Below are 144,179 nucleotides of genomic sequence, written 5' to 3' on the forward strand. Positions count from 1 at the left end.
ATTTATATTCTTATGTTTTTTTCGGTAAAGTCACGTAGGTAATTTTTTTAATTAATAACAGTAAAATTAAATAGGTGGAACCGTCACGGCACGATAGCTGTATCTCACTTGATACAGCTATCGTGCTGTGACGGTTCCACCTGAAGACGGAAGCTTGTGTTGCCTCTGAAACTTCGTGATTTTTATTTTTTATTTTATTTTTGTAAATTTTTTTTACCTACGTGACTTTATCGAAAAAACCTAAGAATATCATCATGGGATCTCCTTTGCCAGTACCAAAATATACTAATAGGGTTTTTCCCCTTTTTTTCTGGCAACAAGGTGTCAGTTTTGTTGCCAGAAAAAAGGGGAAAAACCCTATTAGTAACCTAAGAATAGTTACTAATTGGCGCGTTTTGTTAACGTGACAAGTCCCTTACTAATTGTTTCTGTCGGGTGGTGGTGGGTTTAACGACACATTTATATTGTCATGATATAATCACAAAACATATTTTATGGAAACTAAACTAAACTGAATCTATTTTTATTTTACCAGGTGAGGCCCACAGAGCTGTACGTGTACATCTCTCTTTCAAAAGCGACCCGGCCACAAATAATAGTGAGAGCTCAAGGAAGTGGTGTATCATCATGTGGACATTTACTGCAGCCAAAGACTCTAAACGCCTGACGTTGATTACAAATGCGGAATGAAAAACAGGAGGACCCGGAGAAAAATCCACGCGACCACGGGGAGGGAGAGAGAGAGACACACACGCAAACTCTACATATACAGCAGGGATCGTCGGGCTCGGGATCGAACCCACGACCTCCTGTATACCGGGCGAGGGAGTTAACATCTCCTGGCCACCGTGATGATGGTGAGAGAGCGACACGCAAACTCTACATATACAGCAGGGATCGTCGGGCTCGGGATCGAACCCACGACCTCCTGTATACCGGGCGAGGGAGTTAACATCTCCTGGCCACCGTGATGATGATGAGAGAGAGCGACACGCAAACTCCAAATATACAGCAGGCATCGTCAGGCTCGGGATCGAACCCACGACCTCTTGTATACCGGGCGAGGGAGTTAACATATCCTAGCCACCGTGATCATGATGAGAGAGCGACACGCAAACTCCATATAAACAGCAGGCATCGTCAGGCTCGGGTTCGAACCCACGACCTTCTGTATACCAGGCGAGGGAGTTAACATCTCCTGGTCACCGTGATGATGATGAGAGAGAGCGACATGCAAACTCCAAATATACAGCAGGCATCGTCGGGCTCGGGATCGAACCCACGACCTCCTGTATACCAGACGAGGGAGTCAACATCCCGCCGACGCGAGGTAACGTGTCCCGGCACCCTTCCACGCGTGTTTATTTGTTTGTTTGTCCCCTCTCCCGCGAGCGTCTGGGGGGGTCGCACGAGACATCTCACCGACCCACGCTGCACGCCTGCCTCTGCATCTGTATATATATACAGTACGCGAGCGTGTACATTGTGCAAGTATATACAGGGCACAAAGCGAAGGCAAAGGTTTCCCCGTTCAGCCTTTAAGGGGACAGATTATCATCAGGTCAAATGCCTTAAATTTCGATTTAAAGCTTTCGTGACTGCAGGGATTCATCTTGTTGGTTTTTTCGGTAAAGTCACGTAGAAGGGAAATAATAAAATAATAAAAATAAAACAATAAAAATTCCTCTTGATATGCAAATTATGTTGTCAAGGCGCTCTTCTTCCCCCCTCCAACCCAGCTTAAATATACGCTCCAAGCTTGGTGGTGTTTCATTCTTCACCTGAGGACGGCTGCTTGCGTTGTGGCCGAAACGTCGTGAGAATTATTTTATCATGTTTTATTTTTATTATTTTATTACTTCCCTTCTACGTGACTTTTCCGAAAGAACCAAGAAGGTCAAATGCATTGTTAGCGAGCACCTATTAAGGCCCGCACGGCACACGAGGGGGTGGTGTTTCCATGAACGCCACATTCAGTCGCATCGGCCTCGCCGGCACTGATGTTGTTGTTTTACGCACCATACTAAGCGCCCATTTAAGGCTGAGTCGACCTAGGGGAGGCCAGGAAACTGGTTCTAGTATCGGCGATGTTGGCCGTGATCGCGAGTGGAGCCCAAGTCGCCGTTTTCGCCGAGCAGCGCGCTGACCGCTGCACCGCCACTCCCGCGCCCCTATGTACACACCGAGATGTCTGTACAAACACGCGCAAAGCCACTTCGCCACATACGTGCAGCGTATTTACAATACGTACAATGATTTGCGTATAAAATAAAGTCATGGCCTCACAAAAAGTACAGGAATACCTCGATATGCGTAAATTCGATAAACGGAGTCTCGGTATTACGAACTTTGGATGTATTACTTTGAACAGAAAGCTGAAAAGAAAGTAAAATTATTAACGCTTACACTAAAATGAATAAATAATACATTTATCGATCTACAGCATTATGTAAGTAAAATACAATTATTATAAGATATAGATTGTTGAGCTTTTTGCATTGCGAAGTTTGTCAATTTTTGTTAAATACTGTACAGTATAAAATATTATATTATTTTCAATATAAATTGTCTTTGTTTACAATATGAATGGTAAGTTATGAAGCGTTTACATGATCTAAAACGGTGATTTATGAAGGCAGGGAACGCATCCTCACAGTACTGATGTGAAAAGCGATTCCATATACGAAGTTTCAATATACGATAGAAAGCCCTGGGAACGCGCCTACTTAGTATATCGAGGTATTCCTGTATTTGTTATTTTAAGAGTCTGCACGCTTTATGAGACGTTACAATCGGCCCTCTTGCAGAGAACCGTCGCCATGTGGCACGGAAGGTCAAATGTTATCTAATCGCTCGTGCCAAGACATGAACTCGTGGGTCAGATCGAGACTCACTGTCACAAAATCCATAAGATCCACGGATTTTGTGTGTTTGTTTTGTTCTGAGTCGACGGATGTCCAGGGCAAAGTCTCGTCTCCGGAGTCTCATTGTACGTACGTGTGTTGCATTTCTTCCGCACCCGACGTAGCCAACCGTGCTGATTGGAGGTGCGGAGGAAGGGCAGAAAACTAAACACAAAACGCGGTGGGTGTTTAGTTTTCTCATCATTGGAGTCCATGCAATGGCAGGTGCCAAACAGCTATTTAAACCAGTGACCACAATTTTTCAAAATAAGTTTTATAGCTTGCCAACACGCCAAAATTGTTGTTTTACACAGAAATAAAGTTCTATTTGGTGAGCGTATAATTTATCATGAATTTTCCTGAATGTTTTGTGTCACAATGGCTGTAGGTTTTCGCCTTTGCGCCAACAAGAGGGGTTCGTGGCCAGAAACATCGGGCAACATCACGCAGACGTCTCAAACTGTAAGGCGCAGTCTGTTTACAACGGCGACTATGGCGCAAAGTACTTTCATTGAAAGTGAAAACCTGGAACTTCTCTTGAACGGCTTTGCGAGGTGGCCACAGTCAAAGACGTGCTATCAGTCACCTCCAAACTACATTCGTACATCCCAGGGCATTAGCAGCAGCTGCGGCTGTTCTTCATGATCATCATCATCATCAGAAGCACCATCAGCAGCAGAGGTTCATCATCATGAACGTTTGATTTCTCACCGGATATTTCCCAGGATCGCCGGTAGACTGGAGTGTCGGCACGTGACGAGTAGCCACGAAAAGCCTACTGGATGTGGTGTGCTGGGCTAACCCATCTAGACAAACCCCGGATGAATTTAAACCACGCTTATATGCGTATCGCGCGGTCCCTCGAAACTCATCGTATATCATGAATACGTCGTGATAATAAGTGATAGCCTAATTCTAGATTTGAAGTTTTCATGACTGCAAGGATCCAAACTCTTTGGTTCTTTCGGTAAAGTCACGTAGGTGAAAATAAAAAATAAATAAAAATAACTACATTAAATCACGACGTTTCGAGGCAACACAAGCTTCCGTCATCAAGTGGGACAGCCACAGCAAAAAACAGAATTACTGTAGTGGGCAGAGAGAGCTATTTGTGACAAGCTATTATATAGGGTACGAGGGGGGAGGAGCCAGGGAGGAGGAATGCAGGGGGGGGGGGGCGGTAAAGTCACCTACGTGACCAGGTTTTCACTTTCACCTACGTGACTTTACCGAAAGAACCAAAGTGATAGCCTCTTTGCAAATCCACTCCAAACATGAGAAAACTTTCCTACGCCGTGTCGGTTGTGAAATTATTTGACCGTAATTAGCCAAGCTGGTCATTGCAGATTATTGCAAAGGGAGCCTGGGACTGGTTGAGAAGTCACTTGGCACTAATGTTTGCCATGGCCGAGATTCAAACCCAGGTCACCGGGTTCATCGTGCAATGTGATAACCACGACGCCACCGTCCCACTCCACCAGACGTCACATTTTCTGCATGTGGGAACATGCCCCTATGTTCTCTAAGGCTACACGGGGGATCTGTGTCTTGCATATCTTTGTGTGTTGATGGGCATGCCAGATCAAAATTAATCTCTAATAATCACCATCATCATTCATCATCATCGGTCGCAAAATCATCATCAGCAGCAGCTGTTATTCATGATCAAGAACAGCAGCAACACGTTTTAATTATCATAATCAACATCATACAGCAGTTGCGGCAGCATCAGCAATAGCAAATGTTCATAATTGACAACATCATTAATCATCAGCTGAAGCTGGAGCGTCTTTGTCATCATTATAAGCAAGGACCGTTCATCGCCACCGTCGCCATCAATCACCACCATCATCACCATCATCACCACCATCATCACCATCATCAGCATCATCATCAGCAGCAGCAAACTGTTCACCATCGCTGTCGTCAGCGGCGTGACGCCGCTCATCCGCTGGGGATGAGGCCACCGCGCTGTCCGAGGGGCTCCGAGAACTGGGAGCTGTCGAGCGACGGCGACGTCGCCTGCGCCTTGAGCAGCGCCACGCGGTGCTTCAGGTGGAGGTTGCGCAGTTGGCCCTCCTTGAGCTCCACGTAGGAGCGCGAGAAGGTGTGGAAGATGGAGGTGACGGGGAACGCCATGAGCAGAATGCCGCTCAGGATGCTGCTGAGTGCCACGACTTGGCCGGCGACGCTGCGCGGCACCATGTCCCCGTAGCCCACCGTGGTCATGGAGATGATGGCCCACCAGTAGCAGGCGGGGATGCTCGTGAATTCGTGGGCTCGGCTGCCTCCTCCTCCTCCGATGCCGGAATCCTCGCTGGGTGGCGCTTCGGATGCTCGAGACGCACCGCTGCCACCGCCACCACCACCACCGCCGCCGCCGCCGCTCCCCATGACCAGCTCGTTCTCCGCCAAGTAGACCATGGGGGCGAAGAGCGCCATGGCGACGCACAGGAAGAGGAGGAGGAGGCCAAGTTCCCGCGTGCACCGCCGGATCGTGAGCCCCAGCGTCTGCAGGCCGAGCGAGTGCCGCGCGAGACGCATCACGTAGAGGATGCGCAGCGCGCGCAGCACGCGCAGCACGAGCCCCACCTTCTCCAGGTAGATGTTGGTGCTCCCCATGGAGGGCGGGCGGCCGTCGGACACCGAGTCGACGACGAGCGTCACGTAGTAGGGCAGGATGGCCGCCACGTCGATTAAGTTGAGCGGGTCTCGCAGGAAGCGCCACTTGCTGCGAGACTGGATGAGCCGCAGGAGGAATTCGAAAGAGAACCAGCCGACGCACACCGTCTCCACCACGAAGATGTCGTGGCACTTCTGCGAGCACTCGCCCTGCGTGTCGCCCCCCCCCCCCCACACACGCACGCGCCGCCAGCATCACACCGAGAGAGGTGCACGTGAAACACACACGTACACGTTAATGTACACGCACACGTACACACACACACGTACAAACACGTACACACACACGTACACACACACACGGACACACGTACACACACACACGTAAACACGTACAAACACGTACACACACACGTACACACACACGTGCACACACATACACACACACACGCGTACACACACACACACGTACACACACACACGTACACACACGCACACACACGCACGTACACACACGCGTACACACACACACGTGCACACACACATACGCGTACGTACACACACACACACACGTACGTACACACACAGAGATACACAGCAGCGGCGGTGGAGGGTCAGGTGCTCGTCAAGGTCAAGTCGACCAATGGAATTGCCCGAAAAGAACTCGCAACGCGCGCGGACACAATGCCAAACAATATACTTTTTGTGTCTGTGTGTGTGTTGAACTTCTTTCGCGCCGTACTTAATCAACCGTGCTAAGCGGAAGGACAACAAACTGAACGCAACAAAAGCCGCTCTAAAGAAATGCGTTTTCAGTGTAGGTTTGACCCCGGACGGTTCGGGAATTGGCATCTGGTACCGGTGTCGCTGTGATGTTATTACAGGGACACTGCCCCAAGGAGTTAAACATAGTAACTCAACGAAATCAGTTTTATTTCATTTCACCGGGTAAGGCCCACTGAGCTATACAGCTCTCTTATAGAAGCCACAAGTGATGGCTCGACAAAGTGGCTTATCACGTGGACATCTAGAGCAGCCAAATCCTCTAAACGCGTGGTGATGTTGAGTCTAAATGCGGAAGGAAAAACCGGAGGACCCGCAGGAAAATCCACACGCCCACGGGGAGAGAGAGAGACACGCAAACTCCAAATATACAGGTGGGCGTCAGGGTCGGGATTGAATCCACGACCTCCTGTATACCAGGTGAAGTTGTTAACATCTCCTAGCCACCGTGCAACTGGTGGCCACGTTGAGCAACCCACCCATCGGGTGGGGAGGCGACAAGGAACTCTGCTCTGCACCCCCCCCACACACACAACCCCCCACGCCCCCCCCCCATGCCCCCCCCCCCCCATGCCCCCATGACCCTGCTCCCGCGGTTTGATGAATTGTCACGATTTGGAGTCGTGATTCAATTCAAGAATCAATCTTTTCGCCGTGCGTTGTGCCAGAAGCAGCACGCTCTCGTGGATGCAAAGGTCACTGAACCCACGATATGCAATTCTTTTGCATAGTGTACATAACACAAAGCAATCATGGGCGTCGTTGTGCAGAACATAATCAACTAACTAAAAACTAAATCAGACAATGCACCACCCCCTTCACATGTTTGTCTCTACAGATAATTATAGATTTGAAGCTTTCGTGACTGCAAGGATTCATATTCTCTTACTTGATACAGCAGTCGTGCTGTGACGGTTCCACCTGAAGACGGAAGCTTGTGTTGCCTCCGAAACGTGGTGATTTTTATTTTATTTTTATTTTACTTTTATTAATTAAAAATTTGAATTTTTTAACCTACGTGACTTTACCGAAAGAACCTAAGAATATGTCTCCAGATAATGTTTCTATTTTTTTAACACATCACGTCAGGCACGCAGTGCCTTCTGGGAGCGATCTTTGTGGTTGTGTTCTCAGCGGCATTGGTTTCGCGCCGCAAGTTAACACGCACGATTCACGAGCACACGATGCGATTACACATAAACACACAAATGCGATTAAACATTTATAATATCAACGTGTAACGGGCCGCCGGCTGGCCGTGTCCGCTCGTAACTCTCGGAGAAAGAGAGAGAACGACTCGGAGCCGCGAGGAGGAACCGCAGAAGGACGGCAAGTCAGCAGCCACCCGATGAGCTGAAGCCAAATCCGCCCCCGCCAAGCTCTGCTGTTCTCTAGGTATGCTAAGATGTTTTCAGCCAAGTGAATGAGTGTTCATTTTTTTCACGTGGGAGAAATCCGGAGCAAGACCGGAGATAAAACTGACATGCGCAAGGGGGAAACGCTGCATCCCGTGACATCAGTGCACACTCTACCCGTACTGGATTTGTGCTGGCGAGCCAGCGGCAAGGCTCCTCCTTGATGCCCACGGGAAGGGAGTCTCGCAGTGCTTTTTGTCATTTGTGCGTTGATCAACCAAACCCACCACTGCAGGACTACAGGCCACGTGCTAAGCTAAACTATAAACTAAACTTTTTAAAATTTATTTTACCAGGCAAGGCCCACTGAGCTATGTAGCTATTTTTCAGAAGTGACCTGGCCACAAACGATCGCTCAACGAAGTGGCTTATCAAGTGGAAATGTATAGTAGCCAAATACTCTAAACGCGTGTAGATTCTAAATGTGGAGGGGGAAAAAACCTCCGGGAGGACGCGGAGAAAAATCCACGCGACCACGGGGAGAGAGACACCGCAAACTCAAAATATACAGCAGCAGGCGTCAGGGTCGGGATCGAACCCACGACCTTCTGCATATCAGGCGAGACGGTTAACATATCCTAGCCACCGTGACGATGATGATGAGAGAGAGACACCGCAAACTCCAAATATACGGCAGGCGTCAGGATCGGGATCGAACCCACGACCTCCTGCATAGCAGGCGAGACAGTTAAAATCTCCTAGCCACCGTGACGATGATGATGAGAGAGAGACACCGCAAATTCAAAATATACGGCAGGCATCAGGGTCGGGATCGAACCCACGATCTCCTGTATAGCAGGCGAGTTAGTTAACATCTCCTTGCCACCGTGATGATGATGATGAGAGAGAGACACCGCAAATTCAAAATATACGGCAGGCGTCAGGGTCGGGATCGAACCCACGACCTCCTGCATACCAGGCGAGCCAGCAAACATCTCCTAGCCACCTTGGCATCTCTCACACGCAGGGAGCTCCGAGCAGATTATATCAGGGGGGGGGGGCATTGACGAGGCCGCATTTGGCAAACAAAGTGGCCACGGGCGAACAGGTGCGCTACCTAAACCAGAGCAATGAATTCTTATCATGTCCTCTCGTCAGTGTGTCGTGTCGTGATTGAGCACCACCCAGAGCTGCTATCCCAGCTGCTGCTGAGACCGCGGGGGGAGGGGGGCCGGGGGGACGTCATCATCGACACTCAGACACTGCTCGTTCGCGCCCCTTCCTTCCCAAGCGCTGCGTCGCCCCACACAAATGTCGTGCCCGAGTTTGCGTGGCGGGCGCGAGAACGGCCGCGTCGGCCGCCAACCGGGTCGATTCACTGCCGCGACGTCGCCTTTCGCCGAAGCGAAGCAAAGTAAAAGAAACGATGAACGTCAAGTGGCACGGCACTTCACGCCGGGCGGCCGTGCTGGCTGAGCACGTGGCTTGCCTGTCACCCGGCACTGTGGCGGGAGCGACAGCGATGGGTTTTGTGGATCACCGCACAAATGACAAAAAACAAAAATTTCTCGCCCGGGGGGGGGGGGGGGGGCGTTGAGGAAGAGGTGGCCTACCCCTGTCTCGCCGGCAGAAATGGAGTAGAGCAAAGCGTGGACCGACATCGCCTGTCCCGTTCCGTATGGGATAGAGCGTTGCCCCCTCGCACATGCATAGGGTTTCCAACGGCTGCTCCGGTTTCCTCCCGCCTGTATAAACACTCACGAACTGGCTAAAAACATCGTCATATTTAGAGCACTGCAGAGCAATTGTAGGCGCCCGATTGCCGCCTGGCAGCCTTCCAGCTCGTCTGTGGTTCCGCAGTGATTGCGAGCTGCAATTTGCATGAACGACGACGCTGTATAGCACTGATGAGTAAGATCTGTTTGTTTTTTTCTTTCCTTTCAGTTACTCAATTGAGCATCCTTTCCTCGGCTTCTCACTTCCCCCGTAAACTCTGGATGACGGTGAATCATCGCGACGCTAATGATGTCACGGCCGCTGCGCTCAGCTCCTGCACAGGTGGAGGATAGACACGGATCCGGCCGCTCTGACTGCGGAGAACTAATGACGGAGCGCATGGCTAAACCTACATCGAAATCTCACTTCTCTAAAAGCACTGCTTTTTTGTGTTTAGTTTGTTGTCCTTCCCCCGTCACCTCCGATTAGCACGGTTTGGTTACGTACGCTGCGGAAGAAGTTCAACATACATAGATACTACAGCTGGCGTTGTCGATGATGATGATGAAACGTGCTGTCTAAAGAAAACACCTCTTTTTACGTGAAAATACCGCAGTTTAAACTTGGTTCATTTGGCATGAAAATTTCACGTGGAAGACTATCAATTAAAATGTCCGCCCCTTCGCAATAATGTTCAACTTTGTTTTATTAAAATAGAGATAATTGCTACCTAGATAAGTACATTCAAATATCATTTGAGTTGTTTTAGGCATCGGAAGTAATTTGTTTGTTTAAAGTTCGTTCATTTTTTTGGATGTTACGTCTTGTATTCAGCTCAATAAATAATCAAATGCAAATTTAGTTTCTAACGTGTTGGATCTGCAATCCAGTCAGCGTCATCTTTATCCGACAATAGCGAGCTCCTTGATGAAACATCTTACAATAAAAATAATATCTCACGGTGCTTAACAATGAATACATCTTCTTGGTTCTTTCGGTAAAGTCACGTAGAAGGGAAATAATAAAATAATAAAAATAAAACAATAAAATAATTCTCACGACGTTTCGGCCACAACGCAAGCAGCCGTCCTCAGGTGAAGAACAGGTCTGTCGGAAAGACAGTGTCTGAATGAACAGACCTGTTCTTCACCTGAGGACGGCTGCTTGCGTTGTGGCCGAAACGTCGTGAGAATTATTTAATTATGTTTTATTTATATTATTTTATCATTTCCCTTCTACGTGACTTTACCGAAAGAACCAAGAAGATGAATCCCTACAGTCACGAAAGCTTTACATCGAAAAAAAATGAATACGTCCTTATGATTTGCACGGTGTTTCTTTGATGCGATTCTCTTGCACAGGTGTCCATCGGCAGGCGTGCCGGGCAGGCAACCACGGCGCCACGGTCAGCACGCTGTGCCTTGCGATCCGGAGATTCGCCGGTTCGATTCTATTTCCCAGTGCGGTGGTTCAAACAGCAACGGTGCAATTTTCCGAATGCTTACCTGATGTTATTTCTGTGTATTTACAGAGCGTTTAAACTCACAGTTTTAAAATTAAGTTACAAACTTAGAGTGTTTTAGATTCGAGGCTGCACATATACTTGATAATCACGTAAATATGCGAAGAGCATTCGTGGTAATATGCATTGTCACACGGTCACGGTGCATCCGTTCATCCAATCGTCGGTGTGATGCGAATCAGATTCTCGTGTTACATTTTGGCGGATAGTAAGAAACAAAAATAATGGAAATGAGACGGAAAACAATGATACAGGGTGCACATGAGGCGACAACATTAGACGCAAAAAAAGTAGTTTGACGCTTGACTTCAATTACGGTCCCTAAATTGTGTCACTCTGTTTAATTGTGTCACTGTGTTTAATTGTGTCACTGTTTTTAATTGTGTCAATTATTTGAATTGTGTCACCGTGTTTTGATTGTGTCAATTTCTTTGAATTATGTCACTTTGTTAAATTGTGTTACTGTGTTTTATTGTGTTACTGTGTTTTTTGTGTCACTGTTTTTATTGTCACTGTGTTTTAATTGTGCCACTGTGTTGAATTGTGTTACTGTGTTTAATTGTGTCACTGCGTTGAATTGTGTCACTGTGAAAAATTGTGTCACTGTGAAAAATTGTGTCAATGTGTTGCATTTTATCAATGCGTTGAATCGCTGGGTTTGGGGGTGACACTTTATAACCCGAATTTCTGGAGATATTAAGACGAGCTCAGCTCTCCGGCGTTGTTCGTCAACGATGTCCGACGTTTCAGTCCACGTGCCGGGAATTTTCTTCAGGAGCAGTTCAGAATAACTTCTGATCAATCCCCCCAGCGCGAAACGGCGGGCATCGTTTTTCCGAACCATGCAGCAGAACAGCCGTGAACATTTAAATCCTACCGGGGGTTGGGGAGTGGGGGGGGGGGTATGTATCTAGTTTGTGGATTCAGAAGTAAAAGCAAGCATTGACCCATGCCCGTAAAAAAAGTTGGAAGGCAGCTGGGTTTGTTTGAGCCGTGAGAGAATTAGTGTTTCCTAAGAGGTCAGCGCCGGATTATCTCAAAGGGCTCGCAATCTCTCTCCGTTTTCGATGCTGAACGAACGTAAATGTCATTTATTTATATCCGGCGAAACATCGCCCGCTGAAGATCAACGTTCGTTCGCAGCGGGGTAGTGCTGCCTGCACCGCGGTTTGTCGGCCAAACTCGGTGAGCAAGCGTCTGGCTTCGTGCGGGAGGGAGACGGGGGAGCCAGGAGAAAACGCCACCGCACATTCCACTCGGGGACAACACTCAGAGCTCCAGACGCAACTCGCGGACGAAATAACCTCCTGCTTGATCGAGCATCGAAGCGGTGCTCACCTACTGTGTACAGCCAGTGCTGGAAATTCCACATTCCTATGGCCGGGGAGAGTCTTTGCATCAGACTTTTTTTGTTCCTTTACAATACTTTTGTTCGTAAAAGAAAGTAGTCATGATTTTCAGATATATTTACGTTTTAGACCGGTTCCCTCCTGCTGTAACGTATGAAGCACCCTTCCGATAATCGCCGTTTGTATCGTGACCTACGCAACCACAATTGCAACCAAGACCTGTACACCGCACGACATCAGGACCATCGCAGCCCGCCCACGAAACACACCCCATAGCACAGTGGTTCTTCACCGATGTTCGAAGGGGGGCCCACTTTCGCTGATAAGACATCGTCAGTGCCATGGCCGCCACACATTTGAAACCATTGTTGGGTTTGACAGCAACACGACGATGATGGGCGGTGTTGTCATTTTCTGTATTGTCCTGGGACGCACGTCAGGGCCGCACTCAAGGCCACCAGGGGCCGTCAGGGGCCTCGCAACAAAGAACACCGCTCCGACAGCAGCTAATTGGGCCCTTCCTGTTGCTATAAATGCAATCTTCCTTTCTTAATCTATCGAGCAAAAGTCTCAGCACTCTTGATTTCGTCACAAAGCGTGTTGCTCATTGCATCGACTCCGATGGGTTAGGGCTTTATGGTCAACCCCCCCCCCACCCCCCAACGGGGATTTAAACTCGGCGCTGCCACTCTACTGTCGACGGCGAAGCGGCGAGCCATCGCCGGCGCGGGAGGGAAGCCTCACGGAAATTCGCACTCCAATTCAAGTAGCAGCGGGGAGGGCACTCTGATTTATTACTCCAAAGGTTTTTTGAGCCGTGCATCAAAATCAAAGGCCTCCTCTCGAGGTGGCAAGGCTTGAAAGCACGACGATGGAGGAAATGAGAGCAAGATGTGCCAGGACATTTATTTAGTTATTTATGTGTTCGCCTGCGTGGATAAATTATGATGGGAGAAGGAAAAAAAATGAAATCAAAATAAAAAGGCAACACGGAATGTTAATGCAGTTTAAAGTGGTCCCTCCAGATGGAAGTGAAGGTCAGAGCGGTCGTGACTTGAAACATTGATTTTTTTGTTTGTTTGTACAAAATGACCTGTGGGTGAGAGACTGCCGAATGAGAATGCTGCCAAGGAAAGGTCAAATGGGATGAGGAGAGGTCGGGGGGTGAACAAAGCAAGACAAATAAATGAATGAACACCAAAATAAATCACTCGCAATTACTCAAACGATTGTCTCTCATTGAGCTCATTCGATTGTTAAATCCCGACGAGAACGTAGCCCGCAAGTCCATATTCTGTTGAGGAGAGCAATGGGTTTTTTTTTTTTTTGCGGGGGTTTTTTCACTGTTGGAGAAATCCCACGAGCTCATTTGGGATAAAGAATCCCGCTAATGTCGATGGAGAACGTACGTTGATTATTTTTTCGTGGCGCCTAAGAGGGCTTGCTATGTGCACGGTGGCCACGACAGTTTTTTTACTGTTTTTTATTTCTCCACTATCGGCTCTAAAGTAACTTACGAGGGACTGCACACTTTAACAGCAATAATAAATAGTTTTTACAAGCGCTTTTCTAGCAGCTACTCAAGCCACCGTATATCACACGAAAAGAAAAAACCTTAACCAGAGGCCAACGTGACTTTACCGAAAGAAACAAGAATATAAAAATGACTAAGCAGACATGAAGAAGTCAATTTGTAAGAACCGAAGGAATAAACCACGTGGCGATCGCCTTCGAATCACCAACTACACTGGACAGGGCGCTGACTTCATAACCAGGCAGCAGCACAACACTGGGCAGGGAGCTGACTTCATAGCCAGGGAGCAGCACAACACTGGGCAGGGAGCTGACTTCATATCCAGAGAGCAGCACAACACTGGGCAGGGAGCTGACTTCATAGCCAGAGAGCAGCACAACACTGGGCAGGGAGCTGACTTCATAGCCAGGGTGCAGCACAACACTGGGCAGGGAGCTGACTTCATTGGCAGGGAGCAGCACAACACTGGGCAGGGAGCTGACTTCATAGCCAGAGAGCAGCACAACACTGGGCAGGGAGCTGACTTCATAGCCAGAGAGCAGCACAACACTGGGCAGGGAGCTGACTTCATAGCTAGGGTGCAGCACAACACTGGGCAGGGAGCTGACTTCATAGCCAGAGAGCAGCACAACACTGGGCAGGGAGCTGACTTCATAGCCAGAGAGCAGCACAACACTGGGCAGGGAGCTGACTTCATAGCCAGAGAGCAGCACAACACTGGGCAGGGAGCTGACTTCATAGCCAGGGATCAGCACAACACTGGGCAGGGAGCTGACTTCGTAGCCAGAGAGCAGCACAACACTGGGCAGGGAGCTGACTTCATAGCCAGAGAGCAGCACAACACTGGGCAGGGAGCTCACTCCATAACCAGGCAGCAGCACAACACTGGGCTCGGGAGCTGACTTCATATCCAGGGAGCAGCACAACACTGGGCAGGGAGCTGACTCCATATCCAGGGTGCAGCACAACACTGGGCAGGGAGCTGACTTCATAGCCAGGGAGCAGCACAACACTGGGCAGGGAGCTGACTCTATTGGCAGGGTGCAGCACAACACTGGGCAGGGTGCTGACTCCATTGGCAGGGTGCAGCACAACACTGGGCAGGGAGCTGACTTAATATCCATGGAGCAGCACAACACTGGGCAGGGAGCTGACTTCATAGCCAGGCAGCAGCACAACACTGGGCAGGGAGCTGACTTCATTGTCAGGGAGCAGCACAACACTGGGCAGGGTGCTGACTCCATAGCCAGGGTGCAGCACAACACTGGGCAGGGAGCTGACTTCATAGCCAGGCAGCAGCACAACACTGGGCAGGGAGCTGACTTCATTGTCAGGGAGCAGCACAAACACTGGGCAGGGTAGCTCACTCCATAACCAGGGTGCAGCACAACACTGGGCTGGAGCTGACTCATATCCAGGGAGCAGCACAACACTAGGGCAGGGAGCTGACTCCATATCCAGGGTGCAGCACAACACTGGGCAGGGAGCTGACTTCATAGCCAGGGAGCAGCACAACACTGGGCAGGGAGCTGACTCTATTGGCAGGGTGCAGCACAACACTGGGCAGGGTGCTGACTCCATTGGCAGGGTGCAGCACAACACTGGGCAGGGAGCTGACTTAATATCCATGGAGCAGCACAACACTGGGCAGGGAGCTGACTTCATAGCCAGGCAGCAGCACAACACTGGGCAGGGAGCTGACTTCATTGTCAGGGAGCAGCACAACACTGGGCAGGGTGCTGACTCCATAGCCAGGGTGCAGCACAACACTGGGCAGGGAGCTGACTTCATAGCCAGGCAGCAGCACAACACTGGGCAGGGAGCTGACTTCATTGTCAGGGAGCAGCACAACACTGGGCAGGGTGCTGACTCCATAGCCAGGGTGCAGCACAACACTGGGCAGGGAGCTGACTTAATATCCATGGAGCAGCACAACACTGGGCAGGGAGCTGACTTCATAGCCAGGCAGCAGCACAACACTGGGCAGGGAGCTGACTTCATTGTCAGGGAGCAGCACAACACTGGGCAGGGAGCTGACTTCATTGTCAGGGAGCAGCACAACACTGGGCAGCATCACCCAGTGTGCGGAGGAGTGACACCCAGGGTATGCGCAGCACAACAGCCGCGGAAGAGCGACGCCTTGGGGGAGGTGCACACATGGCTGGGGGTGGGGGGGTCAATAAATCGGTGTTGATCGTTTGGCCGTCCACTCTGGCGAGGGTCGTACGCCACGAGGACAATCCGAAACGCCACGCAAAGCGTCATGGGAAGCTGATGCGGCGAGGCCAGGAGTGATACGCTCGAACGCCTGTACTCCTGAAGTAAAAGGTGAAAGCTACAGGAAAAAAAAACATGTATTGCATGCATTGTCGTGGGCATAAGATGATCCATTTTAAATCCAACATTTTGGAGGGTTTGTGGGTGGGGGAATTGTGCGTTATGTTTGAAATGGATAAAATCTAACCTTTGAAAATTATACTATCTTTGTAAAAGTTGTCGGGTCTCTTTCTCACGTGTACTGTCGGTGCAGAGAAATTGCGACCCTGGGTGTCTGAGAACAGCCGAGAATGTCACAGCCTCCGTCCATATTATTTGGGTCTTTCGGTAAAGTCACGGAGAAAAGTTAAAAGAAAATAACAAAAAACTACGACGTTTCGATCGCAACACAAGCGGTCGACCGCTTGTGTTTCGACTTTACCGTAATACCCAAAACATATGAATTCCTGCAGTCACGAAACCTTTAAGTCAAGCCTCCTTCAACTTTTCCACGCACTCTACTATGAGATTGTTCATCCCATGACAACCAACGTCATATTTAAATTCTCCAATTCTCTCAGAAATGTAGGCAAACTTAAGCGAACTGAAATTCAACTTCATTTAATCGATGCTGTGTTTTTTTGTGGCCTCATTTGTGACCACGCTGGGACCATCAACTCAATACATTTGTGAAACCAGGCTTAGCACGGGCAGCTGATACCTGGATTAAAACCGGGGGATATCAGCAGTATTCTTAGGTTTTTTCGGTAAAAGTAACTTGATACAGCTGTCGTGGCTGTGACGGTACCACCTGAAGACGGAAGCTTGTGTTGCCTACGAAACGTCGTGATTTTAATTTTTATTTTATTTTACTTTTTAATGTTTTTACCTACGTGACTTTACCGAAAAAACCTAAGAATATGAATCATTGCAGTCACGAAAGCTTCAAATCTAGAAGAAAAAAAAAAGATATCAGCGGTGTTGGTTCCATGCTCGGACACCCGAGACATTTCTCCCACGCGAATCGTTCGTCATTAAAAAAAGCGGTGTCATTCCACAACATAATAAAAAATAATAACGTCATGTATCTCAATGCAATGTGTTTGGGGTATTTCGGTGACCGATGGCTGAAATACACTTCATAATAATCACTTCATAATATACTTCGTCTGCTTTCTAGGTTGCATGAAATAAGTACAATCGACCAAACTTTATTGAAGAAAAACGGTGATTGCTACTTCATGTAAAAAAGTTCTTGCTTGCATTACAGTGCGGCTAATACAAGACAATTTAATATTCTTTGGGTCTTTCGGTAAAGCCGCCATGGCTTTACCAAAAGACCCAAATAATATGAATTCCTGCAGTCGCGAAAGCTTTAAGTCAAGATTTAAGACAATTTAAGTCAAAAACTCAGAGTGATTTCCCGATATAATGAGCATAGAAGCATCAGTGCTCACTTCTCAATTTTAAGCTTGAGTCAGGAGTAGACATTTCACATTCCCCATCACGGGGGCAAGACCACCTGGAGTACAACAACTGTTGATTTCCCAACAAAGTGCCGAGATTGTTCATCATATGACAGGTGAACTGATATTTCTGATTCTCAGAACCAGATTTGGCCAAATTAACCCTTTTCTGTTTAACACGTAAGCTTTCCCGACCAATATCATCCATAATAGATGTTTTTGGGTTAGATCAAGTGAATATATAGATGTGTCTTTAAAATCCGCCACCACCTGACACAGCCAACTAGTAAGGGTTGTCACGTAAACAAAACGTGCCAAATCTGGCTGCCGCCTGATGAAGCTAGTTGTAATTACTGGCGAAACGTTGTACACAGATTGTAAATGTTGTGGCTTGGCTCTCCAACACACCGGTGCGCTGTACTAGTGACGAATTAGCCACGTTCTGTTTACGTGACAACCCTTACTAGTTGGCTGTGTCGAGTGGTGGCGGGTTTTAACGACACATTTATATATTTACGCGATCTAACCCAAAAAACCTCTATGATGGATAACCCTTTCCTATTCCAATGACGTACGTCACCAATTTTTCTTCAGATTCCATTCCATACGTGTACATCATCAGAACGGAATCGTAAGAAAAAACAAAACAACTTCATCGGTACCGAGGCTCCCACAAGGCCATGCGGGAGGGCACGTGGCACAGTCTGGCTCCAGAGTGCTGCCGTGCCGCTACGGTTCTCTGCGGTGAGTGACAACGTCTTTGAAAACAACGGCGCAGCACCTCTCTCAGCAAATGTAACGCCAAGCCGCTTGGGCGTTCCGAGATGCGGCGGTGAACGGGACCCCACCCTGCGTCTTGCGGACGTCTCTGAAGGGAACGGGGCTAAGTGGCCAGTCGAATTTTGCCCTATCGACTCGGCGTGACGCGTCACAAGTTAATTTGCACGCGGACGGTAAACACTGGTTTGTCAAAATGAAAAGGCCACACCGCTGGAATGAAGTGCAAACAAAAATGATTGCAACATACCAAGTCCCTTGAAAACTAAATGTCAGATATTAGATGTGATTTACAAAAATGACTCTATTTCACCGTAATCTTAATTTGAATGCCCTTCGTAATTTCCCTTCAGGGTGATTTAATTTCACAGGTAGGCGTTTTTACGTGTCAGGTAATTTTATTCACTTTAATTGAGAGTGTGCTGTTAACGTGATAAGAGTAAACGCACACTCCGACGTGCTCATTCGCCAAACAATATTTCACTTCCATTTCCTCAGCGCTAAATTATGATTACGCAACACATACAAGAGCTAAAGGTGCAGAGCTGCAATTGGTTACTCAAGCCCACTGCTGGCAGGAAGGGCCTCCAGGAAAGAGATTAGCTGTGGTTGGCTACGTACGGTGCAAAAGGCCGCCCCTGTGCCGAGATGTTAACGACCTCGTCTGGTATACAGGAGGTCGTGGGTTCGATCCCGGCCCTGATGCCGGCTGTATATTTGGAGTTTGCGTGTCTCTCTCTCATCATCACCATGGTGGCTAGGAGATGTTAACTCCCTCGCCTGGTATACAGGAGGTCGTGGGTTCGATCCCGACCCTAACGCCTGCTGTACATTTGGAGTTTGGGTGTCTCTCTCATCATCATCATCATCACGGTGGCTAGGAGATGTTAACCCCCTCGCCTGGTATACAGGAGGTCGTGGGTTCGATCCTGACCCCAACACCTGTATATTTGGAGTTTGCGTGTCTCTCTCTCATCATCACCATGGTGGCTAGGAGATGTTAACCCCCTCGCCTGGTATACAGGAGGTCGTGGGTTGGATCCTGACCCCAACACCTGTATATTTGGAGTTTGCGTGTCTCTCTCTCCCGGTGGTCGCGCGGATTTTTCTCCGGGTCCTCTGGTTTTTCCATCCACACGCGTTAAGAGTATTTGGCTGCGATACGTTTGCACGTGATAAGCCATGCAATGAGCTATCATTTGCGGCCAGCTTGTTTCTAAAAAAGATCTGCATAGCTCAATGGGCCTTATCTGGTAAAAAAGAAATTCACTTCACATATTTGGCCTGCTCTTCCACGCTGGTCAGACGTATTCGAAGAGGTGGGAGTATTGACACTGTAGTAATAATAAAACAGTATTCGCTGGAGAAGATAAAGATCAAGACCATCCCAGGTGGTGGCCTGGTGCCCCATTCGCCCCAAGCTCTGCGGTCCTTATTGTATGAAAGTGTTATCAGCCATTTCATGAATGTTTACACGTGGGATCAAACCAGAGCACCCGGAGAAAACCCACAGGTGCGAGGGGGAAACACTCTATCCCATACAGACGAAATAGGTGGAATCCACATCTTTTGCTGAGCCGCCTTCTCTTGGTGAGCCAGAATAAGGGCTCCTCCTCAATGCACACTCTAACGGGAGTTTCCCAAACATTTGTGTGGTGATCCACCAACCTCCTCACCGCTTGCTGCTTCCACAGTGCCGGATCACTGGCCACAAGCAATAGACATCACCGCCGCCCCAAAATTGCTGTCGGACAACATGTATATTATCCCTTTCCCATTCCAATGACATACATGTACGTCATCAGTTTTTCTTTCGATTCCGTTCCGATAACTTTATCGGTACGTCTTCGGATGCGAAGACTTACCGTCCCGGGGGTGCCACGGTGGCGAGATGTTAACGACCTCGCCTGGTACGCAGGAGGTCGTGGGTTCGATCCCGATCCCAACCCTGACCCTGACACATGAATTTTTGGAGTTTGCAAGTTCTCTCTCTCTCTTTCCCCGTGGTCACGTGGATTTTTCTCCCGGTCCTCCGATTTTTCCCTCTACATTTATAAACATGCGCTTAAGAGTATTTGTCTGCTGCACAATTCCACGTGAGCTGTCGTTTGTGATAGCCTGGCCTTACCTGGTAAGACAAACAAAAGAGAGCTTAACAATGATAACACTGCCAGAACTTGGCAGGACAGAGGCTCTGCCCGGGGTTAAACGAGGTGTGCTCGTTAGTTTTTTCGGTAAAGTCACGTAGGTAAAAAATGAAATTAAAATTAATTATTCTTATTTTATTCTTATTAATTTTATTAATTTTTATTTCTTTTTTTACCTACGTGACTTCACGGAAAAAACTACGAGTATGGACCCTTGCAGTCACGAAAGCTTAAAATCTATAATTATTTATTTCTATTTATTATTTTTCACCTACGTGACTTTACCGACAGGACCAAAGAGTATGGACCCTTGCAGTCACGAAAGCTTCAAATCTAGAATGAAACGAGGCGAGCGGGGGGGGCCTCTGCCGTCACCTTGTCCTCCTCGGCCCGCAGGTCGGGCATGGTGCTGATGCAGAGGCTGACGGCCGTGATGGCCACGAAGACCACCGAGAGGAAGGCGAAGATCTTCCCGGGGAGGCCCGAGCTGGGGTCCTCCACCATGTCGCGTAGGCGGCTCATGAGCCAGCTCAAGCGCCTGGCCGCCCGCGTCCTCGCTGGGCCGCCGCTGTCGTCCTGCGAGGGGGTGTCGCCGCGGAGAAACGAAAAGCAGCGACGACACAAACAACGTCACGCGGGTTTGCCCATCTGTCACGAACGATGATGCGTCAGCGAAGGTACGTTTGAAACGAAAAGTTATAATGCGAACCGATGTTTTTTTTACCTAAGCGGCAATCGGGAGCTTAAGCAGCATGGGGGCAGAGGGGTGCCGGCAAAGGCGTAGCTAGGATATTTTGCGCCCGGGGACGAACTATAAAATTGGTGCCCCCCCCCCCCCTTTTAATCACATACCAAAATGTAATTACATGACATGTAGGCTGTGTGTGGCGGGATATAAACTTTTAGGTTGAGGTGTAGATTTGTGCAGTAGTTTCAGGCTGCCGCGCCCGCCGCAATAAGTTATAATGTAACGTCGTAAGCCTCATTTTGGCGCCCCTTTACCTTGGCGCCCGGGGACATATGTACCCCCCTGCCCCCCCCACCCCCTAGCTACGCCTCTGGGTGCCGGGCCCCCCTCTGGTGGCCAAAGCTACGAGTTGGGGCCCCCTTGACAACCACCATGCACCATGTTTACAACAACAACAACAGCGTGAAATAACACGAAACATATTTTTGGGACGACGGAGCGCCCCGACGTCGTTAAATGTTCGCGACCGTGAACGTCGCGATGACGACGAGATGAAGCAAGAGGAGCAGCGATATATAAATGGCCTTTGGTGCGGCTGTGCGAAGACACAAATCAAATATTGGGGCCCCAGCTGACCAATTGCCGCACCCCATGAGCTGACACCACTGGCGGCAAAAGATACATCGATGGGAGAATGGTAGGGTGGTGGTCGTCAACGTCTTTGGTATGTATGTATGTACGTGTGTGTGTATGTACGTGTGTATGTATGCACGTGTGTATGTATGTACGTGTGTAAGTATGTACATATTTGAGGAGCAGCAGTGTAGCGGTTAGCGCGCTGCGCTATGAAGCCGGCGATCCGGGTTAGATTCCCACTCACGGCCAACATTAGTGACGATTATCTGAACTGGTCCGGGACCTCCCCTAGGTAGACTCAGCCTCAAATGAGTACCTGGTGCGGTGTGTAAACATCGCCAGTGGGGAGACAAAGGCAGCCGGGCGTGGTGTTGGCCACAAACCCCCTCGTGTACCGTTCCGGCCTTCATAGGTGCTCGCTAACAGCACTTGCCCCTACAGTCTGTTAAGGCTAACGGGGAATCTTTGCCTTTTTTGTGTGTATGTACGTATGTATGTCGAACTTCTTTCGCACCGTACGTAGCCAATCGTGCTAACTGGAGAAGCTGGGAGTAGTACCCCCCCCCCCCCAGTCAAGACGACTGGGCCACGTGCGTAACCCCCACAACGCACAGAGAGGTCACCTGTCCACGCCTCCAGTCACTGCGGTGTTGGTGAGGCATCTGCTTCACATTGCGTGCAGGATGGGACGTATGACTCCTGTTGGGGCGGCGTTTGGTTCACGTTTTGCGCATCAGCGTGCTGCGCAAAACTAGTTACGACTGGCCAAGACTAATTAGAGAATCTATCGAACATAATACAGGTTTTGTTTGGGGTTAGATCGCGTAAATATATAAATGTGTCGTTAAACCCGCCACCACCCGACACAACCAATTCGGAAGGTTACATTGTAAATGCTGTGGCTTGGCTCTCCAACACACCGGTGCGCTGTACTGGTAACGAATTGGCACGTTCTGTTTACGTGACAAACCTTACTAATTGGCCGTGCCGGGTGGTGGCGGGTTTAATGACGCATTTATATCTTGATTTGAAGCTTCAGTCTAGATTTGAAGTTTTCGTGACTGCAAGGATCCATACTCTTGGTTCTTTCGGTAAAGTCACGTAGGTGAAGAAAAGAAAAAAAGAAAGAGGGGAAAATTAATTAAGTAATTAATTAATTACTTAAATCACGACGTTTCGATTGCAACACAAGCAATCATCATCAGGTGTGACAACCACAGCAATAATTTTTACTGAAGTGGGAGAGAATCCGGAGTCAAGGGGTTTATACTGGGCACCAAAGAGTATGGACACATTCGTATATTAACCCAAAACACCTGTATCATGGAAGAAAAGTCTCCTGCACGGTATCCATGCCGCTGCCTGCCCGACCTCTCCCCCCGCACCTCTCCCCCTCCATGAGGGCTCTGAGCGGTGAGGGTGGAACGACGAAACGTGCATTTAGAATATTTGGCCGCTATATATTTCCACGCGATGATGAGCCACTTCGTTGAGCTATACATTGTGGCCAGGTCGCTTCTGACAACAACAACTAAATTGTATCTCAGTGGGCCTTACCTGGTAAAGTAAAAATAAATTTCGATTTAAAGCTTTCGTGACTGCAGGGATTCATCTTCTTGGTTCTTTCGGTAAAGTCACGTAGAAGGGAAATAATAAAATAATAAAAATTTAAATAAATGAAACATAATAAAATAATAATGCTCACGACGTTTCGGCCACAACGCAAGCAGCCGTCCTCAGGTGTTCTTCACCTGAGGTGTTCTTCACCTGAGGACGGCTGCTTGCGTTGTGGCCGAAACGTCGTGAGAATTATTTTATTATGCTTTATTTTTATTATTTTATTATTTCCCTTCTACGTGACTTTACCGAAAGAACCAAGAAGATGAAAGTAAAAATAGTTTAGATTTTTGTTTCGTATTTGTTAGTAAATGTGAAACTCCACCACTGGCCCGCACGTGTGGACGGGGCGCGTGAGCAGTGTGTGACGATTACTTGAACGAGTCCGTGTACTCCCCTAGGTCGACTCATCCTCAAATGAGTAACCTGGTGTGGTATATGTCATTGTTGCAGCTCGGGAGACAAAGTTGGCCGGGCGTGGTACTGGCCACCCACCCTCTCGTACTGTAGGTGATCGCCCAGACTGGAAATCTGTGAAAAAAGCTTCATAGCTCATCGGATTCCTCCTGCAGTTTAAATAAAGATTCTGATTCTGGCTTGCCCGACACGAGTGTTCAGTCTTGATTTGAAGCTTTCGTGACTGCAGGAATCCATACTCTTTGGTTCTCTCGGTAAAGTCACGTAGGTAGAAAATAAAATTAATCACGACGTTTCAGGTGCAACACAAGCATCCGTCATGCTTTCCCATCTGATGACGGACGCTTGCGTTGCGCCCAAAACGTCGTGATTTATTTTATTTAATACCTACGTGACTTTACCGAGAGAACCAAAGAGTAAGTGTGTTCAGGCTACACGAGATATCTTTGCCTTCCAGGAGGAAAACGACAAACGCTGAATATATTGTTTTTCTTATGTCGTATTCACTTGCACGGTTCTCCGTACAGTCACGTGATTCTTGCATTAATACATTAATAGATCTGTGGGCCGTTGGGTTCACGCGTTAAACCATTCTGCATGCGCGTCGGGGATGTAGCGCATTAAAGATATTAAATGCCGATGCTGATTATGATTACGGTGACCACATTTGGACAACACTCCAGATTTGGGAAAGCAATGTTGTTGGGGTTGTTTTTGCACTCTAAAAGATTAAGGATTAGGCTTTTTTTTTTTCGCTTCGTCTAAAGCAGGGGTCGGCAACTAAAATAACAAGAAGAGCCATTTCTTTCCAATTCGGTACAAAATTCAGTATTTCAAGAGCCGCAATGCATCTGAGTACATACTGTACATACGTACTCATCGTCAAGAAGCAGCCCGTAAAGAGCCGCATGCGGCTCCGGAGCCGTAGGTTGCCGACCCCTGGTCTAAAGCAACCGGCCGGTTGGCTCAACGGTAGAGCGAGCGGCTCTCACTGGGAAGGTTGCGAGTTCACATTCTGGTTGAGCATAGGGGACGGAGGGAGGGAGGAAAGAGGAGAGGGGGGGTGAGGGTGAGTGGTGAGGGAGAGGGGTGAGTGGTGAGGGTGAGTGGTGAGGGTGAGTGGTGAGGGCTCTGGGTGAGTGGTGAGGGTGAGTGGTGAGCGTGAGTGGTGAGTAGTGAGTGGTGAGGGTGAGTAGTGAAGATGATTGGTGAGTGGTGAGGGAGAGGGGTGAGTGGTGAGGGTGAGTGGTGAGGGAGAGGAGTGAGTGGTGAGTGGTGAGCGTGAGTGGTGAGGGCTCTGGGTGGTGAGAGTGAGTGGTGAGGGTGAGTGGTGAGGGTGAGTGGTGAGCGTGAGTGGTGAGTAGCGAGTGGTGAGGGTGAGTGGTGAGGGTGAGTGGTGAGAGTGAGTGGTGAGTAGTGAAGATGATTGGTGAGGGTGAGTGGTGAGCGGTGAGGGAGAGGGGTGAGTGGTGAGGGTGAGTGGTGAGGGTGAGTGGTGAGGGAGAGGGGTGAGTGGTGAGCGTGAGTGGTGAGGGTGAGTGGTGAGTAGTGAGCGTGAGTGGTGAGGGAGAAGGGTGAGGGTGAGTGGTGAGGGAGAGTGGTGAGTGGTGAGGGTGAGTGATGAGGGAGAGGGGTGAGTGGTGAGGGTGAGTGGTGAGGATGAGTGGTGAGGGCTCTGGGTGAGTGGTGAGGGTGAGCGTGAGTGGTGAGAGTGAGTGGTGAGTGGTCAGGGTGAGGTGAGTGGTGAGCGTGAGTGGTGAGTAGTGAGTGGTGAGGGTGAGTGGTGAGGGTGAGTGGTGAGGGTGAGTGGTGAGTAGTGAAGATGATTGGTGAGGGTGAGTGGTGAGCGTGAGTGGTGAGGGAGCGGGGTGAGTGGTGGGGGTGAGTGGTGAGGGAGAGGGGTGAGTGGTGAGCGTGAGTGGTGAGGGTGAGTGGTGAGTAGTGAGCGTGAGTGGTGAGGGAGAGGGGTGAGTGGTGAATGGTGAGGGTGAGTGATGAGGGGTCTGTGGTGAGTGTGAGTGGTGAGGTGGTGAGTGGTGAGGTGGTGAGTGTGAAAACGATATCGACTTAAGCCAAGAGTGGTTGTAGCGCAGGGGAAGTTGACTCCAGCAACTAGGGACGCGGAATCCCCACCGTTGGCTCGGGGCTGGAGACAAGCAATGAGCACTGCCTGAATGCTCGTTGGAGCAGGAAATCACTTTTGACGTTTAACTTATTTTTCCTTAAATAAACTAAAACAGTGAACTACTTTTTTTTGCAGGCAAGGCCCACTGAGCAATGCTCTTTATCGGAAGCGAACCGGCCACGAAAGAAAGCTCAACGAAGTGTGGAAATTTGTAGCAGCCAAATACTCTGAACGCGCACGATGTTCATTCTAAACACGGAAGGGAAAAACCGGAGGACCCGGAGAAAAAGAAATCCACGCGACCACGGGGAGAGAGAGAGAGACACGCAAACTCCAAATTCACAGGCACTGTCAGGGTCGGAGTCGAATCCACGACCTCCTGCATACCCGGCGAGGTAGTTAACATCTCACCACTTGAAGCCCAATGCACCCACGGGGAATTTTTTTTGCGTTTGCACCACGATGCCTACATTGCTGCTTCCAGTGACGAGTTTCCCTCCCGTGGCCTCCCGCGACTTCCAGGGTCCAGCCTGGGTGCCCCGACCTCTCCCAATCTTGTGCGGCGGTGGGGGAACGGTCGCCCGCCCCCCATCCTCGCGGCAAACTCTCCCAAGATCCTCCCTAGCGGTGGCCCTCCGGTCAACGGTGGCGCGAGTGAGCAACTGCAGGGCTGCGCCTTTACCCGCCCCTCGTCCCCGGCGGAGTTGCGGCCGGCCACGGTCAACTTGGCCTGCCGCGGCCGGCTACGTCGCCGCGTCCGCCAAACTCACCATCTCGTCGAACTTGTCCGCCCCTTGCTGGCCCTGCTCCGTCTCCATCTCCTCGAGGTGCCTCATGGCCTCCGCCTCCTCCTCCTGCTTCTGGTAGAGGCGGCGGCGGCAGCACCACTCGAGGCGCGCCTCGTCCACGCCCCAGTAGGCGAGCTCCTCGCGGAAGGCGAGGGCGCAGGTGCCCCGCGACACGCGCAGCTTGCCGGCGCGCAGGCACGCGGCGATGGCGCCGAACGCGGCCGGGTGGCGGTCGAAGAAGAACTCGTTGCAGGCGACGTCGTAGTCGTCGCACAGCGCCATCAGGTCGTCGTGGCTGCTGCAGGAGCGCAGTCGCCCCAGGCGCTCCGAGGGGCAGCCCTCGTCCAGCGTCGTCCACGGCATGGAGAACCGCAGGCCGCCCACGTTGATGATCACCTTCGGCGGCGGGGAAAGGCCGTCGCCATAGAGGGTTATCGCACGGTCGTCGTCGTTTGTTTGTTTGTTGGTGCTAGTTAGGCAGGAGAGGCTCGAGGCCGCTTTGTGTTTTTTAGTTTGTTTTCCTTCTCCTCCACGTACCTCCAATTAGGACGGTTGGCTATGTACGGTGCGAAAGAAGTTCAACATACATGCGTTCATGCTCGCAGCGGCGGCTTTTGGCTAGCCCCCGAACAAAGGCGGTGGTCACCGCATCGCGCGGCGCTTTCAGGTGCGCTTCTACGGCCGTCTGGAACGCTCTTCCGATATGAGGAAGCCACTGGAGCTATGGACGTTTAAATCGTCTATATTGACAAACTCATTTATTTAGAGCTGCTGTTTTGTGTTTCGTTTGTTTCCCTTCCCCCGCACCTCTGATTGGCACAGTTGGCTACGTACGGCGTGAAAGAAGTTCAGCTTGCATCCAGTACATACGTACTCAATGAGATGGCTGTACATTCCCCATTGAACTTGATGCGTTTGTTGTTGTTAAGCCGAGTCGGGAATTGGCCCTGGCCTGATCGCAGTGAGATTTGCTGTTGTTATTATTGTTGCGGTTGTGAACCCAGAAAAGCCTCACTGGATCTCAAGATTATTTGGGATTAGAATCCTGCCAAGTTGTTTTTTTTTTGCAGTCGGGGGTTATGTTGCTGCTAATCCCGAATGAGTCTTTTGCAGGTAATTTGTCGGCACGGGGATGTGTTTCGCCCACACGAGCTACGTTGTTGTTATCTGTGGGATATTCATATTGCTTTTCGACGTCATTGAAGTTGCAATGCTTAGCTATGGGAGGAAAACGGAGAACTCGGAAGAAACCCATGCATAACAGGGGGAGAACATGAAACACTCCACACAGTTTAAGGCTTTCGCGACCAATATTATCCACGAGAGTTGTTTTTCTTGGGTTCGAACGCATAAATATAAACTCCGCAGGGCAATGCGCCCTTGCGGGCAATCCAATCTAGGAGCTTCTTGCTAAACTTTGTTTTATTTCACCATGTAAGGTCAACTGAGCTCGATATTTTTTTTTTACAGAAGCTACCTGGATTAACCTCTGCCTCCACCCTGCCCATCAATACCTTCGTTGAGCGCTGGTAGTGCTGGGATAATGACAATTAAATATAAACGACACTTCTCAGCTGCACCAAAATGCCTGTTGGACTTCCCCCGCACTTCCAAATGTCACGGTTGGCTTACGCACGGTGTGCGAAAGCAGTTTAACGTAGAACACACATACAACATACGTACATCATACATGTAACATAATACAAAGTACATTCATACAACATACATAGAACATAATAAAACATACATTCATACAACACACATACAACACACATTCAAAATGCATACAACATAGATACATTCACACATATATACAACATACATACATCATACATGTAACATAATACAAAGTACATTCATACAACATACATAGAACATAATAAAACATACATTCATACAACATACATACAACATACATTCAAAATGCATACAACATAGATACATTCACATATATATACAACATACATACATCATACATGTAACATAATACAAAGTACATTCATACAACATACATAGAACATAATAAAACATACATTCATACAACATACATACAACATACATTCAAAATGCATACAACATAGATACATTCACACATATATACAACATACGTACATCATACATGTAACATAATACAAAGTACATTCATACAACATACATAGAACATAATAAAACATACATTCATACAACATACATACAACACACATTCAAAATGCATACAACATAGATACATTCACACATATATACAACATACATACATCATACATGTAACATAATACAAAGTACATTCATACAACATACATAGAACATAATAAAACATACATTCATACAACATACATACAACACACATTCAAAATGCATACAACATAGATACATTCACACATATATACAACATACATACATCATACATGTAACATAATACAAAGTACATTCATACAACATACATAGAACATAATAAAACATACATTCATACAACATACATACAACACACATTCAAAATGCATACAACATAGATACATTCACACATATATACAACATACGTACATCATACATGTAACATAATACAAAGTACATTCATACAACATACATAGAACATAATAAAACATACATTCATACAACATACATACAACACACATTCAAAATGCATACAACATAGATACATTCACACATATATACAACATACATACATCATACATGTAACATAATACAAAGTACATTCATACAACATACATAGAACATAATAAAACATACATTCATACAACATACATACAACATACATTCAAAATGCATACAACATAGATACATTCACACATATATACAACATACATACATCATACATGTAACATAATACAAAGTACATTCATACAACATACATAGAACATAATAAAACATACATTCATACAACATACATACAACATACATTCATACAACATACATACAACATACAGTCATACAACACGCATGCATCTTCAACATTCAAAGGGCAGACCCTAGTGGTATCCAGTGATGGATCCAAGGGGGGAGATGGATGAGAGAAATTGCGCCCCCCCCCACACCACCAGCGCCCTTTACCCCCTCCGAGACCTGCCAAATGTTTATCAGAGAGGAAAAAAAATCAAACGTCAGACGTTTTTATTTACCTCCTCATGCAGGAAGTAAATTAAGCCGGTTCGCTTCTGATAATGAGCATAGCGGTGACTTCGGGACGTCCCCTTCCGCCTTGGGGCGTTTCTACGGGAAGATCTGCCCACGATTGGGGGCACGGTGTCCATCAAGTATGCAGTTGGTGCCAAGCGAAGGGGTCAAGGCGCAGCCCTGCAATTGCTAGCTCGCGCCACTGCTGGCAGAAGGGCCTCCACTAGAGGGAGCTCTAGAGGGTGTGTGACCTACTATTCCGTGCAGGCCAGATGTCTTACTAAACTATTTTTTTTTATTTTACCAGGTAAGGCCCACTTGAGCCATGTCGCTGTTTTTCAGAAGCGACCTGGCTATCACAAATGGAAGCTCAACGACGAATTGGCTTATCGTCACGTGGAGGGAAGAACCGGAGAAAAGCCACGTGACCACGGGAAAAACACGCAAACTCAAAATATACAGCAGGCATCAGGGTGGGGATCGAACCCACGACCTCCTATACACCAGGCGAGGGAGTTAACATCTCGCCACCGTGGCACCACCTTCGACACCGTGGCGTCTCGGGAGCCGTGGGAGTACCCACTCTTTACCCCGTCACGTGTCAACCTGCCAGTGGTGCAACCCAGCTCTAACGCTGCTGCGTGGACAGAGGTGGGCGGCCGTGGAACGATCTAAGAAACTTGCTTCTGCTATTTTCAAACAGCCGCACCGGGAGGTGGAATCGAACCGTCGCCATCCAGGTCGCAAGCTCGGTGTGCGAACCGTTACACCACTACTCGGGCAGTTACCTTTTCCAAATAAAAACCAAGTTTATCAGCCCTTTCTGTCAATCCACTGCTGGTTTAAGCCCCCCCCCTCCCCATCTCAAGTCATCGTGGCTGCTCTGACCATACTTCACCACGCTGGTCCGCGTGGGTTGGTGACGCTTGCGGAACGAAAACAAACAAATAAATATCGGAGGACCCGCTCACCTGCCGGGGTGGTCCGGACTGCTGGCGCAAGGGAGCCTCTCCGGTCCGCAGCTGGCGGCCCATGCGGTAGTGCAGCCCCTTGGCAGGCGGCTCCTCCACCGGCCCCAGCTGGCGGATGATCGCCGGCACAGCCGTGAAGCTGCCCACGTCGCTCAGGTCCGGCTCATTGCTGTTCGTCAGGATCGGCATCTTGCCTCGCCGACGGCCGGGTGGCCGACGAGTCGGTCAACCGGCTGGACTTAAAAAAAAAAATTCTACGTTGCCGCGAGGCTTTGAGTCATTGAACCGTTTGGAGAAAGAAAAAAAAAACACCTGCTCTCCGTTGGGAGTATGACCCTGAAAGTTTGTTCCGTTGCTTGTCACCCCAATGCAATTGTGCCTTGCCTCGTGTGGTGACTTGGTCCTGCCATCGGAATGTGGAATTCCGTTCACTCCTTAAATTGCTTATGATTTTATGTTATAATGCACCCAAAAATATTGCCACCGATCACCAGACAGTCAAAAAAGCTAACAGTAGTGGAACTCGTTGGGTTGATAGGCCCCTATGCTCGCGACGCGTCCGACGACTCACCAAGCCGACGGCCGGCATGGACGGCCGCGACGCGCGAGGTCACCGTGCCACTTGTTGACCAAACTGGTGTGGGGGGGAGGAGGAGGTTGGTCGGTGCGCCCCTTCATTGTCGTTGAGAAGCGCATGGGGGGGGGGGGGGTGGAGCGGTCCAACTACGTCCCACGAGATCAACGCGAACCGCGATCGACCGGCAGCCCGCCCCAAAAACGACCGTCTAGCGAGCGAGTTTTACGAGGGACGTTACAGGGGACTGCGACACGCCAGATCGATCCGGCCGCAGCGAGACAACGCAAATAACTCGTTATCGGCGGAGCGGGATCGAAGGCGCCTGCATGTAGCGTACCGTCCGTCGGACGATCTTGCCAGGGTCATGCGTCTTTTTCGCTCACGTGCACACACGCGCACGCACGTGAACGCGCGCACACGCGCGTGTGTTCGAAGGCACGCGCGCACGCACGCACGCATGCGCGCTCCTCAACGCACGAACGACCGCAATCTGCCTCTGTTCCCCGTGACCGCCGACAAGTCGAAGCCGTTCACCCTGACGCTAAGTCGCTGGAATGCGGCGGGGGGCATCTTCCAGACGTCCGCCGCGTACCGACTTGGGCCGCCGACCGCCACTCCCCCGTCTCCTCGCGGCAGCGGAGAGCGCGGCACGCCGTAGCGCCTCCGGCGCGAGGCGCTCTATCAGTCCGTGCGTGTGTCCATCCGTGCGTTCGTGCGTGCGTCCATCGGCCACGGGCGGCTCGTCTTGAGCCTTCCGTCGAAACCGGACGGTCGCAGGCGCTAATATCCTCGGGGAGGCATCACCCCCGTTCCAGGCCTGGGCAATCGTAGGATTGGTTCGGGAGAGGGGGGCAGAGGAATTGGAATGGAGACGACAACAGCAACAACAAATCCCATTAGCACGGTTGGCTGCATATGGTGCGAAAGAAGTTCAACATACATGCACACATACAGTGAGGTAAAAAAGTATTTGATCCCCTGCTGATTTTGTACGTTTGCCCACTGACAAAGAAATGATCAGTCTATAATTTTAATGGTAGGTTTATTTGAACAGTGAGAGACAGAATAACAACAACAAAATCGAGAAAAACTCATGTCAAAAATGGTATAAATTGATTTGCATTTTAATGAGGGAAATAAGTAGTTGACCCCCTCTCAATCAGAAAGATTTCTGGCTCCCAGGTGTCTTTTATACAGGTAACGAGCTGAGATTAGGAGCACACTCTTTAAGGGAGTGCTCCTAATCTCAGCTTGTTACCTGTATAAAATACACCTGTTCACAGAAGCAATCACTCAATCAGATTCCAAACTCTCCACCATGGCCAAGACCAAAGAGCTCTCCAAGGATGTGAGGGACAAGATTGTAGACCTACACAAGGCTGGAATGGGCTATAAGACCATCGCCAAGCAGCTTGGTGAGAAGGTGACAACAGTTGGTGCGATTATTCGCAAATGGAAGAAAAAAACTGTCAATCTCCCTCGGCCTGGGATACCATGCAAGATCTCACCTCGTGGAGTTGCAATGATCATGAGAAAGGTGAGGAATCAGCCCAGAACTACACGGGAGGATCTTGTCAATGATCCCAAGTCAGCTGGGACCATAGTCACCAAGAAAACAGTTGGTAACACACTACGCCGTGAAGGACTGAAATCCTGCAGCGCCCGCAAGGTCCCCCTGCTCAAGAAAGCACATATACATGCCCGTCTGAAGTTTGCCAATGAACATCTGAATGATTCAGAGGACAACTGGGTGAAAGTGTTGTGGTCAGATGAGACCAAAATGGAGGTCTTTGCATCAACTCAACTCGCCGTGTTTGGAGGAGGAGGAATGCTGCCTTTGAACCCAAGAACACCATCCCCACCGTCAAACATTGGGGTTGGAAACATTATGCTTTGGAGGTGTTTTTCTGCTAAGGGGACAGGACAACTTCACCGCATCAAAGGGACGATGGGGGCCATGTACCGTCAAATCTTGGGTGAGAACCTCCTTCCCTCAGCCAAGGCATTGAAAATGGGTCGTGGATGGGTATTCCAGCATGACAATGACCCAAAACACACGGCTCAAGAAGAAGCACATTAAGGTCCTGGAGTGGCCTAGCCAGTCTCCAGACCTTAATCCCATAGAAAATCTGTGGAGGGAGCTGAAGGTTCGAGTTGCCAAACGTCAGCCTCGAAACATGAATGACTTGGAGAAGATCTGCAAAGAGGAGTGGGACAAAATCCCTCCTGAGATGTGTGCAAACCTGGTGGCCAACTACAAGAAACGTCTGACCTCTGTGATTGCCAACAAGGGTTTTGCCACCAAGTACTAATTCATGTTTTGCAGAGGGGTCAAATACTTATTTTCCTCATTAAAATGCAAATCAATTTATAAACATTTTGACATGCGTTTTTCTGGATTTTGTTGTTGTTATTCTGTCTCTCACTGTTCAAATAAACCTACCATTTAAATTATAGACTGATCATTTCTTTGTCAGTGGGCAAACGTACAAAATCAGCAGGGGATTAAACACTTTTTTCCCTCACTGTATGGATGGCTTCATGAACGAATCTTCTTTGATAACCAGTCCCCATTGTAACTACTGCCGCAGACACAGCTTAGTTTGTAGACGCCGGGGTATTGCATGTCAGGGATCACATCGTTCACAGATGGAATCAGATCACGAATTTTAAGTACTGTTTTAAATCGAACCTGGATTTTGTGTTTGCTCATGATTTTGTAAATATTTTTGGTGACCCCTGCTATGTATGGCAAGGTGATGGTTTTGATTGGGTCCTCAGAGGGTTCTTTTCCAGAGAATTAATCGAAAAGAGACCAGATGGCTCAATGGAACACTGTCTACAGAAAAGCCACCCCTACGGATGCCTACCTAAAACCTGACTACAACCACCATCCATCCCAGAAGAATTCCTTCATCAAAACTTTACACCAGAGAGCCTGATGTATTCCCGACCATCATCACCTAGCCAGTGACCAAGCTCTCAAACTGAATTGCTACACATTCCGTAAAGCTATCACCCCACGACGACTATGGACCACACTGAACCGCGCTCGAACACAACACGGCAGATGCGCGTTCACATTCCATAAATTGAAGATCAAAGAATCGCCCAACTGCGACTGTGGAAAAGTCCAAACCATCAAGCACATCACTGATGAATGCTCCATCTATACACATCCTGGCGGTATAACTGAAATCCACACTGCGGCAACCACATCATTGTACTGGATGAGGAACCTTTGCATTTATTTATGACGATTATTAGATGACGAACGCTTGTGTTGCGATCGAAACGTCGTAGTTTTTGTTATTTTCTTTGAACCTATCGACGTGACTTTACTGAAAGACCCAAAGAATATGGCAACAAGTTTATAGTGGTAGGAAGCTCCTGGTTATACCAGCCCACAGGGGATTATTGTGTCCATCCATCGTGCAGGGAGGGGCTGGGTGGGGAGGGGCTGGGCTGGGTGGGGCTGGGTGGGGTTGATGGGGAGGGGCTGGGTGGGGAGGGTGGGGAGGGAGGGACTGTGTGGGGAGGGTGGGGCTGGGTGGGGAGTGGGAGGGGTGGGGCTGGGTGGGGAGGGGCTGGTCACCCCCTGGTGCCCTTATAAAACTCAACGTTTCATCTACTCACGCTGGCTTGTGCCCGCCCTCACAGTCGGCCATATTTGCGGAATACACCACGCCGCCGTTGACCCTGGCCATTGACCGAGCAACCCAACGTTCCTACCAGCTCCCTCCGCAGGAATGTGTTTTAAGAGCCACTGGTGGCAGCGCGCGGCTGAGCCCCGGCGCTTTGGAGGCGACGGTTGGGGGTTGGTGAACGCCGCTGTGAAGCAGCTCCCGTAGCCATTAGGCTGGGGGGTTGATCGGCAGGGGGTACAGCAAGTGGGTTCCGGGGGAGGGGGAGTACAGCAAGTAGGTTCCGGAACAGCTGTGTGGGTTTTCTCTCCCGCGCAAAGTACTCGTTCAGTTTAAAGTCGTGAAATTGATTAATTTGAGAATCTATGGAGAACTTTCTGACAGTATAAAACATAAGAATAGGTTTTACACTTTCTGGCAATTAAACAGGTGTTAATGGTGCCTATTTGTTGTTTGAACATCTTAGCACCTGTTTTATTTCCAGAAAGGGTAAAACCTATTCTTAATTAATTTTAATATTTCGATCAATGTGTTTATTATAGTGTTGTGATTACTGTTACATTTTTTTCAAATATTTATTACAATTGTTCAACGAATCTGGTTCATACTTAAATTGTGTCTGGAGTCTACTTTATTTGCTCGTCTCAGTTAGATCGACACTACGTGCCACCAATACATCCAGAGGCTAAATGCCACCAATATGTTCAAGAGCTAAGTGCCACCAATATGTTCAAGAGATAAATGCCACCAATATGTTCAAGAGCTAAGTGCCACCAATATGTTCAAGAACTAAGTGCCACCAATATGTTCAAGAGCTAAGTGCCACCAATATGTTCAAGAGATAAATGCCACCAATATGTTCAAGAGCTAAGTGCCACCAATATGTTCAAGAACTAAGTGCCACCAATATGTTCAAGAGCTAAGTGCCACCAATATGTTCAAGAGCTAAGTGCCACCAATATGTTCAAGAGCTAAGTGCCACCAATATGTTCAAGAGCTAAGTGCCACAAATATGTTCAAGAGCTAAGTGCCACCAATATGTTCAAGAGCTAAATGCCACCAATATTTTCAAGAGCTAAGTGCCATCAATATGTTCAAGAGCTAAGTGCCACCAATATGTTCAAGAGCTAAGTGCCACCAATATGTTCAAGAGCTAAATGCCACCAATATGTTCAAGAGCTAAGTGCCACCAATATGTTCAAGAGCTAAGTGCCACCAATATGTTCAAGAGCTAAGTGCCACCAATACGTCCAGAGGCTAAGTGCCACCAATATGTTCAAGAGCTAAGTGCCACCAATATGTTCAAGAGCTAAGTGCCACCAATATGTTCAGGAGCTAACTCCCACCAATATGTTCAAGAGCTAAGTGCCACCAATATGTTCAAGAGCTAAGTGCCACCAATATGTTCAGGAGCTAACTCCCACCAATATGTTCAAGAACTAAGTGCCACCAATATGTTCAAGAGCTAAGTGCCACCAATATGTTCAAGAGCGAAGTGCCACCAATATGTTCAAGAGCTAAGTGCCACCAATATGTTCAAGAGCTAAGTGCCACCAATATGTTCAAGAGCTAAGTGCCACCAATATGTTCAGGAGCTAACTCCCACCAATATGTTCAAGAGCTAAGTGCCACCAATATGTTCAAGAGCTAAGTGCCACCAATATGTTCAAGAGCTAAATGCCACCAATATGTTCAAGAGCTAAGTGCCACCAATATGTTCAAGAGCTAAATGCCACCAATATGTTCAAGAGCTAAGTGCCACCAATACGTCCAGGGGCTAACTCCCACCAATATGTTCAGGAGCTAACTCCCACCAATATGTTCAAGAGCTAAGGGACACCAATACGCCCAGGAGCTAAGTGCCAATGTCGAGGTCTGGTAGCCAAGAGAGGCTTCCGGAGAGGGCGTTTGTGTCGTGTTGCTATTCCTCCTCCATTGGAGGTGCCCAGCTATATTTAAGTCTGCTTTGAAAACCCATCTCTTTGAAGTGGCCTTCCATCTTCAGTTTGGTCGGTTGCCCCTGGTTCTGTTTTTATTTCCTGCTTTTCATGCATTGCACATTGGGCTCCGAGGATGGTATTCGGTTTACAAATTTCAATTCGTATTCTTATTATTATTGCAGCGGTTTACAAAGTGGCCCTACATCGCAAGGGGATTATATCGGGGTTACTTCTTTTTTCTACTTACCAGGTAAGGCTCATTGAGCTATATAGCTCTTTGTCAGAAGCAACCTGGCCACAAATGAAAGCTCAACTAAGTGGCTTATCACGTGGTAATGGATAGCAGCCAAATACTCTAAATACATGTTTCTAAATGTGCAGGGAAAACTCGCAGGACCCGGAGAAAAATCTATGCGACCACGGGGAGAGAGACACGCAAAGTCCAAATATAAAACAGGCATCATGGTCGGGATCTAACCCACGACCTCCTGCACACCAGGCGAGGTAGTTAACGTCTCACCAGCGAGGCACTCTGCAGGAACCTAGCCCACACGCTTAATGCGTGGCATTCACCCATCCAAGCATCATCCAGGCTAATCGGTGCTTAGCTTGCTAGATCTGATGATATGGGGCAAACCGCACTTCCCATTAGCACGGTTGACTACGTACGGTGCTAAATAAGTTCAACATAGGGCATACATCGCTTGGCGAGCTGGTCACGGGCAGTTTTACAATTTGTGGCCGAAGTAAGATTCGGCTCTGCAGCCAGCGGCTCACGCGGCTCTCTCTCACTCCTCGCTGACCTTCGCGTACAAGGCGAGCACGCCATGTACTGAAATTAACATATGCCATAAGCACAAGAAAACATTAATTAGCGACATTTGCAATGCAGTAAGTCAAGCAAGAGGCGAATTATAACGCTGTAAGGTCTTGGACCAGCTTGCAGACACGCTAGCATTGTTATACGGCTATTGAGGCCATTTGCTGCGATCTTGGTCTGCATAGCATGCAGATCTTGAGTGTTGTTGTAATTTTCAACACAAGATAAGTTTTAATGACGCTGTTAGGCTACAGCAAAACTACAGCAGGTGCATGTTGGCCGTATCCTCTGGATTATGACGCACCTATTTTTATTTTTAACTGCACGGTATTTTAAATAAAAAGTTTGTGGGTGCAACCTTTTTTTTTATTTACATTTATTTTTTATTGAGGGAATGTGTGTCGCTTTGTGTAGCATGTGAGCCAGTTAATTCTAGATTTGAAGCTTTCGTGACTGCAAGGATTCATACTCTTAGGTTTTTTCGGTAAAGTCACGTAGGTAAAAAATAAACTTAAAATTAACAGAAGTAATAATATAAATAAAATAATAAATCACGACGTTTCGGAGGCAACACAAGTCTCCGTCATCAGGTGGGAACGTAACAGCTGAATTTACTGTATCAAGATTTTAGCTGTGACGGTCCCACCTGATGACGGAGACTTGTGTTGCCTCCGAAACGTCGTGATTTATTATTTTATTTCTATTATTACTTCTATTAATTTGTATTTAATTTTTTTTACCTACGTGACTTTACCGAAAAAACCTTAGAGTGTGAGCCAGTTAGTTCATCCTCTTCGTCCCCCGTGGGACATGAGGGCGCAATGAGTCCCCTGCGTTTCTTCCCACCCTTAGCAACTTGTTGAGCCTCGACCCAAAAGAGGTTGATCGCTGCTGCCAGCTCGGCCTTCGCGGTCTTGCGCCACGTGGTCTCGGGCCTCCCAGGTTTCCTGTTGCCCGGCGGTGTCCATGTTAGGGACATTGTATCTCATGTACGGTCCTGGTCCATCCTGAGCACACGATCGAGCCATCTGAGTTTGCCGTCTCTCGTGTGTTGACGGTACACATAACACAAACCGGTTATGAAAAGCGGGGGGATATAGAAAGACGGGGAACGGGCTTGCTGCCCTTAGCCATACGGGGGTGGGTCCCATCGAAGGGAGAAAGGGTAACTGTTTTTGTTTGAAGTAAGGAGGAAGGGATGACAAGGGGAGAGATGTGTATAACCGAAACACAGCTGACATAAATAAAATTTAAATAAACATAAGAGGTGACCTAAAACGAGAATTTGTTTTACACCCCTCGGGGTCCGGCCCCCGTCTAAACCAGCAGTGGTTGTTATGCCCGCTCGTGGGTGTCGTCTTCTCATGCGGAAGGTGTGTAGGTAGGTGTGTCGGTAGGTGTATAGGTAGGTGTATAGGTAGGTGTATAGGTAGGTGTGTAGGTAGGTGTGAAGGTAGGTGTGTAGGTAGGTGTGTAGGTAGGTGTGTAGGTAGGTGTGTAGGTAGGTGTGTAGGTAGGTGTGTAGGTAGGTGTGAAGGTAGGTGTGTAGGTAGGTGTGTAGGTAGGTGTGTAGGTAGGTGTGTAGGTAGGTGTGTAGGTAGGTGTGTAGGTAGGTGTGTAGGTAGGTGTGAAGGTAGGTGTGTAGGTAGGTGTGTAGGTAGGTGTGTAGGTAGGTGTATAGGTAGGTGTGTAGGTAGGTGTATAGGTAGGTGTGTAGGTAGGTGTGAAGGTAGGTGTGTAGGTAGGTGTGTAGGTAGGTGTGTAGGTAGGTGTATAGGTAGGTGTGTAGGTAGGTGTGTAGGTAGGTGTATAGGTAGGTGTGTAGGTAGGTGTGAAGGTAGGTGTGTAGGTAGGTGTGTAGGTAGGTGTGTAGGTAGGTGTGTAGGTAGGTGTATAGGTAGGTGTGTAGGTAGGTGTATAGGTAGGTGTATAGGTAGGTGTATAGGTAGGTGTGTAGGTAGGTGTGTAGGCAGGTGTGTAGGTAGGTGTGTAGGCAGGTGTGTAGGTAGGTGTATAGGTAGGTGTATAGGTAGGTGTGTAGGTAGGTGTGTAGGTAGGTGTGTAGGCAGGTGTGTAGGTAGGTGTATAGGTAGGTGTGTAGGTAGGTGTGTAGGTAGGTGTATAGGTAGGTGTATAGGTAGGTGTGTAGGTAGGTGTGTAGGTAGGTGTGTAGTTGGTGTGTAGGTAGGTGTATAGGTAGGTGTGTAGGTAGGTGTATAGTTAGGTGTATAGGTAGGTGTATAGGTAGGTGTGTAGGCAGGTGTATAGGTAGGTGTATAGGTAGGTGTGTAGGCAGGTGTATAGGTAGGTGTATAGGTAGGTGTGTAGGTAGGTGTATAGGTAGGTGTATAGGTAGGTGTGTTGGTAGGTGTGTAGGTAGGTGTATAGGTAGGTGTATAGGTAGGTGTATAGGTAGGTGTGTAGGTAGGTGTGTAGGCAGGTGTGTAGGTAGGTGTATAGGTAGGTGTGTAGGTAGGTGTGTAGGTAGGTGTGTAGGTAGGTGTATAGGTAGGTGTGTAGGTAGGTGTGTAGGTAGGTGTATAGGTAGGTGTGTAGGTAGGTGTGTAGGTAGGTGTATAGGTAGGTGTGTAGGTAGGTGTGTAGGTAGGTGTGTAGGTAGGTGTGTAGTTGGTGTGTAGGTAGGTGTATAGGTAGGTGTGTAGGAAGGTGTATAGTTAGGTGTATAGGTAGGTGTGTAGGTAGGTGGGTAGGCAGGTGTATAGGTAGGTGTATAGGTAGGTGTGTAGGCAGGTGTATAGGTAGGTGTATAGGTAGGTGTGTAGGTAGGTGTATAGGTAGGTGTATAGGTAGGTGTGTAGGTAGGTGTGTAGGTAGGTGTGTAGGTAGGTGTATAGGTAGGTGTGTAGGCAGGTGTATAGGTAGGTGTGTAGGTAGGTTTGTAGGTAGGTGTGTCGGTAGGTGTATAGGTAGGTGTAGAGGTATGTGTGTCGGTAGGTGTATAGGTAGGTATGTAGGTAGGTGGGTAGGTAGATGTGTAGGTAGGTGTGTAGGTAGGTGTATAGGTATGTGTGTCGGTAGGTGTATAGGTAGGTATGTAGGTAGGTGGGTAGGTAGGTGTGTAGGTAGGTGTGTAGGCAGGTGTATAGGTATGTGTGTCGGTAGGTGTATAGGTAGGTGTGTCGGTAGGTGTATAGGTAGGTGTATAGGTAGGTGTATAGGTAGGTGTGTAGGTAGGTGTGTAGGTAGGTGTATAGGTAGGTGTATAGGTAGGTGTGTAGGTAGGTGTATAGGTAGGTGTGTAAGTAGGTGTATAGGTAGGTGTATAGGTAGGTGTATATGCAGGTGTGTAGGTAGGTGTATAGGTAGGTGTATAGGTAGGTGTGTAGGTAGGTGTGTAGGTAGGTGTATAGGTAGGTGTGTAGGCAGGTGTGTAGGTAGGTGTGTAGGTAGGTGTATAGGTAGGTGTATAGGTAGGTGTATAGGTAGGTGGGTAGGTAGGTGTGTAGGTAGGTGTGTAGGTAAGTGTATAGGTAGGTTTGTAGGTAGGTGTGTATGCAGGGGTGTAGGTAGGTGTGTATGCAGGTGTATAGGTAGGTGTATAGGTAGGTGTGCAGGCAGGTGTGTAGGTATGTGTGTAGGTAGGTGTGTAGGTAGGTGTGTCAGTAGGTGTGTAGGTAGATGTGTAGGTAGGTGTGTAGGTAGGTGTGTCAGTAGGTGTGTAGGTATGTGTGTAGACAGGTGTGTAGGTAGGTGTGTAGGTAGGTGTATAGGTAGGTGTGCTCTCTAATCAACACAAAGGGACAGTTGCTGTCATAAAAAAATTCAAAATATCACGAAGTTTCTGTCATGTTTCATGATCTTCTCAAAATCCTTCTGTCCTCGGAACACTCAAAGTTAGTCGCTTTTTTCACGCACTAATTAAATGCCAAGGTCATTTACACTGAGGTTGTGTTTTTATATTCTCTAGGATTGAAAGAATATTCTGGTGAAAGTATTACATTCATAGGAGCACAACTTGGAAAGTTGCAACGAGTGTAAATGAACGGTGTCAGTCTTTAGTATTCGTTGCTCTGACCTCTGCGGTGTCGCTATGATTATGATTATGTTCTCAGAACGTCTTCTTCTGCCGTTGTAAATCATTGCAATGTTTTATTTGTTACGCAGAAAGTCACGTGTAGCCAAGTTACCCATCTCGCTTCGTGGGGTGGAAAGGAGCCCTGGCAGCAGCCAGCCAGGAATCAAAATCATAATATTCATGTCAACTGGAGGAATTGGATGAGCTGTGAAGCTCTTTATCGCAGATGTCCAGGAGGGTGGGGTAGAAAAGTTACAACAACAAACAGTACAACAACATGATAAGAGTGCAAAGTACAATAAAGGTAAACAAATCACCCAAACACAAACAAAAACAAACTAAGCCATCCCCATCCTAGCAGTCAAAGCCCACTGAGGTATTAACTTCACTTTCAGAAATGAACTGCCCACAAATGATAGCTCAACAAAGTGGCCCATCATTTGGACATTTATTGCAAACAAATATTTCAATTTAAAGCTTTCGTGACTGCAGGGATTCATATTCTTGGTTCTTTCGGTAAAGTCACGTAGAAGGGAAATAATACAATCTTACACATAAAACATAATAAAAATTCTCACGACGTTTCGGCCACAACGCATTAGGACGCTGTCTTTCCGACAGCTCTGTTCTTCACCTGAGGACGTCTGCATGCGTTGTGGCCGAAACGTCGCGAGAATTTTTATCGTGTTTTATTTTTATTATTTTATTCTTTCCCTTCTACGTGACTTTACCGAAAGAACCAAGAATAGCAAACAAAATACTCTAAATAATCTCAATGCACGTTTCTAAATTTGGAGGTAAATCCCGGAGGGCGATTGACGCTGCAGCACGAGTCTAGGCTGCGTCTTCACCAGAGGTACATTTATCACTCCGTATTTCCCAGACCGCCGCTACTTGTCTGGCTTGGAGTTAGGATGCATTGGCGTAAGTCACTACCGCTAGGGGTACAAGCTACGCCTTATTCGTAACCACATTCCTGAGGAGGGAGCTGGTAGGAACGTTGGGTTGCTCGGTCAATGGCCAGGGTCAACAGCGGCATGGTGTATTCCGCAAATATGCCCGACTGTGAGGGCGGGCACAAGCCGGCGTGAGTAGGTTAAACGTTGAGTTTTATAAGGGCACCACGGGGTGAGCAGCCCCTCCCCACCCAGCCCCACCACTCCTACCCCTCAACCAGCCCCACCCTCCCCACCCAGCCCCTCCCCACCCTCCCCACCCAGCCCCTCCCCACCCAGCCCCTCCCTGCACGACGGACACAATAATCCCCTGTGGGCTGGTGTAACAAGAATAGCAAACCAAACACTCTATAATCCTATGCTAGCGTACCCTACATTTCATAAATCCTGTTATGAACATATTTATTCTGAAACAGAACAAATATAGAGGGGAAAAATAAGGGTAAGGTGGTTATGGCGTGGTCAAAATACATTTTCCGGAACACACGCACCAGACCGTTCCGGCTCTCATTCACCGTTCTTAATTTCCCGAGTGCCTTATATTCTAGATTTGAAGCTTTCGTGACTGCAAGAATTCATACTCTTAGTTTTTTCGGTAAATTTACGTAGGTAAAAAATGAAATTAAAAATAATAAAAAATATAATTATAATAATAATAATCACGACGTTTCGGAGGCAACACAAGTCTCCGTCATCAGGTGGGATCGTCACAGCCAGAATTGCTGCATCAAGTGAGGCAGGGATGCCTTATATTGTCGGAGGAAAAAAAAAGTGTGTGCTCCTGTCCGTCTCAGGACACTCCTCACTGCTTTCACCAAGCACCTTCAAAGCCCCTACAAAGCCAAGTGCGATGAAAACTCGGCACACTTCATAGCTTAAAACCAGCGACCAGAGAACCTTTCCAGTGTTTGGCCAACGAAACACTCTTACACAAGTTTGAGTTTTTTTTAAAACCGGCAGCGCCATTGCTACTCCTGTGTCACGGAGCGGCGCGGTGCGGTTGAGCTTGCAGTCCGCGCGCATGCGCATTGCGTGCGCCCACACCGCCAAATTCAATGTGCCGCCAGCTCGCTCGATCGCCTGGGCTATCCAGGCTTTATTCTTTGGTTCTTTCGGTAAAGTCACGTATGTAGAAAAAATTATAAATTAAATAATAGCACACGACGTTTCGATTGCAACACAAGCAATCATCATCAGGTATAATGAAATAGCGACATAAAATCTAACCAGAAAAAATTATAGACAGACATATAAGCAGACAGATATCACCCAGATACACACAGCGGGCAACACAGGTACAGAGAGGGGTGATCGTCTCTGTGGGGTGGCCTTAAATAGACAGAGGGGGGCGGAGGCAGCGAGAGGGAGGGGTTAGAGACAACATTTACATGTCAATGAGTACAACAAAAAGGAGTGAGCAGGCTTGTTTTTGTTTCACGTCGAAATGCGTGCTGAGTAAAACGATGAGTAGAAACCGCGTTGCGAACTCACGCGCGCGAGTTTTAATGACGCAACGCTCGCCAACGCGTAGTGTTTATCCTGGAAAGTCTTTAATTAGCGGTGTGGGAAGACAAAGGCTGGCTCTCTGGGCCAAATGCATTTGCGTATTCGCAGTTTTGTTGTTATTCTTGGTTCTTTCGGTAAAGTCACGTAGAAGGGAAATAATAAAATAATACAAATATAAAAAATAAAAATTCTCACGACGTTTCGACTGCAACACAAGCAATCATCATCAGGTGTGAAATCCACATAAGGTGTGAAATCCACACCTGATGATGATTGCTTGTGTTGCAGTCGAAACGTGAGAATTTTTATTGTTATATTTATATTATTTTATTATTTCCCTTCTACGTGACTTTACCGAAAGAACCACGAATATGAATCCCTGCAGTCACGAAAGCTTTAAATCAAAGTTTTGTTGTTGTTATCTGCTTTGTATCTCCAAGTTGTAGCAAAGCTCTTTGATACATTTGTCCGGTTTTCTGTACGGTAAGAGCCATAGCGGAAACACAATTTTACGCCGTAGGTTTAATCATGTCGGACGCTCTTTGCGAGTCTTACAAACCTGTCAAACCCTGATCAGCGCCCTACATTCTTAGAGACCAATTCAGACCGTATTGGTCACCCCGTGCCCTCTTATAAATCTCGACGTGCATCTTACAAAGTCCCATCACAAGGGAAGAACACAAACAAATAAACTAAAAAATGTTGGCCGTATTGAAACGGATGCACGCCGTGTGGACCTGTAAACTCAGTTTCCCTGTAAACGAAAACGGGTAAACGGTATGGGTTAACAGCTATGCTACTGTAGAGGTGATACGCGCTGGGATTAAGGATCGTATGCACAGTGTGTGATGATTGGCTGTGTAGGTGGTGACGCGCGCTGACGGTGGAGGATCAGGGGTCAGCGCGGGGTCGTGGGTTACGGGGTACCGATTGGCTGTGGGCGGTGACGCGCTGAGAGGGAGTGATTAGGTGGCAGCGCAGTGTGATTGGTGGGGTAATGTTAACACGCGCTGGGGAGAGCGGATCGTAGAGAGAGTGCGTCGTGATTGGGTCATTAAGGAACGACGCACACGTCGACGCCGCATCAGCTCCGTCCCTCGTGAGCAGGGGCTATAAAAGGGGATGCACACAGGCGTAAGGGCAGTGTGTAACCAGCGAAGAATGAAGACGGGGATGAAGACCTAGAGCCCTGCGGTACCTAGCCCCGCTGTCCTAAGGGGACCGGGACTCTGTGTAACCCAGAGGCGAGTGTAGTGGGTGTAGCCATAGGGCTTACACGAGTCGAGTGTATTGTGTAGCCAGAGGCATAGGGCTTACACGAGTCGAGTGTATTGTGTAGCCAGAGGCATAGGGCTTACACGAGTCGAGTATATGGTGTGTAGCCAGAGGCCTAGAGCTTACACGAGATTAGTGGAGTGTGTCGGAGGAAGAAGGAAGACCACACGTTGTATTGTGATACCTAAAGGATTTAATAAAAGTGTGTTACCCGTCAAGAAGTTCCTGCCGTCAATTCCCATACTTCAACTGGTGTCAGAAGTGAAACGGTCCTCCAAGCATGGATACAAGGAGGAACCGTCGGACCCACGGGATTGACCACGAGGACAACCTCGACGACGCGGGCCAGCGGGCATCAGGGGGTGAGGAAGAGGAGCTGCCCACGGGGCAGGATCCACCGACGGCGCCGGACGAGAGACGGGGGACTGACACCGTGCTTCGCGAGGCACACTCCCGTCTGGCGGAGCTGCTGCTCGCCGCCGCGTCCATCTTGGCGGAGATCAGCTCGTCGGGGGGAGCGGGGACGGCGGCCGACGTGCTACAGGGTCGCCCTGCAGATTCCCGCCAAAACGATTTGGCGATTCCCGCCATTTCATCCGCTCCAACTTTTGGCGGGAACGGCCATCACCACGTGGCAGCGGTTCTCCATGCGCGGCCGCTGACGTCACCAACGCGCGCGGCGGACCGCCATCACACACCCGCCACTGGGGCCGCCATCTTACACACCGACGGCGGGGCAGAGAGGAAGCACGAGGAGGAGGACGACTTTATCTTTCAGCAGCGCCTTCCCACGTTGTCAGCATTCAAGGCGGAAGGCGGGGATTGGAGCCTATTTCAGCGCAGATTTTTGGCGCATCAAGAGATGTCCGCCTGGTCCGACGCTACGGCACTGCGGGCACTGCCTGCCATGCTGGACGACAACGCGCTCGCGGCCTTCACGTCCGCACGCAGGTCGGACCGCTCCACGCTCAAGGATGCGCTGGCTCTCATGGCAAAAGTCTACGGTCCTCCCTCGGCGTGCCGCCATCATTTCTACGCAAGACGGAAGGCGGACACGGAGACCGTGCTCGCCTACCGCACGGCGTTGCTCGCTCTCGCTGACGCCGCGTTCCCTCGTATGGACGAGGAGGGCCAAGATGCGATGGTTTTGGAGCAGCTGCTCAAGTTGGCGCAGGACCTGGGGGTCCCCATCAACACGGCCGACGACACCGATATTTCTTCATTACGGGTCGCCACGAGCATGCAAGCGCACGAGGTCCTTCAACGAAAGCAGGGGGTCGTCTGCAACGCTGCTGTGGCCTCAACTCCGGGTCCGGTTGACACCGTGCCCCAAGTCGTCAGCCCACGAGAGGACGCGTTCATCGCGGGACGAGCGGGGGACTGGAGGTCGGGGGGTCGTTCGCCTCTGCGAGCGGCCCGCAAGCTGGAGCAACCGAGATCTCCGACTACTGTCATCACCTGCTATAACTGCGGCCTTCGTGGCCACGTGGCCTCCGGTTGCCGTGCCCCACGTCAGCGCGCCATGGGACCTCGGCTGGACGACGACCAAGGCACCAAGTCATCACTGCAAACCCCGGCAAGTCGCGGCACCTCACATGCTTGGCCCGCATACTCGACACGTATGGGTCGTCGCGTTGCGACGAGGGAGAGCCGAGTAGAGTTCGGAGATTCGGTTCGGAGAGGGGGGTTCGGCCGGGACCGGGGAGACATTAAATGGTCGGAATTGGGGCACAGAATTGTGGCTGCCTCAGCGGGTTCATCCGTCGTTACCGGATCGATTGATGGGGTCGAGGTCAGGGTGTTAGTGGACACGGGGGCATCGGCGACTATTATTTCGGATCTCATTTATAATATTCTCCCGGTACAATGTCGTCCGCTTCTTCCGGTGGATGTGCCATTTTACGCCGCTAACGGGGGATCGTTGGGCATTATCGGTCAGATTAGGGCGTCCATTTGCATTGGTGATATCAAATTGTCGGGACCCGTTTTCGTTTCATCTTCCCTGGCGGTTCCTTGCCTATTGGGCACTGATTTTTTGGCGAAAATGCCCATCAAAATTCTCATTGATCAGCGTTGCATTGAACTACCATCGGGTCGCCGTATTTCATTTTTGACGAGCCCTAATGTAATTCGGACGGCGTGCGCTACCATTCAGGCGTTAGCAACACAGACCGTGCACGTGCCCCCGGGTTCACAAATGTTGATTCCCCTCCGGTTACGGAAGCCATGGGGGAAGGAGGCCTCGGAACAGGCCATGCTTTTGGGTCCTTCTAATAGGGCTGTTGGAGGTCTCGATTTATCGGTGGCTCACACTTTGGTTGGGGCAGACAGGGATCCGTTTGTCATGGTTTTAAACGCTGGGGCGCGGCCGGCCGTCATTCAGCAGGGCACCGTGCTGGCTCACGCGGCACGGGTCCCTGCGGAGGAGAGGCTGGTTGCGCAGGTTGATCCGAGCCCCACGAATAGCGTACCATCAAAGGAGGACCTAGATTGGATTGATATGCTGTGCGCGGACTCTGACGATTTGTCAGCGGTACAGTTGGGCGCGTTGCGCGGGTTGCTGATTGAATTTTCGGATGTCTTCAGTAAACATAAGTATGATATCGGATGCACGGACCTGCTACGCCACCACATTGAAACGGGCGATGCGGCACCGGTCAGGCAAAATCCCTTCCGACTGAGTCCTGCTGAGAAGGAACATGTTCAGTCGGCAGTTAACGATATGCTGGAAGCCGACATTATTTCGCCTTCTTCCAGTCCTTAGGGAGCACCTATTGTGCTCGTTAAAAAGCAGGACGGGTCCCTGCGATTTTGCGTCGATTTCCGCCGCCTGAATAAGATCTCGGTGGCCGACGCGTATCCGCTCCCCAGGATGGACGAGTCTCTCGACGCATTGTCCGGTGCGCGATACTTTTCGACTCTTGATTTATTGTCCGGATTTTGGCAGTTGCCACTCGACGAGGAGTCTAAGCCTAAGACTGCATTCCGGACTCCAGGGGGCCTGTTTCAGTTTAACCGGTTACCCATGGGACTTCACTCCTCTCCTGCGACGTTTCAGCGTCTTATGGAATTGGTTTTGTCGGGCTTGCAGTGGGAAACGTGCCTCATTTACCTTGACGATGTCATTGTTTTCGGTAAAACGTTCGAAGAACACCTCCAGCGATTGAGAGGGGTGTTCTCGCGAATGCGATCGGCTAAATTAAAGTTTAAACCGGCCAAATGCCATCTTTTTCGTAAATCCGTGAGGTACTTGGGTCACATTGTCGACTCTTCGGGGATTTCTACCGATCCTGCGAAGACGGACTGTGTCAGTTCGTGGCCGACGCCCACGTCAGTGTCAGACGTGCGCAGTTTCATCGGTTTTGCTTCGTATTATCGCCGATTCGTTGAGCACTTCGCCACCATTGCAAAGCCCTTGCACGCTTTAACGGCAAAAGGAGTGAAGTTCCGGTGGGGACCGGAGGAGGAGGCTGCATTCTGCTCCCTCCGGGACGCCTTGGTAAGGGCCCCACCCTTGCGCTATCCGGACTTTGAGAGTCCCTTCTTGCTAGACACGGATGCTAGCAACACGGGCATTGGGGGGGTGCTGTCCCAAGTCATTGGAGGGGTCGAACGGGTGGTCGCCTATGGTAGCAGGGTGTTGTCGCCGGCAGAGCAGCGCTACTGCGTCACCCGTCGTGAACTACTTGCCATTGTTTTTTTTGTACAACAATTCAGGCCATATCTCTATGGTCGTCATTTCACGGTCCGGACGGACCATGCGGCGCTCCAGTATTCATTACGGGTTGCCCAGCCCTCGGGCCAATTGTCGCGGTGGTTGGAAGTCCTCCAGGACTATCAGTTCACGACTACGTACCGTAAAGGGTTGCGACACACGAATGCCGATGCCCTGTCGCGGTTGTTGCCTTGTCACAAATGTGCGTGCTTATCGGGATCGGCGCGCTGTAAACCTCCGGTTACGGAAGGTAGGGAGGCGTTGGTTGCGACCGCGAGCACACCAATTGGGGATGGTCCCGCTACCCCAGGGGGTCAGGACTCGCTGCTCTCACTGTCGTTGATTGAGTGGGGCCGTCTCCAAATGGCGGACAGCTCCCTGCTGGCATTGCGCCGAAAGACGGAGGGTTCCGAAGGTAGCCACGACCGAACTGGCTCCTACGAGCTTAAGCAGGGACTGTTGATGAGATGGGACAGTTTGTCCCGGCGGCATTCGATTGTGGTGCCTTCTGCTGTGAGGGGGAAGGTTGTCTTGGCCGCACACGAACGCCTCTTGCATTTGGGAGTTAACAAAACGCTTGCCCTGCTTCAGCGTGACTATTATTGGCCGGGAATGGGGGGTGACGTGGTGAATATTCTGAAGGGTTGTGTTGAGTGCGCCAGACGGAAACCACCGCCCGTGGCAGCTAATCCACCGCTGCAATCTATTCAGGTCTCGCGCATTAACGAGCTCGTTGCACTCGATATTCTGGGGCCCTTTCCGGTCACGCCTAGGGGTAATAAGTACCTGTTGGTGGGGGTCGAATATTTTACCCGGTGGCCTATGGCGTGGCCACTCGCCAACCAGTCGGCGGCGGCTGTGACGGACGCCTTTGTCCAGGGCTACGTCCTGGACAAGGGGGCTCTCGAACGCTTGCTGACTGACCAAGGGAAAATTTTTTCGAGTAAATTACTGCAGGAGGTGTGCGACCTGTTGGGTACCAAAAAGGTGCGTACCTCCCCGTACCACCCGCAGACAGACGGGATGGTGGAGAGGCTTAACAGGACATTGACCTCTATGCTGTGCCAGCAGGTGTGTGAGTCGCATGTTGATTGGGACCTGCAGGTCCCTGGGGTCCTTGCCGCGTATAGAATGGCCCCCCACGCAGCTACGGGGTTTTCCCCGTTTTTTCTAATGTACGGCCGGGAAGCCGACCCGCCCATGGAAACGCAGCTGGGTCTGCCCGCACCACGAACTAATTCTAAATTGGCAGAGCATATTAAATTTAATATTCATAAACTGACAGAGGCAAGGGAAGCCGCACGGCTTAATTCGCGGGCTCGCCAAATTGCGAACGAGCGGTTGCGGGCACGGAAGGTATCCGTGCACAATTGGGAACCAGGTGACAAGGCCTGGCTGCATTGCCCTCAGGCACCTTTGGCCACGTCGCCTAAATTGTTGAAGCCGTGGCGAGGACCCGTGGAGGTCGTGCGGGTTGCGCGCCCCCAGTGCGTTCAGATAAAATGGGGGAAACGCCGTTGGTACGTCCACCCCTCCCGACTGAAACCGTTCTCGCCTCCGTATGGCCTCCCCTTGTGTCGTGAGGGCCGAGCATGTGACGTGACCGACGACCCTGAGGGGGAATTGTCCTTGCCTGCTCCTCACATGTCTCCGCCTGACCCGCTCCCAGGTGTCTCGGAACTGACTGCTGCCGACCACCGGCGGCCGGATCTCCACGGCGGGGCCGGTCCTTCCAGGCCCGATCCGTGCCGTCTAGAGCTGCCGGAGACACCGGACGGTCGCCAACGTCCCGTTCCGTACGACGGACCGGCCAGACGGACTCGCGCTAGGTCGCGCTACTTTGTGTAATCTACCCCGTGCGGAGTCGAGGCAGCCGGAGCGCCTCGGCACTGCGTGGGTCACGGTGACACTTGGCGCGTTCGTTTTACGGTGTTCGCTTTTATTGTGTTGTTCGTCGGGCTGTATATTGCTTCGTATTTAAGGTTGTGTTATGTTGTTGTTGTTGTTGTGTTACGGGGCACACTGGGATGTGGAGTTCTTTATTACTGCGTTGCGTTATGTTGTGTTGTAGGTTAACAGCCGGGCCGGCTGCAAGCTATGTGGGAGGGGGTGATGTAGAGGTGATACGCGCTGGGATTAAGGATCGTATGCACAGTGTGTGATGATTGGCTGTGTAGGTGGTGACGCGCGCTGACGGTGGAGGATCAGGGGTCAGCGCGGGGTCGTGGGTTACGGGGTACCGATTGGCTGTGGGCGGTGACGCGCTGAGAGGGAGTGATTAGGTGGCAGCGCAGTGTGATTGGTGGGGTAATGTTAACACGCGCTGGGGAGAGCGGATCGTAGAGAGAGTGCGTCGTGATTGGGTCATTAAGGAACGACGCACACGTCGACGCCGCATCAGCTCCGTCCCTCGTGAGCAGGGGCTATAAAAGGGGATGCACACAGGCGTAAGGGCAGTGTGTAACCAGCGAAGAATGAAGACGGGGATGAAGACCTAGAGCCCTGCGGTACCTAGCCCCGCTGTCCTAAGGGGACCGGGACTCTGTGTAACCCAGAGGCGAGTGTAGTGGGTGTAGCCATAGGGCTTACACGAGTCGAGTGTATTGTGTAGCCAGAGGCATAGGGCTTACACGAGTCGAGTGTATTGTGTAGCCAGAGGCATAGGGCTTACACGAGTCGAGTATATGGTGTGTAGCCAGAGGCCTAGAGCTTACACGAGATTAGTGGAGTGTGTCGGAGGAAGAAGGAAGACCACACGTTGTATTGTGATACCTAAAGGATTTAATAAAAGTGTGTTACCCGTCAAGAAGTTCCTGCCGTCAATTCCCATACTTCACTACTATACACTACACTATACACTACACTTAACACTACACTGCTATAGACTGCACTACAACGTCCCGTCACAAGGGAGAAACACAAACAAATAGACAAAAAAAACGTCCACTCAATTCCCCTGTACAAGAATACGGGTAAACTGTATGGGTTGGCAGGTATGGTCTTATTGCATTCACACTCTCAAATCGACTTGGAGAGCGTTGAAAACCAAAATCTCTCCCAATGCTCAAATGAGCATAACGCAGGCGCAGATCTCATAACTAGTGGTTGGAAATTCCACATTGCCACGGCGGGACCAAATCACACTATTAGTTAACAAGAAGCCTTCGGCGTCCAATGTTATTCATAATGAAGGTTTTTTTTCTGGGGGGGTTAGATTGCACAAATATAAATGTGTCGTTAAACCCTCTACCACCTGTCAGAGCGACTTAGCAGAAGTTTGTCACGGAAACAAAACGTGCTAATTAGTTACTACAAACGGTGTGTTGGAGAGTAAACCCACAAAATATACGACTAAGGGTACGACGCTTCGCCGGTGATGGCTGCAAACAAGCGTCATCAGGCGATTGGCCATACATTGTGAAGAAAGTCCATCATTCCGTGACAGCCGCGGTGTCAGCCTCCTACATTGCCAAGGGCAAGTTTCGCCTGCCCCGGACGCTCGCTGCTTGTGTACGAAGGCCGTCACGTTGGTCGTCAACGGAGACCTTATCGCGGTGTCAAATATCGGGTGCCAATAACCCGTTTTTTTATGCGCATGCTGCACCTGGGCAAACATTTCACGCAATTCGCCGGCTCTGTCATAACAGCTGAGGTGTGCACGTGCACGCATCGACTGAGAGATGAAGTGCTATTACCACCCGCCCCCACGTCCCCCGCATAGAGACTTAACAGACTGTTGGGGGTCAAGTGCTGTCCGCGAGCACCAGTTAAATATACCCTGACGATGTCTGTGTATTTGGAGTTTGCGGTGTGTGTGTGTGTGTCTCTCTGTCTCTCTCCTCGTGGTCGCGTGGATTTTTTCTCCGGGTCGTCCGGTTTTTGTTTTTCCCTCCACGCCAAGAATCAACATCACCACGCGCTCATACTATTTGGTCGCTTCGGGAAAAGAGCGATATAGCTCAGTGGGCCTTACCTGGTTAAAATAAAAAATATATATAAATATTGTTTCTTTGTTTGTTTATTTAAATAAGGAACGAACGAAGAACTGGGTAGTGTGACCAACACCACGCCCGGCCGCCTTTGTCTCCCCAATGCGTGTGTTTACACGCCACACCAGGTACTAATTTAATACTGAGCTCACATTAGGGAGGGCCCAAGAGATGGTTCAAATATTCGTCACTGATATTGGCCGTGAGCGGGATTCGAACTCGGTTTTCTTTGTACGCATGCTGAACTCCTTTCGCACCAGAGCCAACCGTGCTCTGCGGAGGTGCGGGGGAAGGACAGCAAATCAAACACAAAGTAGTTATAAATACATGAGTTTCCAATTTATATTTAAACGTGCACACGTCCATTTATGTCCTAATATCGGAAGGAAGAGCGTTCCAGACGGCCGCAGAAGCGCGCTATCCGGTGACCGCCGTCTTTGCTCAAAGGCTCGCAGAGGACGAGCGAAGTTTGCGTGATGGTGGTTTATGCTCCTTGAGATCATCAAGGTATTGTGGTTCATCTGTGGCAAGCGCTTTGTGTGTATTGAGCGCGTCCTTAGACGGTGTTCGTTCGGCAACCGGAAGCCAATGGCAGCTCGGCGAACACTGGACGGACAAGGTCGGATCTTGTCGTATAATAGAGGGTGTTTCAAAAAAATGTGAACACTTCCGAAATATTTTCAACGATACCACAAGAAATGTGCCTCCGGGTTCTGGAGACGACCTGGAGAAGATTCTAGGCAATGCGTTGACAATGATGGCGAACAAGTGGAGACTCTTTGACTTTTTGAAGCTATTAACATACATTTGGCATCATGTTACAGCGTATTATCCGTTCTTTTTCCGTTAAAAACGATAGTCCCATATGAGTGTTAAAAACATTTTGAAGCAACCTGTATATTGGCCGAGAGCAGGATTTGAACTGCGGTCGCTAACCACTGCGCCACCGCTCCCCTGCACACGTGCGCACGCATGTACGCATACATCATCATCACCAGCAGCACCTAATTATCACCAAGCCTTCACGTGCTCTCACTACCAACGAGCAATCAGAATTAGCGACCGCGGATCGTGTTGCTTCTCACACTGTCGAATCTTCCGAGGTATTAATTGCGGGCCACTCATTATGATTCTGATATACATTTTTTTTGCAAACAATGCCACTGATTGCTAATGCAATTATTAAATCATGTCCCCATAGTTCTGTTATAACATCACGCTCCATGTTATTACACTTCGCAACAACTTTCAAAAGAAATTCCAAGAATTATAATTTTAGCATAAAACTCAACGGTGGTGAGATGTTAACCACCACGCCTGGTATACAGGTGGTCGTGGGTTCGATCACGACCCTGAAGTCTGTATATTTGGAGTTTGCGGTGTGTCTCTCTCCCCGTGGTAGCATGGATTTTTCTCTGGCTCCTCCGTTTTTTTCCCTCCACATTTAGAAAGGTGCGTTTAGAGCAAGGGCAGAGAACGTCCAGCTCGCGGGCCGTATAAGGCCCGCGAAATCATTTGGTCTCTGGCCCTGCCAAGGAAACCACAGGCGGGACTCGAAATTCAATACATCTAGGAGCAAACCTGGAAAAGCAGTTGCGAGTAGCAACATCATCACTACCAGCCAACATCACACGCCTCACCAAAGAGAAGCAGTTCCAGCCATCACATTAGGGGTGAGTTAATTGAATGTTTGACCAAATTTTAACGGGCTAATTTTTAAGTTGATAATTTTGTATGGCCCGCGAATGATGTTATAAATATCCAAATGGCCCTTGGCAGAAAAAAGGTTCCCCACCCCTGGTTTAGAGCATTGGTTCTTAACCCTTTCTGAGAACCAAAGGGGCGCAGGTAACAGTCAGGGTTAAGCACCACTAGTTTAGAGTATTTGGCTGCTGTACATCTCCACGTGATGAGCCACTTCGTTGAGCAATCATTCGTGGTCAGGTCGCTTCTGAAAAAATCGATTTTCAGCTCCTGGTCAAAATAAAATACGTAGGTTAGTTTAAAAAGAAAAATAATTCCCAGCACAAAAAAATTCCAACAGGTGGTGTTTTCGCACGGATGAACACGGCACCAACCTATCAATCATCCACGTCACATTGATCTGCTTATTACTTCCGATGAAGTGTCCCTCCCCAATATGCCACGTGCAGTCAATTCCCCACGTGCCGCATTGTTGAAGGACGGACAGATGCGGGTAAAGCTTTCGTGACTGCAGGAATTTATACTCTTTGGTTCTTTCGGTAAAGTCACGTAGGTAGAAAAATAATAGAAAAAAACTGCGACTTCAGGAGTGTTTTCTTGCTGTGGTTGTCCCACCTGATGACGATTGCTTGTGTTGCGATCGAAACGTCATGATCGATCATTTTTCTGCCTACGTGACTTTAACGAAAGAACCAAAGAGGATACAAAGATAAATATTCCCCGTATAACTTTGTAACAGACGGACAAAGTGCTGTAAGCGAGCACATTTGAAAGCCGGCACGGCACACGAAGGGGTGGCTGGCCAGCACCACGCTCGGCCGCCTTTGTCTCCCTAGTAGCAATGTTCACACACCGCACCAAGTACTAATTTGAGGCTGCGTCGACCTAGGGGAAGCCCAGAACCGGTTCAGATAATCGGCATCGGTGTTGGTGGCCGTGAGTGGGAATCGAACTCGGGTCGCATGCAGTGCACAGGTCGACAAAATACAAACGTCATCCCAGCAATCGTCTAATACGTTGACCGTTGGGGCAATTGGTTTTAGCGAGCACCTATTATTTACATTCATGAACGATGCACGAATAAATGGTGCAGCGAACGCCACGCCCGGCCGCCTTTATCTCCCCACTGCTGAGATTGCAGATTACATTCCACACCAGGTGCTCATTTAAAAGGCGAGCCGACCTCAAACGGCACGTTCGTAAAAGATCCTCAGGTGGCTCAAGCATTCAAATGTTCACGCACGAAGCCACTTTTATTTGCCGTGACAAGGAATCGAACCCGGGTTGCTCCTGGATCGTAGGGCGGACGTTTGCGCCAACCCCCCTCCACCCCCTGCAAGACAAAAACAAAGATCCCCCGTATAGCCTTAACAGACTGTTTGGGTAAGTGTTGTTCACGAGCACCTATGAAGGCCGCCACGGCACACGAGGGGGTGGGTGGCCAACACCACGCCCGGTCGTCTTTGTCTCCCCCAGTGGCGATGTTCACACCCCGCACCAGGCACTAATTTAAGGCTGAGTCGACCTAGAGGAGGCCCAGACCCGATTCAGATAATCGTCACCGGTGCTGATCGTGAGCGCGAATCGAACTCGGCTCGCCGGGTTCTTCTGTATATTTGCCCTCTGTTCCATGCCAGCCAACCTCAGGCACATTCTCACAGGGTGTAAAACAAGCCTCACCCAAGGACGCTACACTTGGCGTCACAACCAAGTCCTTAAAAACCTTGCATCCGCCCTGGAGGACAAGCGAACTGCCACCAACTCCCTACCACCCCCAGCAGCATCACACCCCTTACGGACGACCTTTGTCCGCGAAGGGGCTAAACCACCAAAGAGCGGCTCTACACCAATAGAGCGAGACCAGCTGCGCTTGGCCCGCGACTGGAAAATGCTAGCTGACATTGGCCGGCAACTTGTGTTTCCTCCGGAGATCGCAACCACCACCCTAAGACCTGACATGGTGCTCTGGTCCCGTTCGCTCAAGAAGGTCTTCATCATTGAGCTCACAGTACCCTGGGAGGACTCAGTAGATGAGGCTTATGAGCGAAAACATCTGCGCTATGCCGATCTAGCTGCTGAAGCACGGCATCATGGCTGGAACACAGAAGTCCGACCAGTGGAGGTGGGCTGCAGAGGTTTTGTGGCAACATCTACAACCATACTGCTTAGAGACCTGGGAATTAAGGGCCAGAGCCAGCGTTCGGCAATCAGAGCTGTATCGGAGGCGGCAGAAGGCAGCAGTCAGTGGCTCTGGATGAAGAGGAAAGACCCCAGCTGGGCCCCAAAGTGAGAGGGCCAGGAGGTATGCAGTCAACAATGCTTGACTCAGGGATGAGGACGCCCCTGCCATGCATAGTCCCATGGGATGTTGGCTATCAACAACAAGGCAACTCCTATGACTAATTGGGAATGGGACGCAAGCGTACGATTGATCACCCTGTCGCTGGCCGCCTTTGGGGAGGGTGTATAGTATGAAAGGCCGAAACACCCTAGGACCCAAAGGTTCACTACTGACGATGCGCTCCCCAAATTTCACCAGGCTCACTGTTCATGAACTCTTGGAAGTGCTTGCACAAAGGATAATAACATCTCATCCTGTGTTATTTGGAATCTGCACGTGTGCATGGTGTACAGCACCTTGTGTTTATCCACTGCTGGATGATGACCGCCCTCAAACGCCGCGGGAGTAGAGAAGGGTTCTTTGACCATACTTCACCACGCCGGTCAACGTTGCTTGACGACGGTGAGCGTCACTCACGTGGCCGCACTGCCATCTGCTGCCCACTAAATATATGTACGTTGCATCCTATAGCACCCGTGGGGTTTGTTAGCGTTGCATTGTGGTCGCTAATCCCATAACTATTTAGGGCTCAAAATCCTGCTCGGATTTCCGAAATCGGAGATGATCGTGGGCATTCCGGCTCGCGCATCTGCAGAGCGATTACATCAATTAAATTCCGCTGTCGTTTTCGTAAACAGTTGGTGCCGAGTGAGTGATCGTAGTCTCATCTGTGTGTGTGTGCGGTGTAAACATGGGGAGCCGGTAGTGTAGCGGTTAGGGCGCTGCACAACGAACCGGGCCCTGGCCGAGTTTGATTCCAGCTTACGGCCAACACCGGTGACGATTATCTGAACCGGTCGTGGGCCTCCCCTAGGTCGACACAGCCTCAAATAAGTGTCTGGGTCGGTTGCGTAAACATCGCCACTGGGGAGACAAAGACGGAAGCTTGTGTTGCCTCCGAAACGTCGTGATTTAATGTATTTGTTTTCTTTTAACCTACGTGACTTTACCGAAAAAAAACAAAGAGTATGAATCCTTGCAGTCACGAAAGCTTCAAATCTAGAATTGAGACAAAGGCGGTCGGGCGTGGTATTGGCCACCCACCACCCTCGTGAGCCGTGCCTACCTTAATAGGTGCTCGCTAACAGCACTTGCCCCACTCGCCTGTTAAGGCTCTACGGGGGATCTTTGTCTTTGTAAAAATGTCAGTGCGCTTCATACCTCGGGCACGCTTTTAAGTGTGACGTGCACCCGTAAATGAACACGCCATGAGCGAGCGGTGTTCACGTTCGCTTGAACCATGCATCCGTTCACACGCCAGAATTCGGATCGTACGGCCGCCCACGTTACATTGAGTTCGAACTACCCACGAAAGACGGCACGTTTGGGCAATACGTTTCCGATCAGATTCCAACGTTGGATCAACGTTCACTGGGTATGCATGCAGCCAAATACACAATACATATTTGCAGGTAGTGTGTACATACAGACACAAACACGCATTGCGTACGTACATATATCACACGCATTGACATATGCATGTTGAACTTCTTTCACACCGTACGTAGCCAACCGTGCCAATCGGAGGTACATACAGACGCACACAATGCATGTACAGTAGTAGAGACAAACAGCAATTGTCCAGCATAGACAAATACTATATTGTACATTTCTAAGCATAGTACACAGACACATACGATAATACACGGCAGTACTATACAAAGACAAAGATCTCCCGTATAGCTTTAACAGACTGTTGGGACAAGTGGTGCTAGCGAGTAGAAACCATGAAGGCCGGCACGAGGGGGTGGGTGGCCAGCACCACGCCCGGCCGCCTTTGTCTCCCAAGCGACGATGTTTACGAGTAGAAACCATGAAGGCCGGCACGAGGGGGTGGGTGGCCAGCACCACGCCCGGCCGCCTTTGTCTCCCAAGCGACGATGTTTACACACCGCACCAGGCATTCATTTGAGGCTGAGTCGACCTAGGGGAAGCCCACGACCGGATCAGATAATCGTCACCAGTGTTGGCCGTGAGCGAAAACTATAGAGATTGACAAAGTCCTTATAAGGAAAGCAGGTAAACTAATTATAGTACATAACATGCACAAATATAGCACATGCATACACACAATACACACGCATAATGCTTTCAGTACATAGCTACACATTACCTATGCGACATACACAATATAATACGTACAACAAATGAACACACAATACTTATTGTACGTTTGTTGTGTGTATTGTATTGTGTACACACGGTAGATGTGGTACTGACACAATGTATAATACATACACAGTGCGTTAGACATACACTACACACGGTGCACATCTACACACTGCATACACAACATATACTATGCATACCTTTAAGCATACACACCGCGTTTAGCACATACACACGGCGTAACACACACACACACATCCCCCATTTAGCCTTAACAGACTGTAGGGGCAAGTGCTGTTAGCGAGCACCTATGAAGGCCGGCTCGGCACACGAGGGGGTGGGTGGCCAACACTACGCCCGGCCGTCTTTGTCTCCCTAGTGACGGTGTTTACACACCGCACCAGGTACTCATTTAAGGCTGAGTCGACCTAGAGGATGCCCTGGACCGGTTCAGATAATCGTCACTGGGTGTTGGCTGTGAGCGGGAATCGAACCCGGGTGGCCAGGTTCATAGCGCAGCGCGCTAACCGCTACACACACACAAACACATCCCCCGATGAACCTTCAATAGACTTTTGGGGCGAGTGGCATGAGCGAGTAGCAGCACCTACGTAGGGCGGCACTGGGGTGTGGGGTGGCCAGCACCACGCCGAACGATGTTTACCGCACACAGCACGTGTCGCGCACATTCTTACCTTCAGCAGCCTTGAACGATTGATACATTCCGAGGCGCAAGCCTCTCCACAAACTCTTCAGCTCAGAAGTCGCGGCAGCAGCAGCAGCAGAGTTCAGTCCAACCAAACTCAACCATTGAAGAATCCGTGCAACTGCGCTCCCCGAAAACCCATCCCATTCCACCACCACCACCACGGCGCCTCTGTCCGCTCTCTCTCTCTCTGCTCTCTCGCTCTCTGTATCAAATACTCTCCAGTCCCCCCCGAGTGAGGGAGCCCACACGCACAGCAGCAACAGCGGAAGAAAAGAAGAAGAAAAAAACCCAAACACGTTCCCCGAATCTCGGCACTTCGCATGCGAGAGGGGAGCGAGGGGAGAGGAGAGCGATGGAGGAGAGAGAGAGCGAGCGCACGAACGCCCGGCGCCTGACCCAGTAAGAAGAGTGGCGAGTGTGCGCTCGTGCTGATGCACTCTTCTTATAACGTTACAAAACACACACAGATACAAAGATCCCCCGTATAGCCTCAACCGACTGTTGGGGCAAGTGCCGTTAGCGAGCACCTATGAAGGACGGGACGGTTACACGAGGGGGTGGGTGGCCAAACACCACGCCCGACCGCCTTTGTTTCCCCAGTGGCGATGTTTTTACACACCGCACCAGGTACTCATTTGAGGCTGAGTCGACCTATGCGAGACCCAGGACCCGTTCAGATAATCGTCACTGGTGTTCATCCTGAGCAGGAATCGATCTCGGGTCGCCGGGTTCGTAGCGCAGCGTAGCGCTAACCACTACACCACCGCTCCCCCACTTATAACGTTACACACACACACGCGTGCGCCAACCACATCCAAGGGATGCATGCTCACTCACACTGGGGTGAACGAGAGACTGACTGGTCACGTTTCAGCGATCGCTCTGAGTGTGTGTGTGGGTGCTAGCTAATCGCACTTAACCCCAGCAGTGTGTCTAGGTTACATGGGGGATCTTTGTCTGTGTACTCTTGAACGTGCTCACACACGCGCGCGCGGTGTGTGACACTGAATGCTGACGCTGGGTGGACGAGTAAGTGATCACGTCTCAGCTACCACTGTGTGTGTGCGTGGTGTGTGTGTGCGTGGTGTGTGCATGGTGTGTGTGCGTGGTGTGTGTGTGCGTGGTGTGTGTGTGTGGTGTGTGTACATGGTGTGTGTGTACGTGGTGTGTGTGTATGGTGTGTGTGTGTGTACATTGTGTGTGCATGGTGTGTGTACGTGGTGTGTGTGCATGGTGTGTGTCCATGGTGTGTGTGTGTACGTGGTGTGTGTGTGTGTACATGGTGTGTGTGTGTGCGTGGTGTGTGTGTACGTGGTGTGTGTGTGTGTGTACGTGGTGTGTGTGTACGTGGTGTGTGTACATGGTGTGTGTGTACGTGGTGTGTGTGCATGGTGTGTGTGTACGTGGTGTGTGTACATGGTGTGTGTACGTGGTGTGTGTGTGTACATGGTGAGTACATGGTGTGTGTGTGGTCTGTGTGTGTGTACATGGTGTGTGTGTGAACGTGGTGTGTGCATGGTGTGTGTACATGGTGTGTGTGTACGTGGTGTATGTACATTGTGTGTGTGCATGGTGTGTGTACGTGGTGTGTGTGTACATGGAGTGTGTACATGGTGTGTGTGGTGTGTGTGTTTGTACATGGTGTGTGTGTGCATGGTGTGTGTGCATGGTGTGTGTACGTGGTGTGTGTACGTGGTATGTACGTGTGGTGTGTGTACGTGGTGTGTGTGTACATAGTGTGTGTGTACATGGTGTGTGTGTGTGCATGGTGTGTGTACATAGTGTGTGTGTGCATTGTGTGTGTGTACGTGGTGTGTGCGTGTGTGTGGTGTGTGTACATTGTGTGTGTGCATCGTGTGTGTACATGGTGTGTGTGTGTACGTGGTGTGTGTGTTTGTACATGGTGTGTGTACATGGAGTGTGTGTGTACGTGGTGTGTGTGTGTACATGGTGTGTGTGTGTACTTGGTGTGTTTGTACATGGTGTGTGTGTGTTTACGTGATTTGTGTGTGTGTTTGTACATGGTGTGTGTGTTTGTACATGGTGTGTGTGTGTACATGGTGTGTGTGTGTACATGGTGTGTGTGTGTACTTGGTGTGTGTATGTGGTTCGTGTATTTTGGTGTGCATGGTGTGTGTACATAGTGCGTGCGCATTGTGTACGTGGTATGTGTGTGTATTTTTGTACATGGTATGGGTGCATTGTGTGTGTGCATGGTGTGTGTGTGCATGGTGTGTGTACATGGTGTGTGTGTACATGGTGTGTGTGCATGATGTGTGTGTACATGCTGTGTGTGTACATAGTGTGTACTTGCTGTGTGTGTACATAGTGTGTTTACATGGTGTGTGTGTACATGGTGTGTGTGTACATGGTGTGTACATGCTGTGTGTACATAGTGTGTGTACATAGTGTGTGTACATGCTGTGTGTGTGTGTACATGCTGTGTGTGTGCATTGTATGTGTGCATGCTGTGTGTGTGTGTACATGCTGTGTGTGTGCATTGTATGTGTACATGCTGTGTGTGTACATGCTGTGTGTGTGCATTGTATGTGTACATGCTGTGTGTATACATAGTGTGTGTCCATAGTGTGTGTACATGCTGTGTGTGTACATGTTGTGTGTGTGCATTGTATGTGTACATGCTGTTTGTGTACATGCTGTGTGTGTACATAGTGTGTGTACATAGTGTGTGTGTACATAGTGTGTGTACATGCTGTGTGTACATGCTGTGTGTGTACATGCTGTGTGTACATGCTGTGTGTGTACATGCTGTGTGTGTACATGCTGTGTGTACATGCTGTGTGTGTACATGCTGTGTGTGTACATAGTGTGTGTACATAGTGTGTGTACATAGTGTGTGTACATGCTGTGTGTACATAGTGTGTGTAAATAGTGTGTACATAGTGTGTGTGTACATGCTGTGTGTGTACATGCTGTGTGTACATAGTGTGTGTACATAGTGTGTGTACATGCTGTGTGTGTACATGCTGTGTGTGTACATGCTGTGTGTACATAGTGTGTGTACATAGTGTGTGTACATGCTGTGTGTACATAGTGTGTGTACATAGTGTGTGTACATAGTGTGTGTACATGCTGTGTGTACATAGTGTGTGTACATGCTGTGTGTACATAGTGTGTGTACATAGTGTGTGTACATGCTGTGTGTGTACATAGTGTGTGTACATAGTGTGTGTACATGCTGTGTGTGTACATGCTGTGTGTGTACATAGTGTGTGTACATGTTGTGTGTGTACATGCTGTGTGTACATAGTGTGTGTACATAGTGTGTGTACATAGTGTGTGTACATGCTGTCTGTGTGTGTACATGATGTGTGTGTACATGCTGTGTGTACGTGCTGTGTGTGTACATAGTGTGTGTGTGTACATGCTGTGTGTGTACATGCTGTGTGTGTACATGATGTGTACATGCTGTGTGTGTACATAGTGTGTGTACATGATGTGTGTGTACATAGTGTGTGTACATACATTGTAGTTATAGACAGCGGAGTCTTTGTCTGTTTGACTGTGGTAGCAGCGGAGGCGTGGTGGTTAGCGCGCTGCACTACAAACCCGGACCCATCCAAAGTTCAATTCCCGCCCGTGGTTAACATCAGCTGCGATTAACTGACCTGTCCTCCTATGTCGGCTTTAAACGATGGCCCGGCCTGCTGAATACACATCAGCGCTGGGCAGACAAAAGTGATGGGGCGTCATTGTTGGTTCACACGACGGCCCCCCATCCACTCTCCCTCGTGCGCTGTGCCTACCTCGCTTGATTCCTAACATCACTTGCCCCAATTAGTCCATGTAGGCTACACGGGGGATATTTGTCTTGGCGCTTGTGGTACGTACTTCCTCTCTCTCTCTCTCTCTTGGGTACGACAGTGGTGTTATGGTTAGAGCACTCGAAATTACAGCTTCCGTTTTCGATTTCCCGGTGCGGCAGTGGAAACAATGGGCAACATTGTTTAAATCCCGACCCGACTCTCAGTTAATTCATTGGCACCACAGTTAGCGTCTGGCGGGATGAAACACGCGTTCTCTCGCCTCTTGCAAGACGTCTTAGAGGCGTTCCTCCACCAGAGCTCCCTCCAGTGGAGGCAAATCCGCCAACAGTGGCTTAAAGCAAAGCAATTGCAGTGCTGCGCCTTTGCCGATGTACTCGAGCAAACAGTTTAACGCGTAAGCCTTGGCGACCAATATCATCCATAATAGAGGCGTTTTTTGGGTGAGATCGCGTGAATATAAATGTGTCGTTAAACCACCCGACACAGCCAACTAGTAAGGTTTGTCACGTAAACACAGCAGGCCAATTCGTCACTAGTACAGCACTAACCGGTGTGTTGGAGAGTAAAAGCAACAACATTTAGAATTCGAGTACTCGAATCGGTGTGCTGAACTAGTAACGAATTAAATTTCGATTTAAAGCTTTCGTGACTGCAGGGATGCATCTTCTTGGTTCTTTCGGTAAAGTCACGTAGAAGGGAAATAATAAAAATAAAACATAATAAATTACAATTCTCACGACGTTTCGGCCATAGCTTCACCTGAAGACGGCTGCTTGCGTTGTGGCCGAAACGTCGTGAAAATTGTATTTTATTATGTTTTCTTTTTATTAATTTATTATTTTCCTTCTGCGTGACTTTGCCGAAAGAACCAAGAAGATTGTAACGAATTGACCTGTTGTGTTTACGCGACAAACCTTACTGATTGTCTGTGAACGACACATTTTTATTTACGCGATCTAACCCCCCCCAAAAAAACCACCTCCATTATCGAGCAAACAGAACGGGCCTCCCGGCGAAATGTCAGAAGCAGATTCTGACGTGCGGATGGAGCACGCGGACAGACACCGTGTAGTATGATTTAATATACAAAATAAATTATACACATGCGGGTGTCTTGCGAATAATGCCACGTGTGGTGTAAATAGTTAAACATGTTTAAACATCGGCTCGGCTTCGCGTGAGCTGCTGCTCGTAGAATGACCGAACGACGTCGAGAATTTTTCATTTAACAGAACAACAAAGGACGACAAAAAAAACACGCGAGGCGACCTTTCGGGCTCTCGTCTTTCTCGCGAGCACGTAGACAGGCCAGCGAGGTAGGATTGTGATTCACGAATGCGTTTTGGTTTATTGTTGTACGTTATCAGTCAATCGTTTGGCGGAACGATGGAATCGAGGTGGCCAACCGCTGCACCACCGCTCCGCACGCACGCACGCACACAAGCACGCACGAGGGTGGAAAAAAAATCTAGAAGGAAAGCAGAGGTCGCAACCGGGTACCCGATACCCGTACCCTACCCGATACCCGGCTACCCGTACCCGGCCGGATATGGGTACCCGTTTGCGACCCTGGTGCGGCCGGGTACGGGTACGGGTAAGCCGTGAGTCACTGGTGAGTCACCATTTGTCACTCATTTCCCAACGTCTTGTCTCTTCTCACAATTCAAGTTCCTAGAATCAACCCACCCGCGCCTGCAACATGGCTTCATCCCAGAGGTCGCAATTCGGGTACCCGATACCCATACCCAACCCGTACCCGGCTGGGTACGGGTAGCCGGGTATCGGGTAGGGTACGGGTACCCGTTTGCGACCCTGCCATGTACGGGTAAGAAATCAAAACCCGTTTGCGACCTCTGAAGGGAAGTAGCAGAGCCCAATGATGTCGCGGGCACTTCGAGTCGAGGGATACTACGGCTCGATCAGACAGGGGACAATATTCCAGTGAGCATGCTGCATGCCGGCGAGATGTCCCATCTCGGTCCACGTTCCGCTGAATCCACCCCGCCTCTGTCCACCCACCCAGCAGTAGAGACGAGCAAAACCACAGCTAGTTAGTCGATAATCATGCCTCGTGTGGTGGGGTGAATTGTGAGTACTTCTAAGACATCTGGCCAGCGTAGAAGAGTAGGCCAAAAGAGCCACTTGAGTGTCTCTCTCTCTCTCGAGCTCCCCCCTAGTGGAGGCCCTTCCGCCAGCAGGGGCATCGGCAAGCAACTTGCAGGGCTACGCCCTTGCCATCTAAGACGACGGCAGTAGTGTTACTGCTGGAGGAGGGTTGCAGCTACACAGAGCTCTGAACCGTATTTGAGAGACAATGCCAGGGCCCACTGTTGCGGCAGCTACTGCGAGTCCACGTTGAATGCAATCACTCGTAGCCGTGCGCAACAATGGCAGATCGCTCCGTTCTTTGTTGACGCTTCAGCGCTTTCACGCGGCCCAACGATGGACGCTGAAAAGTAAATCATGAAACAATAAAATCCGAAATTCATAAAATCAAGCGTCGCGCTGCCATCAAAACTCTTGACGCAGGAGAGCGACCGCACGACTGGACATCTGTGAAAAGAGCTTGATAGCCCATCGGGTTCCTCCAGTATCTATAACAATTCTGATTCTGGACGGCAACTGAGGACCGCGTGCTGCAACGGGGCCCAGGCTTAAAGAGCTGCGCTGCAGAATTCCGTGGCGGCGGCGGCGTCGGCGGCACGGAGACTTTTGAAGATGACGACCTCCAGGTCACGGCGGCCTCGCAGATCAAGGGCGCGTCAAGAGACTTCGACGGTTAGAGGCCGCCGTGTGGCTGAGGCCCCGGGCCGCTGTCAGCGTGGGCATCGGCGTGGGGTGGAGTGGAGGGACCCGGCAGGGCGCTGATCACGTGGGAGCGAACGCGGCACGGGCGCGGTGCCCGCTAAAGCCGACACGTAACATCGAGTGCAGAGCCCTCCCATCGGTAGCTTCTAGCGACAGTGTTTTACTTTTTAACCTCTCTTCTCGCACCCAAACTGTATTCATAGATGGTTGGAGGTGAAACAGTGTTAAGATAACAAAAGGGGTTCCACAGGGTTCCATCCTCGCCCCCCTCTTGTTCTCTCTTTATGTCAATGACTTGGGCACTGACCTGGATCATTCCAGGGTAAATCTGTGTTCAGATGAGACGATACTGATTACTGCTGGCCGCTCTCCGGATGACGTGGTTGCTAAGCCTCAGGGTGATTTCAACAAACTACAACATCAGCTAGTTGCTCTTAAACTAGTCCTGAATACCTCCAAAACCAAGGTGCAATGCTTCTCACCAGGACTAAAGCAGGAAGTTATTTCCCCCCAATTATATTCATTAAATAAGCATCAAATATAGCAAGTTAAGATCTATAAGTATCTTGGGGTCATCTTTGATTCAAAATTGAATTTTCAAGATCACATTGATTATATTGGTAAAAAGACAAAATTAAAAATTGGTTTTCTGTATCGACACAAGCACTGCTTCCCCTCTATGTTCCGCTTGTAATTGATCAAAGCTACCGTACTGCCTCTACTTGATTATTGTGACATCGTATATAAATCAGCCCCCAGTACTATACTGAAGAAGCTTGACTCAATTTATCGCCCGGCCTTAATATTTGCATTGAACTGCCCATATAGGACTCACCACTGCGATCTCTATATTGGGTCAAACTAAACTTCTCTTAATGAGCATCAGATCGTATTTATTCACGATGTACTTACAAAAAAATCAGCAGACTACCTGGTTTCGAAGAACAAATGTGACCTAAGGTCTTTGCTCATTTACCCGCTTCACATTCCTTATTGCCGTACAAATACTGGAGGAAGGGCCTTTTCTATTGATGCCCCCAGGATCTGGAATGCGATCGCCAATAAACTGCAACTTGGATCACTACCTGTGAGATCTTCACTCAAAACTGCTCTAGAGGAGTTGTACACCCCTAGCTGCCACTGCTATTCAGAATGGCCTGAAATCAAATGTATTGTTCTGGATGACCGCTGCAAAGTATAATCTTGAATTTTTATTACAGTGTGCTGATCTTTGCTACTGATACTCCTGCTATTATGGAGTGACTCATGCAGCCAGCTATGGCTGCAAAGTTTAGTCGTACATGTTATGTGTATATCGTTTATTGTTAAATTTGAATCACAGTTCCTATGATCACTGTTACATTGTTTTTATGGATTTATTTTGGTGATTTCGAAAACGTTTCGGTTTAGCCATATTTGTTTGTTGTAGTACATAGTTAGACTGATAACTTTAATCGAAATTGTCGTATGGTTGTTATTGTTTGACTGGCATCCCACTGGGATTTTTGCACACAGCATTGATATGCGTTGTTTTTTCTGGAAGGCTTTGCTGTTTTTTCCTGGAATTTTTCTGTTGCGTGTAGTCACTTTAAGATGTTCCTTGTTCGAGTTTTTGTTTTGTTGCGGTTGCACCCGAGTCAAGAGCCGCATGGCTCACAGGGTTATATACCAAATAAAATTAATGAAAACTGAAATGAAAACTGACGGCGTTGCCCCCGCTGGAGGTGGACTGCGCCGCCCGGGATTGACTAGGCGGCTGCTCACAGTGGGCAGCGAAGGTGGGTACACGGGAGTCGAGCGGCAAGCTTACGGCTGTGGTGGAGGCAAAATGTGGGTACTCACACCTCCTCCAAGACAGGCCGTCTCGCTGGTACGTAGCATGCTTACTTTGTGCAAACAAAGACAAAGATACCCCTGTATCCTTAACAGACTGTTGGGGCAAGTGCTTTTAGTGAGGACCTATGAAGGCCGGCACGGCACAAGACGGGGTGGGTGGTCAACACCACGCCCAGCCGCCTTTGTCTCCCCAGTGGCGATGTTTTTACACACCGCACCAGGTACTCATTTGAGGCTGAGTCGACCTAGGCGAGGCCCAGGACCGGTTCAGGTAATCGACACTGGTTTTTGGCCTTGAGCAGGAATCCAACTCGGGTCGCCAGGTTCATAGCGCAAAGCGCTAACCATTACGCTACTTTGTACACAAACACAAAAGGTTTTTGTTTTGCGATCTTGACCAAAAACGTGACAGATCTGGAAAATGGCAATGCCTGACCTAGGTGGTGAGTTTCACAGCAATGGCCTTTTGCAGTTTTCATGAAAACACGTGAAGTGGTCTCGGTTGGATAGACACAACGGACGTGCCGTTTTGCTGACACTGCAGTAAGTAGAATTCGGCTCGCCCTTTTGCTGTAATCTGAAAAACAACCCCGTTTTGGAGCTAAGCAGAGACTGGGTGACATTAGAAAATCTCGCATCCAAATATCAGATTTGCTATTTGAAATCAGACCCAGTCATCAGGCGATTTTAACGTTTCAGCAAATGACATGCAGACCTCTGGCGTCAGACTCCAGACACAAATCGTGCTTCACTTGACCCTACGACCTTTGACCTTGTGAGGTGTGGCCGGGTGGGTCAGAGGTCACAGCGCTGCGCCGGCACCACTGAGGTCCCTGGATTTGAATCCGGGTTTCTGCCACTGCCCGTGATTGAAGCCGGTTCTCCAAAGCAAATTCGGAGAACGTTATATTCACAACGGCAAAGAGCAAAATAGGCTTGGGCTGGACACTTCATGGCTAGAAGCGACGATGGAAGAGGCCGGTTACTAAATGGCAGAACAAGGAGAGAAGGCAACCCCAAAAAGGATGGCCACGGGGATGGAGTGAGCCAGCAGTGGATAGAAAATATCTGACGGTGATGACGGTGGTGATGATGATGATGAAAATCCTATTGAGACCAGGCCATAAACAGGACATTTCCATGGGTTGGAATCGAACACGCGAAAACATATCTTAAACAATTCAACCGCAAGAAACAATAACACATGTGTTAAGAAGAGAACCTCCGATAAGTGTGCATTCATTTAATATTTGCCCAATATCGTTCCTAATGGCATACTGAAATCTGATTGAGGTGAAATGGATGTTAAATGTAGCGTAGATGCAATTTCGTTATACGCGAGAAGGTCGGCGTCTATATACGAAGGAACGTTTTCCAAACATTTCGCATTAACCTTTGGGAACACGTGTCTCTGCCCGAATCTCATGCATTATTGATGCAACCCGTTTTCTCATTTACAAATGCAAAGATGTGTGCAAAACTGACCACTTTGCATGATTTTGTTGAGATTAAAACATTGCTTCTCATTTTGAACGCGCGCGTGTCTGCGCACTATTTCCACCCTCGCTCGTGACTATACCGCTGCTTCCCGTGATCGGCGATTTCCGCATTGCTACTATGCTCCATTGTTACTAAGCTGCATTGTTTCTATGCTGCATTGTTACTATGTTCCATTGTTACTAAGCTCCATTGTTACTATGCTCCATTGTTACTATGCTCCAATATTACTATGCTCCATTGTTACTAAGCTCCATTGGTACTAAGCTCCATTGTTACTATGCTCCATTGTTACTATGCTCCATTGTTACTAAGCTCCATTGTTACTATGCTCCATTGTTACTAAGCTGCATTGTTACTATGCTGCATTGTTACTATGCTCCATTGTTACTATGCTCCATTGTTACTAAGATCCATTGTTCCTGTGCTCCATTGTTACTAAGCTCCATTGTTACTAAGCTCCATTGTTACTAAGCTCCATTGTTACTAAGCTCAATTGTTACTCTGCTCTATTGTTACTAAGCTCCATTGTTGCTAAGCTCAATTGTTACTAAGCTCCATTGTTACTATGCTCCATTGTTACTAAGCTCCATTGTTACTAAGCTCCATTGTTACTATGCTCCATTGTTACTAAGCTCCATTGTTACTAAGCTCCATTGTTACTAAGCTCCATTGTTACTATGCTCCATTGTTACTATGCTCCATTGTTACTAAGCTCCATTGTTACTAAACTCCATTGTTACTAAGCTCCATTGTTTCTATGTTCCATTGTTACTAAGCTCCATTGTTACTAAGCTCCCTTGTCTGCGCGTGTCTCCCCACGTTAATTAACTCGCACTGACCAGCATGGTGAAGTATGGTGAAATAATCCACAATCATAAGCAGGGTTGGGTGGGGGGGGGGGCTCATCCAGTGACAGAATGGACTGCGCATGCACGCGAACCTCTGGATGTAATTATATTTTCAAACGTTCATCTGCATCAGCTATTAGCCGAGCTAGCGCGAGTAATAACAAATGCATGTAAGGGCTAAATCGATATTAAAGTTGGAATAATTGCGGTTGCCTGTGTTCTGTTCGTTGTGGTGGCGTTAGGGGGATGCCACTCAATATGCAAAAGAGGAAAAGGGTGAAGTTTCAGCTTTCATGGATCGCATCATCCTCCCAGTGAGTTACTTTAGGTGCAAACGTCAACGGATGTCAATCTCATTATATTCTGTTTAACGCGTTGGCTCACGCGACCATTCTATCCTGTTCACATTTCAAGTCCGCTCCTAACTACCACCTTCTTCTGTACTCCAATACCGGGATTCCGTTGCCCTGTGCGGTAGTGGTAGTAGTGGAAGTAGTAGATGCGTTCCAAAAAAAATTGCACGCAAAGTGAACCGCACGGGGAAACAGCTGCTTGCTAGGTAGCACGCAACGTACACACAGTATACGCACACAGTGTTATATCTCTGTGTATGCACCTGTGTGTATGTACCTGTGTGTATGTATCTGTGTGTATCTTTGTGTATGTACCTGTGTGTGTATCTCTGTATGTACCTGTGTGTTTGGGACAGCTGCCTGCACAGTACACACAAAGTACACACACACAGTATACACAGTACACACACAGTACACACACACACAGTACTCACACACAGTATACACAGTACACACACAGTACACACACGCAGTACACACAGTACACACACGGTATACACACACGCAGTACACACAGTACACACACAGTACACATACACGCAGTACACACAGTACACACACAGTACACACAGTACACACACGGTACACACATGACATTGTCCCACGTCCGACCGCATCGCCGCATGTCGTCAATTTTTTATAGAAATCGGTAGCCGCGTAAAGAGCACAAAATCGCACAAAGCAAACCTGCACAGAGCAAGGGAGACCTGTCACGTGACTATGTGTGAGTGGCAACAGACTACTCACCTACATACCCACTCACTCACATACTGACTCACCTACTCACCTCCCCACTCACTCACCTACCCACTCACCTATTCACTGAGGACACCCCCCCCCACCCCGTCTACTCTTCTCTGCGTCTATATCGACTCACTCACCTATTCGGGCACATACTCACATACCCACTCACTCACCTACCCACTCACTTATTCACTGAGGATCCCCTCTCTTCTTCTCTCTATGCCTCTCACTGCGACTGGATGTGGATTGACTGTAATGCATTTTTAAACTCCCGTTGAGCAACCCGTCAATATTTAAGGATCGTCTCTAAGCTCGCAGTGGCTTCGGTTGAACAGCAAATTAATAAAAACCAGGAGGCTTGACCTTGAAAATAACAAACTTGAATTTGAGTGGCACCCCAAGTGTTTCACGGTAATCATGCAGCAGGCAGATGTATGCTTCTAAAATGTCATCTTTGGGTGTCAATCTTATGCAAATGCCAGAAGGGCATAACATATTAAAAAATGTGACATTATCTGTATATCTAAGTCAGCGAAAGCCTCGCATAAATCACGTCCCCTCTCTGTGGCCACCCCCACTCTGACCCTCTCCCCTCCCCCCGCCCACTGTGGGAACAGACGCCGCTCTTCCGTACAAATCCATTCTGCTGCCTCTCTTCCCTCCCCACCCATCATCATCATCATCCACGTCCTCCTCCTCCTCCTCACACTTTTCCTCCCCTTTCTGCACCGCCGCTCCTCTCCTTTTCCTGCTGCCCATCTTGATCCCTTCTCCTCTGTGTCTGTCTCGGGGGGTGGGTGGGGGGAGGACTTCCATCTCGGCCTCCCCCCCCTCCTCTCTCCCGCTCCTCTTTAATCCATTCATTACATCCCCTTGACTCCTCTCTCCTTCCCGTGGTGGTCGTGCTGGTGGTGATGATCGTGGTGATGGCGGTGGTGATCACCAGTTTCAGTTTTCATTTATTAGGTATAGCCCTGTGAGCCATTCGGCTCTTGAATCGGGTGCAACCGCAACAAACAAAAGACAAAAACATGAACAAGAAAACATCTCAAAGTGACTATGTGACTATGTGCAAAGAGAAAATCCAGGAAAAAACAGCAAAATATTACAGATAAGCACCGAATACCAACGCTGTGTGCAAAAATCCCAGTGGGATGCAAGTCAAACAACAACTATGATGATGATGGTGGTGATGGCGGTGGTGATGATGATGGTGGTGGTGATGATGGGCTGGGTCATGGAGCCCGCATGCTCAGCCACCGCATTCCCAAGCAGTTGCTGTTTGGCCGCATGGAGAGGATTAAACGGGCAGGACATGGCCTGGAGAAGAGATGGAGCTGATTCGGTACGGGAGGATGTGGAGCTGAGTGGACTTGCCAAAAACTGGTACCAGCGGTGTCAAGATCGGCCTCTGGAGGAGGCTCGTGAAGGACGCCACTGGGCAGTTGGAGGCAGTTGCCCTCCAGCAACAACGGAGGGCAGAGGAGCGACGCTCACAACAACGAGCGAAGCGCCGGGCGGCTAAAGTACAGCAACTTGGCACAGTAGGAGTACAGCTCATGTTTCTACCGGTCATCTCAGTCAGCCAACCCATGGCACCTGCTGGGTCTGTCCCGTGTTCTCCTGTCAGCGAGACGTTGCCTCAAAGTGCACCTCGCCTGGCACAGGCGCCGTGGTGACGTCACCATCACTTAGTGGCGAATGGCGGGCATTGGTGGTGGTAGTGCCACATGTAAAACATTTAACAGATTTACTTTGCAAGGTGGAAAATAAATTGGTCAATTAGTGTTGCATATTTGTTTATTGTTTAATCAATGTGATACGTGATTGCAACAGTGTAATACAATCATTCTCCTCTTGTATTGTTTTCAGACGGTGTTGTAATATTTAATCAATGTGCCATATACGGTTTTGTTTACTCGGGGCAATGCTGCACCAATAACAACACGAACAATGCCAAAGTCGATTTGCTCCAATTTATCTCGAGACTAACTATATTCGCCTCCGCACATCATTTCCCGTCGTGATTCATTTCCATCGGCTGCGAAGAGAACGAATGCCATCTGAAAGTCACGCACAACGAGCGTGATAAGGTATCTGTCGAGACAGCTCAATCGGGCAATTTATATCTTAGGCAGGCATTGAATGCGGACCAGGATCAGATCAAATAAAGGCAGACAAGAGCAAATCGAAGCACTTTTGTCGTTGTTGTTGTTGTAAAACTCAACTTAATAATGAAAATCACCACCTCCAAACGTGCCTGGAGTAGAAGGCTATTAATCAGCTTGTATGTATTGCCCCGCGGCAACGCGTGATGGATCACAATTACGGCCGTCCACACGGACAACGGAACGAGGGGTCAAAGGTTCACGTTGGAAGCGCGGAGAGGCGCACGTCTGCGACGACACCGAGAGACGGAAAGAGGAGCACGCGGATCAGAGCATGGCACGTGCTGGAGACATCGCCTCGACTGCTAAGAAGAGTGAGTGGGCGTGGATCGAGACGGCATGGACAGAGGTTGGGGGGGGGGGGTCGGCGATGATTACCGGTGGTCAAAACTAAATTATAGAGCTGCTGCTGCTGCTGCTGCTGCTGCTGCTGCTGTTGCTGCTGCTGCTGCTGCTGCTGCTGCTAAAAGACAGAACGTTGCTGAGAGGGCGTTTGCTGTGCAGATTGGAGCCATCGGATGGGTCCTTGTGCGTAAGGGGCAGGTGGGAATTCATCGCGGAGGAATCCGATGACCCGCGAGGCTCTTTGTGTCGCAGGCGTCCAATAAAAAAGGCGACGGTTTGGGAATCATCTTCTTGGTTCTTTCGGTAAAGTCACGTAGAAGGGAAATAATAAAATAATAAAAATAAAACATAATAAAATAATTATCACGACGTTTCGGCCACAACGCAAGCAGCCGTCCTCAGGTGGAGAGCAGGTCTGTCATTCAGACTCTGTCTTCTCGACAGACCTGCTCTCCACCTGAGGACGGCTGCTTGCGTTGTGGCCGAAACGTCGTGAGAATTATTTTATTATGTTTTATTTTCATTATTTGTATTATTATCTTATTATTTCCCTTCTACGTGACTTTACTGAAAGAACCAAGAAGATGAATCCCTGCAGTCACGAACGCTTTAAATTGAGGATTGGGAATCCTTCAAAGCAGTGGTGGACAGACCGCGCCCGCCGCTGCTGTTGATGATGGTAACGATGCAGGCCAATTATTCGTCCAGCTAAAGCCTCGCCGAGTCTCCGGACTCTGTTTTTAGGAGGGCCCTGGCTACGTGCGTTGAACTTCTTCCGCGCCGTACGAAGCCAACGGAGGTTGCCACATCGGGACGTTCGGTCAATTCCGTGCACCGGCGTTTGGCTTCGTGTGTGGGAGAGGAAGACTGAGTCACCCCTGGTACCAGCGGGCTCCAACTCCTGGCCACATCGCAGACCCACACCTACAACACGTGGCAAGCCCCGGTGGTCAGCGGTCACCCGTCCGCGTGTTGACCAGGCTCACACTCCTGCTCAGCTTCACTTCCGAGATCCGACGCGACCGGGCTCACAGTCGGCGGCATTGAATGTTGGAATCGTGGATCTGACTCTATTACACCGTACTCTCTGCTTCTGTCGGTAAAGTCGCGTAGGTAGAAGAAATAATAATAGAACACGACGTTTCGGTGGCAACACAAGCGTCCAAGAATCAGAGGGTATGGATTCCTGCGGTCACAAAAGCTTCAAATCAAGATTATATTATACCGCTGGCTTCCTCGTTGTAAGTAATTGTGCCTTTCACACTCGGCAATGTTGCCGGCTGTGTGAAGTCAAAGTAACAGCGGACACCCCTCTCTCTCTCCGCGTGCCATTGGCATTTCGCTGCTCCGTTGTTCATTCTCGTGCCGAACCCCAGCGCCCTGGCCTCATACTGTCATCTACAAAGTACAGCCGCGCTCTCTAAAGTCCTGGCCGTAGGGCAAACGGCAAAGGCGCGGCCCTGCAACCTCTCGCCAGCAACCAGCGCTCGTGGAAGGGGCCTTCGCTCGACGGAGCCCTTGGCCTACTCGTCCACGCTGGCCAGACCGGAAGACGTGGGAGTACCCTCACTTTACCCCAACGCAGGCGACACGCCGATTGAACACCTGTGGCTGTACTCGCTGACACCGCCGGGCGGATAGAGGCACGAGGTGGGAGCGGGTGGGGGGGGTTATCGTACTTTGCACTGGGAGGTCAAACAACCACCGGACCAATGCAGCGTCCCATGATAAATTGATCATCCTGCGTATGGCCACAGTGCCACAAAGCCCCCAGCGCTCACGTACCACTATTTCTCCCACACACCGCAGTGTTTAACAGTATATTGAAATCAAATGTATCGCTCCGGATGACCGCTGCAAAGTATGATCTTGAGTTTTGATTATAGTGTGCGGATCTTTAAAGGTGCATTGAAAATTTTCGATACTCCTACTGATACTCCTGCTGTTATGGAGTGACTCATGCTGCCAGCTATGGTTGCAAAGCTTGGTCGTACATGTTATGTATATCGTTTATTGTTAAATTTGAATCACAGTTCCTATGATCGCTGTTACATTGTTTTTATAGATTTATTTCGGTGATTTCGAAAACGTTTTGGTTTAGCCGTATTTGTTTGTTGTAGTACATAGTTAGACTGATAACTTTAATCTAAATCGTCTTATGGTTATTATTGTTTGACTTGCATCCCACTGATATTTTTGCACACAACATTGATATGCGGTACATTTTCTGGAAGACTTTGCTGTTTTTTCCTGGATTTTTCTGTTGCGCCTAGTCACTTTAAGATGTTTCTTGTTCATGTTTTTTTTGTTTTTTGCGGTTGCACCCGATTCAAGAGCCGAATGGCTCACAGGGCTACACCAAATAAATGAACTGAACTGAACAAAGCCAACAGCATCGGTGACAGTGACGTCACCACAGCGCCGGTGCCAGTCCAGGTGCACATTGAGGCTATCGCGTGAAGTGTCGAAGGCTCGCTGGCAGGGCGATCACGGGGATCAGACCCGAGGTCTTTAATGGCTTGACTCAATCAGATGACTGACAGATACACAAAACCTATGCTCCCTACTGCGCCATACGCACAGCGCAAGGGGTTCAAAGGCAGCCGGTCTTTGGCCACCGTGTCACAAATCCGTCAGCACTCCGGGCGTGGGAGCGTTGATCCGCGAGCCGAACGGCGGCGTGCCGGATGGAGGCCACCACCCGTAGCTGCCCCCTCCCGTCCCAGGGCGAACCGCAGCTCCCAAGACGCCAACGGGGGCAGGGGGGAGGGGGGATGGGCAGCTCCACGCTGGCAGGGAGGGGCATACAAAAAGAGACGAAGATCCCCCGTATAGCCTGAACATACGTTTGGGGCAAGTGCTGTTAGCGAGCACCTGTGAAGGACGGCACGGCACACGATGGGGTGGGTGACCATCACCACGCACAGACCGCCTTTGTCTCCCTATCGGCGATGATTACACATCACAGCAGGTACCCATTTGAGGCTGAGTCGACCTATGGGGAGGCCTAGGACCGGTTCAGATAATCGACACTGGTGTTGGCCGCGAGCGGGAATCGAACTTGGGGAGCCGGGTCCGTTGGGAAGAGCGCGCTAACCACTACACTACCACGCCACGCTTTGACACACACACTGACGCACACACACACACGCACACCGAGTCTCGAGGTCTCTACCAATGCTAACCTTTACATTTTCGAGCAAATTGCCTTCTGTGTGTGTGTGTGCAGGTCAACGCACAGCGATTTTCCCTTCGTCAAACAGAGACCGTTGCCGTGGTGTCGTGGTTATCACACGGGAACACCTCTGCATTCACAGAGGTGGTCGATTTCTGCTCGGTAGTTGAAACAATGGGGCCAGTTCCTTAAATCCCAGCTGCCTCAGTGAACCCCGCAGGATGATGAAATGATTGCATCAAGGGATTACATTCTCACTCGATATTTTCCGCAAGTAGGCTGGCTCGGAGCAGGGATTATTGGCATTAGGCACTACTTACTACTGGAGTACCAGCGACGCTAAAACAATGTAAGTGATTTGTTTACTTTTCCCATGCCTCGAACTTCTACCGTGTTATTGTAGTGTTTGTTGTTGTAAGGTTCTGATTTGCCCCCACCGGACATGTGCGATAAAAAAAAGCTTTATATTCTTCCAGTATAAATACATATTCTGATTCTGATCTGGCCAACGAGAGAGAGCCGGACACATTTACCCTCTCTCTCTCATCTTTATGAGTATTTGACGCTGTGGCTCTTTGAGTGACAGAGTTGTGCCAGAAAGGCCCCACGTGTTTAACCAAAAAATAAAGTGCACTTGACATGGAGGCCCTTCCGCCAGCAGTGGCTTGAGCAATGACACCTTTACCTTTATAACGTCACCAACCACACCTGCCCTGCCACGGTACCCAAAACGTGGGGGGAGAGGGTGGGGGAGGAGTGGTTGTGGGGGGGGGGGGCAGCGTGTCCAGGTACACGCCGAGTCTCAGCATCTCTACCACAGCCGCTGACCTCGACACTTTCTGCCAAATTACCTTCTGTGCGTGTGTGTGTGTGCGTGTGTGTGTGCGTGTGTGTGTGCGTGTGTGTGTGCGTGTGTGCGTGTGTGTGTGTGCGCGCAGGTCCGGGAGCAGTGGCACAGTGGTTAGCGCACTGCGCTATGAACCCGGCGGTAAAGATTACCTGAACCGGTAAAAGGCCTCCCCTAGGTCGACTCAGCCCCAAATTTGTACCTGGTGTGATTTGTGAAGCACCGGCCGTGGTGCTGGTCACCCCCCCACCACCCCTTGGTGTGCTGCGCCGGCCTTCACAGGTGCTCGCTAACGGCGCTTGCCCCAACAGTCTATTAAGGCTACGTAGGGAATCTTCGTATCTTTTTGTGTGCCTCTCCCTGCCAGCTCGGGTCTACCCACCGCCCTTGGCGTCTTGGGAGCTGTGGTTCGCCCTGGGACGCGAAGCCAGCTGCGGGTGGTGGCCTCCATCCGGCACGCCGCGGTGCGGCTCGCGGATCAACGCTGCCACGCCCGGACTGCTGACGGATTCGTTACATTGTGGCCATTTTCCGGCTGCCTTTGAACCCCTTGCGCTGTGCGTATGGCGCGTGCCCCAACAGCCCGTTGAGGCTACAAGGGGGATCTCTGTCATTGCAGGTGAACACACACAGCGATTTGGCATTAGATCAACAGACACCGCACGTGGACCTCGTGCACGCGCGGATGTGCTGCGGGCAAGACGTTGTTGAGGTTTGACGGCTAACAATCAGCCAATTCTTGTCTCTCGCTCTCTCTCTTTTCTGCTACAGCTTTAATATTGTCTGGGCCAGTCCACGTCTCAGTCGGCATCGACGAGATGAGCCCCATAAGAGACGTCATGGGTCCACTTTCGTCCAATTTGTCGCCGCTGAAGCCAACTTCCCGGCTCAATTTGCGAGCGCCGAATGAAGGCCCTTCGCTGCGAAAATTGGGATTTGTTTTGTGCGTTTTAAATAAACCCAACGCCGCCAGTGCAACCAATTTTAGTTGCGATGGTAAATATAAGGGACATTGGGGAGGGGAAAAACGCGCATGCTTTGAATATAATTATGGCCATTGCCACGCCATTTAAAATTGTACATCCATTCCCTTTATCAATACACTGCCGAATGATGGCCTCCGAACATCATCTCGGTCATCGGGATTGTTTGACCAAACTTCACCGCGCTGGTCAGTGCGGGGTGGTGAAATAGCCTCGGACGGGTTTAGATATGTTCAACATTCCGTGGAGTTGAACTCGGGTGCGGGGTTTGAAGTGGATTACAGCTAACTAAAACAGTCACACAAATACTGCTGCTGGGTAACTTTGTCGTGTTGAAAAGAGTTTTTTTTCTCCACTCCACACTTAGAAACACGCGTTTAAGAGTCTTTGGCTGCTATGTATTAACACGTGATGATAGGCCACTTCGGTGAGGTGTCATTTGTGGCCAGGTCGCTTCTGAAAAAGAGCTATCGAGCAGCTCAGTGAGTTGAGTTTCAACAACAACAACCGCTATTTGTGACAAAGTGGTGGTGACGTCACCACAACGATTGTGCCAGGCTAAATGCACCTTGAGACCAATGTGCATCTAGGATGTACCGGGACAGACCCACGTGTTATGGGTTGACACCCCAGCCCGCAGTGACAGACGCAATCTTACAGATGACAAGCTGATGGCCAGCGGGCAAATCAGCTAAGCGGCAGGCCCTGCTGTGAAAGGACATGGGCCCGCATTCACTCTTCCGTTCTTGCTTGGACCAGGCGCCTATCCAGCGATGTTGTGTGGATGAGCCGATGCCAAACCGCGAACTCTCTGTGTGGCAAACGGCAACACGCGTTACCGCTCGCATTGACACGTGTAGGTGCGGGGGAAGGACAACAAACTAAACACAACAACAATCAGTTCTTCATCGCAGAGGGTTTCTCAGTTAGATCGCGTAAGTATAAATGCGTCGTAGCCCTCTATTACCCAACACAGCCAGTAAGGTTCGTCACGTTAACAAAACGTGCCAATTAGTTGCTACTTCAGGCCACCGGTGTGTTGGAGAGTAAATCTACAACATTTACAATTGCCCACATTGTGAATGTTGTGGATTTACTCTCCAACACGGCAGTGGGCTAAAGTAGTAACCAATTGGCGCGTTGTTTACGTGACAACTCTTGTAGGCTGTGTCGGATAGTGGAGGGTTACGACACATTTATACTTACACTATTTAACCCCAAATAAAACTCTACCATGAATAACGTTGGTGGCGAAAGCCTGCTCCGTGTTAATCTAACAAGCTGTTCTAAAGAAATTCTCGGCCGTGTCCCCGCCCGTACGAATTCCTCCTCCTCCCTCCTCGGTCGATTAAGCGGCACGCACTTGCGGATGAACAAGGAACGGCTCGTCGTCTCGCGCAGCCATCGCCCCGCGTGCCAAGTTAGAGTGGAGCCCATTGTAGAAAGTTGACGCTGTTCCATCACTCACTCACTCACTCCCCACCCCCTTCTCTCTGCGGCTTCGCTTCCACTCGGTATAGATAGAATAAGAACAACAACAAACCACGGAGCCTCGCGACAGATCTCGTGTGGCACGAACTGCTGGCCAAAAAAAAGGCTCTTGATGTGCACTCCACAGTGAATTGCTATCTGCTCCAGGAAATGAATATCGCTCTCGCACAAGACGGTGTACAGCGGCGTAATAGCATGGAGGAACCTATGATTGTCGTTTCACAAAGAAGGCATCGCGAATGGGCTCTTACTGCTAGATGACAAACATTATGGTGCTCTCAGTTTAACACGTAGGCTTTCGCGACCAATGTTATTCATAATCAACGATTTTTGGGTTTAGATCGCGTTTATTTATAAATGTGTCGTAACCCTCCACCACCCGACACGGCCAATCAGTAAAAAATGTGTCACGTTGACAAAGACAAATAGTTCACTGCTTTAGCCCACCGGTGTGTTGAAGCAACAACATTCACAATTTGAGTACGACGTTTCGCTGGTAATTACAACCAGCATCATCAGGCAATTCGCCAGAATGGTGAGGCTCTCCTGTGTCTCCCGTTCTTATATAGAGCAGCAGCAGGTTAATGATGACGTCATCCTGCTGCTGCTCTATATAAGAACGGGAGACACAGGAGAGCCTCACCATTCTGGCGAATTGCCTGATGATGCTGGTTGTAATTACCAGCGAAACGTCGTACTCAAATTGTGAATGTTGTTGCTTCAACACACCGGTGGGCTAAAGCAGTGAACTATTTGTCTTTGTCAACGTGACACATTTTTTACTGATTGGCCGTGTCGGGTGGTGGAGGGTTACGACACATTTATAAATAAACGCGATCTAAACCCAAAAATCGTTGATTATGAATTATGGTGCTCTGGAGAGATGGCGGGGCGGTGGCGCTATTGACGGGGACGCGATGAACCCGGCCCATCTGAGTTTGAATCCCTGCCACGGTTAACGTAAGTGGCGAGAGATGATTATCTAAATCGAGCATGCACAACCCCCTTTTATCACCACCACCACCACCTTCATCAACCCAAACTTACCAGGGTGGTGAAGTATTGTCAAACAACCCCCATGACTGAAGTGTCGTGTGGAGGAGGACTTTAACCAGCAGTGGACTGATAAGGGGATTTTATTTTTCGATTTAAAGCTTTCGTGACTGCAGAGATTCATTTTCTTGGTTCTTTCGGTAAAGTCACGTAGAAGGGAAATAATAAAATAATACAAATAAAACATAATAAAATAATTCTCACGACGTTTCGGCTACAACGCAAGCAGCCGTCCTCAGGTGAAGAATGAAGCTTGGTGGTGTTTCATTCTTGGACAGCTGCTTGCGTTGTAGCCGAAACGTCGTGATAATCATTTTATTATGCTTTATTTTTATTATTTTATTATTTCCCTTCTACGTGACTTTACCGAAAGAACCAAGAAAAAGACAAGGGGATGTTTCGGTTGTTTGTTATTGATTTTCTCAATCCGCTGCTGGATGAAGGCCTCCCCAGGGCGTGTCGGCTATGGGGGGTGTTTAACCATACTTCGCCTGTTAAGCGTGAGCTTGTGCAAGTGAGGTTGGGAGACTGAGTGACGGTGGCTGTGGACCAGTTCCGATGTTACTCGCCACCGATGTGAGCCGTGGCTGGGAACCGGACTCATGGCGCCGGGTTCATAGCGCAGTGCGCCAGCTCCACGTTGCAGACGCCATAACGCAGCAATTACTCTAAAGAATTCGCGTGGAACGGCAATCACATTCCTGTAAAATCAACAACAGTGGCAAATGTTTTACGTTGTTTGAGCCAAATCGCACGCAGCGCCGATATTCAAATTGAACGCACCGCTGCATTCGTCTGACAATTTACTCTGTCCCTGCGTAAACATTTGCCGATTTGTTCCGAGTCTCTTTAATGTGCGCATTTAAGTATCTCACATCCCCTCACTGCACCGCTGCATTCAAATTGTTGCCAGTGCTTTGCATTGCCGTTCATCCGCATGAATATTTAACGACACAAGTGGTGCATGCGTTTCCACGTTGGTTATTAAAATAGTTGGCACCAAGCTGCACAGTTTCAATGGAATTTTCCGCATGTACCGAGAGTCGGCTTGATAACCCGATCATCACAACACGCAACGAGCGTAATTTGAATTATCAATGGTTGACCCCATACTTGGCCACTCTGGGTCAGCGCGAGTTTCCACCGTGCACAGTGAACCGCAATTCTAAGCGAGGACCGCCTCCAGCTGTTCGCCACCAGCTGACGGTGACGGCAGGAGCATTTTTCTAGAAGAGTATTGACATCCACTGCTGGGCTATTGCGGATAAATGAATAACATAATTGTATATATAGCTTTGGTGATCTGTGCCTAACGCCATACACTCACTGTATGCTGTCTGTAATGCTGCTGGGTCGGCTACGTGGATTTTCATGCAATGAATAACAATGTTTTTTTATTATGAAAGGCTTATCGTTAAAATTGCAACTAATTATTCGTTCGTTACAAGAATAATACATTTTCTCCGAAAAAAAAGCAGTGCCGCTTTCCATAAAAGCCAAATTCGCCCCTGTTGTTGTATTTCACCTTTTCGTTTTGCACACCGTTACGGAATGACAACAAATAATTATCTACCCATCAATTTACACCTTAATGTGATATACGGAGACATTTTTTCATTCAATAAACTCAATACGATCTTTACATTTTAGCCTTGTTCATTAAATGCGAATTTGAATGGACCGGTCGCGTGACGGGCAAGCCACGCTTGTTATCAACGTAACAAAAATGTGTCCTGTATTTGCCATGGCAGGTTGAGTTTGCATCACGCTCGACTGCGGACGTGCAAGCTGGTGGCGGTGTCGGAACGCGCAATGAATGCGCAGGGCGCTTTCCAAATTGACATTTAATGCCACCATATCAAGCTCACCATGAAACGGGCTTTGCGCTTCCCTAATCCTCTGCGGAATTCAGAGCAAAAGAAAGAGGAGGGGGTTGGAGAAATCGTTCATCAGCATTGATGCATTTGTGCATTTGTGCATCAATGCCGGCGGGTGACGCGAGTGCTGAAGGGATGTCATCATCTGAAGCCGGCGCAAGACGTCACAGCTTTTTGATTTTGTGTGTGTGTCTGTGTTTGTGTCTAGGCCACTGGACGGGTTCCGCAGGATTGGAAGGATGCCCTGGTGGTCCCCCTCTTTAAGAAGAGGGACCGCACAGACTGTAACAACTACAGGGGCATCTCACTCCTCAGTGTGCCGGGAAAGGTCCTGGCAAGGATTATTCAACATCGCCTTGCTAGGCACGCTGAGGAGGGGCTTGCGTAGCCCCGATTTCAGAAAAGGGCGGTCCTGCACGGATGCCATATTTTCTGTCCGTCTGCTACAGCAGAGGTGTATGGAATTCCAACAAGACCTACATCTCTGCTTTATTGACCTGGTCAAGGCCTATGACACCATCAATAGGCCTGGGCTCTGGGTTGTTCTTCATGCTTTCGGAGTCCCTGCCCCTCTGCTCACGCTCATTAAGGACCTTCATGATGGTGAGCAGGCCCGGGTAAAACTACGTTGCCGGGAGTCAGAGCCATTCCCTGTACACCTTGGGGGTGCGACAGGGATGTCCTTTGGCTCCAACATTATTTAGCATCTATTTCGACCACGTAGTTCGTGAAGCCTTCAGTACCTATACCGGAGGAATTTCCATCTGGTACAGATACAATTGGAGGCTGATCGATGACCGGGTGCGGTCAAGGGATGGCTCCCTATTGGTCTACCACGTTATGCATGCTGACGACCTGGTAATTGCGGCTCACTCAGAAGAGGAGTTGGAGGCACTGCTGCTGAAACTGGAGTGTGCCACTAAGAGGTGGGGTCTTACCATCAGCCCCACCAAAACGAAGCACCTGCCTGGGTATTTTGTACCATCGGGCACTCCACCCCCACAACTCCCAATCGGTGATGGGGCAGTTGCGGAGAGAGTGGAGAGTTTCCCATACCTGGGCAGTGTGCTCATGACCGGCTCCTGTTTAACAGCAGAGGTCTCACTCCGAATCAGTCGAGCAGCATTATCTTTTCATCGGTTGCATAACGCTGTGTGGAAGCTACCTGGTTTGTCGCTCCGCACGAAGCTTCGGGTCTTCTCGGCCACAGTCATTCCATCCCTTCTCTACGCTTGCGAAATGTGGACCCCCCTAATGGAACATCTCCGCCGGTTAGAAGCATTTAGGCTGGCCTGCCTACGATCCCTCCTGGGTTTAACTAGGATTGATTGTGTGAGAAGCTCACAAATCCTCGAAAGATCTGGGCAAAGTCACATCAGTGAGCTCCGCCGCATGCCCAGCCACCGCATGCCTAAACAACTTTGTTTGGCCGGATCGAGGGGGCTAAACGGGCGCGGCACGGGCTAGAGAAGAAATGAAGTAATGTGGTACAGGAGGATGTGGAGCTGAGTGGATTTGCCGATGACTGGTACCAAAGGTGTCAAGATCGGCCTCTGTGGAGGAGGCTCATGTAGGACTCTACTGGGCAGTTGGAGGCAGTCGCCCTCCAACAACAACGAAGGGCGGAGGAGCGACGCTCACAACAACGAGCAGAGCGCTGGGTGGTTAAAGCACAGCAAGTTGGCAGAGTAGGGGGCACAGGTGATGCATCAGCCAGCCGTCTCAGTCAGTCGACCCGTGGCATCTGGGTCTGCCCCGTGACCTCCTGCCAGCGGTCGTTCGACACTTCACGTGGCCTCAAAGTGCTCATAGCCTGGCACAAGCATCGTGGCGAATGGCGGTTGTTGTCTGTTGTGTGGGGAGCGGTGGGTGTAGTGGTTAGCGCGCTTCGCTATGAACCTGGTGGTACGATTCCTACTCACGGCCACCACCAGTGACGATTATCAGAACCGGTCTTTGGTCTACCCTAGGTCGACTCAGCCTCAAACGAGTACCTGGTGCAGTGTGTAAAAACATCGCCACTGGGGAGACAAAGGCGGCCGGGCGTTGTGTTGGCCACCCACCCCCTCGTGTGTCGCTCCGGCCTTCATAGGTTTTCACTAACATCAACTGCCCCAACAGTCTGTTAAGGCTACACGGGGGATCTTTGTGTGTGTTGTGTGTGCATCATTACTCGCCAACACCCCACCCGCAAACACATTTTCCGGGTCACTGGACTCTAACGGAGATCACAAATTTCCGCCTCGTGTCTACCCAGCGGAATAAGTGGGGCACCACCACTACCACCACCACCACCACGGTCAGTCCATTGGCAGGTCGGCGTGTGGTGGGTGTGGGTAACTCCCATCTCTTCCAGGACGTCTGGTCATTGTGGAAGGACGGGGGGGCGCTCGCTAGAACTGTCTGTACAACTGTGAAAAGGAGCTTCATTTAGATTTAAAGCTTTCGTGACTGCAGGGATTCATCTTCTTGGTTCTTTCGGTAAAGTCACGTGGAATGGAAATAATAAAATAATAAAAATAAAACATAATAAAATAATTCTCACGACGTTTCGGCCACAACGCAAGCAGCCGTCCTCAGGTGAAGAACAGGTCCGTCGATAAGATAGGGACTGAATGTGTCTTATCGACGGACCTGTTCTTCACCTGAGGACGGCTGCTTGCGTTGTGGCCGAAACGTCGTGAGAATTATTTTATTGTGTTTTATTTTTATTATTTTATTATTTCCATTCTACGTGACTTTACCGAAATAACCAAGAAGAAGAGCTTCATTGTTCATCGGATTCCTTCCGTGTAAATGAACATTCAGAATCCGTCTAAGTGGAGACGTCTCCAGCCAGTAGTGGGTTCCTCCGCTGACCTTCCTCTCGACAGATGTACACGGGTTCCTCGTCTTAGGGGCCGTCCATAAATGACGTCACGCGATTTTGGACGATTTTTGACGATTTTTGACCCCCCCCCCCCTCGTCACACGGCGTCACAAAAAGTCAGACCCCCCCTTAAATATGACGTCACAAAGCTCTGCCCCCCCCCCCAAAAAAAAAACCACATTTCCATTTTGAAAATAAAACATGCTTCAAATCGCTTTAAACTATTGTCATTGTAGTAGAACGTGTTGTCTATATTTATTTAAAGTTGCGCATTTTTACGTGTCGTCACATTTCTCAACCGCCCCCCCCCCCTCGTCACACATCGTCATAAATATCTGACCCCCCCCCCCAGGTGCGTGACGTCATTTATGGACGGCCCCTTATGACGCGGCACCGATAGCATAATGGGGGTCACTAATATCTTATCTGGCACTGAAAGATATCACCTCCACGCTTACAGATTAATGATGCAAAGCTGCGATGCATTGTGGGTAACAAAAGCAACTATATCAGCATTCTTCCCCCCTTCTGTCTCCGCATACACGTTTCAAGCTATTGGCATTCATGAACAAATTTTGTCCGGCAGCGTATGTTTAAGAAAGAAAACTCTGGATTGGTTTTGACCTCCCGTGGTTCATCAGCAGTCACACAAATGCTGCCGTCTCGGGCAACTGTGGTGCGACGAACAGAGTCGTTCCCTCCACATTTAGAAACACGCGTTTAAGAGTATTTGGCCGCTATACATTTCCACGTGATGATAAGCCACTTCGTTGAGGTATCATTTGTGGCCAGGTCGCTTCTGAAAAAGAGCTGTATACCCCACCTGGTAAAATGAAAACATGTTTAGTTCATCATTGTTGTTTATCAGCCATATTTACCAGGGTTTGATTGGTACAAATGCACAACAACACTTGAGAAAAACAAAAGCTCCAGGCTAGGCTACGTCGGAAACCAGACCGCCTCTGTTCAACCGTGATCAGGATTTGCGTGTCGTTAGTCGATCCACGGTGTCATCATATACGCGTCGTAAATTCGGGTCGTTGTCGTCGTAAAACCGGAGACCTCCCGCATATCCTAATAGGGTCTCGCCTCTTGGCCTCATGTAAATGCGGCAGCCCCGTTCATGTGCAAATGAGAGGCAGCGTGCCCCTGCGTGGGCCCGACGGCGGATGAACTCCCCCTGCGCTCCGCTTGATGTCGAGGGCCGGAGATGAGAGGCAACACTGGACCCGTGCCATTGGCGTTCGCGCACAGCTCAGAATAGAATGGGCAAAATGAATAAACACACGGACATGCATCAATGTTAATCATTATGCTACCGGGTGAAAGGGAGAGGTGGTCGAGCTGAAGGTGCTGCCCTGCAATCGCTTGCTCGTTGACGTTGCTGGTGGAAGGCAGTCTCCGCTGAACGGAGCTCTGGCTAGCTATTCCAGAAGGCGATTTTGGACGGTATGTAATGTTGAACTGCTTTCGCACCGTACGTAGCCCACCGTGCTAATCGGACGTGCAGGGGAAGGACCACAAATTAAACGCTAAAATCAATTCTAAAGAAATGAGTTTTCAATCTCGATGATTTGAACGTGCATCGCTCCAATGGCTTCCTAATGTCGGAAGGAAGAGCGTTCCAGACGGCCGCAGAAGCGCATCTGAAAGCGCCACGGCAATGCGGTGACCACCGCCTTTTGTTCGACGGCGAGCAGCCAAAAGCCACTGCGAGGATGACCGGAGTTGGCTGTGCGATGGTTTATGCTCCTTGATAATATTAGCGAGGTATATTTCGGTTTAAAGCTTTCGTAGCTGCAGGGATTCATCTTCTTGGTTCTTTCGGTAAAGTCACGTAAAAGCGAAATAATAAAAATAAAACATAATAAAATAATTCTCACGACGTTTCGGCCACAACGCAAGCAGCCGTCCTCAGGTGAAGAACAGGTCAGTCGATAAGACACATTCAGACTCTATCTTATCGACGGACCTGTTCTTCACCTGAGGACGGCTGCTTTCGTTGTGGCCGAAACGTCGTGAGAATTATTTTATTATGTTTTATTTTTATTATTTTATTATTTCGCTTCTACGTGACTTTACCGAAAGAACCAAGAAGATAGCGAGGTATCGTTTGTTCGTTTGCATTTCCCAGCTGTTGTGCCATTCTCGTCCATGCACGCTCCTGCCGTGGTGGAGTAACGCGTGGGATGCATCCTGCGCGAGCCCTTGTCGAGCAAGCGAACTGAAACCCAAACGCGGATGTCACAACGGCGTCCAAAGAAAAACGCCGCGACCCGCATTAGCATGTGAGTCGAGCGACGGGGTCATCCGCGCGCTGGTGCCGCTCTGTATTTAATTCGTGCGATAATGCGACATCAATACGGTCCCTTCGTTCGGGACATCAGATGCTGTTCAGTGTTCCACGTTTCGACGGTCGCACACAATGCTTACAAAAGGAGCTCTCCCCCACCCTCCCACTGCCTCCTCTCTACGGCAGCACAAAGGGAAAGGGGGTGGGGGGGCGCTGCTATTATCCCGCACCTCCGATTAGCACGGCTGGATACGTAGGGTGCTGCAACGTTCCACGTACGGTACGGTACATACGTACAAGCACGATCGTTCAGCCAATGGGAATGTTTTTTTTATTTTCTTTTGAAGATGGATTTAAGAATAAGAAGAAAAAGAATAAGAATAAAAATAATAAAAATAAGAAGAATGATCAGACGAATAATAATAAGAATAATAAGAATAATGAGAATAATAAGAAGAATAAGAAAAATAATAATAATAATTTAAAAAATAAGAAGAAAAAACAAGAATAAAAATATTCTTAGGTTTTTTTCGGTAAAGTCACGTAGGTAAAAAATAAAAATAAACATTTATTTTACTTTTATTAATTTACATTTTTTACCTACGTGACTTTAACGAAAAGACCTAAGAATATGAATCCTTGCAGTCACGAAAACTTCAAATCTAGAAATAATAAAAATAATACGAAGAAGAAGAATAAAAATAATAATAATAAGAAGAAACTCTGCTTAACTTTCTCCCGTCACGGTCAGCCGCGCTCGAGTCGTGGGTGGACAATCGAAGTAACCGTCACGCGTCGTGATTTGCTCGTCCACTTAATGTGCGGAGGAGGGAGTGGAGGGCGCTAGAGTGCGGGCATAAAAATACCCCACGGGAAATGAAGACCCCGGTAATTATCAATGCCTTGCAGTAAAAAAAAACATTGCAAGATGATAAACAATTAATTGACGGAATACGTTCATATCGCCACGTTTGTAAACACACCGAGAACACTGGGCCTATCACGCTTTCTCTATTCATTGTATTTGTCGAGTCCTTTCGGGAAAAAGAAGACGCCGCGGCTCTGATGTCCACTCGCAGGGACGTTTGGTTCGTGTGTGGGAAGCGCCTTTCAGCGAATGTGGAATTCTGACAAAGGGGAGAGAGCGGAGCTGCGAAGCGATTGTGGAATCTGTCACGCACACAGACGCGCACACACGCGCACACACGCGCACACACGTGCGCACGCACACGCACACACACGCACACACACACACACACGCACACACACGCACACACACACGCACACACACGCACACACACACACACACGCACACACGCGCACACACGTGCGCACACACACGCACACGCACACACACGCACACACGCGCACACGCACGCACTCGCGCGCACACACGCACATACATACACACACATACAAAGACAAAGATCCCCCGTATAGCCTTAACAGACTGTAGGGGCAAGTGCTGTTAGCGAGCACCTATGAAGGCCGGAACGGTACACGAGGGGGTGGGTGGCCAGCACCACGCCCGACCGCCTTTGTCTCCCTAGCAGCGATGTTTACACACCGCACCAGGTACTCATTTGAGGCTGAGTCGACCTAGGGGAGGCCCAGAACCGGTTCAGATAATCGTCACTGGTGTTTGCCGTGAGCGGGAATCGAACCCGGGTCGCTAAGTTCGTAGTGCAGCGCGCTAACCGCTACACTACCGCTCCCCACACACACATACACACACGCACACACACGCATACGCACACACGCACGCACACACACACGCACGCACACACACGCACGCACACACGCACGCACACACGCACACACACACGCACACGCATACACACACGCACACACACACACGCACGCACACACGCGCGCACACACGCACTCGCGCGCACACACGCACACACATACACACACATACACACACGCACACACACGCACACGCGCGCGCCGTTTCTCGAATATAAACATTTACATCGATCGGTTGATAATTTGCTGGGTCATCATCGGGCCTGCACTTCATAACCACCCAAGAGTCCAGATTTCATCTATAATTAGTTGGCACGATCAAAGTGAATGCGCCTGATCTCGAATAACCGGACGTTGAGCTTGGTTTAAAACAAAACAACAACACGACAAAAATTGGAAAGTGTGCAAAGAAGAATGTGGAGATGTATGCTTTTTAATTACATTAATAGCGAGAAAGTGGAATGTCATGGATTACAGATAACATACCGGGTTGGCTTCCTTTACGTCTATACCCTGCTTTTAATAACCGATGTAGTTTGTGTTGACTCTGTGTGCGTTAGTCACATAACGACACATCGGGCCCACGCATTGCCTCAATAAAAAAAGAGAACATATACGCAGATTAATGGCATCATTCAAACTTGTGTGTTAAGTGGGGTGTCTACAGCAGTCTGCCATACACTCCCTGATGGACACGTGTGTGTCAGCATCCACTCTTCTAACCACTCCCAAACTCATCCACTCATCTACCCATCCCCCCATCCATCCATCCACTCACCCACCCATCCACTCACTCACCCATTCACTCACCCAACCATCCACCCACCCACCCATTCACTCACCCACCCACCCACTCACCCACCCATCCACTCACTCACCCACCCATCCACCCACCCACCCATCCACTCACCCACCCACCCATCCACTCACCCACCCATCTACTCACCCACCCACCCATCCACTCACCCACCCAACCATCCACTCACCCACCCACCTATCCACATTGAAACAGTTCAATAGAACATGCAAGGCGGAAGTGTTTAATAGAGATTAGATTCATCTTCTTGGCTCTTTCGGTAAAGTCACGTAGAAGGGAAGTACTAAAATAATAAAAATAAAACATAATAAAATAATTCTCACGACGTTTCGGCCACAACGCAAGCAGCCGCCCTCAGGTGAAAACCAGGTCTTTCGAGGCAACAGCGTCTGAATGAAACAGCACCATGCTTGGAGCATATATTTAAGCTGGGTTGGATATTGTGCGCTCGCGATAATGAAGGTTGTAAGAGTTGCGCGTTTATAAATGTGCTCACTTACTCGAGCCGGTCACGTGGCTATAAGGGATAACGGTCGATGGTCAGTTCAGGAGTGGATGTCCGCCGAGGAGATGGAGCGATGCAATCAGCTTCGTGCTGGTGCCTCTTGAAACGTTACAATGGAGAGTTGTGAAAGGCAGCGTCAGCGTGTGGAGAGCTTCATTCAGCAGTGTATTGATCGAAGCTGACTATGGAGCCTAGTGGAGCCTGCTTAGTACTTTGATGGGAGACTGCAATTCAACACAATGCGATGTGTGTCTGTATAACATCCTCGCGCAGCAGCTGATGACTGTCTCTAAGGAATATCTTTGTTTTACAGGTAGGAACAACAGTTCCACACTGCCCACCAGGGACTATTTGTCTGTCGTGCATAGCCCCTCCCAAACATGTAGCACGCTCCCGGATTGGTTGAAGTGCGTCACGTGACCGCGAGCTTTCTGTCGTGCACGAATGCGCTGTCCAACCAAGATCCTACCTGCCCACTCCGAAGGAACGTGTTCCGAAATGACTCGGATCAGTACTCGAATGGAATTCTACCAATAGGAATATCAGGTTTTGAAGTGGCCAGGAGCAATGGATTCTTGAATCCATTTGTGTGGAGATGTACGTGTTTACGTGTGGGTTGTATACAGGTTCCCCAATTTCCTTCCACGTGTCAAGCACGCGGCACAGCAATGGAATTGGGCTCACCTCCGCAAGCATTACTCTCAAGACACACATATATTTGTCTTCGGATGATATACGTATGTGCAGAATGTTGAACTTCCTTCGCACCGCACGTAGCCAACCGTGCTAATTGGAGGTTCGGGGGAAGGACAACAAACAGTCGATGCGCACAAACAAATATAAATATAGTTAGCGGTACAGAAGCCGGTGGGTAGCTGTTCAAGCAAATTGCCTTATAGCACTCTCGTAAATCTGCAGGGGCATGTTTACGTCCAGGCTCTGCGCAACCGTCTAATCTATTTGCGTGGCTTCCCATTGGTTGACTCCCAAATGGCAACACATCTTTAGAGTAACGTTTTCACTCCGATTGGCTCGTCGTCACGAGAGTCATCGTGACCTGACCTCTCCCCGCCGCCTCCCCATGAAGACGTGTTCCAGGACAAACGGACAGACGGACCCAGCTGATGCATTATATTATTAACCTTCGTTGGAACAGTGGCAACAAAAAGCGATTGGACACCGTGCCACGAGGGAAGGGGGGGTGAGTGGGAGACGCTTGAGATGAGGCCTGGAACCCTGAACGGCACGCGCGGCTCGAACGGGGCGGCATTCCATCACCTGGGCCGTGCGAGTCGCCTTCTATAAAGCGGCGATTAATCAACGGATTAAAGTCCTCACTAGGGCCTCTCCCATGCAGACATTAGCAGCCACCTGTTTGTTATCTTTCGTCTTCTCGCTACCGGGTGGTTGTTGTTGTTGTTTTGTTTACAGCAGAGCCGTAGTGGCGGCGGCGGTGGCGCTTATGCCAGGCTCGGTGCACTTTGCGGCCGCGTGAAAGATGTCGCTACGTCATCGCGGCGCTTGTGCCAGGCTAGGTGCACTTTGCGGCCGCGTGGAAGGTGTCGCTACGTCATCGCGGCGCTTGTGCCAGGCTAGGTGCACTTTGCGGCCACGTGAAAGGTGTCGCTACGTCATCGCGGCGCTTGTGCCAGGCTAGGTGCACTTTGCGGCCGCGTGAAAGATGTCGCTACGTCATCACGGCGCTTGTGCCAGGCTAGGTGCATGTCGCTACGTCATCGCGGCGCTTGTGCCAGGCTAGGTGCACTTTGCGGCCGCGTGTATAACGGTGTCACAGAGCAGAAGCTCCTTAACGAGCTCCGCGAGGAGGACGACCACACGTTCACGCAATGCGCGCACACGTAACCACTGAAGATGAATCCAGATCGAGTGAATGTTTTTTCTCTCTCTCTTGTATCGAGTCTTCACACGGATCACCAATGGAAATCAGCCAACGCAATTTGTTGTATCGATAAATAATTACGGAACTCGCGAGAACATTCCCCCTGCCTGCATTAGTAGAACAAGGCACCGCTATAAGCACTGGGTTTACAATGTTATCATTAACGCATGCGCCCTTTACTTTCATTCAAATCGTTCACTTTGCAAGTAACATTTTTAAACGAGAAATGTTCTCACAAAAATCGTATTAAAACTAATTTTTGGGAGGGGCGCCACGGTGGCTAGGAGATGTTAACTACCTCGCCTGGTATACAGGAGGTCGTGGGTTCGATCCCGACCCTGACGCCTGCTACTGTACATTTGGAGTCTGCGTCTCTCTCTCATCATCACGGTGGCTAGGAGATGTTAACTACCTCGCCTGGTATACAGGAGGTCGTGGGTTCGATCCCGACCCTGACGCATGCTGCTGTATATTTGGAGTCTGCGTCTCTCTCATCATCATCATCACGGTGGCTAGGAGATGTTAACTACCTCGCCTGGTACACAGGAGGTCGTGGGTTCGATCCCGGCCCTGACGCCTGCTGCTGTATATTTGGAGTCTGAGTCTCCCTCCCTCTCTCATCATCATCATCACGGTGGCTAGGAGATGCTAACTCCCTCGCCTGGTACACAGGAGGTCGTGGGTTCGATCCCGACCCTGACTCCTGCTGCTGTATATTTGGAGTCTGCTGTCTCTCTCTGTCATCAACATCACGGTGGCTAGGAGATGCTAACTACCTCGCCTGGTATACAGGAGGTCGTGGGTTCGATCCCGACCCTGACGCCTGCTGTATATTTGGAGTCTGCGTCTCTCTCTCTCTCTCATCAACATCACAGTGGCTAGGAGATGCTAACTACCTCGCCTGGTATAGAGGAGGTCGTGGGTTCGATCCCGACCCTGACGCCTGCTGTATATTTGGAGTCTGTCTCTCTCTCCCGCATCATCACGGTGGCTAGGAGATGTTAACTCCCTCGCCTGGTACACAGGAGGTCGTGGGTTCGATCCCGACCCTGACGCCTGCATTTTTGGAGTTTGCGTAGTCTCTCTCCTCGTGGTCGCGTGGATTTATGTCCGGGGTGTTCAGAATCAACTGTGCGTTTAAAGTTGTTGTCTCTTTTATATTTCCACGTGATAAGCCATTCGAGTGGGCTATCATAAGCCATTCGAGTGGGCTATCATTTGTGATAGCCAGTGTCGCTTATGAAAAACACCCGGTAAAACAAAAGAGATTATTTTAAATAGTTTATATTATCTGCCGAGCGGGCGGGCGGGCGGGTGGGGTGCGGATTTAAGAAACTCGTCTCGTTTTGTTCACCTCGCCGCGCGCCGCGAGATAAACCCGAGGCGTGCGAATCTTGGCACCTACCCCTCCACGGCTCCCCAACCGCATGCCTTGCCGTGCGGCGGAGTGTGTGTCCGCCAGTCGCGGCGACAGGCAGCCCCAAGGTGGCTAACGCCGTATGGGTGGAGTCCGCGTGCGCCGTGAACACAAAAAAACAATAACTCGAATTGCCGCTCGTTCGAGAGCCGAAGCATCGGCAACACTGCGTCGGCGGCGTTTGGAGGTGGCAGGGATTCGCTTTGTCCCTCACATTAGGAATCTCTGGTGCATATAACTAATTGTTTTATATTAATTGTAGGCTCCTGAAAATGAATTCGTAAAGGTGTCCAGTTTGGACGGGGAGTTGCCCTCCCCCCCCCCCGCCGTGCCGCCCCCCCCCGCAAACTCCGCCCATGGGTGAAAGAAAGAGGTCATCCATCCGTTCCTGTAATGTTCCGTTCTGTGTTCTACTGCAAGCGAAAGATGGAATCGTTCACATGCGTCACCACACGAGCGCGTTCTGGCCCTTGAAATACCGCGTTTGATTACTGAATTCGAATACAATGGCTCTTCTTGTTATTTTGGTTTCCGACCGCCTGATCACGACCATCACCGTCAGCTTTTATCATTCCACTACTGGATGAAGGCCAATCCAAGCCGCCCGCCGCCGTCTCTCTCACGGTTCCGCGTCGTAGCAAATCCACGCATCGCCTTACATGCACACGAGCCGATTTCATCACTGGACATCCTCCACCGCACGCGACCTGCCGATCGGCTTAGCTGCAGTGTTGTCCATGCACACGACTGAGTGGACAGACACGTCGTACTCCTTACTGGCGAAACGTCGTACTCAGATTGCAAATCTTGTGGATTTGCTCTCCAGCACACCGGTGTGCTGTACTAGTAACGAATTGGCCACGTTCTGTTCACGTGACAAACCTTACTAGCTGGCTGTGTCGAGTGGTGGCGGGTTTAACGACACATTTATATATTTACGCGATCTAACCCCAAAAATAACTCTATTGTGGGTGGACAAAGTTGGCAGCGAGAGAGGGGAGGGGGCCGAGAGAGGGGCGAGTGGAATAGGACATAAGAAACTTGTCCCAATTGTTTCAACCGCTAGCGATGCAGGCGAAAGACGTCATCGTACCGACAAACATCTCTGGGTTTCAGAAGTCGCCAGTCGTGTGTGCTTGCCATAGCACACCGCCGCACGGCATCTCGCTGCGTAGGCTAGTGGCGATGGGAAACGTAGCGCGGACTCGAGATCATTCCCATGGGGAGTCAGAGCTAAAAGATGCGCGGGGCACGCTTCGTGCCTTTGTCTTTTGCACGCGGGCACGGCGCAGCGCGCGCCCCTGCTCCGTCAACGTTGTTCATTAATCAGCCGTTCGCTCGTTTCGTTCCGCGGCGCGTTCATTAATCCCCGTTCGTCCGTGCGTTCCGGATTCATTTGTTTCCGCCCGCGCGAGATTTTTCGCCGTGGGGGGGCGAGGGGCGCGGGGGGTGCAAGCCAGAAGATGAAAACGCGGCGTTCCGCAGAACGGTTTCGGATGATGACATCGGGGCAATGTCCCGTGCCGTGTCGCGCGCATTAAGGTGCCCTGCATTCGAGGGACGCAGCGCGGACAAGCAGGACGCGCGTGGCCGCTGACGACGATGAGGCTCTGGTCCCACTCGTGGCGTTGGTGAACCGAACTGCCCCCCCCCCCCCACTCAGTGGCTGGTCCACTGAGGGCCCTATTCAGAACATGAATCCGATCTCCCCCCCACCCACCTCTCTTGACCCACTCATTCAACTGAGGCAGTCCTAATGAGGAGATAGAAGAGTTTCGATTGAAAGCGTTCGTGACTGCAGGGATTCATCTTCTTGGTTCTTTCGGTAAAGTATTTCCGACAGACCTGTTCTTCACCTAAGGACGGCTGCTTGCGTTGTGGCCGAAACGTCGCGAGAATTATTTTATTATTTTAAAATGTTTTATTTTTATTATTTTATTATTTTCCTTCTACGTGACTTTACCGAAAGAACCAAGAAGAGATAGAAGAGGGTAAGAGATGCAGCGAGGCAAGAGAAATGCAGATAAACTGGAGATGCGCTGAGATGAGAGATGAGAGAGGAGAGAGAGAGAGGGTCAACCACGATGGAGATTTTAGAGATAAGTTTGCGGTAAATGTTGCAGTATTTAGCCTGTTGCCTTCACTATGATTTGGATCTCAGTTGATATTTGATGCACCCGTTTATTTATTTTAGCAATCGGGGGAGGGGGGAGAGCAGGTGGAAATTGAGCTGCTTTGGCCAAGCGACATTCGGCTTTGTTTGCTCATTGCGAGGCGAAGCAGCCGGCGCTGTGCGCCAAATCATCTCGCGTGGATTTACGTCGCGTTTTCAAGACGCCGCACGGAAACACTGGGGCGGGTTTATTTCGCACAGGGAGGTGACAGTTCATCCATCAGTCGCAGGCAGAGAAGCACATGACTGAGCGTGGACTTGAACAGGGGCAAGACTCCTCGCCTTGTCATATAGGACCCACAGACTTACATAGGATGAATTGCATAATATAAGACTTTTATCATTTTATTATGTTTTATTTTTTTTATTTTATTATTTCCATTCTACCTGACTTTACCGAAAGAACCAAGAAGATGAATCCCTGCAGTCACGAAAGCTTTAAATCGAAAAATATTGGCGTCTTTAGATGCTGCGGTAAGATAATTTAGTTAGGCTCGCGTTTAAAAAGAATATGCCATGAACTTATTTCATGCGTATTTATTAAAGAAAAATGCCAATTGCCCAGCGTCGTATATACTCTATACAGTACTCAAGATTATATTCTTGGTTCTTTCGGTAAAGTCACGTAGAAGGGAAATAATAAAATAATACAAATATAAAACAATAGAAAAAATCTTCCTTTTTTCAAATTTTCTTGCAGTGGCTTTCACACCTGATGATGATTGCTTGTGTTGCAGTCGAAACGTCGTGAGATTTTTTTATTGTTTTATATTTATATTATTTTATTATTTCCCTTCTACGCGACTTTACCGAAAGAACCAATAATATGAATCCATGCAGTCACGAAAGCTTTAAATCAAAATATAAATAGTCTCGTTGTGAAGATGTGTAGCGCCGTGGCAGCAGGCAGCCGCATCCACATCGGGGCGATGCAGCCGAGGGGACGCTGCAGGCAACGGATCCCCCAAAGACACCACGGCTCCCAGCTCTCGACGACAGATGTCGACCTGCCCGAGCCAGGGCTCCTGGGTTCAATGGTTCGTCTACTAATCTCGTGTCTTTGTATTCGTCCGATGTGCAATGTAAGTCGATGTATGGGTCTAGTGTGTGTCCATGCGCCCTGTGCAAATATACACATCTTAAATGACACGATTATATTAATCATATGTAAGTCTAAGGGTCATATGATAAGGCTATGAGTCTCGTCTTAGTCTGTTGTTCCGATTGGTCCCATGTAATCTATTGGTCCCATGTAATTCTATGGGTTTCTTCGATGAGGCTATGAGTCTTGTACTGTGAGTCTATTGTTCCTATGCAAATATATGGGCCCTACGTAAGTCTACTGTTCCTCTGTAGGTCTGTGGATTCAATCTAAGTCAGTGAGACTCATGTAAGCCTATGGTTCATATTTCATGAGTTGCGTTTCAAGTATTGTAAAGCAGTGTATGCGTTCTTTTTATTTTTGGGTGGTGGGGTGGGAATTTAAAACCCAAGGTTGTGGGGCTATGGCTCCAAAACAAAACGCACGTGCCGTGGCTGCTACCACTGATTCAGGCGACACTACTCATGGCAGGGCACCACGGTGGCTAGGAGATGTTAACTACCTCGCCAGGTATGCAGGAGGTCGTGGGCTCGATCCCGACCCTGACGCCTGTTGTTTTTATGGAGTTTGAGTGTTCTATCTCCCCCGTGGTCGCGTGCATTATTCTCCGGGTCCTCCGGGTTTTCTCCTCCACATTTAGAATCAACAACACGCGTTTAGAGTAATTGTCTGCTATACATTTCCACATCAAATATTTGTTCATGAAGCCATCCAGATATATAAACACAGACACATCTTCAACCGAGAAGATGGGTACAAATTGGGTACGGGCACCCGTTTGCGACCCTGGTGCGGCCGGGTACGGGTACAGGTAGGCCGTGAGTCACTGGTGAGTAACCGTTTGTCACTCATTTCGAGTAGGGTACGGGTAGGGAACGGGTACCCGTACCCGGCCGGGTACGGGTACCCATTTGCGACCCTGGTGCAGCCGGGTACGGGTAAGGAATCAAAACCCGTTTGCGACCTCTGGCCTACATAGGACCTCGTTTCAGCGGCTTTCTCTCTCACACCTGAAGACGGTTGCTTGTGTTGCGATTGAAACGTCGTGATCTATTAATTTTTGATCTACGTGAGTTTACCGAAAGAGCCAAAGAGTATACATTTCCACGTGATGATGAGCCACTTCGTTGGGCCTTAGTTTAGTAGCTTTAGTTTACTTCCCTTGCTGGAGCCATGGCGTGAATGCTGAGCTGCGATTGAGAGCCACTCCGCTCTCGCGAAATGCGCACGCGCGCGACGCACTCCAATTCAGGATTCGTATTTGTACTGGAGGAGAAATCCGATGAGCTATGAAGCTCTTTTTCCGGAGCACGGGAGACCCGAGCATTACAACAACAGCAAACAATGAGAAAACACGATCGGAGTGCAAAGTATAGGAGAGGTTAGCTCCTTCATGTCACCACTCTAAGGTGAACATCTCCGCACGGATAAAGCTTCCCACATTATAACGTAACTCAATAGATTTAAAAAAAACAGACAGGGTCTTGGCATTACCCTTGTCAATATTAGAGCCCTTAGAGCTAAATTTAAACTATTCAAATTTTAATTCAATAATCTCTGCCCGGACATCTTCTGTCTGTCTGAGACATGGCTTACCTCACGTATAAATCCTAGCCTAATAGAAATTGAAGGTTTTTTTTTTTTATTCCGATTAGACGAACAAGCAAGGAGAGGAGGTGTGGCAGTAAATGTTAAGAATTACCGACCTTGCATACAACTCACTCCTGTATTCGACCCGGGTTTCTTTTGAATGTAGCGTGCTCATCATTTCTTATCCATGAAAAGCAAACGTTTTACTCTGATGTGTTGCTAACAGACCACCAAACCGATAAGGAACAAACTGATCTCTACATAAAATTACGTCACCCATTTCAAAAGGTGAACTACTGATCATAGGGGACCTAAATTGGAATTGGTCAAACATACTACGTGACGCATTACACTTTTACAAACCAGTGCAATATAAATCAACTTATTATTTCAACCACTAAACCAACTCGGAGTAATCGTCCATAGTCGATGTCTTGTTCATAAATTCACCCAGTGCATTGGGTAATCATCGCAGTGACCATGCCATTATCTTTGGCATTCGTCATGCAAAAAAGAACTAAGACACCTCATGAAATCATTACCAAACGGTAATTTAAAAATGTTAACCTTCAAGCATTTTACGGGACTCTCTCCATGTTGACTGGAAAAACGTGAGCACAATTCCACGGCCTCCAAAAAAAGACCAAAATAATTAGAGACCAATCTCTATTCTTTCACCGGCTACTAAAATGTTCGAAAAACAATACTTACATCACATTGCTACATCATAACTCTCAATCTCCTGCACGGCAACGTCTGGTTTTCTAGATAATTACTTCACCACCAAAGCAATCGTGGATGTGTTACATTTTCTCTTCAATAACCTGGAAAAAGGACACTAGTGCCGCACACCTTTCCTCAACTTGTCAAACGCCTTTGATTCTCTTGCCCATGACGTTCTACTCACAAGACTTAGTCAACGACAACTTTCAGACAGTACAATAACATGGTTTAAGAGTGAGCTCTCGAACCGGTCTCACATGGTAAATGGTGATATCATATCGTCCACATATATTGACATCACAAAGGGTATTCCACAATGTTCTGTTTTGGGTCCAATTCTGTTCTACTTATATATGTGTAGAGAAGTAGTATGTGGACGTCGGGTCATGCACGCCCTTCCAGTGCGATAACGCCATGGGAAGTGACGTCATACACACCTTCCGGTGCAATGACGTCATGTCTCCGCTAGGTACTTAGGGGTGACCCCAGGACGAAGGCGGGGTCACTGTGGAAGCCCGGAATCGTGAACGGTTGAAGAAGGAACCAGGGGTAGAGCTGGGAGAGAGGGTCTGGAGAGAAGCCAGTGGTAGCGATAGAGTGGCTTGCTCTCCTTGGATTTTCTCTTTGCACTTAGTCACATATTCACTTTAAGATGTTTTTTTGTTCATGTTTTTGTTTTTTGTTTGTTGCGGTTGCACCCGATTCAAGAGCTGAATGGCTCACAGGGCTATACCTAATAAATGAACTTGAACTTGAACTTGGTGTTGGCTGATCCCCTGGTCCGACTTGGTGGAGAGAGCCCTGGAGCGAGCCGGGCTGTGAACAGACAGAGTGTATGGTCATGTGGATGGACCCAGTATAGTACCCCTATACCCCTGGGGAAGTGTCTGCACCCTTAATAAACCCTAATAAACCTTCGTCGCAAGCCCTTACCTGAAGACTGACTCCACGTCGTCCTTCACGACCAAACATATGTAAAAAAAATATTGGAATTAAATGAAAGCACTTAGAATTAAATGTCTTTGCTGATGAAACGGTCATGCAAGTATCAGACAAACCTTCAAACGAAGTCAAACAGAATCTCCAAAATTATTTCGACTTCATTTAATATCAATAACCCTCACTAAAATTGCTAAATCACCGAAAACGAAGATCATGCTCCTTCAAATAAAAATGCTGTTTCATTCCCTTCGACGATTACGGATATCAGAAACAACAACATTGAACAAACGTGGCGCTTCCAATACTTGGGTTTACTGATTGATTCAAAACTGACATCCCAACCCCATAATGATCACATCTCAAAAAAAATCTAATAAAAACAGGGGTAGAAGACAAAAACAAACATTGTTTTCCCATTTGATTGCACCTGCAAATTGTTAAAGCTATCATTCTACGAATGTTTGACTTCTGTGACACTGCTTACAGATCAGGAAGTAATGAATCACTAAACAGACTAAACCCGCTTCATCATTCTGCTCTTTGATTTGCACTGGATGTACCATACGAGACTCACCATGGTGACCTCTCCTTAAAATCCAATCTCACATCACTTGATGCAAGAATAAATCTACGCTGGGCCCTGTTCATCCATAAAATCCTCGTTGGCAAATCTGCACTCTGCTTAGCTCATTCATTAACGTCATTTTCAAACCCAATAAACCTAAGACGTCCATCTCGTGGCCTTTTGACTTTCCCAAGAACAAGAATTGGAATAGGTGACAAAACCTTCGCCGTTGCAGGACCAACATTTTGGAACAACCTTGTTTCCTCCCTGAATATCGTAAATCTTCCTTGAAAAAAAAATCCTCAAGCAAAAGATTAGTGCCGGATACAACCACATTAGCCACAGTGATTTCTAACTTTGATCCTTACCAATGTATCGATAGTTCAGTTTTAATGTGTATTGAAAAACTGATGTGTGTTGTTTTCCTGTGGTCTGAGACTGTTGATGTTGTTTAGCTGCCTTGCCCGAGCTGGCTTTTAGTGTAGAAAAATCAGCAGGAATTTCCGTACTTATATACTTTATGTCTATATGTATGTATGTTTATTGATTCATTGTGGCTTGCCTACCCTTTCCAATACTTTGCACTGCTGTAATGTTTTGGTATTGTTTGGTGTTTTTTTGACCCACCCCTTATGGGACATCTTTGAAAAAGAGCTGTATAGTTTATCGGATTCATAAAGGATAAATGCAAGATTCTGATAAAAAAAAATATTTGAAGAGTGGCAGTCAATCACGGAATGATTGAGTGGCTCCGAGTTATCCCTCCGGTAAGATGCGTAAATGCACCAACATTTTAAGAAGAAGAGAGAGAGAAAAAAACGAGCATTCCACTCGCGTTCACATTCAGCAGAGGTCCAATTAGCGCCATGCATTCTCACGATGCCACGAGCAACATTTGTGGAATTCCCCCCATTACAGGAACGTGTTCTTACCCCCCCCCCCCCTTACTGGCTATGCTCCCACCCCAGTATGAAAGATGCCTTGTCACCCGATTATGCACGACCCTGCCAAGTCACCCCCTTGCCCCCCCCTCCCCCTTGCCCCCCAGTAGCTAGAACATTGCTCTCTGGACAGAAGTTCTCTTTTTCTTCACTCTGCTGCCCGGATATGGAGCTCTGCCTCCTTGATGAATGCATTGTCAGCGAGACCACCGATTCTGGTCTTCAGGCCTTCAAATGTCCCGAGCACCACATGGGAAATCTCCTAACTTCACTGCACGCCAAGTAGGGACTGAGTCTTTGAGCTGCAGTGAACCGATGATTATACCGATTAGATGTACTAATGCCTGATATGGCTATTGTTCACAATTACACTCAATAGAAAAGAGCTTTATAGCTCATCGGATTCCTCCAGTAAAAATACATATTTTCATTCTGATTCTGGTACGAGCCTTTATTCTGATCGCGCGACATAATAATATTTCTAATGCTATTTTTTACTTTTAGAAGAGCCCTCCTATTAATGCACTGCACAGGACCAAAGCGTCCCCTATGCTGCATCAGTCATGCGGGTTGATTGGCTATGCTTCACCACACGCCGCATGGTGCGGATTGATTACCAGAATCAGGCTCTGTATTTATTCTGGAGGAAGCCGATGAACTATGAATCTTTTTTTTTTCACAGATGTCCATTAGGGGCGGGTCAGAACGTCACAGCAACAAACAATACCAACAACACGATAGGGGTGCAACGTATTGGAAAGATAAACAAATCACTTTTATATATATATACAGATAATTCTAGTTAAAGAAGCAACTCAGGACCAATTCAGATAGCGCTCGACACTGACGTTAGCCCTGGCTGATGATTGAACCCAGGTTTACTGGGTTCATCTGCATCTCCTTAGCCGCATCTGAACAAGTCATGGGTGTCCAGAGACCTATAACACGTGTGGTGTCTGCCACGCAATAAGGCGTGTGATTAACATCGATGAGGCATGCATTTCGTCCAAAGGATTTCTCGAACTCAAAGTTCAGCCATGAGACCTCCTTTTCCCACGCCCGTCGATCTTCGACCATTCGTATGCAGATGCAGCCGCTACCCGTCGCAGCTATCTGATGGCTGACAAAACAGCCGAGCTGAATATAGTAATAGGTTTAGACCCTCACAACCGGCACAAAAACTGACACCTTTATACAAGGCATCATGTTTGCAATAACCACAACACAAGCAGTCAAAATGCAAACAAAAAGAAACAACTCTGATGATGATAATTATATGCACTGTCCTTGAAGTTGGCGTCATCTGGTCCAACACCAATGGAGACTAGGCTCTAAGAAAAGCTGTCTCGGGTGTGGACCAATCAACTTCAAGTACAGTGTATATCATTATCATCATCAGAGTTGTTTTTTTTTGCTTGCATTTTGACTGCTTGTGTTGTGGTTATTGCAATCATGATGCCTTGCATAAAGGTGTCAGTTTTTGTACCAGTTGAAAGGGTCTAAACCTATTACTATATTCAGCTCGGCTGTTTTGTCAGCCATCAGATAGCTGCGACGGGTAGCGGCTGCATCTGCATACGAATGGGTGAAGATCGACGCGCGTGGGAAAAGTTACAGCGCGATGAAATACGACGCATTGGAGTGTTTGGCAGCCCTCCCGTCAATAAATCAGACCTTCATTAACAAACATCGCGTCTGTCGCCAGATAGTCAATTGCGTGCGGAGAGTTATGACAGCGCGTTGCAGAGCAGACATCGTTATTATTATTATTAGTTGCATGGTATATTTATTATATTTACTTCATATGCGTTATTGTGACATGCAGGGCAGCTACGTATAAGTGCATCAAGTGACACTACAGTGTACAAAAGCCAGACAGAGCAATGATCGTGCCATTGATTAATCTCGGAAAGCCTCACTCTGTCTCTATGAGGATGTTTGATTGAATTCTCTTTAACAGCGGTTTGCTTTAAGCTGATTCAACCTCTTTCACGATTAAAAAACACTTTTTTCTCGATTGCGTTCTTGGCATCACGTTGTGCCGACGAAGATTCCATGAGGAATCATTCTGGCAGAGTTGCGCAGCCCTTGTTGTTCGAAAACATTCCGTGAAAGTGGATATGGCAGAGCTACCTCTGATCCCATCAAGCGACCTCTGGGTCACATGGTATGGGTGGCAGCACTTTCAGACCCACGCTGCCACTAAGAGAAGTGTTCCGCGCACGGCAGAAAAAAACAAAAAAATTTAATCCAACAGCTGAATTTTTGGCAAATTAAGTACGGAACATTTTTGTTTTATTTAACGGGGTTTTGTTATTGGTAATTTGTGATCGGGCAGAGACCATTAACTCACTATAGTTGAGAGCCCTGCTTAATCACATGCGGATGAAACCTGGATTCGAACCAAGGATATCAGCGGTGCCGGCCCAGTGCTCTAATCTCGGTGTCTTAGGCCATCTGAGGATTATACCTCGGAGTCAGACTAAGTCACCTTTTAGAAAACTTGCCGTTTTACAAATCATCCGAGAAATTGCGTACGCATGGCCTGATATGCGGTTTGGCAGAGGCACGATGGATTGTAAACGACGGGTCTTCGCTGATGTGTAGAAGATGCAAAATGAAAAATTATAAATAATGCATGCAACATTGTGCGAAAAGCTATTATGCTTTCACTTTTGAAGCGGAAAAGTAAGGCCCTTGGCCTCCGCTCACCTGCCCTCATGCTGCTAATTGCCGCAAAACCGACAGAAACAAGTAGCCGTAGCTGAGTAATTGAAAAGAAAAACCAATTATATAATTCACGCAAAGATAACAACTGCCGAGGCTAATTAAGACACTGGATGAATTGTGCATTGTTTTTTTGCCGGAAAAAAAATTCAAGGAAAAAAGTGCAGTCCTGCAACTCCTTGCTGATGCTACTGCTTTACGGAAGAATTCTTCACTCGAGGGAGTGCTAGATACAGTAACTCCTTCAGAGGATTTCGATTTAAAGCTTTCGTGACTGCAGGGATTCATCTTCGTGGTTCTTTCAGTAAAGTCACGTAGGTATGAAATAAAATAAATCACGACGTTTCGGGCGCAACACAAGCATCCGTCATCATGCTTTCCCACCTGATGACGGATGCTTGTGTTGCACCTGAAACGTCGTGATTTATTTCATTTCATACCTGCGTGACTTTACCGCAAGAACCAAAGAGTATACTTTTGGTATATTTAATTTATTAATTTTAATTTAACGCAACTGACTTGCGTAGCTCTTTTTCAGAACCGACATGGCCACGAATGACAGCGAACGAAGTGAGCTTATCACGTGGAAATGTATATCAGTCAAATACTATGAACGCATGATGTTGATTGCAAATTTGGAGTGAAAAACCGGAGGACTCGGTGAAAAATCCACGTGACCACGGGGGGACAAAGACGCAAACTCCAAATATACAGCAGCAGGCGTCAGCGTCGGGCTCAAACCCATGACCTCATGTACACCAGGCGAAGGAGTTAACATCTCGCCACCGTGGCGACGAGATGGTGAGATGGTGAGCACCGCCGATAACGCATTGGGCCCTCCCGTTATCTCAGCTCCACTCACCCTTTCATCGGATTACAGCCTTAACCCCCACCACCCCCACTGCCCCCCCCCCCCCCCCCCCCGCAAGGTCGCTTGTGGCTGCAGCGTTGATCCGGCGGCGTAACGAGCCACAAATGTTTTTTTGTTTCATTTCCCCCGAGCTCCGCGGCGACTCGGGGAAGAAAATTGGGACAGCGTGCCGGCACGGCGGCGGCGCATTAGCGACATCCGTTCCGGTCACGCAGCGCGCTCGCCGACTTTAAACACGGAATTCCTGCACCACCCCCTGACCTGTTTACGACGGAATAAATAAATCACCGTCTGCGGAACATTCTGCCCCGTCGCTCGCATCGTTTCACAGAGTCAACGTGTCCACCGGGAAATGTGGGTGCACTTCTTAACTCCGCTACGAATACGCTTTTAGCGGGCCATTTTTTGTGTCAATCCACTGCTGGATGTGGGCGTCGCCAACGGCCTTAAGGGGCTCGTGGTCAGGGCGTTGGTCAGGGTCCTGGTCAAGGCGCTGGTCAAGGCGCTGGTCAAGGCACTGGTCACAGCGCTGGTCAGGGCGCTTGTGAGGGCGCTGATCTCCGTGACGGAAGGGAGGGGGGGGGCTTATATGCGGGAGTGTAGAAAGCAAACCGCAGCGCTGGGATTTTGCTGCACTGCTCTGCACTCCGGCAACCTCAAGTAGATGTGGTGGTGCCTGTGGCACCTGCTAGGCAGGGTGGTCAACCCATCTCATCGCACTGTGAAGGCTCAACCCCGCTTGGTTTCAGACGTGGGAGGAATCCAGGACGCACATTCTCGGGGTGATTTCGTCTTGCGTTTGAGTATTGTCCGTGATCAATGTAGTCGTCCCGGTGTAGTCGTCCCGGTATAGTCGTCCCAATGTAGTCGTCCCAATGTAGTCGTCCCGGTGTTGTCGTCCCTGTAGAGTTATCCCAGTGTAGTTGTCCCAGCAGGAAAGACGTTCATCTTGTAGCCCAGGGTTCACTGACGTCTCACGAAAACAAGTGCCAGACAGTGAAATTTCGATTTAAAGCTTTCGTGACTGCAGGGATTCATCTTCTTGGTTCTATCGGTAAAGTCACGTAGAATGGAAATAATAAAATAATACAAATAAAACATAATAAACGTCGTGAGAATTATTTTATTATGTTTTAATTTTATTATTTTATTATTTCCATTCTACGTGACTTAACCGAAAGAACCAAGAAGATGCCAGACAGTGCTTTGTCTTTCAAACATCCCGAGACATGCCGGTGTACACGTGTGGCACGGTAACGAGATGGTAACCACCTCGCCCGGTGTACAGGAGGTTGGTGTTTCGATCCCCACCCTGACGATGCCTGCTGTAAATTTGGAGTTTGCGTTGACTCTCTCTCTCACTCTCTCTCCGCCCGTGGTCGCCCAGATTTTATTTCACACTCAGAATCAACATCACGCGTTAAGAGTATGTGGCTGCTATAAATTTCCACACGCTGAGTCACTTCGCTGAGCATTCGTCTGCGGCCAGGTCGCTTCTGAAACAGAGCCGCATCGCTCAGAGGGCCTTACCTGCTCAAAAAAAAAAGTTTAGTTTCAGTTTAAAATACAGTCGGCAAGTATCCCAGCCCGTTTCGACCGACGGTCATAATTCAGTGGCCCACATTTGAAAATCCATTTTACAACTTCAGCGGGATAATCGCTGGATGTTTCTCACGCCAAGCCTCTCGTTGCGGTGGCGAGTTTACGACGCGTCCCACTGATTTGCGGCGTCGCATCGGCATCGACCTGCCTACGGAATCTTTCCCGTTGCCCGGTTATTTGCGGCGCGGACGATCCGAGGGCCAATTCGCGTGCGATCTCCCGTTGGACGATTGGGTGCTGGGAACGCGAGGCCCCGCGGTGTTTGTTGAGTCAGTGAGGTTTCTGGTTCGAGTGGAATTTTTACCGTAACTGCAGCCATAGCGAGGGGTTCTACTGGACGTGGTGTGCTGTGTGTGGACATTCTAACCGGGTTACTTGCAGACTGGAGCAGGTTGGAAACGTGACTAGCAACGACAGACATCGAGATCGGTGTACCGCACGTGGTGTGCCGGGCTGAATGCTGGCGGCTTTCACGATGTTTCCCGATGTTTCTCCCGATGGTGCTCGACGTTTCTCCCCACGTGTATCGATGTTCCTCCCGTGTTCCTCAAGTCCGAGGAGCCTGAATGTGCGCCCGAGAGCTGTGTTGGTTGCCCAGCACGGATTCATCTCTGCTAAGCAATTGGCGTTACAATCGACTGGAGAAGGATGACTGGTGACTTAATATGATTTTAAAAGAATGACTTAAAAAAATTGTACATATGTACAAAAAAATCGCAATTTTCCAATTGTGCCGACCGATTTTTTTTTATTTTTTTGCCGAAGCTCCGGGGGGGGGGGGGGGGAGGAAAAAAGAAAAGTCGGCAAAACGCCTCCGACTAAAAGTGGAACCCCGCCCGCGTAATCGTCCACCGCGGCGCGATCACGCCCGGCACAACGCGAACCGAGGCAATAATTACCGAACGCTCCCCTAGCGCTCCGTTTTTAAAAAAAAAAAATTCTCCCGGATGCGACGCTTTGTTATTCTCCGGCGCTCCGTCTCGTAAACTTTAGCCGCGCAACGTGAGCCGGATACAAATGAACCCTGCGCTCAAAGCCCGACGCGCGCAACTGCTACTTTTGTCCAGGGGTTCAAAGTGCGGCCGCCTCTCCGTCTCATTCTTATTCCAGGTGGGAATAACGGCAGCTCGCAATCTCTTCCACGATCACCGCATCATTAAGCCCTTGGCAATTCCACCTCCCCCCCTCCCCCCAAACTCACCCATTGCACTCACCCAACACCGCCCCCTGGGCTACCTGCATCTCCCCTATCATCTTCGCGTGACTCCCGTGCGCGTGCCCTTCGCTCCGGCAATTAAGCCCTCCCCTGTCGAAGCGCCCAGTTCGCTTTTGCTCAGTGGGAAGGCGCTCAATCTCTCCTTCTGGCCCCCCCACCTACCCACACAACCACCCACCCCCTCTTCGCCCAGCCGCGCTTGCTACTCACTTCTCGCTGCCTGTGTTAAGAGTCCCCGGAATCGGCAAAGGCATTCGCAACTCTCCCCTGGCCTTGAACGCGGCAGTCCGTGCATCGCGTTGCCCGTGTACAACCCCTGCGTCACTTAACGTCAGGACGACGTTCTCCCTACTCCGTGTTGGTCTTCAGCGTTACCGCGGTGGTGAGATGGTAACTACCTCGACCTGTTATAGAGGGGGTCGTGGGTTCGATCCCGACCCTGACGTCTGCTGCATATTTGGAGTTTCCGGTGTCTCTCTCTCACCGTAGTCGCGTGGATTACAATCTACGTGTGTTGAGTAATTTGGCTTGCCATACATGTCCACGTGATGATAGGCCACTTAGTTGAGCTATAATTTGTGGTCAAGGTCGCTTCTGAATTATAGCTATATATAACTCAGTGGGCCGTACCTGGTAAAACATTAAAATTCTGTTCATAGTTGCTTGACAATACTTCACTGCAATGGTCAAGGGGGAGACCCAGATCCCGTTCACTCAGTACACACACAGTACACACACAGTACACACCGTTGTCCCATCCGACCGCATAGCCGCGTGTAGAGTGAATTGAAACCGCACAGAGATCATGTTTGGGTCCGAATCGGTTCCCCAAATACACGGCGCGAAATCGCACCAACCGAATCCACGTAGAGCGAGGGGAAACCTAAACTTCTTTCGCACCGTTAACAGCCAACCGTGCTTAATCGGAGGTGCGGGGGAAGGACAACAAACATCTAAAAACACTAGATTTGAAGCTTTCGTGACTGCAAGGATTCATATTCTTAGGTTTTTTCGGTAAAGTCACGTAGGTAAAACATTAAAATTAATAATTTATTTTATATTATTTTATTATATTATTTTATTTTACTTTTATTAATTTTAATGTTTTACCTACGTGACTTTACCGAAAAAACCTAAGAATATCTAAAAACACTCCCGCAGACTGCTCCAGACAATGGGCTTGCAAGGTGGCCGACCAGCAGAAGGCATCGCAGCGTTCCCACTCACGTAATGCGTGCAGGGGAACACGGCGGGGAGATGTTAACTACTCGCCTGGTATGCAGGAGGTCGTGTGTTCAATCTCGACCCTGACGCTCGATATTTGGAGTTTGCATCTTTCTCTCTCTGTCCGTGGCCGTGTGGATTTTTTCTCTGGGTCCCCCGGTTTCTCTCAACATTTAACTACCTCGCCAGGTATACAGGAAATGTTAACTACCTCGCCAGGTATACAGGAGATGTTAACTACCTCACCAGGTATACAGGAGATGCTTACTACCACACCAGGTATACAGGAGATGTTAACTACCTCGCCAGGAGATGTTAACTACCTCGCCAGGTAGACAGGAGATGTTAACTTCCTCGTCATGTATACAGGAGATGTTAACTACCTCGCCAGGAGATGTTAACTACCTCGCCAGGTATACAGGAGATGTTAACTACCTCGTCTGGTATACAGGAAATGTTAACTACCTCGCCAGGTATACAGGAGATACTAACTACCTCGCCTGGTATGCAGGAGATGTTAACTACCTCGCCAGGTATACAGGAGATGTTAACTACCTCGCCTGGTATACAGGAGATATTTACTACCTCGCCTGGTATACAGGAGATGCTAACTACCTCGCCAGGTATACATGAGATGTTAACTACCTCGCCATGAAATGTTAACTACCTCGCCAGGTATACAGGAGATGTTAACTATCTCGCCAGGTATACAAAAGATGTTAACTACCTCGCCAGGTATACAGGAAATGTTTACTACCTCGCCAGGTATACAGGAGATGTTAACTACCTCGCCAGGTATACAGTAGATGTTAAGTACCTCGCCAGGTATACAGGAGATGTTAACTACCTCGCCTGGTATACATTAGATGTTAACGACTGGCCTGGTATGCAGGAGATGTAAACTACCTAGTCAGGTATACAGGAGATGCTAACTACCTCGCCAGGTATACAGGAGATGTTAACTACCTCGACAGGTATACAGGAAATGTTAACTACCTCGCCTGGTATACATTAGATGTTAACGACTGGCCTGGTATGCAGGAGATGTAAACTACCTAGTCAGGTATACAGGAGATGCTAACTACCTCGCCAGGTATACAGGAGATGTTAACTACCTCGACAGGTATACAGGAAATGTTAACTACCTCGCCAGATATACAGGAGATGTTAACTACCTCGCCAGGTATACAGGAGATGTTAATTACCTCGCCAGGTATACGGGAGATGTTAACTACCTCGCAGGATATGTTAACTACCTAGCCAGGTATACAGGATATGTTAACTACCTCGCCAGGTATACAGGAGTGCGTGAGTTCGATCCCGACCCTGACGCCTGTTGTTTTTATGGAGTTTGAGTGTTCTATCTCCCCCGTGGTTGCGTGGATTTTTCTCCGGGTCCTCTGTTTTTTTTTTAAATCCTCCACATTTATAATGAACGTGCATTTAGAGTGTTTGGCTGCTGTAATACATTTACACATGATCTAAAGCCACTTCATTGAGCTATAATTTGTGGCCAGCTCGTTTCTGAAAAAACGAGCTTTCTAGCTCAGTGGGCGTTAACTGGTAAATATATATTTTTTATAGTTTAATAGAATATCGAAACGACGTAAATCTAAGCGAGTTGCAGGGTAGGTGGTGGAGGCGAAGGCTGAGAGGTGACGGATACGAGAGAGAATGGACGATGCTGTCAGCCACGTAAGCGTGGGGTTTGAGGTGACGCAAATCAGACGGCGGCGGTGGTGGTGGCGGTGTTATTCATAAAGTGACGACTTTATTTTCACGTGATTGTTACCTTGAATTCCGTGTCGTGACGGTCACCGTGTGCCTGACGAACGTCAAATGTTGTTGGATTACTTTCCAACAGATCGGTGGTGCTGAACGAGTAACTAATTAGCGTGTTTTGTTAACATGAAAACCTTACGAATTGGCCGTGCCGGGTTTAACGAGACGTGCATATTCATGCAATCTAACCCCCCCAAAAAAAACCTCTATTATGCATAATTTGGCAGTGTTTACACTAATTGTTTTTATGTATTTTGACAGCAATAGATCATTTCATTATTCGCGTGGGTTTTCTCGAGGAGCTCGGGTTTCCTCCCACACCCCAGCACCATGTTACCATACACAGCAGACACTCATTTATGGCTGAGTCAACCTAGTGGAAGGCCATGGTCAGAAATCGCCGAGGTCACATTGCGGGAGAGCGAAAGGCTCGCAATTGGAAGGTCACAGAGTTCAATCCATTTTAGGGCTTGACCCATCATCTCATCATCCCGCCTCATGGGGTCGATAAAATTGTGAGTACCACTGTAGAGAAGTCAACGGCGGTTGTTCTGTGGATGGACTCACCCCACCCCTTTCCTACCTGCTGCTACGGGAATGTGGAATTTCCATCACCGGCTCAGGGTTGTAAACACGAGGTGAGCGCCAACTCAGCGGTCATTTGAGCAGAAAATCACTTTGAATCGGGATAATCGATAGCGCGCACACACAAGAGACAAAAATTACCCCCCCCCCCCCGCGGTAAATCGTATCGACTGTTGGGAGCAAAGTGCTGCTAGTGAACAAACGGGCACACACACACACGAACACAAAGACAATGATGTCTCGTATAGCCTTGACAGACTATTGGGGCAAGTGCTGTTAGCGAGCACCTATGAAGGCCGGAACGGCACACGAGGGGGTGGGTGGCCAGCGCCACGGCCGACCGCCTTTGTCTCCCCGATGGCGATGCTTACACACCGCACCAGGTACTCATTGGAGGCTGAGTCGACCTAGGGGATGTCCAGGACCGATTCAAATAATTGTCACTGGGGTTGGCCGTTGAGCGGGAATCGAACCCGGGTCACCGGGTTCGTAGCGTAGCGCGCTAACCGCCTCCCACACATGCACACACGCACACTGACACACACACACACGTGTGCACACACTGACACACACACACACGTGCGCGCACACGGCCACTCTCGCAATCATTCACTCCTCGACGAGACAGTCGAAATTAGGTGAACAGATGGCTGCAGTGACAGGCACAAAGCACTGTACGTGATGAGACATAACAAGGGAATTAACTAAGGGCATGAACATTTCATCAGGGGTGGTATTTTTTCCCACCCCTAATTTTATCCTGATTGCGCTGTCACTGCCACGTCACCAGACGAAGCGTCTGCTCGGATATCTTCGTTACGGTGCAGCGCGACCCTTTCGTGTTGGAAAATGACCCGCGGAAGCGAATATCGCCGAGTTACCTCTGAGATTCCATGCGAGTTACCGGTCTGATTACGCTTGAGAACCCAACTTGATCACAACGCAGTCCATAGCAGTCCGTGATATGCTGAGATAGTTCAGATTCCCATTCATTTGAATAGCCAATACGAGTGACTCATGCAGCCAGCTATGGCTGCAGAGTTTGGTAGTACATGTTGTTTACGTCGTTGATTGTGAAAATTCGGTCACAGTTCCTATGATCACTGTTTCATTGCTTTTATGGCTTTATTTTGGTGATTTTCGATACGTTTTTTGGTTTGGCCATGTTTGTTTGTTGTAGTACAGAGTTAGACTGATGGCCTTAATCTAAGTTGTCTTGTGGTTGTTGTTGTTTGACTTGCATCCCACTGGGATTTTTGCACACAGTGTTGGTGTACGGTGCTTTTTCTACAATATTTTGCTGTCTTTTCTTGGATTTTCTGTTTGCACTCAGTCACATATTCACTTTAAGATGTTTTCTTGTTCATGTTTTTGTTTTTTGTTTGTTGCGGTTGCACCCGATCCAAGAGCCGAATGGCTCACAGGGCTATACCTAATAAATGAACTTGAACTTGAGTGCAAATCTGAACAACCTCACTCATTTCAAATGGGTATCATGCAAAACCCACTCTGATTAGCCACAAGAACAACATTGGAACCACGAAGGTCATGCGGCCTCAAGTGGTAACCAAACAAGCAAAATATCTGGTCTGGACTCTTGGACTATATAGTTGTTGCCAACGTGAGTCTGTGGGTTTAGACCTACGCCTGTTGGTCGCTACGTAAGGCTGCGGGGCCGCTATCTAGATCCCAGTGCAAGTTCATGGGTCTTCTAAAGTGCACGAGTCATGGGTGCCAGGACTGAGACCACGAACTCACTACACCGAGAACCCGGTTTAATAACAGGCAGGACTTACATTTGAACTGAGATCCTCAGCGGCGATGCAAGCTGAGCTCTGGACCTCTGAGCCAATCGAGCCCCCGAGGGCAGACGGGGGGATGATTGTGGCCGTGATTTAACCGCGGTGGCTTTTGATCCAAGACACCAAAGTTGTGCTCCGTGTGGACGGCTGCAGACGCGTAAGTGGTGGATGCTCAATTGCGTGATTGCCCTACGGATATATTGACTGCAGCTCGCTCCCTCCTCCCAGAATCCAGTGGAAGGAAGTTCTCCGAGGCAGCGAGCGAGGGTTTGCCGTCTTAAATTGCCACCCTAAATCATCACCAATTCGGTGTCACCGTTGCGCGGAGGAAATGTCGACGAGCAGAACTTCATTGGTTGATTATTTGTGTCTGTGCGCGTGTGTTGATCTCTCTTTCTTTAGAGCAAACGTTGCAAAGCGCCCTTGCAAATAAATGTCAATTATTGTTATTATTTGTCAAACGCCTTTAATTCCGAAGGATGAGCCCACGGCAATTTGCAGTACGTTGCTCTGCATCTCCATCGGCCATGTTCGAAGCGGAAGAATTATGAACGCCGAGAGTCAAAATGACCTCCTGCTCTAACCTATTGAGCATTGTGGAAAGAGCTCACACGCCCTGTTTCGAACCCCGAGCCAGCGGTGGAAATTCCACATTCCTGTGGCGAGTCTCTCCATCGGACAACCCACTCGTTGACTTGCCTACAAAAGTGGTACTCATTTTATCGACACCCAGAAGGATGATGGGGTGGAGTCAACCACCCCATGCGGGATGTGAACCTGTGACCTTCCGATTGTGAGCCGCTCCCTCCACCGCCGAACCACCTGGTCGGTTGAGTTGTCTTGGTGCAGTTATTAATTTCACAACAACAACAGCCACCAAAATCCACGCAAATTATTAAATTGTGGTGATTTAAAATTGCAGACCGTCAGCAAATCTTCCCTTGCCAGTCAACCGTCCCATGCCCGGTGCAATGTGTGCGCATGGCGTAACCGTCAATTCATCGAGAAAATGACCGCGTGTCCAAGCTTTTCACACACCCGCCTGCCACCCGAGTTCGTGCCGCCTTGTACGACATCTTTACAACGGCTCGGACAGGCCGATCGTATCTGCTAATTCGCGGCACTCAATTGGCGTTAGGCGATTGGAAGGCCAAACGCTTTCCCTTCTGCATCAGTAGTGAGAGAACAATAATTTGTATTCAATTCATCCCCCCCCCCCCCTTGTTTTTTCTTTCTTCATTTTGCATTTCCTACACGCCAGCAAAAAAATGCGTACATTTCTCTGTGTGAAAAGAAAAAACGTGGAATACAACTCCAGAATTATTTATTTTCCTCTTGCAACCAAGGTTTACTAATCGCTAAAGAAACCTGTGTTAAAGTGGCTTCCCAATCCACCCCCTCCCTGCACCCCTTCCCCCAGCCCGTTCCAAATGACTGTGTAACCGCTAACCGAGCTTTGAAATGAGATTTAATTAAACGCAAAATTATTTTTTTCAAACCCACACGCGCATAATATTATCCCTAGAACTTCATAAAATGCACTGATCGAGTTGCCAAAGTGGCACCGTCTTTCGTCTTGGAACGGAAACTCGTGGGGCTTGCTGCTGACCTGAGCATCTACGTTGGATACTGGGCAAGGGTCACCGGTTAACCAGTCGGGAACTCTGCAAGAAGTGAGACATCCATACGTTCCACCGTCACCAATCCAGAATCAGAATCCGTATTTGTACTGGAGGAATCCTATGAGCTGTAAAGCTCTTTTTCATAGACGTCCAGTAGGGGCAGAGTCTGAATGTCACAACAACAAACAGTACAAAAAACACGATAGCAGTGCAAAGTATAGGGAAGGCAGGAAAATCAAATATCCAACTGAAACTAAACGATGTTTTATTTTAATTTTTTATCAGATTACCTCCTACCACTATCCCCTTGATCAAAACTGCGCGTGGAGAGGCCGTTAACCAGCAGTACATAAATAACGGCTGATGTTGATGATGACATCAGAAAAAAATCCATTACTTCCCTGCCATAAAAAATATAAAATTCGATAATAAAAAAAAATATCCCAGCACTTAACGTAATCCCTGAAATAATCATAATTTAAACGTGTTTTATCCTGCTTGCTGAATGATTGTGCTGCCATTATTTATTTGATTAATTCGTTCGCTCACTGTCGTTATTATGAGAGCCCATTGCCAATCCAGGGTTGAATGAAGGGCTTCACAGTGCAACCTTTTGTTTAAAGAGGTTGTTTGGCCATGCTTCATCACACCGGTCAGTGTGGGTTTGGCAAACGCAGGGCCCAAGCCCGGTTCAGATATCGATCACCGTGCCTAGGGATCGAACTCATGTGGCAAGGATCGAGGTTTAAATGAGCTTGCAATGCGCGTAGACCGGATTGGTGAAGCATGGTTGAACAACCCCGGTTTCTGACGTAATTCCATGGGAGATGAACACACGGCATTTATGCAACATTAGCGAGACATCGTCCCCTAATGTCCACGGACGGTTGTGATGATACATCAGCAGAAATCCATCATTTATCTTGGTCGATAACAATTCTACACAACGTTTCTAAGCCCTTGCCTAATCGCGCGAGGAATCTTAATTAAAGCACTTTGTTAAACCAGAGACTTGCGGGAATAAACTGTGCTGCTGTCACCTACCGCACAGCGATCGAAATTTTGATACAAATATTATCCCCGATCCTGGATCAAACATCGGGCAATGGACAGGAGAACAATGCCTGGATGTCATTTCAAGGATAGGGGAACACACTCATAGTTGGTGACCAATGTGGTGAAGTATGGCTGATCATACACCCCCCCCCCCCCCCCCAGGAGATACAGGCATCGTCAGATGATGGCGGTGGCGATGTTGACAACGTCAGCAAAAATTCCTCGTAGGGCGGTGAAAACGGCCGAGTGGCAGCGCATTCGCGGCTCGACAGAGAGGTTCACGGTTCGAGTGAGGCAGGCCGCCATTAGCTGCTGGTGTCATGGCACAAAACCGTGCCACGTGAGAACAAAAATTACTCGCAAATTACTCAATTGGAACCAAACGTAGAAATCACGGTCCGCTACCAGCAAACCGATGCCCGCCTGTGTGCCCGAAACCGAAGTTACCTCGTGTCGCACAGGGACAGCTGCCAATGGGGGAGCCCTTCGCATATTTGAGATGCGATGCAAGGCGCCTCAGAGTGGCTCAAGCGTTTAAGTGCCAAAGAACCCCCCCCCCCGCCCCCCAAGTCAGACACACTTCAGTTCAGATTCGTACCGACGATCCGTTAAATTGCTGACAGCAATTGTGTCAAAAAAATGTCAGAAGCCAAATTTGAACAGAACAATAATTATAATAGTTATTATTATTCACACTTGGCTGCTGACATTTTATTTGGAATCATATGTCAGCGATTCAACGAATCGTCGGTACGAAACCGAACTGAAGTGCGTCCGAGTGGGGAGGTTTCTTTTCCTTTGCCACAATTTCCGAAGAACCGGGCCACCATCACTTGGAGCACCGGGAGGTTGAAATGCACGTTGGTGACATGAATATTCATCATTCCCCTGGCACTCGATAAACATCTGAGAATTGGCCGCTTTACAAGACATCCATTAACCGGTCGCTGCGGTGACGCAATTACGATGACGTCTGTCATCGTACGCGTATGTCATTATATGTGCACATCATCATGTATGTATGTATATGCACATCATCATGTATGTATGTGTACGTTAAAAGGGCATGTCGGAGGGCGTGTAGCGCTGTTCGGTGCCAGTGCCAGCCGTCATAGAGTGCGGTCGTGTCGCTACAGTTCTCTGCGGTGAGTACAATCTCTTTAGAAGCAGCGGCGCTACACCTCTCTAAATAAAATTAACGCTAGCCGCCGGCGCGTTCTGAGATTCAGCCCTGAACGGGATCCACATCCTGCAACTTGCAGACGTCTCAGAACGAGACAGGGTTAACATCGTTTAAAAATAAACCGGTGGTTATGAGAGTGATTTAGATGGAAAGGGGCGTGCAAGGGTTGAACAACGAGTGACAGCGATTGAGGTGATACTTAGGGATCAAGAAAGGGTAGGGGAGGGACGGGAAGGAGTGGAGAGGGGAGGGAGTGGGCATTAGAGAAGGCGTGAGGCTTCAAGAGAGGAACGCGAGGAGGGTGACTGCTTCACGTGCAGCGGGAGTTTATTCCAGGATAGTGGATGTGACGAGGGAAGTTGCGCAGAAGAGAGGCTCGTGGCGACATCAGATGTGTTGTGTACACAAATGTGTGTGTTTCAATAGGTGGTACACTTTAAATTTCGATTTAAAGCTTTCGTGACTGCAGGGATTCATCTTCTTGGTTCTTTCGGTAAAGTCACGTAGAAGGGAAATAATAAAATAAAAAAATAATAATAAAAATAAAACATTATGTTTATTTTATTATTTCCCTTCTACGTGACTTTACCGAAAAAACCAAGATGGCGGTACACTCTATAAAAAACGTCAACATTGTGTAAGGTTTGTCTAGCGCTTCATGATACGACCATGTTTGAAGTGGAGGCGAGCCGTTCATTCGTTCCTGCCGGCCGCACGGTATTCAGTTTGGACACGAGTCGGTCTTCTCTCCTTTGACCGCGATCATTACCAGCAAAGATCACAGACAGGGCCACGTGACAACATGCCACTGGGACTATGCTCCCCACTGTTGAAGTGACAAGCCACTCGCTTGCACATGTCCGCCAGAGATCAGATCACTGAGCCGGTACAACTCATATCCTGGTTTCAAATCAAGGGCAGCTGTCTTGACGGTCAACAATGACCGCGTTTAATTTCGCTAAATGCCAGCTTTGACAAATAAAAATATTGGGTTGACTGTCATGTGAGAAACAGTAATATTGGTGAGAATCGCTACCCTCCACTGGGCAGACCAGGAATCTCAAGAGGTAGCTCTTTGTTATTAACTTCCGTGGGCCATTCTCTAACACGAACACGGCTGCGCTGCTCTGCGGAAGATCCGAATGGGATTCTCCATCTCGTGAGATGACGCCAATTTGCGCGGTCCGGATGAAATTGCAAAAGACAAAAAAAAACACAAAACACCCATCTGTGTAAAAAAACAAGCCACGTAATTTTCCTGAGTTGCTCCAGTCAATGTCTACGATTACTGCGAGCGGGCCTTAGTTGTTTGTCAATTAATGAGTCCCCGAGCCCTGTGAAGTGTCAGTATGTGCTCGACAATAAACCTCGCCGTGAAAGCCTCGAGCCGCGGTGGCTCTGAAAGGCAAGTGACACACGGGAGTGGGGAGGGGGAGCTGGGATATGCACTCTCGTCGCTATAATTAGCGTGTGCTGATGCACGCTCAAGTGTGCCCACACGTGCCTGGCTTTGTGCGTGTCGGGGAGCGGTGGTGTAGCGGTTAGCGGGGCTGTGCTACCAACCTGGTGACCCGAGTTCGATTCCCGCTCACGACCAACACCGGTGTATGATTATCCGAACTAGGTTGAGTCAGAGTCAAATGAGTACCTGACCATCCACCCTGTCGTATGCCGTGCCGGCCTTCATAGGTGCTCGCTAACAGCACTTGCCCCAACAGTTAAAGGTTATACGGGGGATCTTTATTTTTGGTGGTGGTGGTTGCTCTGCATTAAACTTGCACTCGGGGATGAACTCCTCCTTGTGAACAAACCACGCCAACATAAATATCCAGCTCCCGGTAAACGTTACAAACAGTGAAATACATTAAGCGTTCACACACACACATGCGCGTATAAAAAGAGATAGCCGATGTCATATCGACATTGGCATAAACCTAATAACAACATGACATTATTCACCACAGAGCCACGCTAGGGGAGTCGTGACAGCTTTACTGGACCTCCAGATCTTTTGGCAAAGAGGCACATTTCCACCACTGAATGGGAATCTTGATTTAGACCGCAGGCGGTGTCCGATGAGCTATGAAGATAGTTTTCAGTCCGGACGGGACAGCAGCTTACCACGACATAGCATCATCGGCTCATGTCTGTGCATGCACATCCCAATTGTAAGTCCACTGCAGACCACTGGCCATCGGTGATCATGCTCCACTGACGAGTCCTAATCAGGACGGAACGGCGCCAGAGTTGCATCAGCCACTCACATTGAGCCCTCGTTTTATATTTTTGACGGTGGCCGCTAGACATCAATGCACTTCGTCATGAACCGCTGGTGGGTTATTTTCTTTGCACAATGCACGACGCCCGAGTGCTTATTACTTACACCATTCTGTTTGTCGCGCGCTGTTTGGAAACGGTGGCGGATGTTTGAAAAATAAGAATAAGTTGTGTCCTTTCTGGCAATGCAACAGGGCGTTTAAATGTTTAAACACCAAATCGAAACCTTTTTTTGCAAGGAATTTTGCAAGGACTAATTCTTGTTCGTCGTGCTTTGGTACTGGCAAAAAGGTCCCATAACGTGGTGGATGTGTTTGTACTGCTGGGTGGAGAAGGAGATGTTAACTTCCTCGCCAGGTATACAGGAGATGTTAACTACCTCGCTAGGTATACAGGAGATGGTAACTACCTCGCTAGGTATACAGGAGATGTTAACTACCTCGCCAGGTGTACAGGAGATGTTAACTACCTCGCCAGGTATAAAGAAGATGTTAACTACCTCGCCAGGTATACAGGAGATGTTAACTACCTCGCCAGGTATACAGGAGATGTTAACTACCTCGCCAGGTATACAGGAGATGTGAACTACCTCGCCTGGTATACAGGAGATGTTAACTACCTCGCCAGGTATACAGGAGATGTTAACTACCTCGCCAGGTATAGAGGAGATGTTAACTACCTCGCCAGGTATACAGGAGATGTTTACTACCTCGCCAGGTATACAGGAGATGTTAACTACCTCGCCAGGTATACAGGAGATGGTAACTACCTCGCCAGGTATACAGGAGATGTGAACTACCTCACCTGGTATACAGGAGATGTTGACTATCTCGTCAGGTATACATCAGATGTTGACTACCTCGCCAGGTATACAGGAGATGTTAACTACCTCGCTAGGTATACAGGATATGTTAACTACCTCGCCAGGTATACAGGAGATGTTAACTACCTCGCCAGGTATACAGGAGATGTTGACTACCTCGCCAGGTATACAGGAGATGTTAACTACCTCGCTAGGTATACAGGAGATGTTAACTACCTCGCCAGGTATACAGGAGATGTTGACTACCTCGCCAGGTATACAGGAGATGTTAGCTACCTCGTCAGGTATAAGAGGAGATGTTAACTACGTCGCCAGGTATACAGGAGATGATAACTACCTCGCCAGGTATACAGGAGATGTTAACTACCTCGCCTGGTACACAGGAGATGTGAACTACCTCGCCAGGTATACAGGAGATGTTAACTACCTCGCCAGGTATACAGGAGATGTTGCTACCTCGCCAGGTATAAAGGAGTGCATGAATTCGATCGCGACCTCCAAGCCTGTATTATTTAGAGTTTGCACATCTGGCTCCCTGTGGTCGCGTGGAGTTATTCTCCGTATCCTCCAGTTTGTTAAATCCTTTATATTAAGTTCACTGGCTTGCTTGCTTGCGCGCTTACGACCGTGCAAATCTTTCGGTCGTTTTTTAACCCACTTCCCATGATCCAATCTAGCTGACATTTTGCACACAGACTCGTTGTGCGTGACAATTTATTTTCGTGAAATTTTTTTTCCCAAAATTGTACACTTTTTAGGAAAAAATTAATAATATTTAATTACCAATTGCTTAATGGTGGCAGGCAATCATCTGACCCATAGGTAGCAGCCATCTCAAGCCAGAGGACGAGAGGACTCTAGCCGCCACGCATATCAAGGATTTATAGTGAAAAACTTTGTTTTTACGGGTTAATTTTTTAATCCTCCACATTTAGAATTAACGTGCATTTAGAGTGTTTAGCTGCTGCTACAAATGTCCACGTGATGATAAGCCACTTCGTTGAGCTATCATTAATGATAGCCAGGTCGCTTCTGCAAAAGAGCTGTATAGCTCAGTGGGCCTTACCTGGTAAAATAAAAATAAAATAGTTCCGTAGTTTATAGTTTTAGTTTGATGCAGCTCAGTTGAGGCATTAGGCCACATGTATCCAATCGCCACCTCCTCGCCTGATCAAAGAGAACACGAACACGACATGAAGCACTCCGTGGACTCTCCCTTTGGGGTTGAACCGAGGACAGCTGTAGCCGCATTTTCATTTACACATCTCCCCCGCGCACACACGCACGCACGCACACACGCACACACACACACAAAGACAAAGACCCCCCGTATAGCCTTAACAGACTGTAAGGGCAAGTGCTGTTAGCGAGCACCTATGAAGGCCGGCACGGCACACGAGGGGGTGGGTGGCCAACACCACGCCCGAGCGCCTTTGTCTCCCTAGTGGAAATGTTTACACACCGCACCAGGTACTCATTTGAGGCTGAGTCGACCTAGGGGAGGCCCGAGACCGGTTCAAATAAATCGTCACTGGTGTTGGCCGTGAGCGGGAATCGAACCCGGGTCGCCAGGTTTCGTAGCGCAGCGCGCTAACCAATACACCACCGCTCCCCCACCGCACACACACACATACAGACGCACACACAGATGCACACACACAGAGACGCACGCACGCACGCCACTTCCTTTGTGAGGCTGCTCGTGATCAACGGATTCGTCATCACCGATGCAGTCGCCGTTGCTGTTCAGCGTCGCAGGCGCATTTCCTTCGCGTGAGCATCACAATGCACGCAACGGTGTGCGCAACGGTTCGAGTGCGTTTGGGTTACTTTACGCGTTCGTTTTTGGAGTGTCTATCCCACCGTTGGCTCGCGCAATCTCGAGATGACGGTGCAGAGGATGATGCGAACCGCGACTCTTGCTGCTGCTGCGCCTTTACAACGACGTCGATAACTCGAACAGCAATTGCTGTTATTGCTGCTGCTGCTGCTCCTGGTGGTGTTGATGATGATATGAACAGAAATTACTCTCGCCCCTCATGGTGGTGTCGAGCAGTCCAAAAACTACTTATTCCGACATCAGCTGGCCATTGTCAAAAGGCCTTGCCAATCAGCGTCAAGAACCAGTATCACATGGAGCAACCGGCAACCCTGTAGAATCGGGGGCGAAAGTAAGTGGCTCAATTCAGCTCCTGCACGTGGTTGCGAAGCGTAGGGTATCATGCGGAACAGCACGCGCGCATCTCACGTCGTGGCGTGTTCCTCGGCACGACGTCCGACGTTTCGCAACCACGTGCCACTCCAGGAACTCAATTGAGGTGACCGAGCGAAATGAAATTCAGTTCCCCGGAGACTGTCTCTCACCAGCACTTGCAGCGAAACGTCGGACGTGAAATCACGGAGGGGAGAGCCATGCGCTCCCCCCTCACCCCCCCTCCCAAAGTAAAGAACCTACGACGGTGGTGGAAGCCATCGCATGGGGACGGAGGGATGGACATTGCTGGCAGGGGGAAACGGAATAATGCGCTGGAATCATTTCAACGGGATGCTCACGGAACGTACCACAATGCGATGCGGTAACACCTCGATATGCCAATGTTCGATATGCGAAGTTTCGCTATACGCGTGCGGGGAGGATAAGGGAAGCGGGTCACGCTCAAGTCCTCCCTGAAGTGCGGAACAAAGCAGCCTCCAAGACTGGCAGAAGCAGCAGGCTGACTGCCGACCGCCTCGGGATGGTGCCGCTGCGTCCAGCAGGGCACGGCCCACTTGGAGACCCCAGCGTCTCGTTGCCCAAGCTGATCGACGCCCCCCCAAAAAAAATAAAGGAAAATGAAGCCAACCCGGACACTGCGGATTCCACTTCCATCTGGCACCGCGTGGCGCCCACCAATGCCCAAACACCTGCGGATCCAGAATCGGACCTTGTCAGCCCACCTCAAGAGCCACTCACTGAACGTCGATAGACATCTTCCTCGAACCCCGAGGGACTGACTGACTGACGACGAAGGCTACCGTGCAAATCGGAGGCGTGGTGGAAGGACGACAGACCGAACCCAACACGCAGTGCGAACGCAGCTGGGGGTGACGCGTCCACGTGGCGTGTCGAGGTGCCACCGTCGACATCTCGAGCTGCCGCCACGCAAGGAGACGCGCCCCCCCCCCCACTGCCAGCAACGCCGTGACCCCAATGGTGCTCGAGCCCCGGCGTTCTGATGCGTTCGCTACGCAATAATTCGTCCGTACCGCGGCACGCGCGGTCGCGGCTGAGAGGTGTTTGTCGTCGCTGCTTGTTCGCTTGCAATTCTGAATGTGTCATGTCGTCTTGCGAGATGAGGTCGTGCCTTTACGAATAATAATAAGGGTAATAATATATCGATTGTTTTTTTTTTTACAGCAGCCGCGTCTTGTATGCGACTGCATTTGAACTCGCGGCGATATTCGCACAGCACGACGGAGGGAGGACGCATAGATTGAGAGATAGGGTGGTGCCGTGGCTAGGAGATGTTAACTCCCTCGCCTGGTTTGGAGGAGGCCAGGGGTTCGATCCCGACCCTGGCGCCTGCTGTATATTTGGAGTTTGCGGTGTCTTTCTCTCATCATCATCACGGTGGCTAGGAGATGTTGACTACCTCGCCTGGTATACAGGGGATCGTGGGTTCGATCCCGACCCTGATGCCTGCTGTATATTTGGAGTTTGCGTCTCTCTCTCTCTCTCCCCGTGGTCGCGTGGATTTTTCTCCGGGTCATCTGGTTTTTCCATCCACACGCGTTTAGAGTATTTGGCTGCGATACATTTCCACTTGATAAGCTACTTCGTTGAGCTATCATTTGTGGCCAGATCGCTTCTGAAAAAGAGCTACATAGCTCAATGGGTTTTAACTGGTAAAATGTATATGTCAATTTCGATTTAAAGCTTTCGTGACTGCAGGGATTCATCTTCTTGGTTCTTTCGGTAAAGTCACGTAGAATGGAAACAACAAAAATAATAAAATAAAACATAATAAAATAATTCTCACGACGTTTCGGCCACAACGCAAGCAGCCGTCATCAGGTGAAGACCAGGTCTGTCGGGGAGAGAGCGTCTGAATGAAAATGTATATGTACTTTATAGTTTCATAGAATATCGAAATGACGTAAATCTAAGCGATTTGCAGGGTCGGTGGTGGAGGCGAAGTCTGAGAGGTGACGGATACGAGAGAGAATGAACGATGCTGTCAGCGACGTAATTGTGGGGTTTGAGGTAAATGCAAATCAGGCGGTGGTGGTGGTGGCGACGGTTTCCAAAGAACACAGGATGAGATGTTACTATCCTTTGTGCAAGCACTTCCAAGAGTTCATGAACAGTGAGCCTGGTGAAATTTGGGGAGCGCATCGTCAGTAGTGAACCTTTGGTTCCTAGGGTGTTTCGGCCTTTCATACTATACACCCTCCCCAAAGGCGGCCAGCGACAGGGTGATCAATCCTACGCTTGCGTCCGATTCCCAATTAGTCATAGGAGTTGCCTTGTTGTTGATAGCCAACATCCCATGGGACTATGCATGGCAGGGGCGTCCTCCTCCCTGAGTCAAGCATTGTTGACTGCATACCTCCTGGCCCTCTCACTTTGGGGCCCAGCTGGGGTCTTTCCTCTTCATCCAGAGCCACTGACTGCTGCCTTCTGCCGCCTCCGATACAGCTTTGATTGCCGAACGCTGGCTCTGGCCCTTAATTCCCAGGTCTCTAAGCAGTCTGGTTGTAGATGTTGCCACAAAACCTCTGCAGCCCACCTCCACTGGTCGGACTTCTGTGTTCCAGCCGGCGGCGTTACTAATAAAGTGACGACGTATTTGCGAAACTATGTAAAATGTTGCAGACGTAAGTCGGGGTATGACGTAAGTCGGGGATACGTAAGTCGAGATATAAATTTATCTTATTGAAAAAATTATGTTGAGTGCATGAGAAGCAGAGTCGTCTGGGTCGGAATTATTCAAATCAAAATTGTGCCCCACAGCTGAATGGTGTTCATGAGTTGAGTCTCAATGCTTCAATGTTTCAGGAGGCTCCTGCAAAATGTTCGCAGTAGGTGGCCAATGCTGCTGCTGCTGTGTGCAATGCCAGTTGAGTAATTTGCAGTGTAATTTGTGAGCTTTGGGGTGTTTTTGGTCAATGCGTACTTAGATAGCTGAATTGTTGCTGCAGAATTTATTTTGGGTTATTAAATGATGCGTTTTAAATGTGCGCAAAAAATTCCCATGAACTTAGGAAAAAAAACAATTATTCATCATATTGAATGGAATAATCATCTCATCACCAGGAGTAGCAGCAGTAATCGCTGCGCGTAAAATCATCGCCGGAACATCTCTATAATCACCCAATGGATTTGTGCATTGGCTAAATATCCCCATGCTGAAAATTACCTGAAATACTCAATTGGGATTACAAAGAAGCAGCAGCAGCAGCAAAATCGCTCCCGACTGTCAAACTCGGAAGGACCCTCCTGCAAAAGTAATCTTGGGGCAGCGTGAAGCTTCCGTGGCTGAAGAAGCACAATGACCATCAGCAGCAGCAGAAGCGATAATAGGAGCAGCAGTAGCTGCTGTGCATATCACAATAATCATTGTCAGAATATCTATTGGTAAGGTCAATATCACGAGCAGAAAAAGTAATTTATGTTCATTAATTCATCAACACAATCGTCAGCAGCAGCAACAACAATGACTGCAATTGCTGTCCAGATAATTCATCAACGTCACGTGCTGTTTAAATCGCTATTGTCAACACCACAGTTATCAGCAGCTTCTTGTTAAATTCATCATCATCATCCTAAGCAGCAGCAACAGCAGCAGCTATCAGGAGCTACCGCTGCTGGTTACATTTTCATCGTCGGTAGCAGCAGCACCCACAGAGCTTGCTTCCTTCTCGCGGGAGAAGGGGGGGATGGGACCTAACCCCTAACTCATCGGTAAACCACGGTATTTCCTTACGTCAGGATTCTTACGTCGGGGCTTTTCTCTCAAGGTTACTGCGAGACGAGGCTCATTTCGTGGCGTTAATCTTAACGAGATCTCCCTATCTATGGCGGGGCCTGACCCGTCCCTCGGTTTACCCTTCGGCAGCCCTGACAAGCATGACCCCCCCCAGGACACCCTCCCCCCCGCGCCCCCCGCTGATTTTCTCGGGACGCCGGTGACAACGATGCGGTGCGGTCCTGCCGCTCCCCCTTTTAAAATCGCTTCTCGTTATTCGTGCGCATTGCTCGATGGATAGACATTTAACAGCTCACAGAGGCACGCGCTGGACATTTAACAGCACACAGAGGCACGTGCTGGACATTTAACAGCACACAGAGGTACATGCTAAACATTTTACAGCACACAGACGCACGTGCTGTTCACATAAATTGCTCTCCGCCTCATCCGAGTCGGCAGCAACTTGTGACCAACTGCGCATGAACGTTCACGTTGTGATTCGTTCAGTCATCGTTTGCAGGTGATCTAGCTTTCGCAGTTTATGTGATGTCTCAAGGTTGTGTGTGTGTGTTCTCAAACATGATGTGTTCAACCACCATGCACCTAACACACACACACATAATAGAGGTTTTTCTGGGTTAGATCGCGTAAATATATAAATGTGTCGTTAAAACCCGCCACCACCCGACACAGCCAACTAGTAAGGGTTGTCACGTAAACAGAACGTGGCCAATTCGTCACTAGTACAGCGCACCGGTGTGTTGGAAAGCCAAACCACAACATTTACAATCTGAGTTCGACATTTCGCCAGTAATTACAACTAGTTTCATCAGGCGACAGCCAGATTTGTGGAAAAGTATTACTGTTTCGTTCCTTATATAGAGGCGTAGATGTGGTGACCACACTTCTGCACTCTTGCGCAAAGTGGGGGGGCGGGGGGATTAATGAGTCAACGTACATTATGCATGCGCATTATGCGAGCCCTTTGATCTTGTCCTTCCTGTCCATTGTGTGTATACAAATAGCCCTACCAACGCTAATCCCTATTGAAGTATGATGTCCAGCTGACCTCCACACCCGGCGCAAGCGGGACGACCCAACAGTAACCAACAACAATTCTGACATGACAACAACAAAAACTGTCAGCACCTTTGCACAATCTTCTTGGTTCTTTCGGTAAAGTCACGTAGAAGGGAAATAATAGAATAATAAAAATAAAACATAATAAAATAATTCTCACGACGTTTCGGCCACAACGCAAGCAGCCGTCCTCAGGTGAAGAACAGGTCTGTCGGAAAGACGCTGTCTTTCCGACAGACCTGTTCTTCACCTGGCCGAAACGTCGTGAGAATTATTTTATTGTTTTATTTTTATTATTTTATTATTTCCTTTCCACGTGACTTTACCGAAAGAACCAAGAAGATGAATCCCTGCAGTCACGAAAGCTTTAAATCGACCTTTGCACAAGTCAACACAACAACAACAACCATAAGCCCCCCTCGCGAGTCAACACAACAACCAACAAAAAGATTTCACGACGCACTGTAATAACCCACCACTGGACTCTATACAATACTCGACAACCGCTGGCCCGCCACAGCCCACGAACCCAGGAAGGACCCAGTTCAACCGGCAACACACAGCCCAGCTTGTGTCCGTGACCTCTTGCCAGACGGTGGCGGGATAAATATGATGACCGGGGCGGTCAGTTAAACTGCACAGTTCTCGAACGGGTCCTCATCACTGGGCCACCGGGCGGGCCAAGGGCTGGTTTCCCTGGTGCCCCGGGGACAACTGAAAGATGGTCTAATGGGCACGGCCCCTTCCGGACCGAAGATGGGGGGGGAGAAGAAGTGGGTGTTGGCCGCTCCCTCCTCCTTGGATGGCTTTCCGACGGCTTATCGGGTGGTTCCATGGTCGTCAAGTGCTGGATTCCTGTGGGTTGGAGAAACAGAAGTCCGCTGAGGCACAACCTCCATGGTCGCACGCCTGGGCTCGATGGGCACATCAGACACCCGGCCTTGGGGCAGTGGAGATGAAACATCTTGACAAGGTGGAAAATAAGGTTTTAGCCGCGATGGGTGCAAGTACCATCGTCTGCGACCGACCTGGATCCGAACGCATTGTGGCCTCTTGACCTCTATCACCTCAACCGGGCCCTGCCACGGTCTATACAACTTAGAGGATGTGCCCAAGGGCACCTGGGGGCAATGCAGCCATTCCCTCTCCCCAACATTACATGGCTTCCCTGACTCCCGAAGCCCCATCAGTTTCTCATTTGCCGCGTCCCGCTTGGCCCGTATTCCCACAGGAAGCCTCCTGCGCTTCCGTCAATCGTTTAAGTGTGAGGCGCATAAGTCCTGGCACAGCAACCTTCTTAGCACTCGACTCGATATTCAACTGGGATTCCATGGGGGGATCGCACTCTCTCCAATACATTAAAAAGAACGGGGAGAACCCGGTAAAGGCATGAGGGGCCATTCTATAGGCCGCAAAAGCACCCGGAACATGTAAGTCCCAGTCGGACTGTGCCTCGTTGACCTGCTGGCACAACATAGACGTGAGAGTCCTATGCAAGTGTTCCACCATCCCGTCAGTCTGGGGATGGTAGGGCGAGGTCCGAATTTGCTTAGTACCCAATGGATTGCACACTTCCTTCAACAATTTCGAAGAAAAATTCTGGGATTGGTCTGTAAGGGAACGTTCCAGGGCCCCCTTGTCTAGCACATACCCATGAAGGAACGCGTCAGTAATAGATGAAGCTGACTGCTCTGGCAGGGGCCATGCTACAGGCCATCGTCACAGGTATTCCACTCCCACTAGCAGAAATGTATTTCCCCTTGGCGTGGTGAGAAATGGACCGAGGATGTCAAGAGCAACAAACTCATTTACGCCCGACACCCCAATAAACTGCAACGGTGGTCAGGCTAGCCTCGGCAGGGGCTTTCGGCGCCGCATTCCACACATCTTCAGGCATCCCGGGCCAAAAGAAGACAATGTCTTCTGCACCCCAAGGTGCATTAACCGCACATAGGCAGCTCTCGCAACTTTACCCCGCAGGGCCGTCTGCGCAACGATGCAGTAGCGCTGCACTTCTACATCCCACCTCATAAGCAGCCTGTCTCGAAGGACCATGGGGGACATACCACCTGGATCCTTCCTGCTGCTCTTTGTACTGACGCGGCGATGTATTTTCATAAAAGAGTGGCGCGATGCCTGGATGCATCGCGCCTCTCTAATCGACGTCAGGTCGTCATCGTCCGTGGCGGGCAAAAAAACTTCCATCTCTCACGCCAATGCCAACAACCTCTCCAACACTAGGGAGCCCAACCCCGCTTGGTCCATCTTGGGGTATGCGGCTTCGCCCAGCGACATCAGTGTGCTATGGAAGGCAAGCGGCGTCTCGGTCTCCCCCCATCTCCACATAGCAAACTTCTGTCGCACGTTGGACAGCGGGTCGAAGATAGACGCCATCTGCACACACGCCGATGACAATGTTGTCCTGCCCGCCGGGGGAATCATATAAAAGGCCGCTAAAGCATTGTCATCTAAAGTCGTAGGCAGCGCTCGCAGCACCTCAATGTCAGTCCATCCAGCAAGCTCACACGTAGCAGCAAACCGCCTTTGAAAGGCCGCCCAATCACCCCCTGCGGCTGCAAACTCCCGCGCGAAGGGCAGCCGCTTCCCAAGGGTGGGCATTTCTGAGCGCGAAGTTGGCGGCGTCTCAAATTTGCCGGGAGCAGTTTCTGACAAAATGGCGGCCGCCCGCGTAGGCTGCGGCTCCACCACTTCCCGCGGCGGCAGGGCTGTCCACGCACCCCTCTCACACAGCCGCGTCTTCTTCGGGCTCCTCCAACTCGATCTCAGCAACCAGCGGCGCCGCCGCGGACAACAGGTCTGCGAGGCGCGTGCTCCTGATCCGGCGTCCTCCTCCTGACGGCTGCAGCACAGAGTCGCGGACCTCCTCACGCTGCCGGGAGCGCATCCTCGGGATTCGTCTCCGGGGCTCCCAGGTCCCGGGGCTGTTTGGGGAATCAACCCCCCGCCGACTTCCTCGTCCGAAGACACCAAAGTGAGTGTCTTCTTCCGCATTAACATGGACATTTTAACCCTAACTATCCTATTTATTTAAAATGTATTGTTAACACTTCCGACACCAAATGTAGTGAGTCACTTCTGAAACACTATTTTAGGAGGCAACAACGTTTATTCTACACTTTTATCTTACACACTATTGACACACGGTATAAATCATTACAGGTCAGAGCAGCCAACATGCTGTCTGACCCACGACGCCAGAGACGGAGACGAAGACGTAGCACCTCGGGTTCTATTCCACCTGTAGACAGCCCTGATTCAGCCTCGAGGCTTCCCATTTATGCCCCTCAGTGTGGCCTGGCTCCGCCCTCGGACACGCCCCCTTCTAGAACCTTCCAGAAGGTCCTGGGCCATGCTCCCCATGTCCCCTTGGTCACCTTTGCCCTACATCCTTCACCCCGGCCCATTACGTGCTTTGCCAGCCGGCCGGGGTGACGTGTCCCCACATGCCCCTCTCCGCTTGCAGGCAGTACCACGCCCCCTAGTGACCGACTATGTGGCATTACCTGCTGTGCTGACGGGATAGCTGCTATACCATGCTCTGTCTGCAGGACTCACATGTCAACTCTCTGCTAGCAGTCAGCGCCACACACCCTAGCGACCCACTGCGTGGTATTACATGCTGTGCTGGCTGCTACACCCATATTTCCTTATTCTATTGTACCAAGCGCTACGCGCCGTAGTGATCCATTCTATGTCACTACACATGTATATATTTACGCGATATAACCGAAAAAAACTCTATTATGGATGATATTGGTTGCGAAAGCATATGTGTTAAACACACACACACCCACCGCACTGCAGGTCACGAAAGCACACTAACTCACCCACTCACTCACCACACTGCAGGTCACAACAATGCACTAACTCACCCACTCACTCACCCACTCACCATACTGCAGATCAAAACATCATACTAACTCACCCACCCACTCACCACACTACAAGTCACAACAACACACTAACTCATGCACTCACGCACTCACCACACTGCAGGTCACAACAACACATCAACTCATGCACTCACCATACTGCAGGTCACAACAACACACTAACTCATGCACTCACCCACTCACCATACTGCAGGTCACAACAACACATCAACTCATGCACTCACCCACTCACCACACTGCAGGTCACAACAACATAACAACTCACCCACCAACTCACCCACCAACTCACCCACTCACCACACTGCAGGTCACAACAACACACCAACTCACCCACCAACTCACCCACTCACCACACTGCACGTCACAACAACATAACAACTCACCCACCAACTCACCCACCAACTCACCCACTCACCACGCTGCGTGTTCGCCGGTTTCATTGAAGTGTGCATAGCAAGTGCGTCGTGCGCGCACTACCACCCTTTGTAGCAGCCGCGGCTGGAAGTGTATTTGCTTATTTGAAAATGTCACATCAGCTCTGGGTTTCTTCTTCTTCAGTTTGAACAAACACACGGCGTCTCTGCGAGAATCAACAGCCTATTGACTTTCTCAATGTGAAAATTGCATTTTCGCAAAAAAAAAGCAAATCCGGGGGAGAAAGGCTCACGGCGCGGTGTTTGGCTCAGGGAATTGAGCCGGCGAGGAATATCGTGTGTGGGAGATGACGGGGGTGAATTTGAAATAAGGGGGAAGGAATCCCCTTTTTGCCGTACGTGTAGTGGCGGTGCTGTTAGAAATAAACAAAGCAAACAAATTGCTTCGCGTCCCAAGGAGATCAGGGTGCCCTGAATTCATAATAGAACAATAGGGGTTGAACCGAATATCAGCTTAGAACTCGCATCCTATAATAAACACAACAAGCTCATGGACATGTGAAAGATATTTATTCCCTTTCAACTTTATTTTGTCTGCATCTCTCCTCTCATCATCGTCATCGGTCACGGTCGATTCACTGCTGTATTAAAGCTTTCCCTAACCGCCGCCACCTCTTTCAATGTCTCGCCTAGCGCCTGCACACAGGTCACTCGCATCTCACTCCATCTCCGTCGTCTTAAACCTCCCTCCATTCATCCCTATCTCTCGTCTCCTATCTCTTCGGTCATCTCACGATGACTATATACGTCGAAAGGTGTCCCAATCTTTCCATCGACTTCGCAACGCCGTCTGAAGGCCGTCTGCTCTGCAGCTCCATGCAGAGCTGCCGGGTCTTCTCGGCCACAGTTAAGCCCTCTCATCACAAATGCTCACACGGACTGAGAAAACGCACAAGCACGTGGAGCGGAACGCCGGACATCGTGGCCAACGAATACTTTGTAAGTTCGAAGTCATTCCACACGCGCACACGCACACAAGGTGCTTGCCGCAAATGGACCAGCAATACCTTGCTGATCTCGTCATAAACCATCATCACGCCAACTTTGGTCATCCTCGTAGCAGCGGCTTATGGCTCGCCGTCGAACAAAGGCGGTGGTCACCGCATCGCGCGGCGCTTTCAGATGCGCTTTTGCAGCCGTCTGGAACGCTCTTCCTTCCGATATGAGGAATCCACTGGAGCTGTGCACTTTCAAATAATCTTTATTGAAAACTAATTTCTTTAGAACTGTGTTTTATTTTTGGATTACGCTCGGAGAGATTCCCAGCAGCACGGCCGCCGCACAAACATAGAGGCCGTGGGTTGGGGCCGCTTTAAATATCCATCCCCATTCGGCGTCCTTGAGACTCGCAATCAGCGGGAGTTCATCTCGAGAGGATGGGGCAGCCGTAAGAAGCAAAGGCGCCGCTGCTGATCCTCAATCAATGGAAAAACAATAGACTTGCCGACCTCGTTCATTTCTTTGCTCGTGACGTGGATTGCGTTGGGGTTGTTTTTGTTGTTCAAAGCAAATGAATGGGTTCGTTTCTTTGTTTGGGGGAAGACTTTTGAGATGCGATGGCACGTGTCAGTCTGTTATATCTTTAGGTATTATTATTTTTGACGACCCTAGGATTATATTTCGCAGCGTATTCCCATTTTGCAAATGTGGCTGCGTTTTTTGTTGTTGTGTAAACTCGTGTTGTATTGTCGTGGAAGATGTTGATAAATTAAACTTCCATGTCAACGCGTAATGCTTTTTTAAATAATATATTCGTTTTTATTGCTTTGACCAGGGCACCATTGTTTAGAGCAGTGGTTCTTGACCTGGGGTGCACGCACCCCCCTTGGGTGCGGGATGCCCTTTCTGGGGGTGCGAGACATGCCAGATTTTTTTAGAAGGTAAACCCTCGAAAACACAAATTAAGCACTCGCACATAAGTGCAACTACTTTATTTCATCAAACCTATGCATCTTCTTGGTTCTTTCGGTAAAGTCACGTAGAATGGAAATAATAAAATAATAAAATAAAAAATAATAAAAATACAACATTATATATTATTATATTATTTTATTATGTTTTATTTTTATTATTTTATTGTTTCCCTTCTACGTGACTTTACCGAAATAACCATAATAATAAAAATAAAACATAATATATTATTATATTATTTTATTATGTTTTATTTTTATTATTTTATTATTTCCATTCTACGTGACTTTACCGAAATAACCAAAAAGATGAATCCCTGCAGTCACGAAAGCTTTAAATCGAAATTCAAACCTATGCATTTATTATTATTATATATATTTTTTTACGATTGAGAACAAAAGGAATGCAGGCTGCAGTCAAGGTTAAGGACCACTGGGTTAGAGGGACTGCTCTTGCCAATAACATCCAGCAACTTCAGCCCGATGAGATCCAGAAAGTAAACAAAATCTATTCAGAGTTTGCTTCTTTAAATATATACCGCCGGGTAAGATCGTTCTGGGATGGAGCGGTTAGCGCACCGCTCAACGAACCAATTAATTGGCGACGCAACATTGGCAGTGGTGTGGCAGCACAGCTAATAACAACAACAACAACAACAACAAAAACGCATCATCCGACAACAACAACGTGGCCTTGAAATGAAATAAGTAATAATTAAAACACTTTTTAAAAAACATGCTTTTATAAAATGTACTAGTAATGGCAGAACTCCACGACTCCAGGAAGTGACCCCGAAGTTTGCCATAACGTAAGGGAGCCGTGGGCAATTACAGCCAACGTCAGTTTCCTGTGGACAATTAGACCCAAGCCGAAACATAACATATTAAAAATAATGTTCAAAAATATATACTTTACTTTTTATGATAGAATATAGTATTGTCGTCAGTATGACATAAGTATACCAAGTTGGCAGTCGATACCACATTGGGAAGTGGGTTAAAATTGAGCTACAAGATTTGAGGATACAACAACGACAACAACAACAGACAGAGTGAGTTAATAAAAACCGTGTAAAAATATAATAAATCGGCAACACAAAGGACAATCTAGATTTGAAGATATTTCGTGACTGCAGGAATCCATACTCTTTGGTTCTTTCGGTAAAGTCACATAGGTACACAATAAATTAAATCACGACGTTTCGGGCGCAACACAAGTGCCCGTCATCAGGTGGGAAAGCTTGGCCTGCTGCTGAGGCAGACTTTTTTAAAAGGTTTGAAACGGGATGTAGCTCAAGGATTATAAAGAAGTGGCCGGGGCTCATGATGTTACTGTTAGAAATTAGCATGTAAACGTTTATTTTATTTTATACCTACGTGACTTTACCAACAAAACCGAAGAGTATGGATTCCTGCAGTCACGAAAGCTTCAAATAAAGTTTATTGTGCTGTTGCAAATATGAACGGAGTTATTGGCGAGGCAAAGCAGTGACGCCGTGGAAAGAATTTGTTCGGCGAGGGCATTTATTTACCTATTTATTTATTTATTTACCTGTCTATTTATTTACTTATGTGGTCTCCGACACCGGGCAGTTCCAGGGGCATTCTACAACCAGCGTGGCCCTTGGTGCCCGCTCGCCTCCCACACATCCGTGGCGGCGTAGCAGCAGGCCCAGCGCCGTGGAGTTGCGGTGGTGGAGTTATGGTGATAGGGGTAGTGATAGTGATAGGGGTAGTGATAGTGATAGGGGTAGTGATAGGGGTAGTGATAGTGATAGGGGTAGTGATAGTGATAGGGGTAGTGGTAGGGGTGGTGATAGTGATAGGGGTAGTGATAGGGGTGCTGATAGGGGTAGTGGTAGTGATAGAGGTAGTGGTAGGGGTAGTGGTAGGGGTGGTGATAGTGATAGGGGTAGTGATAGGGGTAGTGGTAGGGGTAGTGATAGGGGTAGTGGTAGTGGTAGGGGTAGTGATAGGGGTAGTGATAGTGATAGGGGTAGTGATAGGGGTAGTGATAGGGGTAGTGGTAGGGGTAGTGGTAGGGGTAGTGGTAGGGGTAGTGGTAGTGATAGGGGTAGTGATAGGGGTGGTGATAGTGATAGGGGTAGTGATAGGGGTAGTGATAGGGGTGGTGATAGGGGTGGTGATAGTGATAGGGGTAGTGATAGGGGTAGTGATAGGGGTAGTGATAGGGGTAGTGGTAGGGGTAGTGGTAGGGGTAGTGGTAGTGATAGGGGTAGTGATAGTGATAGGGGTAGTGGTAGAGGTAGTGATAGGGGTAGTGGTAGGGGTAGTGGTAGGGGTAGTGGTAGGGGTAGTGGTAGGGGTAGTGGTAGTGATAGGGGTAGTGATAGTGATAGGGGTGGTGATAGGGGTAGTGATAGTGATAGAGGTAGTGGTAGAGGTAGTGATAGGGGTGGTGATAGTGATAGGGGTAGTGATAGGGGTAGTGATAGTGATAGGGGTAGTGATAGGGGTAGTGATAGGGGTAGTGATAGGGGTGGTGATAGTGATAGGGGTAGTGATAGGGGTAGTGATAGTGATAGGGGTAGTGATAGTGATAGGGGTAGTGATAGTGATAGGGGTAGTGGTAGTTATAGGGGTAGTGGTAGGGGTAGTGATAGTGATAGGGGTAGTGGTAGTGATCGGGGTAGTGATAGTGATAGAGGTAGTGGTAGAGGTAGTGATAGGGGTAGTGATAGTGATAGGGGTAGTGATAGGGGTAGTGATAGGGGTAGTGATAGGGGTGGTGATAGTGATAGGGGTAGTGATAGGGGAATGATAGTGATAGGGGTAGTGATAGTGATAGGGGTAGTGATAGTGATAGGGGTAGTGGTAGTGATAGGGGTAGTGGTAGTGATCGGGGTAGTGGTAGTGATAGAGGTAGTGATAGTGATAGGGGTAGTGGTAGTGATAGGGATGGTGATAGGTGTAGTGGTAGTGATCGGGGTTGGACTACTGCTAGTCGTAGCTAGAGGTTGTGGCAGCGAGCAGCATGAACAGGATGATGATGATGAAGATTGTCTAGGGGAGAAGAGATTGGTTTTGAGGGAGGAGCGGAAGCAGGCTGTCCTCGTGAAGATTGCTTCATGTGCAGTGGAGTTCGTTCCACCGAATTCAGGCCATGTGTGTGTTCCGGCGTCACAGTCCAAGATTGACAGATTTGAAAAAAACCCGCAAATCAGTTTAAATTAGTTAGTACCGCATCGCAAAGTCCCCTCCTGCTTGTATGCACGCCGGACTTCTTTCGCACCGTACGTAGCCAACCGTGTTCATCGGAGACGATACCAACGACGCGGCGCCATCGTGGTAGCGTTGGCGCTGTAGGAACGGCGCGCGAACACCAAAGGTACGATACGTGTTTTAATTTTAACGTGGAGACCGCGTTTGAATATGCTTTGCTTCAAGAAGAGTAAAAACTACTGTAGCATGTGATTATATAACGTCCATTAGAAGAGGTCCCGTTATGTACCAGAAGCACCCTTTATAATTAACAACTTTTCAAAAGTGAAGCCGCAGAATTTTCAATGTGGAAGCGAGAAAGTGGCTGCCTCAAATAATTCATGTGCAGGGGCAGACGTTGTCAGCTGTTGTTAAACTTTCGCTGCATTAGTTGTATATTATACATAATTTATGTTGACGTGTCATTACGTATTCTTTGCTTTGTATGCATCAATTATTGCCCTGGGAACCGTTGCAAACGATGCGTTTCACGATATGGCAAGTCCTCGCTTAACACGCGGTGGAAAAACTTTTTTCATAACGTGGAATCGCGCCGTTATGACGCGGAACGCGTCCGTTATAACGCAGAAAGTGTCCGTTATGACGCAGAACGCGTCCGTTATGACGCAGAACGCGTCCGTTATGACGCAGAACGCGTCCGTTATGACGCAGAACGCGTCCGTTATGACGCGGAACGCGTCCGTTATGACGCAGAACGCGTCCGTTATGACGCAGAACGCGTCCGTTATGACGCGGAACGCGTCTGTTATAACGCAAAGCGCGTCCGTTATAACATCGAGCACGTCCGTTATAACGAGGAATGCGCACCAGTGGATCTCAGAGTGTGTGACTCCGGTGGCAACGTGAGTGGTTTGCGACGCTCCTCCACTTGGTCGGTGGGCTTCTGATGCGAACGCAGGTTAATCCGGAAAATAATGACAACGTTCATTCTCCTTTATTTTTCCAACGTGAATTTATATTTCATTCAGGATATTTACATGAACTACCCTAGTTAAACTCCACCTCACCCTGAGATCTAAATGCCCCCCATCCACACCCTGTACAGCTGCGTCTTAAAAGAACGTATTTTGTTATGTTCCAGTAAATATGAATCATGTAATACGAGTGGTATTTAGAGAGAGAAGAGAAGTAATTGCGTTTTGTCACCAGGGCAGGGTAGTCCAACGAAGATCGACAAACACTACTGTCCAGCGAACCCAAATGTCGCTTGTGTTGGAGCAAGGTTGCTGACGAGCCTATCACACCAAGAAGGCCGTGGGGAGGGGAGGGAGCAAAAGGAGGGGATGGGTCCGATATCACTCGGCACCGACGGTAGCCTTGGGGCGGAATCGAACTCAGGTCACCGGGTTGTGACACGTGATCTACTTTGTCCACCGCTGCACCGTCTCGGCGAAGCTGCAGCTCACCGCAAATCAAACAGTTAAGCACCAACCGCACTCCGTCCAACGTAACATAGTTTGCGTGTGGCTTAATTTGCTAAATTATTGCTTTAATTGTATTTATTTATAACACTCCACCGCCTTGATAATTTACACTGGTTTTTTTTTCTTACATATCATTACCAACCTGCAGCGGGCAGATTTGGGGGTTTGATGCAAAAATGTCAAGAATAATTTCAGAAAAAGAATGTTTATTTAGGCCGCAGGAGGAATCCGATGAGCTATGAAGCTCTTTTCACAGATGTCCAGCACAGTTACAACAAACAATACAAACAAATTCTAGATCTGAAGCTTTCGTGACTGCAAGGATTCATACTCTTAGGTTTTGTCGGTAGAGGCATGTAGGAAAAAAAAGAAAAAAAATTACGACGTTTCGGAGGCAACACAAGTCTCCGTCTTATTTTTTTACCTACGTGACTTTACCGAAAAAACCTAAGAGTATGAATACAAACAAAAACACGACAGGAGTGCGAACGAGAGAAAATCGATAAGCAAGTCAGTAAATATTAATAGACAATGCATTCATTATTTACGATTTACCAAGCTTGGGAAAGGCAGCAACAACAACAACAGCCCCAGACCACAGCAAGATAACGCCACACACAGAGTCGAGCCCTCAATAGAACTGGCAGAATTTTGTCATGGGATGTCGGGATACACTCGGTCAGGATGGGCAAATCGGGATAAGGCTTTGACGACGATCTGAACCCTCCAACCCCGATTCCACAAAGCCTCACCACCGCGCTCCTCAACCGCGTTTATTTAATTAATACGGACTCTTAAATGTCACGCGGCACAAGAGAGGCTAAAAACGGTGGCTTTGCGGGGGCCAGGCGACGCCGCTTTGTGCACGTTTCACGGTGTCCCTTCTAAATTCCTTCACGTCAGATCGGAGTGGATTAGGCGACAGCCGCGGCCGGCCGCGTTGGAAGAATATCGATGGGAAATTAGCGAATGTCGCTTTTCCAGAATGTGACGATGGGAGGGGAGGGATTTTTGATTGGGTGATTGTGAATTTATATCGCTACTTTTGGCTGTGTGTGAGAAAGCATTAAACACAAATGTTTTCTAAAATTTATTATTTAATTCGTATTCCTTTGTCAACTCACTGCTGTGTGTATGATGGGGGGTGTTTGACCATACTTTGCCGTGCTGGTCAGTGTGGGTTGCTGTAGGGGAAGACCCAGGAACAGTTCCAGGTATCATTCACCACCGATGTTAATCATGGCCAGGGATTGAACTCAAGTTCACTTCCTCGGAATTGCGATCAAAACTCACATCCGCCAATAACACTTTGGCCTTGCAATGATATAAAAAATCTGAGGTAACGTTTCGGGAAATAGCTCTTCTTCATAGAGGTCGGAGAGACAGCGTGGACTACAAGAGTTGAGACTTCACTTTAAACCACGGGGCCAGAGGAAGTAAAAAATGAAGGAATCGAACTTTGCCAGATTCATAACGCGGTGTGCTAATCACTGCGTCGCCACTCCTCTACATTAATAATTCAAAGTATCGTATTTTTTTACGGCAATTAGCCTGCCTGTAAGGAGGCTTTCCGAATCAGAATTAATTGCTGCGAATTAGAATTCACAAAACGTCTGTTCATTAAGTAGAATTCTTATTTTAGCTTTAGTCGTATATTTACTCTCGCACGCAGTAACACCTACCGGCAATGTAGTTCGTTAAAATTATGAATAAAAAGTTGTTTATCTGTGTCTCTCTGTGTTATCTCTCTCTGCTTATGTGTCTGTCTGTGTGTCGCCGTGTCTGTGTTTTGTCTCTCTCTCAAATTTAGCAATCTTTGGAAGAACGTAATCAACCAGGTAGGGTGTTGACTGTTATGTTAGCCGACTCTCTGTGTTGTATTGCATTGTATTTCTAAGTCTACTAGGTTTAAATTTCGATTTAAAGCTTTCCTGACTGCAGGGATTCATCTTCTTGGTTCTTTCGGTAAAGTCACGTAGAATGGAAATAAAAAAATAAAAAAATAAAACATAATAAAATTATTATCACGACAGAGTCAGACTCTGTCTTTTCGACAGACCTGTTCTTCATCTGAGGACGGCTGCTTGCGTTGTGGACGAAACGTCGTGAGAATTATTTTATTATTTTTATTTTTGTATTTTATTATTTCCATTCTACGTGACTTTACCGAAAGAACCAAGAAGGTTTACTAGGTTTGTTTTCTCATTCATTCGTACCCGATGATGATTGCATGTGTTGCGATCGCAACGTCGTATGCTATTATTTAATTTATTTTTCTTTCTACGTGACTTTACCGAAAGACACAAAGAGTAATTCCTGCAGTCACGAAAGCTCCAAATCAAGTTTGAATACAGAGCCCTTTGTCAACCCACTGCTAGACGAAGGCTGCCCTCCATGCTGTGTCAGTCATGCGTATTGACCATACTTCACCAGGCTGTTCAGCACGGGTTGGTGTCGCGGGTATGCCATTGAACCAATTCGTTGAGTACACAAACAACAATAATAATAATAATGCATTAGCTCATAATCAACGTTTTTGGGTTTTGATCGCGTTATTTATAAATGTGTCGTAACCCTCCACCACCCGACACGGCCAATCAGTAAAAAAGTGTCACGTTGACAAAAGACAAATAGTTCACTGCTTTAGCCCACCGGTGTGTTGAAGCGTGAAACCACAACATTTACAATTTGAGTACGACGTTTCGCTTGTAATTGCATCCAGCATCATCGGGCAATTCGCCAGAATGGTGAGGCTCTGCTCTGTCTCTCGTTCTTATATAGAGCAGCAGCAGGGTGACGTCATCATTAACTCATCAACTCATCAACTCATCAGGTGCAACGATTTGAGGCAGGGGGGGGCATTAGCTGCTGTGGTTGCAGAACGTTTTTTGTGAGAAAGCGTTCTAACTGAGAGGACTTGAGGTCACAAACCGGAGTCAAACAGACCTCAGGGTCACAAGATGACAGAGCATTGAGCGCTGACTGCTGCACAGAGGAGATCGAGAAGTACTCCCATGTGCTCACCACGAAGTACGTATGCATGTAGAACTTCTTTCGCACCGTACGCAGCCAACTGCGGCGATCGAGGTAAACGGCTCGCTGCTGTGACAGGATAGACGAGCACCATCTTCGCTCAGTGTTCTTCACTTTCGCCGGTAAGACGTCACCAGTGTGGGGGCCATCGCACCGACTGCAGCACGAGCGAAAGAGCGACTCGATTAACTCCACGCCCGTGGACCGTCATCGAGGTGACGGTTACACTGCCCGGCTGTCGCTGGACGGGGAGATAGTTCTTGTGCCGTCTTCACCACACTCACGGGGAGATCGCCTCCACGCTTCGTTAGGGTTCACAGCTGATACCACCACCACCGCCAGCGCCACCACAGCCACTACCGCCACCACCGCCACCATCACTACTACCACCACCGCCATCGCCACCACTGCCACCACTGCCACCACCGCCACCACCGCCACCAGTGTCACCAGCGCCACCACCGCTACCGCCACCATCACCCCTGCCACCACCACCGCCACCACCACCACCACCACCACTGCTACCGCCACCATCACCACCGCCACCACTGCCACCACCGCCACCACTGCCACCACTGCTACCGCCACCATTACCGCCACCACCGCCACCACTGCTACCGCCACCATTACCATCACCACCGCCACTACCACCACCGCCACCACCGCTACCGCCGCTGTGCTGTCATCATCAACGCCGCCCGACTGCGCCGTTTCCGTGACAGGGCCCCCCGGCGCTCGCCAGGCTGCCAGCCGCCAGCCGCTGCTGCCGGCGCGTGTGGCTGCATCGCTGCGGCACCGCGCTGCTCGCCTCGATCCACACTGCATCGTAGCAGGAGACATCGCGCATAGCGAGTCGCTCGGGCAAGAGAGAGATGACGCCTGGCTAAGGATCG

At 48.9% G+C, this 144,179-nt stretch overlaps 1 protein-coding gene across 2 annotated transcripts; it reads right to left on the minus strand.

Annotated features, from left to right (window-relative positions):
* Positions 1 to 227: 227 nt before the first annotated feature.
* On the minus strand, positions 228 to 60,909 carry LOC133354832 (potassium voltage-gated channel subfamily G member 2-like). 2 transcript variants are annotated; one of them, XR_009756632.1, is made up of 6 exons: positions 60,112 to 60,909; positions 30,805 to 32,198; positions 26,684 to 27,097; positions 20,806 to 21,006; positions 926 to 5,735; positions 228 to 806 (listed from the first exon to the last, which is right to left on the minus strand). XR_009756632.1 is itself a non-coding variant. In XM_061571984.1 (5 exons), the coding sequence occupies exons 2-5, from the start codon at positions 30,991 to 30,993 to the stop codon at positions 4,848 to 4,850; spliced, it is 1,692 nt and encodes a 563-aa protein (XP_061427968.1). In that variant the 5' UTR covers positions 30,994 to 32,198; positions 60,112 to 60,909; the 3' UTR covers positions 228 to 4,847. The 2 variants fall into 2 exon arrangements, 1 of the variants encoding a protein (XP_061427968.1); XM_061571984.1 differs by having other exon boundaries at positions 228 to 5,735.
* Positions 60,910 to 144,179: the final 83,270 nt, after the last annotated feature.

This window comes from Lethenteron reissneri, chromosome 49, assembly GCF_015708825.2.
Source record: "Lethenteron reissneri isolate LAM-NWPU_2019-01 chromosome 49, ASM1570882v1, whole genome shotgun sequence".
Lineage (NCBI taxonomy): Eukaryota > Metazoa > Chordata > Hyperoartia > Petromyzontiformes > Petromyzontidae > Lethenteron > Lethenteron reissneri.

Excerpts from the sequence above, each read along its gene's own strand:
- LOC133354832 (XM_061571984.1), bottom strand. The coding sequence starts at position 30,993 with ATGCCGATCCTGACGAACAGCAATGAGCCGGACCTGAGCGACGTGGGC. Across the intron at positions 27,098-30,804 it reads AGTCCGGACCACCCCGGCAG|GTGATCATCAACGTGGGCGG; the intron begins GTGAGCGGGTCC and ends CCGCCGCCGAAG. Across the intron at positions 5,736-20,805 it reads TGCGGGCCGAGGAGGACAAG|GGCGAGTGCTCGCAGAAGTG; the intron begins GTGACGGCAGAG and ends GGCGACACGCAG.